The sequence below is a fragment of the Myodes glareolus genome, chromosome 6 (genome assembly GCF_982192425.1).
Source record: "Myodes glareolus chromosome 6, mMyoGla1.1, whole genome shotgun sequence".
Taxonomy (NCBI): domain Eukaryota; kingdom Metazoa; phylum Chordata; class Mammalia; order Rodentia; family Cricetidae; genus Myodes; species Myodes glareolus.
In genome coordinates this window covers 43,817,245-43,942,221 of record NC_142031.1, presented here as the reverse complement: position 1 = coordinate 43,942,221, position 124,977 = coordinate 43,817,245, and the positions used below count along the sequence as shown (strand labels likewise).

General features: G+C 38.9%; 1 protein-coding gene and 1 pseudogene across 3 annotated transcripts; one reads left to right on the top strand and one right to left on the bottom strand.

Annotated features, from left to right (window-relative positions):
- Positions 1-67,737: 67,737 nt before the first annotated feature.
- On the bottom strand, positions 67,738-78,559 carry LOC148121768 (zinc finger and BTB domain-containing protein 1 pseudogene; annotated as a pseudogene).
- Positions 78,560-79,256: 697 nt separating this feature from the next.
- LOC146894222 (uncharacterized) lies at positions 79,257-120,377 on the top strand. Of its 3 annotated transcripts, XM_087907164.1 has the most exons (5): positions 79,257-80,144; positions 112,136-112,196; positions 114,061-114,187; positions 114,381-114,441; positions 115,581-120,377. In XM_087907164.1, exons 3-5 carry the CDS (start codon positions 114,154-114,156, stop codon positions 116,968-116,970), a joined length of 1,485 nt encoding a protein of 494 aa, XP_087763290.1. In that variant the 5' UTR covers positions 79,257-80,144; positions 112,136-112,196; positions 114,061-114,153; the 3' UTR covers positions 116,971-120,377. The 3 variants fall into 3 exon arrangements, with proteins under 3 accessions (XP_087763290.1, XP_085546844.2, XP_087763289.1); XM_085690718.2 differs by lacking the exon at positions 112,136-112,196 and having other exon boundaries at positions 79,257-80,186; XM_087907163.1 differs by lacking the exon at positions 112,136-112,196 and having other exon boundaries at positions 79,277-80,144.
- Positions 120,378-124,977: the final 4,600 nt, after the last annotated feature.

Genomic DNA, 124,977 nt, shown 5'->3' with positions numbered 1-124,977 from the left:
TTATGATCAAGTCGGCTTCATTCCAGAGATGCAGGGCTGGTTCAACATACGCAAATCTATCAATGTAATCCATCATATAAATAAACTGAAAGAAAAAAACCATATGATCATCTCACTAGATGCTGAAAAAGCATTTGACAAAATTCAACACCCATTTATGATAAAGGTGTTGGAGAGACTGGGGATACAAGGATCATACCTAAATATAATAAAAGCAATATACAGCAAGCCGACAGCTAACATCAAACTGAATGGAGAGAAACTCAAAGCCTTTCCACTAAAATCAGGAACGCGACAAGGCTGTCCACTCTCTCCATACCTCTTCAATATAGTGCTTGAAGTTCTAGCAATAGCAATAAGACAACATAAGGAGATCACGGGGATTCGAATTGGAAAGGATGAAGTTAAACTTTCGTTATTTGCTGACGATATGATAGTGTACATAAGCGACCCCAAAAACTCTACCAAAGAACTCCTACAGCTGATAAACACCTTTAGTAACGTGGCAGGATACAAGATCAACTCCAAAAAATCAGTGGCCCTCCTATACACAAAGGATAAAGAAGCAGAGAGGGAAATCAGAGAAGCATCACCTTTCATGATAGCCACAAATAGCATAAAATATCTTGGGGTTACTCTAACCAAGGAAGTGAAAGACCTATTTGACAAAAACTTTAAGTCGTTGAAGAAAGAAATTGAGGAGGATACCAGAAAATGGAAAGACCTCCCCTGCTCTTGGATTGGGAGAATCAACATAGTAAAAATGGCAATTCTACCAAAAGCAATCTATAGATTCAATGCAATCCCCATCAAAATCCCATCAAACTTCTTCACAGACCTTGAGAGAACAATAATCAAGTTTATATGGCAAAACAAAAAACCCAGGATAGCCAAAACAATCTTATACAATAAAAGAACTTCTGGAGGCATTACCATCCCTGACTTCAAACTCTATTATAGAGCTACAGTATTGAAAACAGCTTGGTATTGGCATAAGAACAGAGAAGTCGACCTATGGAATCGAATAGAAGACCCAGATATTAACCCACAAACTTATGAACACCTAATTTTCGACAAGGGAGCTAAAGGTATACAATGGAAGAAGGAAAGCATCTTCAACAAATGGTGCTGGCATAACTGGATGTCAACCTGTAAAAAAATGAAAGTAGATCCATATCTATCACCATGCACAAAACTCAAGTCCAAATGGATTAAAGACATCAACATTAATCTGTCCACTTTGAACCTGATAGAAGAGAAAGTGGGAAGTAGTCTACAAGATTTAGGCACAGGAGGCCTCTTCCTAAGTAGGACCCCAGCAGCACAGACAATAAGAGAAACAATGAATAAATGGGATCTACTGAAACTGGGAAGCTTCTGTAAAGCAAAGGACACTGTCAGTAGGACAAAAAGGCTGCCTTCTGACTGGGAGAAGATCTTCACCAACCCCTCATCAGACAAAGGTCTGATCTCCAAAATATACAAAGAACTCAAGAAACTAGGCACTAAAACTCTAATTAACCCAATTAAAAAATGGGGTACTGAACTTAACAGAGAATTCACAACAGATGAACTTTGAATGGCCAGAAGACACTTAAGGTCATGCTCAACCTCCTTAGCGATCAGGGAAATGCAAATCAAAACCACTTTGAGATACCATCTTACACCTGTCAGAATAGCTAAAGTCAAAAACACCAACGATAGCCTATGCTGGAGAGGATGTGGGGTGAGGGGAACACTCATCCATTGTTGGTGGGAATGCAAACTCGTGCAGCCACTGTGGAAATCAGTGTGGCGGTTTCTCAGGAAACTGGGAGTCAACCTCCCTCAGGACCCAGCAATACCACTCTTGGGAATATACCCTAAAGATTCCCTAACATACTACAAAAGCATTTGTTCAACTATGTTCATAGCTGCACTATTTGTAATAGCCAGAACATGGAAACAACCTAGGTGCCCCTCAATAGAAGAATGGTTAAAAAAGGTGTGGAACATATATACATTAGAGTTTTACTCGGCGGTTAAAAACAATGACATCTTGAATTTTGCATGCAAATGGATGGAAATAGAAAACGCTTTACTGAGTGAGGTAAGCCAGACCCAAAAAGAGGAACACGGTATGTATTCACTCATAAGTGGATTCTAACCATAATTAAAGGTCATTGAGCCTATTATTCGTGATCCTAGAGAAGCTAAATAAGAAGATGAACCTGATGAAGATTATTTAGCTATCCACCAGGAGGTAGGAAATAGACAAGAGTCCCAGGTAACCTCGGGTGCATGGGGGGGTGGGAGGGTCGATGGAGGGGGAGAGGGCTAGAGAGAAGGGAGTAGGGGAGGAACGGGGAAAGCTTGGTGACCGGGGATGGGGGGGAGGGAGGTAGGATGAATATGGGATCAGGGAACAATATATTTCAACTAAGGGAGCCATTTTAGGGTTTACAGGAGACTTGATTATATATGGGATCCCAGGTCCAAGGAGAAATCCCCCAGATTGCTCTCTGGACAGAGGAGAGGGTGCCTGAATCGGCCGTGGCCCATGACCACACTTATGTATATTTTGCTTATCACCATAGATCCTTTGTCTGGAGAAGGACGGCTATGCAGTCGGAGGCCCACATTGGAGCAACGGATTGAGCCCCCCGAGGTCCGGAGCGGGAGCGGAAGGAGGAGGAACATGAAAGACGAAATCAGTACTGCGAGGGATGCTATCACCCACTGATACAAGGGAACGGATCTGATGAGAATTTACTAGGGCCAGTCGGACTGGGACTGAACGAGGACGTGATCTAGCCAGATTCTCGGAATTTGGCCGGATTCTCTGACTGTGGCTGGCCCGGGGTCTTTCTGAAAAGCCATTGACTATGACACTGGGACCTGTTTCCTCTGCATATGCTGGATTTTGGGGATCCAGTCTGTTTGGACGCTCGCCTTCCTGGACTTGGAGGGAGGGGGAGGGAGCTGGAGCTTCCCACAGGGCAGGAAACCCTGACTGCCCTGGGGGACGGAGGGGAAGGAGGGGGGGAGTGGGGGGAGTGGGAGGGTGTTGGGAGGGGGGGCGGAAATGGAAACTTTTATAATTTAATAAAATTTACTAAAAAAAAAAAAGAAAGCTAAGAAAATAGGTATAGGCATTTATAAAAAGAGATTTAGAAAATAGTAAAGTCTTTAAAAAGACAGTAACACTGATAGAAATAAAAAGGCACGTAAAGATGTAAAATACCCAGGAAGTCAGGATCCTGAATAATATTGCATTGATTTTGAACTTTTTGATGGCTGATGGGCAAAAAGCAGCTGGTGGAAAATATGGGATTATAAACAGCACTGCAAAATTGAACTGATTTAGGTACTTCGGATTATCTTTTTGTTACTATGGCTTTTATTGAGCTTTATATTTTCTTGCACACCCCATTCCCATTTTACTCCCTTACCCTTCTACCCTCTCCTTTGACCACCACACTCCTGATTTACTCAGAAGATCTTGTCTTTTTCACCATTCTATAAAGATCCATGTATGACTTTCTTAGGTTCTTCTATTGTCTAGGTTCTCTGGGGTTGTAGCTTCTAGGCTAGATTTTCTTTGCTTTATGAATAAAAGACACTTATTGATGGAGGAGGGTCATCTGTCTATATGTTACTTTCATTGGTTAATAAAGAAACTACCTTGGCCTTTTTGATAGGCCAGCCCTTAGGTGGGTGGAGGAGACAGAACAGAATGCTGGGAAGAAGGCAATGAGTCAGACGCCATGGCTCTCCTCTCCAAGATGGAGGTGGGTTAGAATCTTCCTAGTAAGCCACGACCTCATGGTGATATACAGATTATTAGAAATGGGTTAATTAATATGTGAGAGTTAGCTAATAAGGGGCTGAAGACAATGGGCCAGGCAGTGTTTAAATAAATACAGTTTCCATGTAATTATTTTGGGTAAAGCTAGCCGGGCGAGCGGTGGGAAGCAGCCCACCGCTCTTACTACAGCTTATGACTGAGTACATATTATATTTGTCTTTCTGGGTCTGGGTTACCTCATGCAATATGTTTTTTCCCTAGATCTGTTCATTTGTCTGTAAATTTCAAGATATCATTATTCTTTTACTTTTGTGTAATACTCCATTGTATAAATCTACCACATTTTCTTTATCCATTCTTTAGTTGAGGGGAATCTAGGTTTGTTGTGGGAGGCATTTAGTTGGTTCCCAAATGCTCAGCACCTAAATATATACTCAGAAGTGATATTATTTACAATACAGTTTGGCCAATAGCTCAAGTGTATTTTTAGCTCACTCTCAACTATTCAATTAACCCATTTTTATTATTTTATATCTTAACACAATGCATGTGGCCTACCAGCAAAATTGTAGCTGATTGCTTGCCTCTTTCTCCTCTTGTGGTTCCATGGTGTCTTTCTGATTCCATCACTTTTCTCCCAGCATTTAGTTTAGTTTCCTCACCTAGCTCTATTCTGTTAAGCCATTGGCCAAAACAGCTTTTTTATTAAGCAATAAACACATATACAAAAGGACTTCCAACTCCTTAGGTTGTTTTCAGGTTCTGGGTATGACAAATAATGCTGCTATGAATAGAGTTGAGCACATGTCCTTGTGGCAATATTCAAAGTCATTATGGTATATACCCAACAGCAGTATTGCTGGGTCTTGGGGTAAATTGTTTCTGAATTTTCTGAGAAATTGCCATACGGATATCCAAAGCAGCAGTACAAGTTTACAAGAAGACCAACAGGACCTAAAAGAAAGTCATTGCTGAAGATTTTCAAAGCAAGGCAGAACAGTGCTTTGGTATTCCTGCTTTACAGTAGAGGCTGACAGATATTCTGCAGGACACAGAGGAAAGTGCCTGATAAACTTAGCCAATACAAGGCAAATTTTCGACTTAAGAAAAAAGCCTTCCTGTAGGCTGAAAAAGTATGCTTCGATATTGCAAAATAACTTTGGGTGATTGTCCAGGTAGCTCAGTGTCTCTGACGTTGGGGAGTATTAATTCCATTTCAGTTTCCCGTAGCTATGATAGAAAATAAGTTAAGAATAAAAATTTGGAGTCACTAAGATGGGATGGATAAGGGAGTGTTTTCTCTGAAATTGCTGAATAGGAAAAGACTGAATATTGTAAATGTAATTCTTGGAAACTACTTTGATTGTACATAGCTTTAGTAAGTTAAAGTTAAAATATTTTATTTTGATTTAGAGAAAAAGAGGAGAAAGGCTGTAAATATTATTTTAAGATGTGGTTTTTTATGCTGTGGAACATATGTTTCAATGATGCAAAGATGTGTTGCATTCTTTTATGTTGCATTTGTTTAACACTGCAAAGCTGTAATACTTTGCCTGTCTAAAATACCTGATTGGCCTAATAAAAAACAGAACAGCAAGTAGTTTGGAAGGACTGATAAGAGGGTTTGGAAAGCAGAAAGAACAAATGAGAGGACAAATATGGAAGGAAAAAAGAAACAAGGAGAGAAAAAAAGAGAAAGAGAGAGAGAGGACACGAGGAGCAAGCTACCTAACTACACAGTCAGTCACAGAGTAAGAAGTAAAGAAAGGTATTCATGGTAGAGTAAGATAAAAGCCCTGAAGCAAAATATAGAAACGATAACTTACGAAAAACCTGGCTAGAAACAAGCCAAGATAAGGCTAGGAATTTAAAAAAAGAATAAACCTTCATGTGTGTCATTTATTTGGAAGCTTCATTGCATGACCCACCCAAGCATAAAGAGAGTGGGGAGAATAACAGCAGGCTTCATACTCACAGTTTCATGGAATGAGCCCTCAGTCTTCTCACTGGGTTTCTGATTATGCCAAACATAGGCGCCATCAACAATACTGAACTGTAATCACAGACTAAGAACCATTACATTACATTTGTATCCTTTCTTGTTTGTAGGACCAGCACATGATGGGTGATACTGCAAAGATCAACTTATTTTTTTGTGGTTGTCTTGTTTGTCGAGACAGAGTTTCTCGGTAGCTTTGGAGCCTTTCCTGGAAACAAGTTCTTTTAGAACAGACTGGCTGTGAACTCACAGAAATCCATAAGATTGACTTCTTAATTGTCATAAAAACTAACACACTTGGATTTCAGGTGCTGCACATTTATATAAAGTTGCTTCCTGGAACTAGGAAACACTTTGTTTACTCCTTCCACAAATTGAAGGTTTAGGTGGATGAAGTCTTACCCTTAAGACACCTTGCAAAATTTTCATTCCATAACAAGGGCCTTCTCTACAGTGGTGTAGAGAAAATTTCTGCTATTTTCAGCAATTTAGGGTGATATGAAACTACCTTTTCATTTTCATTTATTTCTGCCCCATTTGTTACTATCTTTTACTGTTGGCCTGAATCAGTAATAGCCATTCAATGGATTCAATATTCCATTTGTGGAATTAGCCTATTGTTTTTAATTCTGCTGTACTAAATTTTCATGACATAGGCAGACTAAGAAAGATTTTGGGCTCAATATATCATGCAAATGATCTCAAGTATAATTTTTTATGGAGTCTATTTTGGATTGACATCCTATGAGCTCAATCTCCACTTTCAGCTACTACTCTTAACATTCCCATCTTCCTGGTCCTACAAGAACAGCCAATTAAGTTCTATATACAACTTTCTATGATTTTTGCTACCTAAAGCCATGATATCTTTGAAATTCTTACAAAAGAAAATATCCCAGGTTCTATATAGAAAAACAAATCTCTTTTGGTGTTTCACCTTTTCGTATAATTTGTGGGTTTGCTGCTGTGATTAAATTTGATAACCAGAAGCAGTTCAGTCAATGAATAGGTCTATTTGACTGATTGTGTCAGATCACAGTCCAACATTTAAGATCTTAAGATAGAAACTCAAGCAAACAGTTAAAGGTAAAACCCATGGGCAATGATTGTTTCCTGGCTCTATCTCTTGCCTAGTCACTATCTCTTGTGGAGATAGCTTCCATTTATAGTTCAGGCCCACTTTTTTAGGGATAATACCACCCCCAATGGAGGAGCCTTCCCACGAATCATCAATCAACACAATCTCTCAGAGATATAACAGTTTCTGGCTATTATGAATAAAGTCACTGTGAACACACTTGAGAATGTGTCCTTCTGGAAGAATCTTTTGGGTAAATACTAACAGTGGTATAAGTGGTTCCGGAAATAGACTAAATCTCAATTTTTTGAAGAATGAATACTGATTGCCATAGTGGCTGTACAGTGTGCACTTGCAAAAGCAATGAATTCCCTTGCTCCATGTCCTTTCCAGCCTTAGTTGTCATTGTTGTTATGTACTTAACCATTCTGACATGATTACAATGAAATCTCACAGTAGTTTTGATATGTATTTTCATGATAGGTAAGGATGGTGAACATTTCTTCTTGTGTTTCTCATCCATTTTAAGTACCTCTACTGAGAATTCTATTTAGCAGTGTACAGAATTATAACTGGATTATATTGTTTGTCATTATTTCATTCCTTGAGTTCTATATTATCCTGAGTGAGAAAACTCAGAAGCACATAGACAAGCATGTTATTTACTTATAAGTGTAAAGAAGCAGCTAAGTAAAGTACAATCACAGTAATCACAGTTAATCCGAGTACAAGGTATAGCTACACAGAGGCTAAGCAACAAGAACAGCTCTAGGGGAAATGAAGGGAGCTCCCTGGGAAGAGAAACTACAATAGATTTTGTGGGTGCACTGGAAGCCGGTGGGGATGGGAACAAGAAGAGTTGGGTAAGTAAAGAAGGTATAGATGGGGAGAAGAGAGAGAGAGAAATGATGGGAATAGGAGAGCTATTAGCAGGGGATGTGGAATTAGTGCAGTGAAAATGTCTTAGAACCTATAACCCTAGTTAGGGCTGGTAATTATCAAGAATACAGAGGCTAAACCAACCATCTTCTGCAACCATATAAAGCTTCCAGTAGTACTGGGACTCCGAGCCAGCCTTAAAACATTCAATACACACATAACTTGACAGCAAAATATGCAGAGGAAATGGTGACTCAGAACTGCTATAAGTGGTCAACCAATAACTGGTCTAACTTGAAGCCCAAACTGTGAGAGTAAGTGTATGCCTGACACAGCCTGGATGGCCAGGAACCAGAATTTGAATGACTTATAGAACTATGGTAGAACCAAATACAAATGAGCAAGAAAAAAGACAAAGAATGATTCAACCTATTTTCTGCTATAATCATAGAATGACACAACCCAATTTTTATCAGTGAGGCTTCTTTCAGCAGCTCATGGGAGAATATGTAGAGATCCTTACCCAAATATTAGATGGAACTATAGAAATGTTATAGAGGAGGGGGTTAAGATTATAGGATGCAAAGGGGTTAAGGAAAAACATGGCCCACAGAATAAACTAAGCAGGGCTCATAAGGGCTCACAGAAACTTAAGTGGCAATTATGGAGCCTTCAAGTCACTGTGTCATGTCTTCTGCACACATGCTATGGTTTTTTTTTTAATTGTAGGGTGTTTGAGGTTGTCCTAGTTGTAGAAGCCATATTATCTGTGAATCTACTGCCTACTCTTGGTACCTTTTCCTCCTATTGTACTGCCTTGTACAGATTTGATATAAGAGCTTTTACCTGGTGTATCTACACCTTGGAATGATGTGTTTAGCTGATATTCCTGGAAGACATTCTCTTTTCTGAAGGAAAATGGTAGCAGTGAATCCTGGGGAAAGTAGATCTGGTGTTGGGGGACAGAAAGCAGTGCAAGAAGGGGATACTGCAATCAGGATGTTTTGTATGAGATAAGAATACAGAAAATAAAGAAAGAAATGAAAATGCATTTAGTCTAAGTTCAATGATTCTCACAATCTATAATAACACAAACAGCGCAAATGTCCAATGTCCCTTCTGACACTCAAGGCAATCTCTTGACTCTCACACCTTGTAAAATCAAGAAACAAATTATTGATTTCCAACATATAATGGTACAATATATATTCCCATTCAGAAAGAGAGGAATATGACTGTATCCAGCTCCCAACTCAGGCAAACATCCCCTGTTCATATGCATGCTACACAAGCCACAAGAACAGGGAGGCAGTCCACCAGCTCATGAAGCTTTCACATTCCCTATGTTCTCACATACACAAAATTGTCTACCAATGCTACAGCGCTATCCTAAAAGCCATGTCTCCACCTCCAAATCAAAAGGATACCTCTTTTCAAGTGAAGGCCACATCAGCAAAAACAGGTAGGTAAAAAAAAAAAAAAACCAAAAAAAAAACCCAAAACCTGATTTTCTGCTAGATAAAAGGAAATGCCAACCATGAAAAATCCATGTAGGATGCTTGTCTGTGTACCTACTCCATTCGTTCAATAACTCCCGTAACACTATCCTCAATCCCATTTACTGGCTCATTTCTGTGTTGTAGCCTCCAAATTCAGTGGAGACCCTTCACGCAAATAAAGGACACACCATTCTCCAGAAGCACATTCAGGCCACCTACCCACTGACCTCCCTCACCATCTCAGTGCCACCTCAATACTCTCTCCAAGTTCCTTATCCTCTTCCATTTTATAACCCCAAACTTGGGCAGATGCTCCCTGCTGAAACAAAGGTCACACCTACTACAAAATTACCAACCACCAATTTTGGTTGAGAATCCCCATTCAACTATAGGCCACACAGGAAAAAACAAAAACAAAAACAAAAAAAACAAGAGAGCAAAAGAAACTAAGAAAAATTACCCATTTAACAAAGATAAACTGAAAAATAAGCACTTAGAACCACAAATCACCTCAAACCCAGATACCTGCATACCAGTATAAGAACACAATCAGTAACAACTAGAGCAATATGTCACTACTAGACTCCAGCCATACTACTAAAGCAGGCTCTTAATATTCCAACACCATTGAATCATATTTAATTTATGACCAGTTTTATGAAGATGACAGATGCCCTTAAAAGTGAATGAATTCTTTGGGTTCACTTTGTTATTTGGCTTCTCTGGGTGTGTGAACTATAGGCTTAATGACCTTGATTTATGGCTAAAGTTCACAAATGAGTGAGTACATACCATATTCCTCTTTTTGGGTGTGAGTTATCTCACTCAGGATAGTTTTCTATTTCCATTCATTTGCAAGCAAAATTCAAGAGATCATTATTTTTTACCGCTGAGTAGTACTCTAATGTGTATATATTCCACACTTTCTTTATCCATTCTTCCATTGAGGGGCATCTAGGTTGTTTCCAGATTCTGGCTATTACAAATAATGCTGCTATGAACTTAGTTGAACAAATGCTTTTGTAGTATGATTGAGCATCTCTTGGGTATATTCCCAAGAGTGGTATGGCTGGATCCTGAGGTAGGTTGATTCCAAATTTCCTGAGAAACTGCCACACTGATTTCCAAAGTGGTTACACAAGTTTGCATTTTCACCAACAATAGATGAGTGTTCCCCTTACTCCACATCCTCTCCAGCATAAGCTATCATTAGTCTTTTTGATCTTAGCCATTCTGACAGGTGTAAGATGCTATTGCAGAACTGTTTTTATTTGCATTTCCCTGATAGCTTAAGAAGTTGAACATGTCCTTAAGTATCTTTTCACCATTTGAAATTCTTCTGCTGAGAAATCTCTGTTTAGTTCAGTATATCATTTTTAATTGAGTTATTTATAATTTATTGCCTAACTTCTTGAGTTTTTTAAAATATATTTTGGAGATCAGTCCTTTGTCTGATGTGGGGTTGGTGAAGATCTTCTCCCATTCAGTAGACTGCTTTTTTGTCTTATGGACTGTTTCCTTTGCATTACAGAAGCTCCTTGGTTTTAGGAGGTCCCATTTATTTATTGTTGCTCTTGTCTGTGCAACTAGGGTTATACTCAGGAAGTGGTCTCCTTTGCCCATGCATTAAAGGCTATTTCCCACTTTCACCTCTATCAGATTTAGTGTGGTCAGATTTACATTGCTTTACAGAAGCTTCTCAGTTTCAATAGATCCCACTTATTCAATGTTGCTTTTATTGTCTGCAAGACCTGATGATTCTATGAATTTCTTCAGTGACTGTTGTTATGTCCCACTTTTCATTTCTGATCTTGTTAATTTGCATGTTCTCTCTCCACTTTTTGATTAGTTTGAAGAAGAGTTTTTTAGTCTTGTTGATTTTTCTCCAGGAACCAGCTGTTTGTTTCATTGATTCTTTTAACTGTTTTCTTTGTTTCTATTTTGTTGATTTCAGTCCTCAGTTTGATTATTCCAGTCTTCTACTGCTCCTGGGTGAGTCTGCTTTTTATTTCGTAGAGATTTCAGATGTGTTGTTAAGCCTCTAATGTGAGCTTTCTCCATATTTTATGTGGTTATTCCATTTTTTTTGAATGTGCAAATGTTTGCTTTATTACCAAGTATGTGATCAATATTTGAGACGATTCTGTGGGGTGTTGAGAGGAAAGTATATTCCTTCTTGTTTGGATAGAATATTGTTTGTTAAGTCCATTTGATTCATTACATCTGTTATTTCTCTGTTAAGTTTCTGTCTGGATGATCTGTCCATTGGCAAGAGAGGAGTTTTGAAGTCTCCTACTATTAGTGAGTGAGGTTTGAGTTCTAGTAATGTTTCTTTTATATATGTGGGTGCTTTTTGTAGAGGAATAAATATTTAGGACTGAGCCTTTGTCTTGAAGAAATGTTCCTGTATGGCTTATAAAGTATCTTTCTCTATCTCTTCTGATTGATATCAGTTTGAAATTAATTTTGTTAGATATTAGAATAGCAACACCCACTTGTTTCTTTGGTCCATTTGATGGGAAAACTTTTTCTCAACCCTTTACTCTAAGTAATATCTGTCTTTGAAGTTGAGGTGTGCTTTTTGTTAACAGAAGAGTGCTGTGTCCTGTTTTTGTATCCATTCTCTTAACCTTTGTCTTTTTATATGTGAATTGAGCCCATTGATATTAAGCAATATTAAGGACCAGTGGTTGCTAACTCAGGTTTTTTTTTTGGTGGTAGTGTTTTTGTATTTCCATTCTTTGAGTTGTGTTGGTGGAGGGTTATCAGATGTCTGTGCTATTGTGGGAGTTGTTAGCTTCCTTGCAGTGATGCTTTCCTTCTAGTACTTTCTGTAAGGCTGTGTTTGTGGATAGATATTGTTTAAATCTATTTTAGTCATGGAATATCTTATTTTCTCCATTGATGGTAAAAGAAAGCTTTGCTGGGTACAGTAGTCTGGGCTTGCATCCATGGTCTCTTAGTATCTGCAGCACATCTATCCAAGACCTTCTGGCTTTCATGGTTTCCATAGAGAAGTCAGGTTTAATTCTAATAGATTTACCTTTATACATTACTGGACGTTTTTCCATTGCAGCTCTTAAAATTCTATCTTTATTCTGTATGCTTTGTGTTTTGATTATTATTTGGCAAGGGGATATGTTTTTTTTTCATCCAGTCTATTTGGTGTTCCGTAAGCTTCTTGTACTTTCATAGGAATACCCTTCTATACGTTGGAAAAATTTTCTTCTATAACTTTGTTGAATATATTTTCTGGGCCTTTGAGCTGTAATTCTTCTCCTTCTTCTACCCCCATTATTCTTAAGTTTGATCTTTACATGGAGTTCCAGATTTCCTGTGTGTTTGTGTTAAAAATTTGTTGTATTTGATGTTTTCTTTGATCACTGAGTCTTTTTTTCTCTATAATATCTTCAGTGTCTGAGATTGTTTTTTCTATCTCTTTCATTCTGTTGCTTATACTTCTCTCTGTAGTTCCTGTTCATTTACCCAGATTTTCCATAACCAGCCTTCCCTTGATTTGTGTTTCTTTATTACCTCCATTTTGGTCTTCACATCTTAAACTGTTTCTTTTGCCTGTTTGTTTGCTTTTCCTTGGGTAGTTTTGAGGGATTTATTAATTTCTTCTAACTTTTTGTTTGTCTTATCTTCCATTTTTAATGGAGTTTTAACTTCCTGTTTAAAGGTCTCCATCATTTTTATAAGGTTTTGCTTAGAGTCAGTTTATTCTATTTCTTCTAGGTTAAGATATTCAAGTCTTCCTGTTGCACGTTCACTGGATTCTTGAGTTACCATGTTGCTTTTCAGGATGTTAGAGGAATTCTTTTTTTTTTATTAAATTATAAAAGTTTCCATTTCAGCCCCTCCCCCCACCCCCCCACCCCCCCACTCCCTCTCCTCCTCCCTCTCCATCCCCCAGAGCAGTCAGGGTTTCCTGCCCTGTGGGACGCCCAAGCTCCTCCCCCCTCCCTCCAGGTCCAGGGAAGGTGAGAGTCCAAACAGACTGGAGCGCCAAAATCCAGTATATGGAGAGGAAGTAAGTCCCAGTATCATTGTCAACGGCCCTTCAAAAAGGCTCAGGGCCAGCCACATTTAGAGAATCTGGCTGGATCACGTCCTCGCTCAGTCCCAGTCCAACAGGTCTTGGTGAACTCCCATTATATCAGTCCCCCTGTATCAGTGGGTGCTCGCATCCCTCGCAGTCCTGATTACTTTTTTTATTTTCTTCATCATTCTGTTCCCCATTTGGACTATGGAGTGCTCAGTTCAGTGTGCCAATATGGGTCTCCATCCGTATCGCCATCCAACGTCGGATGAAGGTTTCCTGTACCCTTGCCTTCTTTGCTCACGATCTCCTTCCCTCTGCCTCTCATTTGGACCTAGGGAGCTAGGTCCAGTGTTCCAACGTGGTTCTCCGCCTCCATCTCCATCCATCGCCAGATGAGGGTTCTATGGTGACATGCAAAATATTCATCAGTATGGTTGTGGGCCAAGGCCGGTTCAGGCACCCTCTCCTCTGTCCAGAGAACCATCTGGGGATCTCTCCTTGGACCGGGGATCCCCTTTATAATCAAGTCTCTTGTAAACCCTAAAATGATTCCCTTAGTTGAGGTATATACTTGCCTGATCCCATATCCATCCTTCCTCCCTCCCCCCATCCCAGTCCCCTGATCTTTCCCCAATCCTCCCCTACTCCCTTCTCTCTAACCCTCTCCCTCTCCGACAACCCTTCCACCCTCCCATGCACCCGAGGTTACCTGGGACTCTTGTCTATTTCCTACCTCCTGGCGGATAGCTAAATAATCTTCATCAGGTTCATCTTCTTATTTAGCTTCTTTAGGATCACGAATAATAGGCTCAAAGACCTTTAATTATGGTTAGAATCCACTTATGAGTGAATACATACCGTGTTCCTCTTTTTGGGTCTGGCTTACCTCACTCAGTAAAGCGTTTTCTATTTCCATCCATTTGCATGCAAAATTCAAGATGTCATTGTTTTTTACCGCTGAGTAAAACTCTAATGTGTATATGTTTCACACCTTTTTTAACCATTCTTCTATTGAGGGGCACCTAGGCTGTTTCCAGGTTCTGGCTATTACAAATAGTGCTGCTATGAACATAGTAGAACAAATGCTTTTGTAGTATGTTAGGGAATCTGTTAGAGGAATTCTTGCATTGGTGCCTACCCATTTCTTCCTTCAAATGAGGCCAGGAGTGTCTTGGCGTCTTGGTCCAATCTTTGCTGTGGCTGACTGAATATTTGGGAGTTTTTCTTGATCTGCCCTCTCTTAGGTCCCCTCAGTACTGTAACAGTCTCTCAGATCCCCTCAGCACTGTTTCAGGCTGTGTTGGGGGTTCCAGGGACCTCTCCTGTCCCCTTAGCATGATAGCAGGTTATCTTGCAGGGATCCAAGGACTTCACAGGTGAAAAGGAAGGCTTGGGGCAGGGTGGGATTGGGGACAAAAGGCCCAGAGGCAAAAAAACTCCCCGCTGACTCTCTGACCCCCTCAGCCATGAAGAAGGCTGTGTTGGGGATTCCAACGACCTCAGGGAATAAAAAACAGGCTTGGGGACAGGGTGATGGTGTGGGAGAATTATCTGTATTCTGTCAATCATATTTTAAATAAACACTGATTGAGCAGGCATAAAATGTAGGTGGGTCAACTATACAGGAAGTAGAGGTGGGTCGATGAATACAGGAGTATTCTAGGAAGCAGGAAGCTCCCTCCACAGTTCTGTGCAGACCACCGGAGAGGTATGATCTAAACTGCCCCACTGAGAAAGCTACTGAGCCATGTGGCTAACATAGATAAAAATAACGGGCTAACAAAAGTTATAAGAGCTAATAAGTAGCCTGAGCTAATAGGCCAATCAGTTTATAATCTTATGGAGTCCTCTGTATGATTTTCTTTGGGGCTTGCCAGCTGTGGGGTACCGGGTGGGACAGATACCCCAACAAGTGGCCCCTCATGTTACAGGGTGTGATGGTGTAAAGAAAGCCAGCAGCAGGAGCACACCCTGCTAGATAGCCAAAAAATCTTAGGGATTTGAGGAGGTGGGGGCTAGATTCTGTTCTCCTGGTAAGATCCCAGAGAGTAGCAGTTTCAGTTGTCTGGCCATGTGGCCACTTACTCACCTCTAAGGTCACCTCAGCATGGCCCACCTGCCAACTTTTACAGTGGATTTTTGGGGTTATTGGCGAGATTACATCTCCCCAATCTTTATTATGTTCTTAAGTTTGAACATATTTAGCATCATATGCTCGGTCTGGAAATATCACCAAACCTGCAGCCATATCACCTGTTACTGTAAAATTGTCAAGGTCTTAGAAAAGTGGAAACACTTATGAGCACTCATCCTACAAAAACTTCAAAACTGATTTTCCATGAGTGTCCTGGGTCATGTTTTTCTAACTTTTCTGAAGACCATCTATTTGTAATAGTGTCTGTCCACAAGGAATGATTGACATGGAAATGTTATCAACTGCACAGATGTTATTAGAATTCTCATCAAGACTTAACTGCAATGGACCATATTTACGTTTCTATTGCTGTGAAGAGACACCCATGACTATAGCAACTATTTTAAAGGAAAACAATTAATTGGATTACTTATTGTCCATATGTTCAGTCCATTATCATTGTGAGATATTACCTCATACTGGAGAACATGGTGCTGGAGAAGGAGCTGAATGTTTTATAACTTAATATGTGGGTGATAGGAGCTGCTCTGAGATACTATGTGTTGAGCATATATGAGACTTCAAAGCCTGCTTCCACAGTGACAGCCCTTCCTCAAACAAAGTCATCCAAAGTCCAACAAAGCCATATCTCCTAATAGTGTCAATTCTTTGGGTTACATTTTCTTTCAAACCATCACATTCCACTCCCTGGTCCCCAAATTGTTCTAGTCATATCATAATGTATTCAGTCAGATATCAAAAGTCCTTATAGTTCATAACTGTATCAAACTTACTAAAGTTTAAAGTCTCTTCTAAGATTTATGCAATCTCTTAACTGTAATTCCCTCTCAAATCGAAATCAGAAAATAGACCACATACTTCTAACATATAATGGAACATAATATACATTACCTTTCCAAGATATAGGGAAGGACACACAGTGAGAAAACACTGGAACAAAACAATCACCTAAGCAACCTCCAAAGTCTGCATCTGCATCTCTGATTTCAAAGTGCTCTTCAGATCTCCAAGTCCTTTCAGATTTGTTGACTGCAACACACTTTTTTTTTCCCTTGGGCTGGATCTACTCCATGTAATGAGCTGTCCGTGGCAGGGATTACATGGCCCTGGCATTCCCAGCACCTTCAGTCTCCAAGACAATGCAGGATTCACATTCACAGGATCACAAATGGCCACTTTATGCATCCATTAAGGGACACCAATGACATTCAGCTTGTCTCAGCAGCTTTCCTTAATCACAGAGAAAGATTCTTTAAATTTTTAACACACTTCAAATATTGGTTGTAATTTCTCCAACAGCGTTTTCTTAAATATCTTTTCCCTAAGTTGAATACTATAATAAATTTGTGGGATTTTAGAGTCTTTAGGCAATTCAGCTGTATCCACCTTCTATATTTTATTTATGGCCAAAGAGTGAGCCCTTTTGTTCTGTATCATGAGAATGGAATTGTTCTGTCTTTGATTGAATAGTTTGGTGTTTAGAAAGATGTTTAGGAATATAATATTGTTGTGTCCAAGCCACACAGGGTATTGATGTTCTCCATGCAAAAGAATATGAGGGTAAAATCTTCTTGGAAAACTGTCACTGATCTCTGTGAAAACTTGTTCCTGGAATTCCTGTGAAGGTACGGAATAGGCATTGGCCTCTAAATTGTGAGGAAAAGAACTCCTCAGCAAATGAGGTTACTAATCTATCTTGGTGACAAAAACGGTTTCTGAGAAGTCAATTCTTAGGAAAATATGGAGAGTTGTTTTTTTCTCACATTCACAAACTCAGCACAGTGTTTCCCAGTAAACTCTTATTTTGTATGGTTTCAGATATACAACCAGATGAAAATAAACCTCAGTTTATGTCATTACTAGTGTCAAAGAAACAGGTGCAACTGCAAGGAGACATAACAATCTACAGAAATCATTCATTCATTTGAACTCAGTTCCAGTTCATATCAAGGGTGCTGATTACCTTCTAAACTTCAATTATTCTTGGAAGAATGGTTTTCTCTTCTATCCGTATATCATCCAGAACAAGTTAGTGGTGGCCTGACACAAGATGGGATTACTCTGTGATTTGTGTACAAGTCTCACTGTTCCTTTACTGAAGACTGGATCAAGATTTCATACTCCAGGACAAACGAGGGTGTCTTGCAATCAACATATTAATTTGAGAACCCAGTTTTCCATGGGAAATAGCTTTGCAGTTGATGGTGATTCTGTTGTAAAATAGATAGCTGTCATGGCTAGAAACTTTATTACCACATTGAGCTAAGTTGGAAATTCAATAAATATGAATAAGTTACTATAAATACAGAATTTATTTATCATACAAATATTTACATACAATGATTTTAAATGAAGTACTTGTATGTTAAATACCAATCTTCCTCAAAGACAGATCTTTGAGATATATGGGTAACAGAAGGAAAAGCCCTGAGAATTCATTGGCATCTACATGAGAAGCAAAAACAGGGAACCAATTTTTTTATTCCTATTTTTGCCTGAAGTGTCAGTCATAAATCAATTTTTGGAGAAAAAATCATTTCAAGCATAAATCAACAGGACACTGTAAGTGGGACGGAAGGTCTGCTAATGAAAATCAGAAGTCAGAAGAGGATAGATACTATTTTCAGAAGGATAACAGAGGCAGTTTACTTTTAGGAACTGACTATCTTGAAGGAGAACAACCTGCCAGATAAGATCCTGCAATCAGTGTAATTAGAAGAAACCAAGTGTGAACACTGCTATGAGATCTCCTGTAAAACAGCTGAAGGAAAATGCTTGCTACATTTCCCATCAACAAATCATAGAAACAAAAATAGAACCAAAATAGAGAATAAACAAATGGTGGCCAAACAATAGCAGCAGTGAAGTACAATGGGATATTATGGATACACTAATTTATCAAAAGCTGCAAATTGCCTAGTAAGTAATCTGTAAATTACCATTTATTTTATGGATTGCTGCAATAAAACATAAGGCCCTATTTCACCTCTAGGAGGAAGTATCTGGGCTCCAGGTAGGCAAAGAGTTTTTGTTCAAGACTACATCACTATGTGGGTGGGCTACTGTGCCTCTGTTGAGAGAAATAAGTGGCCACATCTTCAGCTTCAAAGTTGCTGACTGCGAGACAGTAAGAGGTCCCAGACCGACTGCCACAGAAGCCAGCTGGGACTCCAGAAGCCAGTTTGGATGTGCCATAAACTAGGAGTGTAGGGGAGCCTCCAGATTTCTGCTGATACCAGTGCAAGTGACTGGAGACTATACTTGAACTGGCCCTGCAGGTCATGGTGGCCTCCTCTCGAGATGCAGCCATGGATGCTAGAGACTGGGTGAGCACAATTTCTCCCTTGGACACTGTTATCAGAAGAAAGCAAAGAAAAAAGAGATGTTAGTAGACATAGAAATATAAAAATAACTTCATACAACCTAATATTCAGGATAAAGAAAATGAAAATTTGTATTCAAGATTCAAATTCCCCCAGATTGTGGATTCTGAGCTTAAATGTGCTCCTCCTTTTTATCTGTGGCACTAATTAGCAGAAAGCTGAATGTCAACACATGATACTCCATTGTTCTGTCTAATCTCAGTCTCTGGTTAATTACTGCTCTTCTCATAAGTACTTCTCTGTAAAACAACTGGGAACCATCTGTGGTTTCTGAGGATGAAGTATGCAAATAGGAAGATAGAGACTAGGCTGTTCATGCTTATAAAATTCTGTGTCCTTTTAGTAGCACAAACCTGGTTAATCCAGGAAAATATCTACATATTTGTAAACATTGCACTGATAAGGAAGGAAATTTCCATTTTTCTTTTCCTTCTTTGTGGTGCAGTCCGGTAACCTAGAGTATTACCCACGTTTTTGTTTGAAGACCATCTTAATTTGATCATCTAAAAGAGACATGGTATGCAGAGTAGTTTAAAGCATATTTCTTCTATCATAAAGCTATTTTTAGGATAATGGTTTACAATGTTCTCAGAGAGCTTCTAGAAACCTTATCTGCTTCCTCTTTTCCTAGAAACTGCTCAATGTAAAGCTCACTAACCCATTTCAGTCCAATCAGATGACCATGCCCATAAAACACTTGGAATAGCAGCATCTAAGTATGTGGCCTGGAAACCAGGTGTTATTGGTGACATTTCTGACATAATCAAACTCCTATGACATCGCCAGGAGAATAGAAAAAAAATCTCCTATGAAAATGGATGGAAAACTAGATACAAATTTTGTAGCAACTATTATTTGATCAGGAGTCTACCCCATGTTGGGTTTAAGAGAAGCCTGAACTGGAGTTCATGAAGATCAACTTATCTGCCTAACTATAATTCTCAATATGCACCATGCTCTGTTACTGTTTAGTTTATGTCATATTATTATCTGAGGATATCTGAGCATATTTTTCAAATAAGTTTCATTTTATTTATTAAAAAATGATAGCAGCTGAGTCAGAAAATTCATGTTTAAGCTTGATCAGAAGTTTTATTTAGCCTATATTCAATTTGAATTATGTTCATTTATCTTTAAAGTTATAGAGAGCCCATGATGAATCTTGGGGAATCTTTCTATATCTTCTTTATTTCTGATTTCACAAAAGAATTCTTCCATTGTTTTTTTTAAAAAGAAAAATAACTATATTTTATCATTATACATACGAATCAAAGTTCCCAATCCCCCCCTCTTCCCATTACTTTCACATAACCCCCAATATACCCACATCCCCTCCTCAGAGACGGTAAGGCACATTACTTTGGGGATGGTCCAAGGCCCACCCTTCTATATCTAGGATGAGTAAGGTATCCATCCAAAGAGAATAAGTTCCCCAAAAGCCAGTACAAGCAGTAGGGATAAATCCTGGTGTCACTGCCAGTGGTTCCCCCTGTCTGTCACAGCCAAGCAACTGTCAACCACATTCAGAGTGACTAGTTTGGTCCTATGCTTGTTTCTTCAAAGTCCATGTGATGTTGGTGACCTCCCGTTATCACAGGCAGACTGTTTCAGTGGGTGTAACCCATCACTGTCCTGACCTATTTGCTCATACTCTCATTCTTCTCACTTTTCAGCTGGACTTTGGGAGGTCAGTCCAGTGCACTGATGTGGGTCTCTGCCTCTGTTTCTGACTGTTGCTGGATGAAGGTTCTATGGTGATATTTAAGATATTCTTCAGTCTGACTACAGGGCAAAGCCAGTATGGGCCCCCTCTCCTCTATTGCTTGGGGTCTTAAGTGGGGTCATACTTGTAGATTTCTGGGAATTTCTCTAGTGCCAGGTTTCTTGCTAACCCCATAATGACTCCCTCAAACAAGAAATCTCTTTTCTTGCTCTCAACCTTCTTCGATCTCAAATATTCCATTTCCTCAAGTTCCCTTTACCCCTCCACTTCTCCTCTCCTCTTTTCTTTCCATCTTCCCTTCTCCACCCACACCCATACTCCCAACTTTATCAGGAAATCGTGTCTATTTTGACTTTCTCGGTAGATCTATATATGTTTTTCTTAGTGTTGACCTTGTTAGTTAGCTTCTTTAGGCTCACGAACTATAGGTTCTTTGTCTATAGCTAGTATCCACATATGAGTGGGTAGATACCACATTTGTCATTTTGAGTTTGGGTTATCTCACTCAGGATAATGGTTTTTTTGTTCCATCTATTTGCATGCAAAATTCAAGATATCATTTTTTTTCTTTTTTATTGATTTTTGTTGAGCTCTACACTTTTCTCTGCTCCCCTCCCTGCCTCGCCCCTCCCCTTCCACACTGTCCCAAAGTCCCCATACTCCAAAGATAATGAAGAGACCTTGTCTTTTGCTACTACTCATGTGGATTAGATCTATGTAAGTCTCTCTTAGGGTCCTCATTGTTGTCTATGTTCTCAGGGATTGCAATTTTTGGGCTGGTTTTCTTTGCGTTATGTTTAAAAACCACTTATGACTGAGTGCATGTGATAATTCTCTTTCTGGTTCTGGGTTATCTCACTAAAATTGATGTTTTCTAGCTCCATCCATTTTCCTGCAAAATTCAAGAGGTCATTACTGTTTTCTGCAGTGTAGTAATCTATTGTGTAAATGTACCACATTTTCCTTATCCATTCTTTGGTCAAGGGGCATTTAGGTTGTTACCAGGTTCTGGCTATGACAAACAATGAGCATAGTTGAGCACATGTCATTGTGGCATGATTGAGTATCCTTTGAATATATACCCAAATGTGGTATTACTGGGTCTTGAAGAAGGTTGTTTCCTAATTTTCTGAGAAATGACCACACTGACATCCAAAGGAGTTGTTGCATCTTGCATTCCCACCAGCAATGCAGAAGTGTTCTCTTCCCCCCACAACCTCTCCAGCACACATTGTCATCAGTGTTTTTGATCTTGACCATTCTTTTTTTCTCTTTATTTTATTTCTTTCTCTCTCTTTTTCTTCTTCTTTTTTTAAAATTTACTTATTTATTTATTTATAAAAATTTTCACTTCCTCCCCTCCTCCCAATACCCTCCCATTTCCCCCACTCTCTCTCCTCCTCCCTCTCCAGTCCTAAGAGCAGACAGAGTTTCCTGCCCTGTGGGAAGTTCAAGTTCCTCCCCATTCCCTCCAGGTCTAGGAATGTGAGCATCCAAACAGACTAGGATCCCAAAAAGCTGGTACATGCAGATGAGACAAGACCCAGTGCCATTGTCAATGGCTTCTCAATCAGCCCCCTTGTCAGCCACATCCAGAGAATCCGGTTTGATCACATGCTCATTCAGTCCCAGTCCAGATGGCCTTGGTGAGCTCTCATTAGATCAGTCCCCTTGTATCAGTGGGTGAACACATCCCTTGTGGTCCTGACTTCCTTTTTCATATTCTTCCTCCTGCTGTTTCACAATTGGATCTTGGGGGCTAAGTCCAGTGCTACAATGTGGGTCTCTGACTCTATCTCCGTCCATCGTTGGATGAAGGTTCCCTCTGATCCTGACTTCTTGCTCACGCTCTCCCACCTTCTGCTTCTCATTTGGACTTAGGGAGTTAAATCCAGTGTTCCAATGTGGGTCTCTGTCTGTATCTTCATCCATCGCCAGAGGAAGGTTCTATGGTGATATGCAAAATACTCATCAGTATGGTTATGGGCCAAGGCCCGTTCAGGCACCCTCTCCTCTGCTGCCCAGGAAACAATCTGGGGACTTCTCCTTGGACATGGGAACCCCTCCAGAATCAAGTCTCTTGCAAACCCTAAAATGGCTCCCTTAGTTGAGATATATAACTCCCTGCTCCCATATCTGATGGAGGAGGGTTATCTGTCTATTGTGTTATTTTCATTGGTCAATAAAGAGACTGCCTTGGCCCTTTGATAGGACAGAAAATTAGGTAGGCGGAGTAAACAGAACAGAATGCTGGGAAGAGGGCTGTGAGGCAGAAGCCATGGAGCCAGCCACCAGGTCAGACATGCTGAATCTTTTCCGGTAAGCCACCACCTCGTGGTGCTACAGATTATTAGAAATGGGCTAATATCAAGATATGAGAGTTAGTCAGTAACTAACTCTCTAGAGATAATGGGCCAGGCAGTGCTTAAATGAATACAATTTGTGTGTTGTTATTTCTGGGACTAAGCTAGCCGTGCGGGAGCTGGGTGAGGCGAAAAGCAGGCCTGCCTGCAGCCCCTCACTACATATGGCACCCAGACGTGGATAACTGAATCCACAGAAAGCCTGAGAAAGCTTGGAAAAGAATAGAGTAAAGCATGGCTTCTTGGTAGCAGCAATTTCTCAGGTCTACTTTGCTTGCTAGAGGCAAGCAAGCGCTCTCTTCTGAGAGAGGCTTCCTGACTCAGCTTTAGCTGCAAAACCTTGCAGCTCTTTAAAGAGGTCCTGCCACAAAACACTTAAATGTTGTTGATGACAAGCTGAACGCATTCTTTTCAGTTTTCAGCTGTAGCAGGAGAAAAGCTGTGCTGTTTTAAAATGCCGGCTATCTGGGCTGTCCTGCCAGAGCAAACTCTGACTCTTTCAGGCAGGCAGTCCTACTGAGTGTGGTCTGTGAGCAGAATGCTGCAGCTTGCTTGCTGGCAAGGACCTTGAAACGCCATAGAGTTGTGGCAGTGAACACAGCTCTGGCTGGTACCTCAGCCTTGAGGCTGAAAAGCTAAGGAATGAGCTGGATCTAGCCGTCAAAGCCACAGCTCTCCATATTGCTTAGTAAATTAAAGACTCATATGGTCAGAAAAAGAAAAATATACAGTAAAGAGAGATTCAAAGAGGAAGAAAACCTCTAAATGGTTTACAGTGTGTATATGCAGACTAAAAGTTAAAGTTCTTAAAGTTAAAAGGAAAGAAAGAGAGTAGTTGGGTGTGGTGGTACACACCTTTAATCCCAATGCCTGGGAGGCAGAGGCATATTGACCTCTGTGACTTCAAGGGGTAGAGGTAGATTGACCTCTGTGACCTCAAGGTGTGGTAGTACACGCCTTTAATCCCAATGCCTGGGAGGCAGAGACAGATCTCTGTGAGTTCAAGGTGTGGTAGCATACACCTTTAATCCCAGCACTGGGGAGGCAGAGACAGGAGGATCTCTGTGAGTTCAGACAGCCTGGTCTACAGTGTTATTCCAGGACAAAGATATACAAAGATCCTGTCTCAAAAAGTAAAAGTAAAAATAAAAGAAATAGAGGTTAAAATAAAGCCACATAAAGATGGAAAATGCACAGAGAATCTTCATACTGTATGCTATTATGCTCTCTTTAAATTGTTTGATTGCTGAGGAAGGAGCAACAACTGCTAAAAGACTTTTGTTTATAAATGCTGCTGAACTAACCCAAGATAGGAATTTTGAAAATACCTTGGCTTCAAAACTGAAGTCAAAAGGTATGTTACTTTGGAGAAGAGATTTTGCTTTTGTTTCCACAGAAAACGAGAGACTCTGGATTTATTCAGAGTTAAGAATAATCACCTTTGACCAAGGGAGGCCACCTGAAAAATCTCCGATAGGAACAGATGGCCCAGATGTCTGAGTTCTACATCCAGAACAGATTCAAGACTACTGCCTGAGATGATCGAGACTTACAGGATACTCCAGTCATGACTTGATTATAACTCTAAATTTTCTTTAGGTCCCCTTAAGACTATCAGCGCCCCCAACCAGCAGGAAGTAGCCTGAAATACTACGCCCACATTCCCAACAAATGGATTATGGGTATTTTCCTTTGTTTAAAAAAAAAGAGAGAGGGAAATGGTGCGGGAGAATTATCTGTATTCTGTCAATCATATTTTAATAAAACACTGATTGGCCAGGCAGGCAGTATAGGCGGGAAAGCCAGACAGGAAGTAGGGGTGGAGCAAAGGGACTGGGAGTATTCTGGAAGCAGAAGCTCTCTCAGCCACTCCTGTACAGACCACCGAAGAGACAGCATGTAACCTGCCCAGCTGAAAAAGGTATGGAGCCATTATGGCTAACATAGATCAGAATAATGGGTTAATATAAGTTATAAGAGTTAACAAGAAGCCTGACCCTATGGGCCAATCAGTTTATAACCTTATGGAGTCTTGTGTGTGATTTTCTTTGTTGCTTGCCGGCTGTTGGGGTACTAGGCGGGACAGAAACCCCAACAAGCCAGCCTTCGTGTTACACATATCCATCCTTCCTCCCTTCTCCCATCTATTCCCCCAAGCCATCCCCAATCCTTCCCCTCTCCCTTTTCTCTAACCATCTCCCCTTAATTCCACCCCTCCACCCCCCCCACCCCCGCTGTGTACCCAAGTTTGCCTGGCAATCTTGTCTACTTCCAATATCCAGGAGGATAACTATATGATTTTCTTCAGGATCACCTTCTTATTTAGCTTTTCTAGGATCACGAATTATAGGCTCAAAGGCCTTTAATTATGGCTAGAATCCACTTATGAGTGAGTACATCCCATATTCCTTTTTGGGTCTGGGATACCTCACTCAGTAAAGCGTTTTCTATTTCCATCCATATGCATGCAAATTTCAAGATGTCATTGTTTTTTACTGCTAAGTAAAACTCTAATGTGTATATGTTCCACACCTTCTTTATCCATTCTTCTATTGAAGGGCACCTAGGTTGTTTCTAGGTTTCTAGGTTCACAAATAGTGAAGCTATAAACATAGTTGAACAAATGCTTTTGTAGTATGATAGGGCATCTCTTGGATATATTCCCAAGAGTGGAATTGCTGGATCCTGAGGGAGGTTGACTCCCAGTTTCCTGAGAAACCACCACACTGATTTCCACAGTGGCTGCACAAGTTTGCATTCCCACCAACAATGGATGAATGTTCCCCTCACTCCACATCCTCTCCAGCATAAGCTATCATTGGTGTTTTTGAGTTTAGTATTCTGACAGGTGTAAGATGGTATCTCAAAGTTGTTTTGATTTGCATTTCCCTGATGCTAGGGAGGTTGAGCATGACCTTAAGTGTCTTTAGGCCATTCGATGTTCTTCTGTTGAGAATTCTCTGGTCAGTTGAGTACCCCATTTTTTAATTGGGTTAATTAGAGTTTTAGTGTCTAGTTTCTTGAGTTCTTTTTATATTTTGAAGATCAGACCTTTGTCTGATGAGGGGTTGGTGAAGATCTTCTCCCAGTCAGAAGGTAGCCTTTTTGTCTTACTGACAGTGTTCTTTAGTTTACAGAAGCTTCTCAGTTTCAGGAGGTCCCATTTATTCATTGATTCTCTTACTGTCTGTGCTACTGGGGTTCTACTTAGGAAGTGGTCTCCTGTGCCTATGTCTTGTAGACTACTTCCCACTTTCTCTTTTGTCAGGTTCAAAGTGGTCAGATTAATGTTGATGTCTTTAATCCATTTGGACTTGAGTTTTGTGCATCATGATAGATATGGATCTACTTTCATTCTTCTACAGGTTGACATCCAGTTATGCCAGCACCATTTGTTAAAGATGCTTTCCTTCTTCCATTGTATACCTTTAGCTCCCTTATCAAAAATCAGGTGTTTATAGATTTGTGGGTTTATATCCGGGTCTTGTATTTGATTCCATAGGTCGTCTTCTCTGTTCTTATGCCAATACCAAGCTGTTTTCAACACTGTAGCTCTGTAATAGAGTTTGAAGTCAGGAATGGTAATGCCTCCAGAAGTTCCTTTATTGTATAAGATTGCTTTGGCTATCCTGGGTTTTTGTTTTGCCATATAAACTTGATTATTATTCTCTCAAGGTCTGTGAAGAAATTTGATAGGATTTTGATGGGGATTGCATTGAATCTATAGATTGCTTTTGATAGAATTGTCATTTTTACTATGCTGATCCTCGCAACCCAAGAGCATGGGAGATTTTTCCATTTTCTGGTACCCTCCTAAATTTCTTTCTTCAAAGACTTAAAGTTCTTGTCAAATATGTCTTTCAGAGCCCTGTTGCCCTGCTGAGCCGTTCTTCCCAGAGAGGTGAGTGGGTGCTAGCCTGGGCAGCCTGCCTGCCTCTCCGGGAAGGGAGGACAGCCCTTCCCCCCTCAGCTTCTGCGGCAGGGTCTTCGGTGTTCCAAGGGACCCCTCCCCTCCCCCCACTGCTGCGGGCCCTTTGTCTCCTGAGTCCTGGGAAGACCAGCTAGCCCTGTTGCCCTGCTGAGCAGTTCTTCCCAGAGAGGTGAGTGGGTGCTAGCCTGGGCAGCCTGCCTGCCTCTCCGGGAAGGGAGCACAGCCCTTCCCCCCTCAGCTTCTGCGGCAGGGTCTTCGGTGTTCCAAGGGACCCCTCCCCTCCCCCCACTGCTGCGGGCCCTTTGTCTCCTGGGTCCTGGGAAGACCAGCTAGCCCTGTTGCCCTGCTGAGGAGTTCTTCCCAGAGAGGGCTGAGGTGCTCTATCCAGAGAGTGCTGTGAAGTCCTACCCAGAGAGTGCTGAGGAGTTCTATCCAGAAAGTGCTGAGGAGTTTCATCCAGAGTGGGAGAGATGGGCAGGCGCCAATGCAAGAATTCCTCCAACAACCTGAAAGGCAACATGACATCGCCAGAATCCAGGGAGCTCGAAACTAGAAGAATTGAACACCCTACTCCAGAAGAAATAGAAGAAATCGACTCTAAGCGCTTCTTTATGAAAATAATAGAAGAACTTAAACAGGAGGTGAAAATCTGCCGTAAAGAAATGGAAGATAAGTATAACAAAAAAATTGAGGAAATGAGTAAAGAATTGGAAGAGAAATATACCAAAAAGTTTGAAGAAATGAGTAAATCCGTAAATGAAATTCTGGGAAACCAAGAAAAAACAATCAAACAGGTAATAGAAACAGTTCAAGATTTGAAAACTGAAATGGAGTCAATGAAGAAATCACAAACCGAGGGCCGGCTGGCTATGGAAAATCTGGGTAAACGAACAGAGACTTCAGAAACAAGCTTAACCAATAGAATACAAGAGATAGAAGAAAGAATCTCAGACTCTGAGGACACCATAGAGAAATTAAACACTCTGTCCAAAGAAAACAGCAAATCCAACAAATTCTCATCACAAAACATTCAGGAACTGTGGGACACAATAAAAAAACCAAATCTAAGAATAATAGGAGTAGAAGAAGGAGAAGAATTGCATTTCAAAGGTCCAGAAAATATACTCAACAAAATTATAGAAGAAAACTTTCCCATCCTAAAGAACGATATTCCTATGAAGGTTCAAGAAGCATACAGAACACCGAATAGACTGGATCAGAAAAAAACATCCCCTCGTCATATAATAATCAAAACACAAAGCATTCAGACTAAAGAAAGGATATTGAGAGCTGCAAAGGAAAAAGGTCAAGTAACTTATAAAGGTAAACCTATCAGACTTACACCAGACTTCTCGATGGAAACCATGAAAGCCAGAAGGTCCTGGATAGAGGTACTGCAGAAACTAAGAGACAATGGATGCAAACCCAGACTACTTTACCCAGCCAAGCTATTGTTCACTATCAACGGAGAACACAAAATATTCCAGGATAAAAACAAATTTAAACAATACGTAGCTACTAATCCAGCCTTACAGAGAATATTAGAAGGAAAATCACTACGGAAGGAATCCAACATTCCCAACACTGCCTACATTAACTCAGACATCTAGCGACCCTTCACAAGCACAACTCAAAGAAGGAAAACACATACACGCTACTACCCAAAAAAATGACCGGAGTCATCGATCACTGGTCATTAATATCACTTAACATCAATGGTCTCAACTCACCTATAAAGAAGCACAGACTTAGAGATTGGATACGAAAACAGGATCCAACATTCTGCTGTCTACAAGAAACACACCTCAACCACAAAGACAGACACCTACTCAGAGTAAAGGGTTGGGAAAAGGTTTTCCAAGCAAATGGACCTAAGAAACAAGCGGGTGTGGCCATTCTAATATCTAACAAAATCGACTTCAAACTAAAATCAATCAGAAGAGATGGAGATGGACATTTCATACTCATAACAGGAACAATTCATCAGGAAGAAGTCTCAATCTTGAATATCTATGCCCCTAATATAAAGGCACCCACATATGTAAAAGAAACTCTTCTAGAACTCAAGGCAGTCATCAAACCACACACACTAATAGTAGGAGACTTCAACACTCCTCTCTCACCAATGGACAGGTCAAACAGACAGAAACCTAACAGAGAAATAAGAGATTTACTGGAGGTACTGAATCAAATGGACTTAACAGACATCTATAGAACACTCCACCCAAATAGGAAAGAGTATACCTTCTTCTCTGCAGCTCATGGAACCTTCTCGAAAATTGACCACATACTTGGTAACAAAGCAAACTTCCACAGATACAAAAAAATATTAGTGACCACCTGTGTCTTGTCAGATCACCATGGATTAAAATTAGAATTCAACAACAATGGTACCCCCAGGAAGCCAACAAACTCATGGAAGTTGAACAGTCAACTACTAAATCACCCCTGGGTCAAGGAAGAAATAAAGAAAGAAATTAAAGTCTTCCTTGAATATAATGAAAACAAAGACACAACGTATTCAAACCTATGGGACACTATGAAAGCAGTGCTAAGAGGAAAGTTCATAGCACTAAGTGCCCACCTAAAGAAAACAGAGAAAACACACATTGGAGACTTAACAACACACTTGAAAGCTCTAGAAAAAAAAGAAGCTGATTTACCCAGGAGGAGTAGAAGACTGGAAATAATCAAACTGAGGGCTGAAATCAACAAAATAGAAACAGAGAAAACAATCCAAAGAATCAATGAATCAAAAAGCTGGTTCTTGGAGAAAATTAACAAGATTGACAAACCCCTATCCAAACTAATCAAACGGCAGAGAGAGAACTTGCAAATTAATAGGATCAGAAATGAAAAGGGGGACATAACCACAGACACAGAGGAAATTCAGAGAATCATTAGATCTTACTATGAAAGTTTATATGCCACAAAGTTGGAAAATGTAAAAGAAATGGACATTTTTTTAGATAAGTACCATATACCAAAGTTGAACCAAGACCAGGTGAACAATCTAAATAGACCTGTTAGTCGTGAAGAACTAGAAGCTGTTATCAAAAATCTTCCTACCAAAAAAAGCCCAGGACCAGATGGTTTCAATGCAGAATTCTACCAGAACTTTCAGGAAGAGCTAATACCTATACTCCTTAATGTATTCCACAATATAGAAACAGAAGAGTCACTGCCTAACTCCTTTTATGAAGCTACAGTTACCCTAATACCAAAACCACACAAAGACACAACCAAGAAAGAGAATTACAGGCCAATCTCACTCATGAACATCGACGCGAAAATTCTCAATAAAATACTGGCAAACCGAATCCAAGAGCACATTAGAAAAATTATCCATTATGATCAAGTCGGCTTCATTCCAGAGATGCAGGGCTGGTTCAACATACGCAAATCTATCAATGTAATCCATCATATAAATAAACTGAAAGAAAAAAACCATATGATCATCTCACTAGATGCTGAAAAAGCATTTGACAAAATTCAACACCCATTTATGATAAAGGTGTTGGAGAGACTGGGGATACAAGGATCATACCTAAATATAATAAAAGCAATATACAGCAAGCCGACAGCTAACATCAAACTGAATGGAGAGAAACTCAAAGCCTTTCCACTAAAATCAGGAACGCGACAAGGCTGTCCACTCTCTCCATACCTCTTCAATATAGTGCTTGAAGTTCTAGCAATAGCAGTAAGACAACATAAGGGGATCACGGGGATTCGAATTGGAAAGGATGAAGTTAAACTTTCGCTATTTGCTGACGATATGATAGTGTACATAAGCGACCCCAAAAACTCTACCAAAGAACTCCTACAGCTGATAAACACCTTTAGTAACGTGGCAGGATACAAGATCAACTCCAAAAAATCAGTGGCCCTCCTATACACAAAGGATAAAGAAGCAGAGAGGGAAATCAGAGAAGCATCACCCTTCATGATAGACACAAATAGCATAAAATATCTTGGGGTTACTCTAACCAAGGAAGTGAAAGACCTATTTGACAAAAACTTTAAGTCTTTGAAGAAAGAAATTGAGGAGGATACCAGAAAATGGAAAGACCTCCCCTGCTCTTGGATTGGGAGAATCAACATAGTAAAAATGGCAATTCTACCAAAAGCAATCTATAGATTCAATGCAATCCCCATCAAAATCCCATCAAACTTCTTCACAGACCTTGAGAGAACAATAATCAAGTTTATATGGCAAAACAAAAAACCCAGGATAGCCAAAACAATCTTATACAATAAAAGAACTTCTGGAGGCATTACCATCCCTGACTTCAAACTCTATTATAGAGCTACAGTATTGAAAACAGCTTGGTATTGGCATAAGAACAGAGAAGTCGACTTATGGAGTCGAATAGAAGACCCAGATATTAACCCACAAACTTATGAACACCTAATTTTCGACAAGGGAGCTAAAGGTATACAATGGAAGAAGGAAAGCATCTTTAACAAATGGTGCTGGCATAACTGGATGTCAACCTGTAAAAAAATGAAAGTAGATCCATATCTATCACCATGCACAAAAATCAAGTCCAAATGGATTAAAGACATCAACATTAATTCGTCCACTTTGAACCTGATAGAAGAGAAAGTGGGAAGTAGTCTACAAGATTTAGGCACAGGAGGCCTCTTCCTAAGTAGGACCCCAGCAGCACAGACAATAAGAGAAACAATGAATAAATGGGATCTACTGAAACTGGGAAGCTTCTGTAAAGCAAAGGACACTGTCAGTAGGACAAAAAGGCTGCCTTCTGACTGGGAGAAGATCTTCACCAACCCCTCATCAGACAAAGGTCTGATCTCCAAAATATACAAAGAACTCAAGAAACTAGGCACTAAAACTCTAATTAACCCAATTAAAAAATGGGGTACTGAACTTAACAGAGAATTCACAACAGATGAACTTCGAATGGCCAGAAGACACTTAAGGTCATGCTCAACCTCCCTAGCGATCAGGGAAATGCAAATCAAAACCACTTTGAGATACCATCTTACACCTGTCAGAATAGCTAAAGTCAAAAACACCAACGATAGCCTATGCTGGAGAGGATGTGGGGTGAGGGGAACACTCATCCATTGTTGGTGGGAGTGCAAACTCGTGCAGCCACTGTGGAAATCAGTGTGGCGGTTTCTCAGGAAACTGGGAGTCAACCTCCCTCAGGACCCAGCAATACCACTCTTGGGAATATACCCTAAAGATTCCCTAACATACTACAAAAGCATTTGTTCAACTATGTTCATAGCTGCACTATTTGTAATAGCCAGATCATGGAAACAACCTAGGTGCCCCTCAATAGAAGAATGGTTAAAAAAGGTGTGGAACATATATACATTAGAGTTTTACTCGGCGGTAAAAAACAATGACATCTTGAATTTTGCATGCAAATGGATGGAAATAGAAAACGCTTTACTGAGTGAGGTAAGCCAGACCCAAAAAGAGGAACACGGTATGTATTCACTCATAAGTGGATTCTAACCATAATTAAAGGTCTTTGAGCCTATTATTCGTGATCCTAGTGAAGCTAAATAAGAAGATGAACCTGATGAAGATTATTTAGCTATCCACCAGGAGGTAGGAAATATACATGAGTCCCAGGTAACCTCGGGTGCATGGGGGGGTGGGAGGGTCGATGGAGGGGGAGAGGACTAGAGAGAAGGGAGTAGGGGAGGAACGGGGAAAGCTTGGTGGCCGGGGATGGGGGGGGGAGGGAGGTAGGATGAATATGGGATCAGGGAACAATATATTTCAACTAAGGGAGCCATTTTAGGGTTTACAGGAGACTTGATTATATATGGGATCCCAGGTCCAAGGAGAAATCCCCCAGATTGCTCTCTGGACAGAGGAGAGGGTGCCTGAATCGGCCGTGGCCCATGACCATACTGATGCATATTTTGCTTATCACCATAGATCCTTCCTCTGGCGAAGGACGGCTATGCAGTCGGAGGCCCACATTGGAGGACCGGATTGAGCCCCCCGAGGTCCGGAGGGGGAGCGGAAGGAGGAGGAACATGAAAAACGAAATCAGTACTGCGAGGGATGCTATCACCCACTGATACAAGGGAATGGATCTGATGAGAGTTTACCAGGGCCAGCCGGACTGGGACTGAACAAGGACGTGATCTAGACAGATTCTCGGAATTTGGCCGGATTCTCTGACTGTGGCTGGCCCGGGGTCTTTCTGAAAAGCCATTGACTATGACACTGGGACCTGTTTCCTCTGCATATGCTGGATTTTGGGGATCCAGTCTGTTTGGATGCTAGCCTTCCTGGACCTGGAGGGAGGGGGAGGGAGCTGGAGCTTCCCACAGGGCAGGAAACCCTGACTGCCCTGGGGGACGGAGGGGAAGGAGGGGGGGAGTGGGGGGAGTGGGAGGGTGTTGGGAGGGGGGGCGGAATTGGAAACTTTTATAATTTAATAAAATTTACTATAAAAAAAAAATATGTCTTTCACTTCCTTGGTTAGAGTTACCCCAAGATACTTTATGATATTTGTGGCTATCGTGAAAGGTGATGTTTCTCTGATTTCCCTCTCTGCTTCTTTATCCTTTGTGTATAGGAGCGCATCCGATTTTTTGGAGTTGATCTTGTATCCTGCCACATTATTAAAGGTGTTTATCAGCTGTAGGAGTTCTTTGGTAGAGTTTTTGGGGTTGCTTATGTACACTATCCTATCATCTGCAAATAATGAAAGTTTAATTTCATTCTTTCCAATTCAAATCCCCTTGATCCCCTTATGTTGTCTTATTGCTATTGCTAGAACTTCAAGCACTATATTGAAGAGGTATGGAGAGAGTGAACAGCCTTATCATGTTCCTGATTTTAGTGGAAAGGCTTTGAGTTTCTCTCCATTTAATTTGATGTTAGCTGTCGGCTTGCTGTATATTGCTTTTACTACATTTAGGTATGATCCTTGTATCCCCATCTCTCCAACACCTTTATCATAAATGGGTGTTGAATTTTGTCAAATGATTTTCAGCATCCACTGAAAAGATCATATGGTTTTTTTTCTTTCAGATTATTTATATGATGGATTACATTAATAGATTTGTGTATGTTGAACCAGCCCTGCATCTCTGGGATGAAGCCTACTTGATCATAGTGGATAATTTTTCTAATGTGTTCTTGGATTCAGTTTGCCAGTATTTTATTGAGAATTTTCGCATCAATGTTCATGAGTGAGATTGGCCTGTAATTCTCTTTCTTGGTTGTGTCTTTGTGTGGTTTTGGTATCAGGGTAACTGTAGCTTCATAAAAAGAGTTTGGCAATGATTCTTCTGTTTCTATATTGTGAAATACATTAAGGAGTATAGGTATTAGCTCTTCCTGGAAGTTCTGATAGAATTCTGCTTTGAAATCATCTGGTCCTGGGCTTTTTTTGGTGGGGAGGTTTTTGATAACACCTTCTAATTTTTTGCAACTAACAAATCTATTTAGATTGTTCATCTGGTCTTGATTTAACTTTGGTAAATGGTACTCATCTAAAAACAAATCTATTTCTTGTACATTTTCCAACTTTGTGGCATATAAGCTTTTGTAGTAAGATCGAATGATTCTCTGAATTTTCTGTGTCTGTGGTTATGATCCCCTTTACATTTCTGATCTTATTATTTGAGTGTTCTCTCTCTGCAGTTTGATTAATTTTGCTAGGGATTTGTCAATCTTGTTGATTTTCTCCAAGAACCAACTCTTTGTTTCATTGATTCTTTGGATTGTTTTCTTTGTTTCTATTCTGTTGATTTCAGTCCTCAGTTTGATTATTTCCAGTCTTCTACTCCTCCTGGGTGAGTCTGCTTCTTTTTTTTCCATTGCTTTCATGTGTACTGTTAAGTCTCCAATGTGTGCTTTCTCCGTTTTCTTTAGTTGGACACTTAGTGCTATGAACTTTCCTCTTAGCACTGCTTTCATTGTGTCCCATAGGTTTGAATATGTTATGTCTTTATTTTCATTAAATTCAAGGAAGACTTTAATTTCTTTCTTTATTTCTTCCTTGACCCAGGGGTGATTCAGTAGTTGACTATTCAGCTTCCATGAGTTTGTACGCTTTCTGGGGTTAGAATTGTTGTTAAATTCTAATTTTATTCCAAGGTTACCTGACAAGACACAGGTGGTTGCTAATATTTTTTGTTTCTGTGGAAGTTTGCTTTGTTACTGAGTATGTGGTCAATTTTCGAGAAGGTTCCATGAGCTGCAGAGAAGAAGGTATATTCTTTCCTATTTGGGTGGAATATTCTATAGATGTCTGTTAAGTTCATTTAATTCATTACCTCTCTTAATTCTTTTATTTCTCTGTTTAGTTTCTCTCTGATTGACCTGTTCATTGTTGAGAGAGGTGTGTTGAAGTCTCCTACTATTAGTGTGTGTCTTTGATGACTGCTGTGAGTTCTAGAAGTGTTTCTTTTACATATGTGGATGCTTTCATATTAGGGGCATAGATATTCAGGATTGAGACTTCCTCCTGATGAATTGTTCCTGTTATGATTATAAAATGTCCATATCCATCTCTTCTGATTGATTTTAGTTTGAAGTCAATTTTGTTAGAAATTAGAATGGCCAGGCAGGACGAAAAGCAGGCCTGCCCGCAGCTCCTCATACTACAGACACCCGCTGTTTCCTAGGTCCGTTTGCTTGAAAAAGCTTTTCCCAACCCTTTACTCTGATTAGATGTCAGTCTTTGTGGTTGAGGTGTGTTTCTTGTAAACAATAGAATGTTGGATCCTGTTTTAGTATCTCTTATTGTCTGTGCAGCTGGGGTCCTGCTTAGGAAGAGGCCTCCTGTGCCTATATCTTGTAGACTACTTCCCACTTTCTCTTCTATCAGGTTCAAAGTGGACGCATTAATGTTGATGTCTTTAATCCATTTGGACCTGAGTTTTGTGCATGGTGATAGGTATGGATCTACTTTCATCCTTCTTCAGGTTGACATCCAGTTATGCCAGCACCATTTGTTAAAGATGCTTTCCTTCTTCTATTGTATACCTTTAGCTCCCTTATCAAAAATCAGGTGTTTATAGATTTGTGGGTTTATATCCGGGTCTTGTATTTGATTCCATAGGTCGTCTTCTCTGTTCTTATGCCAATACCAAGCTGCTAAGTTTAGCAAAGTATCACTCCTTAGGGAATGGGCTACAAAGAGCCTGTACATGAACTAGCGGTTAATACAGGTTCCACTGTTAGTGATCCCAATAGCTTTACATGCCACACAACTATCATTCATATTCAGAGGACCTAGTTCAGTCTTATGCTGGCTCCATAGCTGTTAGTCTGGGGCAGTGATATACTTGATCACTATGGATGTTAAGGAATTCCTTAATTGCCTTTAGAGATTCCTTTGTTGAGAATTTTTTGCTTATATGTGTGCCTCATTTTTTAACTGGATTATTTGGCATTTTAATATCTAGTTTCTTGAGTTCTTTGTAAATTTGGAATATCAGCCCTCTATCTGAAGTGGGGTTAGTGAAGATATTTTTTCTCATTCTATAGATTTCCTTTTTTGTATTGTTGACTCTGTCCTTTGCCTTACAGAAGCTTCTTAGTTTCATGAGATCCCATGTATTAATTGTTGATCTAAGTGTCTGTGATATTGGTATTATGTTCAGGAAGGGTTCTCCCGTGCCAATGTGTTCAAGGATTATTCCAAATTTCTCTTTCATGAGGTTCATTGTGGCTGTATTTATGTTCAACACCTTGATATATTTGGATTTCAGCGAAGTCCTTGGGAATAGATATAGGTCTCTTTGCATTCTTCTTCATGTAGACCTCCAGTTATCACAGCACCATTTGTTTAAGATGCTCTTTTTTCCATTGTATAATTTTAGCTTCTTTGTCAAAACCAGGTATTCACAAGTGTATGGATTAATACCAGGGTCTTCAATTTGATTCCATTGATCCCCCTGTCTGATTTTGTGCCAGCACAAGGCAGTGTACAGTACTCTAGCTCTATAGTTGAGTTTGAAGGATTGTTTTGGCTATCCTGCTTTTTTTTCATATAAAGTTGAGTATTGTTCTTTCAAGGTTTGTGAAGAATTGTGCTGGGATTTTGATTGTGATTGAATTATATCTCTAGATTGCTTTAGGGAGGATTGCCATTTTTACTATGTTTATCCTACCTATCCAAAACCATGGGAGTTCTTTCCATTTTCTGGTGTCATCTTCAATTTCTTTCTTAAATAACTTAAAGTTCTTGTCATACAGGTCTTTCCTATTTTTGGTTAATGTTAACCACGATATTTCATGCTGTTTTTGGCTGTTGTGAAGGGACATGTTTCCCTGATAACTTTCTCATCCCATTAATCTGTATATAGGAGGGCTACTGATGTTTTTGAATTGACCTTGTATCCTGCCATATTAATGAAGGTGTATATCAGCTGTAGGAGTTCCCTGGATGAATTTTTGGGGTCATTTAATTTAACTATGATATCATCTGCAAGTAATAAAACTTTGACTTCTTCCTTTCAAAGTTTGTTTCTACTTTTTTGAAAAATATATAACTTTATTTATATCTCTTTACTTATAAATTTATAAACTTTATTTACACTAGTATTTTTTAATATTTTATTTTATTACTTTAAAAAATGCCAATCCAAATTACAACTTCTTCCTTTCCTTTCCTTCCCCTCCCACTCCCTCCACAACCCTCCCCCCAACCCCCCTTTAATCTTAAGAGAGGGCAAAGCTTCCTGCCCAGTGGAAGGTTCAAGGCCCTCCACACTACCTCTAGATTGAGCAAGGTATACATCCAAAGAGAATAGGATCCCCCAAAGCCAGTACATGTAGTAGAGACAAATCCCAGTGTCATTGTCATTGGCCACACAGTGTGCACCAACTGTAAAACACATTTAGAGGGACTAGTTTGATCCCAGGCTTTTTCACTCCCAGTCCAGTTGGAGTCATGGTCTTGACTTTTTTGCTCATACTCTCCCTCTTTCCACTCTTCAGACTCAGTCCAGTGCTCTCATGGGGGTCTCTGCCTCTGTTTCCATCTGTTGATGGATGAAGGTTTTATAGTGATATTTAAGATAATCTTCAGTCTAACTACAGAGCAAGGCCATTTCAGGCACTGTATTCTCTATTGCTTAGAGTCTTAGCTTGGATTGTGGATTCCTGGAAGTTGTTCTAGAGCCAGGTTTCTTGCTAACCCCAAAATGACTCCCTCAATCAAGGTATCTATTTCCTTGTTCTCATATCTGTCCTTCCTCCATCTTAACTTTCCCATTTCCTCAAGTTCTCCACAACCCTCCCTTTCTGCCCTCTTCTTCCCCTTCTCTCTTTCCTTCTTCCCCCACCCCCCACGCTCCCAAATTTTGTCAGCCGATCTTGTCTGCTTTCAATTTCAAGGTAGATCTATATATGTTTTTCTTTGGGTTCACCTTATTACTTAGCTTCTCTAGGATCATGAAGTATAGGCTCAATGTCCTTTGATTATGGCTAGTATTCACTAATGAGTGAGTATATGCCATATTCATATTTTTTTGTTCTGGGTTACCTCACTCATGATAGTGTTTTTTAATTCCATCTATTTGTATGCAAAATTCAAGATGTCATTGTTTTTTATTGCTGAGTAGTACTTTAATGTGTAGATTGTCACACTTTCTTTACTCATTCTTTCATTGAGGGGCATCTAGGTTATTTGAAGGTTCTGGCTATTACAAATGATGCTGCTATGAACATAGTTGAAAAAATGCTTTTGTAGTTTGATTGAGCATCTTTTGGGTATATTCCCAAGAGTGGTATTGCTGGATCCTGAAGTAGATTGACTCCCAATTACCTGAAAAACTACAAAACTTAATTCCAATGTGGTTGTACAAGTTTGCATTCCCACCAGTGATGGATGAGTGTTCCCCTTACTCCACATCCTCTCCAGCATAAGCTATCATTAGTCTTTTTGATCTTAGCCATTCTGACAGGTGTAAGATGCTATCGCAGAATTGTTTTTATTTGCATTTCCCTGATAGCTTAAGAAGTTGAACATGTCCTTAAGTATCTTTTCACCATTTGAAATTCTTCTGCTGAGAAATCTCTGTTTAGTTCAGTACATCATTTTTAATTGAGTTATTTATAATTTATTGCCTAACTTCTTGAGTTTTTTAAAATATATTTTGGAGATCAGTCCTTTGTCTGATGTGGGGTTGGTGAAGATCTTCTCCCATTCAGTAGACTGCTTTTTTGTCTTATGGACTGTTTCCTTTGCGTTACAGAAGCTTCTTGGTTTCAGGAGGTCCCATTTATTTATTGTTGCTCTTGTCTGTGCAACTAGGGTTATACTCAGGAAGTGGTCTCCTTTGCCCATGCATTAAAGGCTATTTCCCACTTTCACCTCTATCAGATTCAGTGTGGTCAGATTTACATTGCTTTACAGAAGCTTCTCAGTTTCAATAGATCCCACTTATTCAATGTTGCTTTTATTGTCTGTGCTACTCAAGTTATATGTAGGAAGTGGTCTCCTGTTCCCATGTGTTACAGTCTACTTCCCACTTTCTCTTTTATCAGGTTCAGTGTGGTCAAATTTATATTGAGGTCTTTAATCCATTTGGACTTGAGTTTTGTACATGGTGATAGATATGGATCTACTTTCATTCTTCTATAGGTTTACATTCAGTTATGCCAGCACAATTTGAAGTCCATGGGGATAGATATAGGTCTCTTTGCATTCTTCTACATGTAGACCTCCAGTTATCACAGCACCATTTGTTTAAGATGCTCTTTTTTCCATTGTATAATTTTAGCTCCTTTGTCAAAAATCAGGTGTTCATAGGTGTGTGGATTACTATCCGGTTCTTCAGTTCCATTCCATTACTCAATGTCTATGTTTTTATACCAATACCAAGTTCTTTTCATTACTGTAGCTCTGTAATAAAGCTTGATGGCAGGGTTGGTAATGCCCCTGGAAGTTCCTTCATTGTATAGGATTGTTTTGGCTGTCCTGGATTTTTTGTTTTTCCATATAAAGTTGATTATTGTTCTCTCAAGATCTATGAAGAATTGTGTTGGAATTTTAATGGGCATTTCATTGAATCAATACATTGCTTTTGGTAGAATTTCAATTCTTACTATGTTGATACTTCCTATCCAAGAACATTTAATATCTTTCCATTTTTTGATATCTTCATTGATTTCTTTCTTCAAAGACTTAAAGTTCTTGTCAAATAGGACTTTCAGTTCCTTGGTTAGTGTTATCCTAAGATATTGTATGCTATTTGTGGCTATTGTGAAAGGTTATGTTTCTCTGATTTCCATTTCAGTTTCTTTATCCTTTGTGTATAGGAGGGTAATGATTTTTTTTTTAGTTGATCTTGTATCCTGCCACATCACTGTAGGTCTTTATCAGCTTTAGGAGTTCTCTGGTAGAGTTTTTGGGGTCACTTATGTATACTATCATAGAATCTGCAAATAACAAAAGTATGACTTCTTCCTTTCCAATTTGAACCCTCTTGATCTCCTTATGTTGTCTTATTACTATTGCTAGAACTTCATGTACTGTGTTGAAGACAGCCTTGTCTTGTTTCTGATTTTAGTGGAATTGCTTTGAGTTTGTCTTCAATTAATTTAATGTTTGCTCTTGGTTTGTTGTATATTGCTTTTATTATATATAGATATGATCCATGTATCCCTAACCTCTCTAATACCTTTATCATGAAGTGGTGTTGAATTTTGTCAAATGCTTTTCAGCATATAATGAAATAATCATGTATTTTTTCTTTCAGTTTATTTACATGATGGATTACATTGATAGATTTTCATATGTTGAACCAACCCTGCATCTCTGGGATGAAGCTTACTTGAGCATAAAGGATGATTTTTTGATGTGTTCTTGGATTCAGTTTGCCAGTATTTTATTGAGAATTTTTTCATCGATGTTCATGAAAGAGATTGGTCTGTAATATTCTTTTTTGGTTGAGTCTTTGTGTGGTTTTGGTATCAGGGTAGCTATAGCCTGATAAAAAGAGTTTGGCAATGGCCTTTCTGTTTTTATTATGTGGAACACATTGCGGAGTATAGGTATTTGCTCTACTTGGAGTTTCTGGTAGAATTCTGGACTAAAACCATTCAGCCCTGACCTTTTTTTGGTTGTGAGGTTTTTGATGACAGCTTCGATTTCCTCATGACTTATAGGTCTATTTAAATTGCTCACCTGGTCTTGATTTAATATTGGAATATGGTATTTATCTAAAAATTTTCTATTTCTTTTATATTTTCCAGTTTTGTGGAGTATAGGCTTTTGTAGTAAGACCTAATGATTCTCTCAATTTCCTCAGTGTCTTTTGTTATGTCCCCCTTTTCATTTCTGATTGTGTTAGTTTGAATATTTTCTCTCTGCTTTTTGATTTGTTTGGATTAACCTGGATAGAGGGGGGAGAACCTTGGACTTCCCACAGGGCATGAAACCCTGACTGCTCTTAGGACTAGAGAGGGAAGAGGAGGTGGGGAGGGGGAGGGAAAAAAGAGGCGGGTAAGAGGTGGAAATTTTTAATAAATAAATAAAATAAATAAATAAATAAATAAATAAATAAGGATTTATCAATGTTGTTGATTTTCTCAAAGAACCAGCTCTTTGTTTCATCAGTTCCTTGGGTTGTTTTCTGTGTTTCTATTTTGTTGATTTCAGCCCTCTGTTTGACTATTTCCAGTCTTCTACTCCTCCTGGGTGAGTCTGCTTCCTTTTATTTCTAGAACTTTCAGGTGTCCTGTTAAGTGGCTCAAGTGAGCTTTCTCCATTTTCTTTATGTGGGCATTTAGTGCTATGAACTAACTGGATGGACATGTGTTCGTAGCTCTCCATTCTGTATAGATGGTCATAATGAAAATAAGGAAACTGTCCAAGATGGACCCTACAAGAAATCTAATTAGACAGTGAGCAACACACACACATGTGCATGCATGCACACACACACACACACACACACACACACACACACACACACACAGACACAACACACACACAGACACAAGACACACATGAGAGAGAGATTAAAAAAATGCCAAAGCAGAAATTTCTTTGAGTTACTCTATACTACAGAATAACTATGTATAAGCACTCACACACATTCCACATGAACTCCACTTCTTACTTTAAAGAAATAAGAAATCATTGACAAGAAAATATCAAAACACAGGTAAAGATGTGTAGAAAGTGTGTGAATTACTGTTAATGTGAATTAGGTATAAAAGAAATCTCCTGTCTATGGTGGAACTAAGTTCTGCTAAACGCCTTTAGAACAGAAATATGGAAAATAGGGAACTTTTTTGCTAATTTAAAAAATTACTATTACCTCAACAAATATTGAAATTTTACATAGTAGTGAAAATATAATATGCATTAAATGTATATTTTATAAATTTATCTAAGCACAGTCATTGAGCACAATGTTTGATTCTGCAGGTTTACAGATAACACTGGATTTATGACTGGAAGTGACTAACTGATGAGGAGAATTCTCAACTTCTGTAAAAAATATCTTGGCTCAAATGTCGGTAAAGAATCCAGTAACCAGAAGCACACAGAAAACATCTCTCATGGTTATTTTTAAGTATAAGCAAAGCTAGCAATACAGCTCATAGGCTTCATAAACTTATTACTTTGGGTAGCCATGATATATTAGTGGGGCAAAGGAAATGTAAAGGCAGAAGACAAAATGTTTAAGTAGACATGAAAGACTAAGTATGACTTTCATTACAATCCATTCATTACAATCCATGATGTATGACTTTCTTCACAATTCAGCTTCGCACTAAGCATATGTTGTAATTACTGAGAAATGAATCACCTCTGACATGAGTAAATAAAACTGTGGCACATGGATGGAGTTTTTAGATGGGGCTACTGTTTCTGGTGTTGTGAAATGGAAGCATGGGGATATACAATGAACTTAAAAATGATCAAAATAATATGCTGCTCAGAGAGTCTAGATGTTGGTCATAGGCTCCTAAATGAGAGTAGATATTCTGTCAGGAAACCTATACTTCCCTGGTAAGAATTCGGATTCTTAGAGTAAAGGACCATTAATGAATCATTGGGTTGAACTTCTACAGTTGTGCCTGATTACCTGGAATCATTGCTTATTTGCATGTGGTCAAAGCACAGCTCTCTTCTCATAGTACTTTTGGAAAGACTGGTAAAACCTTTTGAGGTCTAGTCACAGTGAGGACACAGTATAGATGGAACACTCCTCAGTAATCTCCTGGGGATTCTTATGTTCTGATTTCAAGGTAGGAAGGGATGTTTTTGTTTATTTTCTCAAATCACAGTGGTCAAATCAAGTGCCTAATTAATCTTTGAGGAAAATTCTATCATAACATCAATAATTATGTGGATATTGTTTCTAATTTCCCAATCTCAGGTGCCTGTTGTGACATCCAGTTGACCCAGGCTCCACCCTCTTTGTCTGTACTTTCAGGAAACAAAATCATTATCACTTGTAAGGCCTGCGTGTACATTAACAAGTACTTAAATTGGTACCTCGAGAAACCAGGGAAAGATCCTAAGCTCCTGATCTGTTATGCATTCACTTTGCAGACAGAAATTCCTTCTAGGTTCAGTGGCAGTGGGTCTGGGACAGATCTTTCTCTCCATTAGCAGCCTGGAGCCTAAAGATGTTTTAACTTATTACTGTCAGAATGCTTATATGCCTCCCACTGTTATACAAGAAATAATAAAAACCTCTCCAAGAAGCAGAAGTGTGAAGCTCTGCTGCCTCAGCTTGCCTTCCATGTCCTTTATCATGCTAACAGCATTTCTCAGATACAGTGAGACTTTGAAGCTCAGTTTGAAGTCAAGGAGTCTGCTAGACTGTTCACACATGACACTGCTTCGCATGACTTCTAAACAGCAGAGGCTTCTGTAACTGAAATATGCAAGTGTAGGCATTACTAGGGTTGCTAAAAGAAAAAAATATGTTTGTTTGCTTGTTTGTTTTCAATAAGGTTTCTTTATGTAACCATGACTTTTGGGAACTCATTCTGTAGACCAATCTGATCTTAGTCTCATGGAGAACTGCCTGTCTCTGCCTCCCAAGTGCTGGGATTAAAGGCGTGTGCCACCACCACTAGGCTGGAAATTCATGTTTTAACGCAATAAACTAGAATAAGAATAAGAGATATGAAATGACATGGGTTTTCTTGTGGTCATGGAGAATGAATTATGAAATTAGAATTCGCTAACACTACTCCAGAATACAGGGTTTTCTTCCTCAAAGATCTAGGCTGTCCAAATATCCTTGAGGGAACCTCAGGTAGGAATGCTCTCATATCCAAGTAAGCATGAAAAAAAATCCATGGAAAATTTTGCTTGCTGACTTGAAAACTCAGCTGTCTTTATTATATACTACAGGACTACTTTGCTCAATACAACTGCCCACAGTAAGTAGCATCTGCCCACTTTGAACAAAATTCAAGATAACTCCTCACGCACATTCCTACAGGTCAACCTCATTTAAGTCATCCCTAAGCTGAGACTCTTACATATGAGTGTGGGCTCTGTCAATTTGGTAAATGAATATGACAACTGCAACATGAGTCATAATACCTATGTGAGGAGTTTCTAGAATTTTATTTGTTGGAAAATGCTGCTGCTTAAGTTTGCACTCTACAATGTCTGGTTAGCTCTCTGATCTCAGCACAAAATGGGGGATTCCCCTTCCCCAACAGTACTTCCTGCTCTCTGCCTGACCTTAATTGAAAGCTGTCCATAATCCTGGATGCCTGATTTATCTGAAGTGTGACACGGTTCCTTGTAAATGCCCCCACATGATAATTAGGTATTGAGCTCTAACAGTATGGTAAGGTTATGCTGTTAGACATAAATTAACATAAATTAAGTGATGCTTCAGCCACTGTTCTTATCCCATATAATCTTCTCACCCCGAAGGAAAGTTGAGTTTTCTCACTGAAGTTGCCTACCAGAAGGCTATTCTCTCATTCACAGGTATCTGAACCATATTCAAAGCTTCTGCTCCCTTCTCCTTTTGTATCAGGAGAAAAAGATTACTGAGGATGATGGAGAACCATAGCTGGCATATACAAACAAGATATCCTCCACAACAACAAACAGGATCAAACAGGAAGAGTGGAAATTGTGTCATCAAAAATATCACCAGTGAAAGCTGCAATAATGAAAGAGAATTGGAAAACTATGGACAAACTTCCTGCCGACTCATTCTTCTTTCATTTTTTCTCACCAGGAATTCTGAACAACAGCTGCACCAAGAGTCAAACTTGTAACTTCATTTTTAGGAGGCATACTGAAGAGACTAATCAATAACTGAAAGATGACAACTGAATGTTTATATCAGACAAGCAAAGGTAGGTTCTCTCTGGATAGAAATATGCATAGGCCTGGAGTAGTGCTGCAGCATAGAAAGAAGGAAGAGTTATACAGTTTCTCATGGCTGAAAAATCATATGAAATATTGTCAGTGTCAGAAAGTGACAATAGTAAAACAAAAAATGATGCTTTATAGTTAAAAAAACATGGTAAACACTGTCAATCTCTTTGACACCATATGTGGTAGTAATAAAGAAAATGGCACTTAAAGGGAATGGCACTATTATGATATGTGACCTTGTTGAAGAACGTGTGTCATTATGGCGGCAGATTTTGAGGTCTCTTTTGCTCAAGTTTCTCCCACTGTGATGATCAGACAACTTCCTGTTGCCTGTTAGATATAGCACTATCAGATGTAGGGTCTGTCCATATACCATCATGTTCCCCATCATGATGATAATGAACTGAACCTCTGAGACATAAGCAAGCCACCCCAATTAAATGTTTTCTTTGTAAGCCTTACCATGGTCATGGTGTCTCTTCACAGTAATAGCAATACTAACTAAGAGAGAAATTTGTACCAGGACTGGGTTGTTGTTATGAAAGACTTGATCATGTGTTTGTTTGGAAGAATTAAAATTTTGGGATGTTGGGTAATAAGAGCAGTAGACTATCTTAAGCACTGCTTGATAAGCCATAATACTGGGAGCATGGAAGAAAGAAGTTCTAAGAGTTATTTGAACTGGTTTGGGCTCTCATAAGAGATTTCAAAAGAGGGGAATTTTAGCTTATTATCTAGAAATTGTTATTGTGATATTTTAGTGAAAAGGTGGATTCCTTTTGCCCTTGTCTGAAGATTCTGCTTGAAATTAAAATAAAAGGTTTCAGATTAATTCAATTGACAGAGAAATTCCATATCAGCCTAATATAGACTCTTTCATGTTGTTTTTAGTGGAAACTATAATTAAAATTTATAATGAAAAAAACCATACAGGTTAAATTGCAAAGTGAAAATTCTGAGAAGAAAAAGAGCAACAGGAAATTGAGCCAATTACAATACAATACAATAGAGCCAAACAGATAAACAGATTAGGAAATTAAATAATGGGAATAGCGACCTCAGAGCAAGATCCCACTGACTTGATTTCCAATTTTCAACTAGGAACTGAAGGAAAACTTTGACCTGGGTGTGGTGGAGGGCACTTTTAATCCCAGCACTGGTAGGGCAGGGCAGGGGCTATTTTATCTCTGATTTTGAAGCCAGGCTAGCTTACAATGCAAGTTTCAAGAGAGCACATCTTAGACTCTGAAAGACAGAAAGCTGGTGAAGATGTAATGACAGAGTTGTGGGATACCTGCATGGAAGAGATGTGGAATCAGACCAAGAGAAAAAAATATATTACAGTCAATTCTCAACAGAGTTGGAGATTTGAAAAGCATTTTGACATTAGACATGAAAATACAAACTTTGTCATTTGACTGGTGGTTTTCAGTCTTACTTTGGTTCAATATTTCCTCACTATGCTCTTTCCCCTATGTTTTGGAATAGTAATTTATATATGATGCCATTATAAATTGCAAGTCTCCACTAAGTGATCAGTTTAAGACAATTGTAAGAGTGTTGCAGGGACGTGTCCTCCCACCACTACTCTTTAATATATTTCTGGAATTAATAATAGGAACAGCCCTCAAGGATGAGGAGATAGGCATGAAGATAGGAGGTATGCGAATCAAAAACATGTGTTATGTCACCAATACAATACTAATTGCTGAAAGCCCCAATGAGCTGCAGGCCATGGTAAATAGAGTGGGAAGTAAGTGAAAACCTTGGTATAAAAGTAAATATCGAAAAAACTGATATACAACACATGGGAAGGGCACACAAACATTTTAATATTGACATAAAGAATCAGATCCTCAAGCAAACAGTCTACTTTTCATATGTGGGAGGAAACCTCAATTCAAAGGAGGGAACTATTTCAGACATCAAGAGGTAGGAAGAGTGAGGACTGCATTCCAGGCACTAGGGAAGGTTTGGTCAGCAAAAGACATAATGACAGCAACAAAATTACAAGTACATGAGACACTTGTCTAGACATGCCTCCTTTACAACTCTGAAACCTGGACAAAGAAATGCCCCTAGAAGTGTGGCTGAAGGTGTTTGAAATGTTATGACTCTGGAGGATTCTAGGTATCACCTGTTGAGATAGGCTGCGTAACAATGGTATTAAGACAAATCTTCTACAGAAGGAAGTACACTACATGATATGGCAATTGCTCTTGACATGCTTTGGACATGTTATGAGAATAAATGACTGCAGATTCCTGAGGGATAGCAATGCCTAAAGAAGTGCATGGAATAAGACAAATAGGAAGGCCCACAAAATGCTGGATAGTCAGTATAAAGGAAATCTTGGAATCTTGAGTATGACCGTGACACAAGCCTCAGGACTGCCAAGGATAGGAGCAACTGAAAAACTGCCATAAATGTGCTGCCCATGTATGCTTAAGCATTGCTGGATCATAAATGATGAGGAATGATGATATCACCATAGAACCTTCATCTGGCGATGGATGGAGATAGAGACAGAGACACATATTGGAACACTGGATTTAACTCCCTAGGTCCAAATGAGAAGGAGGGAAAACGTGAGCAAGATAGGCAGGACCAGAGGGAACCTTCATCCGAGGATGGATGGCAATACAGACGGAGACCCACATTGGAGCACCGAACTGAGCCCTCCAAGGTCCAAATGAGGAGCAGAAGGAGGGAGACCATGAAAAAGAAAATCAGGACTACGAGGGGTGCGCTCACTCACTGATACAAGGGGACTGATCGAATGAGATCTCACCAAGGCCAGTTGAACTGGGACTGAACGAGCATGTGATCAAACCGGAGTCTCTGAATGTGGCTGACTGAGAAGCCATTGACAATGGCGCTGGGTCTTGTTTCGTCTGCATGTACTGGCTGTTTGGGATCCTAGTCTGTTTGGATACTCACCTTCCTAGGCCTGGAGGGAGGGGGGAGGAACTTGAACTTCCCACAGGGCAGAAAACCCTGGCTGCTCTTTGGACTGGAGAGGGAGGAGGAGAGGGAGTGGGGGGGGAGGAGAGAGAGTGGGGGGAATGGGAGGGTATGGGGAGGAGGGGAGGAAGTGGAAATTTTTATAAACAAACACATAAATAATAATAATAATAATAATAAACTACAAGAAAAATAATGAATAAAAAATATAAAAATGGAAAAAAATGATAAACTATACTTCAACAAAAAATGGCAAAACATGAAGCTATTAAATGAATCTAAATAATTAATATTGGGTAAAGTTATAATATATCTTGATTGGGCAGTTGTTAATTTTAAATATTCATTAGGGCATGAGAGTCTAGTAATTACCAAGAATGATAGAGTCCTTCCCTAGTGGAAACATACAGAAAATAAACATATGCAATGGTTTCATTGTGTTTGTAAATAGTGATGATTTTTAAGCTAAATTCTGAAGACAAGTTTGGGGTTATGCTATTTTTCCTTTATACTATTTTTAAAATAGACATTTATCCATAAATTATTTCTGTCACTAAGATTTCATTTACAAAGTTTGAGTGTCTGAGATTTATAAAGAATTCTTATATACACAGAGAAGTTATCTGCTTATTTCTCTCTCCACACAGAGAAACACATATTCAAACTAAAAGTACAAAGATTATGAATTTAACAAGATATCTTCATTTCAAGTCCTTAACCAGATTATTTAAGTATTCTCCTTTCAAATAAGCATATCCACTTCTTACTTGTGAAGCACACTGCTCATATTTTTATACATCATGGTTATCATTTCTTCAATCCCTCTATAAAATCTAAGATCCTGTTGACAGTATCTCATTCATTTTGCTTTCAGACATATTCAACTTTATATACCTCCTTCGATGTAACATCAGATATTATTTCTGATCACTAACATGTTTTGTCACCTATGTATATGTCTTATTTACAATCTTTGATCAGAACTATTGTATTGGAAATCCCTACCGTAATGGCTATTATTTCTTGTCAATGTGACCACATTTGGAATGAACCACAATCTAGAAAATGAGGGGACACCTGTGAAAGATACAGTACAGAGTTTTAGGTGAGCAAATAATCACCTAAGGGGAAACTAGAAATGGAAGTAAAAGTGATGGTCTGGGTCATTTTAAAATGTTAATAATATCTTAAGTATGCTTTTTAAAACAAATTCTTATCTTTTAAAGAATTTTGCACTCTAATAAATTAGATAAATAATTAAATCATATTAAATGGATGATGTTAATCACATCATGAGAATTTTATTCACAACTGTGCTGCTTGTACTAAAATGGAAGAAAGAGACTTAGGAGTAGAGGAAATTGTATGGGCATCATAACATTAACTTTCAAGTCACTATAACAGTCTGACTATTTGAGAAAAAAATTGGCATTGGAAGCAAGAACAGGTGCAGCAGAGGTTTCTGATGCATACTTCAGTAGTTTACATCATGATTGTATTACTTTGAGAGGGATACAGGAATGCTTTTACAGAAATAAGAAGCAACATCTTCAGGATACAAGCTGCTAATGGTGTGAGTGGAATTGTTCCCAGGTCCACTGGTGCTGTACCTTAAAGGAAACCCATAGTCCAAACTGGTTTATTCAGACTTCATGAGCTTTCCCTAGTTAGCTAATACTAGGCTAATTAACTATTATTACTCCCACTCATCCCGCAAGTAATCATTACTCTTTCTCCTAAGGATGCAGACAAGAAAGAGGAGATTGGGTCATTTGAATGGTACTCATCATGCCTATGATAGGAAAAATACAACCAATATACACAGTTAATCATTAAAGAAATTACTTCTCTGGTGAGAGCAAGGAAAACAATAATTTGATTGAGGGAGCCCTTATGGGACTAGCAAGAAACCTAACACTAGAGAAATTCCCAGAAATCCACAAGGATGGCCCCAGCTAAGACCCTAAGTAATAAAGGAGAGGGTGCCAGAACAGGCCTTGCTCTGTATTCAGATTGATGAATATCTTAAATATCATCATAGAATCTTCATGCAGCAACTTATGGAAACAGAGGTAGAGGCCCTCAGCGGATCACTGGCCTGCGCTTCCAAAGTCCAGCTGAAGAGTGGGAGTAGTGAGAATATGAGCAAAGAGGTCAAGGCCATGATGTGAGCAACCACTGAAACAGTTTACCTGAGCAAATGAGAGCTCAACTCCAGCTGGATAAGGAAGGAAACAGCATAGTCCAGACTAGTCCCTCTGAATGTAGGCGACAGTTGTCTGGCTGGGAGAGACTGTAGGGCCACTAGTGGTGACACCAGGACTTATAGCTGCTGCTTGTACTGGCTTTTAGAGAACCTATTTTCTTTGGATGAATACCCTGCTTTGCCTAGATATAGTAGAGTGGGTGTTGGACCTTCCCCAAAACAATGTGCCTTACCCTCTCTGAGAAGTGGATGGAGATTGGGTGTTGGGATTGGTGGAGGGAATGGGAGAAGGGGAGAGACAGGAAACTGGGATTGTTGTGTAAAATGAAAAATAGATTGTTTTCTTTTTAGAAAGGAAAAATAAAATACATTAAAAAATAAAAATAGATTCAGCAGGGAGAAGGGCCTTGGCTGCCATCCAAGCCTTCAGTGGCTTGGGCAGGGTCATGAGAAGATATTTAAGGCCCAGAAGCTAGGCAGTAGGTCTTTCCTGGAGAAGTACTGCTTAGACTTTCAGCAAGACAAGCAAGGCATCCTTGGCATGCTGGAAGAATCCACCAATCTGAGGTAAGCACTGTGGCCTGGGAATCCCAGCACACAAGGACTGTCTGGCAAGCCAGACAAAAGGAGACCCTGATAGGAACCCTTACCCAAATTTCAGGGACAGGCAGGAATTGGCCAGGGAAATGGGGTTGCCTGACTACCACTTCCGGGTGTGGTTTCAGAACTGCAGCACTTGCAGAGGGGCGGTGAGGAAGCTAGTGTCTAGGCAGAGACCTGACTAGGCAAAGAGCACCCTTACTTTTCAGATCGCAGAAAACTTCGCCCTCAAATCAGCTTGTCACAGTTGATGATCCTGGTACAAGCTTATGAGAGCACCGATTTCCGGGCTTTCCTGCCTCCAATGAGCTCACCAGAAGGACTATTTTACCCGAAGACACATATGGTTTCAGAACAGAAGAGCACACCACTATGGCACTGGCGGGGGCAGAGTTCGAGGTCAAAACTCTCTGGCATCATCTATGAACTTGCCCAGGGCAGCTTGTTGACACTGGTTTCTACAGGAGATAGGGGTGTATAGACATTGACCCAGACCTCCCCACCAACCTTCTCCAGCGTCTTCTTGCCTGAAGCAGCACAGACCTCTCTGAACCAGACCACCCTGAGCTCCATGAAGTGGCATTGAACATCCCCCCTTAGGCGTTCTTTCACTAAGGGCTGACAGAACTCAAAGCTGACAAGCAGGCACAGGTCACTCTAGACCTGGATGACCAAGGGAAACAGAGAGACCAAACACTTGAGACCTCTCTGGGTGAAGAGGAATATCAGGAATTGCTGGACCTGCTCAAAACTTCATGGTCTCATCTGGGGTGCTCTTGCCCAGAGGGCAAGACCCTTACAGAATACACCTACCAGGGACAATATGATTCCAGGCTTTTGTGCATGACAGCCATTAAGAGGAATAAACACAAAACTGTAAACACAACTGGTTGTAAAACACAACTCCTCTAGCTGCCTAACTGAACAGATCTCCAGAACCACATAGGGGACTTCAAGGGTGGGTATATGGCCTTCCCATGAGCCCCAGGACTAGGAAATTCCCTGTGAAATGGTGTCTCTCAAGACTAGAGGGAAATTTCACTGGTAATACCTTAGCTACAAGCCAGACTGAGTAAAGCCTCAACAGTTGAAAGACCTGTATGAAAAGAACTTTAAGTCTTTGAAGAAATTGAAGATATAAAATGGAGAGTTCTCATATGCTTTTGGATAAGTAGGATAAACAGAATAAAAATTGCAATCTTGTCAAAAGCAATCTACAGATCCAATGCAATCCCCATCAAAATCCCAACACAATTCTTCACAGACCTCAAAAGAACAACACTCGACTTCACATGGAAGAACAGAAAACACAATATAGCCAAAACAATCATGTACAAGAAAGGAACCTCCAAAGGCAACACCATACTTGACTTCAAGCTCTACTCTTGAGCCATAGTAATGAAAACAGCTTAGCATTGCTCCTCAGTTGAAGAATGGATAAAGAAAATGTGGTATATTTAAACAATGCAGTACTACTCAGCAGCAAAAAGCAGTGACATCTTGAAATTTGCGTGCAAATAGATAGAACTAAAAAAAAGTATACTGAGAGTTAACGTAGACCCAGAAAACCTGGTATGTATTCACTTATAAGTGAATATTAGACACAAAGCAAGTGATGAGCAACCTATAGTTCACAGCCCGAGGAAAACAAGGTAACAAGGTGACACCTAAGAGAGACACGCATAGATCCCCTGGGAAGAGAAATTAGACAAAATCGCCTGAGAAAATTGGAAGTGGGGAGAGGGAGAAAAAAAATAAATGAATTCTCTGAAGTTTCTGTTACTACTGGTTATAAGTGGCTAAATGATTTCCCGTAGTAGCCCTTCCTTACATTGAATCTAGAACAGCAAGAACAACAAAAACTGAGATAGAGATAGAGATGAGAGAGAGCTTCCATGTCTGTGCTGTGACATGATAATGACTGACACTTAGAGAGAGTATGACTAGACTATTCAGAGGTTCTGAGCAAGTGCAGTTCCCACATGCTAATTATTGAAGCTGGGCCAGGGTGCAGCTGCAGTACTGTTTGATCTTAGTACCTCTGCTGCGCCAGTTACAGGTGTCTCAAGACAGGCAAGAATATTGCAGATTATTTCTGCCAATGAGAGTTTTTATTACAAAAGTTATTTTGGCACAGTTTTCAACATTGCAATGTATATAAATCCAGATATGATGTTCTTTTTTTTCCATTTTTTTAGTGTTAGGTAGAACTCCATTGTTTTAAAAAGCCACAGTAAATATTAGAAAATGGCTTCACCTCTTCTTAATCGTGTTAAATTTTTTCCTTTCTTTTCTTTCTTTCTTTTTTTTGAGTCATGGTTTCTCTGAGGAGTGCTCATTGTTCTGAAACTCACTCTGCAGACCAGGCTGGCCTCAAATTTGGGGATTCATGTACCTCTATCTCCCAAGTGCTGGGATTAAAGGTATGCACCATCACATGACTAAGAATTTTTTACTTAGAGCAAAGAGCACTTCTAGCAAGGATTATTCCATTTGAAATAATTATTAGAACACATTTATTGGAAACAAATAAATTTTAAATCATTTTTGATAAATTCCCACCACTATTATTTTGTATAATATACTGAAGATTTTCATGTCAATACAAAAATAGCATTACTTCTTTAAAATTTCATTATTAAGGGATGGAGACATGACCCAGAAATTAAGAACACTTGTTGCTCTTATTTAGGACCCAGGGTGGTCCTAATAATAGGAAACAATAGAAAGCTGATAAGAGATATTTCTCAACATTATAGAAATCTTTATTAACACAGTTTTATCACAGGAGATTTAAGGGTCAAACTACTCAGTAGATGTAACTTTGCTTAGAGGCTCAAATTAAGCCAGGCTTCACAGAGATACATGGGAATTACTCTCCATTAAATCAATGCATCAAGAACGAGGAAAAGAAAAACAAAGAAAATTATTCCTCACTAGTGTTATATCTACAAATAAGTATATATGCTTTTGCTTTAACTAGGTTTGCCCTAAATAAAAGACCACATGTGCTTATAAATGTAAAACAGGCTGACCTATATCTTGATATTTGCATACTTTATCCTCAGAAACCACAAATTTCTCACAGTTTGTCTTAAAGAGAGGTACTCATGAGAAGAGCAATACGTAGCCAGAAACAGAGATTAAAAAGCACAATGAACTATTGGGTGCACATTTTCAGCTTCCTGCTGATCAGTGTCACAGGTAAGATAGAGGAAGGGCAATGAGCTCAGAATATAAGATTATTTTCCCTGGGGAAGTTTGAGTCTAAGATAAACCACTTTTATTTTGTCTCTTCTGAATATTGGAAGGTAGAGTTAACTTTGTTTCAATTTCTCTTGATCACAGTGTCTAAAGGAGAAATCGTCCTCATCCAGTCTCCAGTTTACATGACTGCATCTAGGGGGGAAAAGTCATCATCACCTGCAGAGCCAGCTCAAGCATAAACTCCAATTACTTGCACTGGTACCAGCAAAAGCCAGGAGCCTCCCCCAAACTATTGATTTATAGCACATCCTACCTGGCTGCTGGAATCCTAGATAGTTTCAGTGGCAGTGGATCTGGGAACTCTTATTATCTCACAATCAGCTGCATGCAGGATGAAGATGCTGCCACTTACTACTGTCAGCATGGGAGTAGTAACCCACCCCACAGTGCTACAGACTGGAACAAAAACACTTTATGCTACTATGGCCCAGCTGCTTCCTCCTAGAGATAAAATGTGGCCAAGGGTTTGACTGATATGTGACAGCATTTCCCAAAGTGTTGTAAGGTGGTATTAGACATGGATACATTTTTTAGACATGTATACATTTCCTACTTTTAACGCTTCCAATTTATAACATTTTTATATGAATCTGGTAGATTCTTTTATATCATTCCTTTTTTTGTTTGTTTGTTTGGGTAGGGATCAAGGGAGACAAATATAGTTATCTGTGGGATTATTTTTAAATTATAATTTGTAGCATTAATACTTACAAGAATCCCAGAGGCATTGGCTTCTAGGGTTGTGAATCTTGTTCTCCTACCAGGATAAGTGCCTTCTCAGACTTGGGAGTTTCCTGAGGCAGGTTTAGGGTAGGTATATCAGAGTGTATCCATCTGTGTGCCTATGTTGCTTCAGTATTTCTTCATGGCTATGGAGAAATTGAAATTCTCCAGTCTTGGGGTAGAATAACATTACAAGTAAAAAGTGAGAAGCAGGGACATATGAACAGGCTATTTCTGTAGGTCATTGGTGGATATAGAGTTAAAGTAGTTCTGTGAAATATTCGTTCCTGCGACTGAGAACACAGTATAGACTAGGTGACTTTATTACTTATTTTGGACAATATATTTTTCTCATGGATTTTCCTGTAACATGAGGGCTGACTTGTTGGGGTATCTGTTCCTGCCTGGTACCCCACAGCCGGCAAGTCCCAGAGAAAATCAATCACACAGAGATCTCTATAATTTATAAAGCTGATTGGCCCATTAGGTGAGGCTACTTATTAGTTCTTATGGCTTATCTTAACCCATTATTCTGATCTATGTTAGCCATATGGCTTGGTACCTTTTTCACTTGTCAGCTTATATGTTGCTTCTTCAGTGATCTGGGCAGGAATGGTGGAGGGAGCTTCCTCCTCCCTAGCCTTCTCCTATTCTCATTGCCCCACCTCTACTTCCTGTCTGGTTTTCCTGCCTATACTTCCTGCCTGGCCAATCAGCATTTTATTAAAATACATGATTGACAGAATACAAACAATTCTCCAGCAACATTTCCCTCTTATTTTTTTTTAACAATGGAAAATACCCATAGTCCATTTGTTGGGAATGTGGGCATAGTATTTCAGGCTACTTCCTGCTGGTTGGGGGCGCTGATAATCTTATAGGGACCTAAAGAAAATTTAGAGTTATAATCAAGTCCTGACTGGAGTATCCTGTGAGTCTTGATCATCTCAGGCATCAGTCTTGAACCTGTTTTGGATGTACAACTCTGTATCCAGGCCATCTGTTTCTACTGGAGATTTCTCAGGTGGTCTTCCTTGTTTGAACCTGATTTTTCTTAATTCAGAATGAATCCACAGCCTCTAATTTTCTGTGGAAACAAAAGCAAAATCTCTTCTCCAAAGTAACATACCTTTTGACTTCAATTTTGAAGCCATGGTATTTCCAAAATATCCATCTTGGATTAATTCAGCAGCATTTATAAGCAAATATCTTTTAGCAGCTGTTTCTCCTTCCTCAGCATTCAAACAATTCAAAGAGAGCATAATAGCATACAGTATCAAGATTCTCTGTATTTTCCATCTTTACATGGCTTTATTTTGACCTCTATTTCTTTTATTTTTACTTTTAACTTTGGGCTTTTTGAAACAAGTTCTCTGTGTATCTTTGTCCTGGAATAACTCTGTAGACCAGGCTGTCCTTGAACTCACGGAGATCCCTCTGTCTCTGCCTCCCAGGCATTGGGATTAAAGGTGTGTGCTACCACACCTTGAAGTCACAGAGGTCAATCTACCTCTGTCCCTTGAAGTCACAGAGGTCTCTCTACCTCTGTCTCCCAGGCATTGGGATTAAAGGTGTGTACCACCACACCCAACTGCTCTCTTTCTTTATACTTTAAGAATTTTAACTTTTATCCTGCATATATTTTAACACATAGTAAACCATTTAGAGGTTTTTTTCGTCTTTGAATCTCTCTTTACTGTATCTATCTCTCTTTTTCTGACCACATGAGTCTAAAACCGTGGCTTTGAGGGCTGGATCCAGCCCATTCCTTAGCTTTCCAGCTCATGGCTAAGGTACCGGCTGTAGCCATTTTTATTGCCACTACTCTATGGCATTTCAAGGTCCTTACCAGAAAGCAAGCTGCAGCTTTCTGCTCACAGACCACACTCAGTCAGACTGCCTGCCTGAAAGAGTCAGAGATTGCCCTGGCAGGACAGCCCAGAAAGCCAGCATTTTAAAACAGCGCAGTTTTTTCCTGTTATGGCTGAAAACCCGAAAAGCATGCGTTCAGCTTTTCATCGACACCATTTAAGTGTTTCGCGGCAGGACCTCTTGAAGGAGCTACAAAGTTTTGCAGCTAAAGCTGAGTCAGGAAGCCTCTCTTAGATGAGAGCATTTGCTTGCCTCTAGCAAGCAGAGCAGACCCGAGAAATTGCTGCTACCAAGAAGATATGCTTTACTCTATTCTTTCCCAAGCTTTCTCAGGCTTTCTGTGGATTCAGTTATCCATGTGGGTACCATTTGTAACATGAGGGCCGGCTTGTTGGGGTATCTGTTTGCATCCAGTACCCCACAACTGGCAAGTCCCAGAGAAAATCAATCACACAGAGATCTCTATAAGTTATAAAGCTGATTGGTCCTTTAGGTCAGGCGACTTATTAGTTCTTATGACTTATCTTAACCCATTATTCTGATCTATGTTAGCCATATGGCTTGGTACCTTTTTCAGCTGTCAGCTTACAAGTTGCTTCTTCAGTGGTCTGGGCAGGAATGGTGGAGTGAGCTTCCTCCTCCCTAGCCTTCTCCTATTCTCATTGCCCCGCCTCTACTTCCTGTCTGGTTTTCCCGCCTATACTTCCTGCCTGGCCAATCAGCATTTTATTAAAATACATGATTGACAGAATACAAACAATTCTCCCGCACCATTTTCCTATACTAGTTCCTCTCAGGTCCTTCCCACCTAGGTATCTTCTATGAGGAAGAGAAGTGGTGAGAGCTCAGATGCTTCAAATTCTCAACTAGAGGCCAGTTAGTGTAGATTCACAAGCAAAACGACTTCATTGTCTGTGGCATACGTGGGGATTGGGGTAGGCCTCACTCTCATTCATACAGTCACAGGAAGTCCTTTTGTTTACCAGTTGATCTCAAGTGATGACATGGAGTGGTCCACACAGAGGACAGTCACTACTAGCTTTCAATGTCATTTGCATTTTAGGATAATTTAGTGTCTCTATGACATCCCTCTATTTTTCAGTGCTCTTCTTCAAGAATATAGTTAGATAGCATTTGTTTATTCTGTAATTCTGCTCAGTTTGTTGGAGAAAAGTGTGGGTGGCACCTCTCTTCAGCCATTTTATTGGAGGTTCAGGAGACTTACACCTGGTTTATGCTTCTTTCACTCATCTCAGGATCTTCTCTGACTGCTTGCTCTCCAGGACAATCACTTATTGAAAGTAAACTGCCTCTATCATTCCACTAAGAGTAGTATCCATTGTCCTCTGTCTTCTCATTTTTATTAATGGACAATTTCTCTGAAATTGTCCTGCTAAACAGTCATAAAAATACTACAATAAAGGAGATCATCAGAATTCTGGTCATATCTGTTCTGCTGGGTTAATAGAGACAACTGCAGACAGAGTAACATTAGTAGAATTTCTCCCCAAAGCTTCACAGTGACCTTCAAGACAAGCCTCTACTTGAAAATATTATTGTATTATTGGATTGTAACTGCTGGGAAAAGCAGTTATTACATCTCAGTCTCAATATCTCCTGATCTGAATGTTTTATATTATGATTTGTATTGTTGTGGATGGTAACTCATAGTACTTTTGACGGTGACAAGTTGCAATACTTTCAGACTCCTAGTTACATATAGTGAGTGAAATCTGTCCCCAAACCCCTACTACTGAGACTAGCTTGTGCCTCAGATAGTAATCTGAATATGAATGCAGTATAAGAGAATTTTGGGAGCTTTCCACAGTTTGTGCTGACACATGTCTAATCTATTACTAACATTCCAAAGGTGACTCTTTCTCTAAGAGATGCAGAGAGGGAATGTGGGGACTATGTTACATGGTGATGACTAATGGATGGAATTAAAATGTTGAGTATTTAAAATGACTATAATTTTGGCTGTATATTTCTTTGTTGCACTCATGAATCAATTTCAGACTAGTGTAATAGCCAGCCTTAATATAAAGATGTTTCATTCTTCTTTGAATAGTAGCTAATACAGAGACTGGGTGGTTGTTTTGACTGAAACAAGTAGCTCTTGAGTGCCCAGCCATAAGAGAATCACCGTGTCACCCACTCTAAGGCACGGGAAACGTGAAGGAAATGGTTTAAGAATGAATGTAAGAGCTAGAACATGAAGACAAGCTACAGGATATGCTTTGTCATATGATTGATGCACAGATGAAAACAAGAACACAACAGCTGCAATGGTCTGCATGATGTCTGCACAGCACTGCATTCAGTCATAGATTGGATGGAAACCTCATGTTACTTCAGAGCTACTGAGGAAGGCAATGAAACTACTTTCAGGGATGTAGCCATCATTGAAGTACTCATACAATGGTGGAGAGCTTCATATTCATGCCTGCGATTGTGACCCTAGTTAAATAGAGTGGGTAACAAGAAAAAAGCAAACCACAAAATCATGAACAGATGGGAATCTAGTGGCAAGGGAAGGTGGTGATGGAGTTGGAGAAAGAGAATAAATGATAGTGAAGAGTCAAATGAAACCAAAACTTATTATATAGATTTATGAAATTTGTGAAGGTTGCATTAACTAAAAATAGATTTTAAAATAAACTACCAGTAAAAGGAATATAAATGAATATGGAGAATCTGAAAGTGGTGGTGCAGACCTTTAATCCCAACATTCAGGAGGCAGAGGCAGGCGGATCTTAGTGAGTTAGAGGTCATCTTGGTCTATAAGAGCTATTTCCAGGACTCCAAAGTTACAGAGAAATCCTGTATCAATACCCCTCCCCAAAAAAGAAGATGGAGAAAAAAACTAGAATATAAGTATTATGATTATTTTTTAGGTAAATGTCACTTTAAACTGATTTCTAATCTTATGTAAATCATATAAGTTATCACTAAAATATATTCTTATTATTTAGGATGAGAACAACTGTTGGGGAGAAATATCCACCAGGATCACCAGGGAGATGCATGTGCTCAAAGAAGCAAGATTCACCAGGTCAGGTACTACAGGAAGGTGAAAGTCTCACCTGCCAAAATTTGAGATTTGCTGATAGGTCCGGTGCCAGAATATTACAGCCTCTATCAGATGTACCCTGTGAGAAAAACATGTTCTTGTTTTTATAGCAACAATTCTCCTCAGCACCAAATATCCCGCTCTCTTACAAAGTTACTGCTTTAGCACTCCCACTCTTCACATTTAAAACTATTCCTGCTTGAAATGACTATACTGGCTTCTCCATTGTCACAGGAGGTTAAATAATGCTTGGCCATGTAACCCATGTGACCCATATCCTAGGCTGTTATTATGCTGGAGAGTCATTATCATGTCTGTGTTTTGAGCTCAGCAGAAAGAAAATTAAGCAGCAGTTGAAATTCCCTGATTCCATTTCCCATAATATCCTAGTGACCTTCAAATCCTGACTGCAGCTGAGAAATGTCAGCAGGCAGGAAGATGAAAATAAGCACATGAGGCCTCTTACTTTCTCGTTTCTGATTCCCAGTTGTGGGGGGTTATATTATGGCTTGTAACATTGTAAGAGGGTTGCTATAATACTGTTCATGTTAATAAATGGCAGCATCTTCAGACTTGAGGCTGCTGTTCATGAATGTGAATTCTATCCCAGATACATTGCTATTGAAACTTGATGGGCCCCCAGATTGCACACTGGATGAACTATATAGAAGTTGTAGCAATTTTCCATATTTCTACTGGTCCCTGAATAAACAGTTATGAATACTCTCACTTGCCCTTCAATTGGTGGTTCATCTGTCTCCTTAAGAAGCACACAGGAAAGAATTATACTGTGTTATCTGGATGTCATATTTCATATATGGATGAAAAGCTTACAACAAATATAGTAAACTAATCAAGTTTCAAGAAGACTCTGCTAAAGAGCACAGTGAGCTATAAAATTGTTGATATTCCCCTTCCTTTCCTGGGAACAGAGCAGCAACAACAGCCTAGGAGATCCTATTGAGACCTGCTATTAGACAGTGTGTGACTAGTCTATTAAGAAATCTTCTGGGTGGTAGACGGTGCTCTATGTTAACATGGGTGGTCAGTTTCAGGATTAGTTGGGCTCAACTCAGGATTCCAGATATCTGAGAATAACACAAATTGCCTGCATACTTTTGCTCCAAAAATATATCCAGGAGGAAATATTCAGCTTGAATTGAACTTAGACCTAGTTGTGTAATTTAATTCATAATAAATATAGATATTTACTTGTTTCCAAAATATGCATAGTAAATCTAAAAGAGTTTTGATTCACTGTGTTTTAAATTTCTATCAAGTATGTATGACTGATATTACTGAAAATTTTATGTTATATTTATTTCTGTCATTATTAAGTTGATTTAACTCATAAAAGTAAGCTGATCACTTAAAATTTCTGCTTCTAATATCATCAAAATTCTTTTCCAATATCCAGGGGCCAATTCATTGTTTCTCTTTTTATTAAAATTTTATCATTTCTCTATCTTGCAGCGAGGATGTGCCACACACCCACACAATTACATATAAAAGAAGCTTCTTGGAATAAACAACCTCTACAGCTACCCATGAAAGGACCTATAAACATGTATGTACTGTCTAAAACTGTTATATATCTGACAGCCCCTGCCACAGAGGGAAGCACAACAAGGAAATACTACATTAAATATGATACAAATCAACATAAGGTGCAACTTACAGATGGATGCTGTTCTGTGGTCAACAAAGAAGAGACGTTTCCTGAAACTAAACATGTACTGCCTCTCTCACCTGAGACTTAAGACAACACTGAGCTTTTAAAATCACTGAATTTTCCAGTCCTGTGGCTGTGGCCAATCGTTGCTGATTTGCATGTTTCCAGAGCACAGCCCACTGCACTGAGGACTTCTTCATAGTCAGCTCACACCCTGTGCTGGAGTCACCCTAGTACCAGTTGCAGCACAGACATGAGGGCACACATTCAGCACCTGGGGTTGCTGCTGCTCTGGCTTACAGGTAAGAAGAGAGCATTGGAAATGTGTTCACCTGGTTGTGGTCAGTGCTTCCTGGTCTCTTGGAAAGTTCTCCTTTAATTAGATCAATTATGTGATATTTGTTTTTAATTTTCCAGTATCAGGTACCAAATGTGATATTCAGATGATCCAGTCTCCTGCCTCTCTGTCTGCATCTCTGGGAGACAGTGTCACCATCACATGCCGGGCAAGTGAGAACATTTACGGTTATTTAGCATGGTATCAACAGAAACCAGGGAAACCTCCTAACCTCCTGATCTATGGTACAAAGAGCTTGGCAGCTGGGGTCCCATCGAAGTTCAGTGGCAGTGGATCTAGTACACAGTATTCTCTCAAAATCAGCAGCCTGCAGCCTGAAGATATTGCAATATATTATTGTCAATATTATTATGATACCCCTCCCACAGTGACTCAAGCCATGACATAAACCACCAAGAGAAGCAGAATTGAGAGTCCAGGCTTTGGCAGTTGCTCCTTCTTCTGGTGTTTCCACATTGTTGAGAGTGTTTCCTATGTCAGAATTTAAGAGACAAAGTGATAGTTTAGCAGTAACATAATTATTGGCAATAATTGAGATTCATACAACAGAAATGTCAACACACACACAGAGGGAGAGAGAGAGAGAGAGAGAGAGAGAGAGAGAGAGAGAGAGAGAGAGAGAGAGAGAGAGAGAAACTTTCTCCTATACATGCACACATGCACCAAGCTACAGATAGGGACTAGAAAATTATTAGCTATAGCATTAAAATTTTGTGAAAGCCATCTTCTAACACAGCAATAAGGTCATTCAAACATATGATTTAATAGTAGCCTCTAGCATGGACAGAGCCCTGGTTAAGAATTTTGGTTTCTCTTTCAAGACCTTTGTTTGAGTCCCAACAACCACTTTACTGCTAGCAACTATTGATAAATCAAGGTCTAGGGTGTCTGAACCTCTCTCATGTCTCTGAGAACTATGCATTCATATGGTACACATAATAGAAGCCAGGAAAAGAACACATACATACAAAAATGTCTTAAATACTTCAAAATCCTAGGAGAGTAGTACTCAGAAAACTAATACTGGAAACATATTTTTCTCAGAATCTAGAGTCCATTTTTCTTATAAAAGTAAGAATTATTGCCTACAAGTACTTAGATCTGTGTCATATCATATACATGGAAGGGAGGTTTACCCCCATTAACTGTTCATTTCTCTTTTTACTAGGAGGGCAAGTATTTAATTCTGTTTATACTGCAGTGAAAAAAATAATGACTTGTCAATTCATAAAAGAAAGTATATAAATTATATGTCTGTTGTTCCCTCAGGTTAGTCCATGATTAACATGGTGAAATCATGACTGCAGACAGGCAGGATGTTTGGGGACTTTGCTATAGATATATTTAATATATCTATAGCTCATGAGAAGTATATAAGCGTTTATATATGTGTGTTAAAGGAGAAGGCAGAGATAAATAGTGATAACTGGGAATGGAACAAAAATATCACCAGGCTGCATGCATATTGCTCTTCTAACAAACAGTAATGTTATTCTAAATTATGGTTTCATGGCATAGGCAAACACATTCAGAAAGATGTCACGGAATAGGATTAGTTGACCAATCCATGTTAAAACTGAGTTTGGACAATAAACATTGCTCATAAAATAAGATGTTATAGAAAACATTCTATTATTGGATACACAGTATATCATGAAGATGCTTACAATCAGATACATCATGGGAAAAAGACAGGTTCACTGAACAAAGCCTATAAATCAAAACAAAAAGTCATACACATTAGACCCCATAGCAACCAATACTTTCATTTTCTAAACCAAAAAAGAGGATCCTAAAATTATCTGTAAATTTCAAACATGTACTTCTGTTTTATCACAGTATTTGTGTCATGTACATCATTTTAATTTTGCACAAAATCCTTCATGACTTGTTGCATTATAGATCACAATAAGACATTATTCAATTTAAGAAAAAAAAGAGCATTAGTTTTTCTAGAATCAATCTAGTCATTAACTTCTCAAAAGACTCTTGCTGTTAATGTAACTACATTTTCCACATGATCTATAATTCTATGATGCTTCTCTTTTTACTGACCTCAAACTTGCTCAGGATACTTCAAAGACTGCATAGTACATATTATAAATATGCACTCAAGAATTAATATTCTGAAAATTTCATGACAGTTACCACAGGTGATATTTTTGCCAAGAATCGGGGGCAATCCTAGGATTCTGGGGTCTAAAAATAGAATGATTACATGATCTATACTTTCATAACATAGAGATCTGAGTTCACAATAGCACAAGAGAATCCAATTTTTAAATAAATATTCTAATGAGTTTAAGATCTTGGAAATTCATAGGTGTTGCTAAGTCTCAGATTTCAATTATTGAAATGATCACTATGCAGAGCTGGCATCGGTGCTCACAAGGTCTTCTGCATATGTTATTGCCTTCATCTTAGTATTTTGTGGGATTCTTGAGTGCAAGAATGAGTAGGTGTCTGTTTATTTTACATGATCACAGGACTCATTTTAATCTGCTGGATTGCCTTCTTCAACGTTGATATTATGGCTTTTCCTTTATATAATTATACTTTACTTTGTTATAATTGCTTGTTCTTGGAAGACAAAATTTTCTAGTGAGTGACAGTGGATTCAGAAGGAAAAGGAGGTATGGATGAACTGGCATGAGTATAAAAAGGGAAAACTACAATCAGGATACATTATATTAGAAAATAATCTATTTTCAATAAAAGAAAAAAATGAAAGTAGCACATAGTGGCTAATGTTTTCCTATGTGCATCACACCTGATATTTACATAGATACCCAGGTGCATAAAATTCTTATCTTAAGGAATCACCAGAGACACTATCATATATGATCAGTTGGGGTTGAACAGTTGTTGATTCACGCAGATATCAGTCTCCTGGGGTCCTTCAACCCAAACTTTCCAGTTATCTTCAAAGCTAGTTACATATAAGAGATATTTGCCAAAGGTGGGGACACCAGAAAATCAGCTGGAGCTGTCCAGCCTGACTCTTTTTGCCTGAGGGCTATGACTTGAATCACTGTAGGAGGGTGTCATAGCTTTCTTGACAGCAATACATTGCAGCATCTTCAGACACCTGGTTGCTGACTGGAAGAGTGGAAGTTTCAAGGAATCATTGTTATGGAATTCTGATGAGACCGTGGATTGCAAATGAAATTCATCATAAATGAGGGACTAATGAATTTTTCCTGATTTTCTCTTGTGGCAATGTAAGTTTATGTCAATATCTTGACTTGTCTGGCATGTTGTGGTCACACTCTCCTAGAGATACCAATTGAGAAGATAGAGTCTGAATGATCAGTATGTCACATCTAGCTCCTTAGGTTAGAAAATTAAAGCCAAATATCCCCAAATTCATAATATTCTTATATGATTCTCAAATACCAAGCAACAATGATCAATTTGATAGGAGAAATCTCTGAGTTGACCCTTTAGTTGATACTTAAAACCCAAAGCACCAGCAGCCCAGATATTGAATGAAAACCTTTATGCCCATGTTGTGTCTTGATAGTAAATGACATCTGCACAGAATGTGACCAGCTTATTCATGAAGTACTCTTACAGTAAGTTGTGATCTGAACACATGCAAATCAACAGGGACAGGAAGGAGAGGAGCAGAAAAATCATCGAAGTGTGTTGCACATTCACTACAAGGTTAAATATGCTTTCTTCCTAAACTGTAGGCATATTCTTTTTTATTGATATTTCCTGAGCTCTACGCTTTTTCTGCTCCCCTCCCTGCCTTTCCCTCTGTTCAACACTCTCCCAAGGTCCCCAATGTTCCCAATTTACTCAGGAGATCTTGTCTTTTTAATCTTCCCATGTAGATTAGGTCCATGTTTGTCTCTCTTAGGGTTCTCATTGTTGTCTAGTTTCTCTGGGATTGTGATTTGTAGGCTGGTTTTCTTTGCTTTGTGTTTAAAAACCAGTTATGATAGAGTGCATATGATAACTGTCTTTCTGGGTCTGGGTTACCTCACTGAAAATGATGTTTTCTAGCTCCATGCAATTGCCTGCATTTTTCAAAATGTCATTATTTTTTTCTGCTGTGTAGTACTCCATTGTGTAAATATACCACATTTTCCTTATCCATTCTTCAGTCAAGGAGCATTTAGGTTGTTTCCAGGTTCGGCTATGGCAAACAATGCTGCTATGAATATAGTTGTGCACATGTCCTTGTGGTACAGTTGAGCATCCTTTGGATATATACCCAAAAGTGGCATTACAGGGTCTTGAGGAAGATTGTTTCCTAATTTTCTGAGAAATTGCCATACTGACATCCAAAGTAGTCTAGAAAACTATTACTATGCCCAAATAGTGTTTAAAAAGATTTATTTTCATTAAAGGGGGATATGCTACAGAGACGAATAATTTGCAATGGTATAGATCTTGGTTTATTGATAAAAATTTTAGTTCAATTTTGTTTTATGTATATTTTTGCTCTTGATTAATTTATTGTGCTATTTCGGGTGTTGCTGACTTACTTGGCTTAAGGTTTTCCTTCTAATACTTTCTGTATGGCTCGGTTAGTGGATATGTATTGTTTAAATGTTTTTGTCATGGAATATCTTCTTTTCTCCATCAATGGTGAAAGAAAGCTTTCCTGGGTATAGTAGTCTGGGCTTACGTCCACTGTCTCTTAGTATCTGCATCACATCTATCCAAGACCTGGTTTTTATGGTTTCAATAGAGAAGTCAGGTGTAATTCTGATAGGCTTACCTTTATATGTTACTTGACCTTTTTCCTTTGCAGCTCTTAATATTCTTTCTTTATTGTGTACATCTTGTGCTTTGATTATTATAAAATGAGGGAATTTTTTTTGATCCAATCTATTTGGTGTTCTGTAAGCTTCTTGTACCTTCATAGGAACATCCTTCTTTAGGTTGGAAAAGTTTTTTTCTATAATTTTGTTGAATATTTTTTCTGGGCCTTTGATCTGAAGTTTTTCTTCTTCTACCTTTATTATTCTTAGTTTTGGTCTTTCCATGGTGTCCCAGATTTCCTGGACTTTTTGTGTTAATAATTTGTTGGATTTGATATTTTCTTTGATTAATGAGTCTCTTTCCTCTATAGTATCTTCAGTGCCTGAGATTCTTTCTTCATCTCTTGTATTTTGTTGGTTATACTTGTCTCTGTAGTTCCTGTTCATTTACCCAGATTTTCCATATCCAGCCCTCCCTCAGTTTGTTTCTTTATTATGTCATAAGGTTATGCTTACAGTCAATTTCTACTACTTCTTCTGTGTTAGGATATTCAAGTCTTTTTGTTGCATGTTTGCTGGATTCTGGTGCTACCATGTTGCTTTTCAAGATAGGGAGGATTTTTTTTCATCGGCACCTGCCCATCTCTTCCTTCAAATGAGGCCAGCAGGGACTTGGTGCCTTTGTACAATCTTTTCTGTGTCTGTGTACTTTGGAGTTTTTCTTGGTCTGACCTCTCTTAGGTCCCTGCAGCACTGGAGCAGGCTCTCAGATCCCCTCTGCCCTGAAGTAGGGTGTGTTGGGGGATCCAAGGACCTCCCTGATGAAAAGGCTGGCTTGGAGTCAGGGTGGAATGGGGTAAAGAAAGCCAGAAACAGAGAACACACCTCCCATAATGGCCAAAAATAAGGAACTGGAGAGGACCTGGATTCCATCCCCTGGGACTGTCCCAGAGAGTGGCTTTTCAGGCTGACTGGCCCTGTGACCACTTACCTCTTCGGATACCCTCAGCATAAGAGCAGGGGCTCTTGCTGGGCTCTAAGGACCTCACAGACAAAAAGGTAGGCTTGGGGGCAGGGTGGGATGGTAAAAAGAAGTCATTTTCAAAGCCATCAGTTTAAACTCTTGAATTTTTATTTTAATGTTACATTTTTCCTCTCTTTATGAATTTCGTCTTTTAGTGAAGTTTCAAAGTAAGCCAAAGGCTCACATTCCCACAAATTTTCTAGAAATTAACACAATTATTATTTATTTACACTGATTTTTTATTTTTATAGCTTTCAAAGTTTATTTAACATAATTTTAGACTTGCAAAACACCCCACAAATATAATGCAAAAAGAGTTCATAGGATCAGAATTTTCTTTGTCCCAATCCTCATTTCACACATGCATGCATACACACACTTGTGCACTGATTTTTCCAATGGATATTTATTCTCTCCTAACTATCCCTATTCCATATAGTTTGATGATTTACCAGTTCTTTAAATTTTCTATTTTGGTTGAACCTTTTTTGTTTTCAAACACATGCAGATTTTCTCAGTTTCTTATGTAACTACTTACAAGAGGTAAACTGAATTGTAAATATCCATCCTTACTCCTGAGCAGTGTCAGCAATCCACAGTTCAAAACATCAGTATATTATCATGTATAAAACGTAATGAACATGGAATATTCAACTGTGTTTTATTTAGTTGCTTTATATTACATTATGCCATACAACAGTGCATTAATATAAGTTTCTGAACACATTTCGGCTTAGGCTTTAGGAAGATATAAGTGTCAAATGAACTTTTGATATAATATTTCTGATTGACATACTTTTACTTGCTCTCCCCTCAATGTAAGAAATGATATCACTGAATAGGGACAGAACGTATTTACAGGAATTTGCACATTTTCCACACATCTACATCTATATTTAAAACTTTCTTCTCAGTGTTTCCTTATTTCTTAGAAGCAAAACATGAAATAAATGTTTGTTTGTTTACACATAACTGTCTGACTGTACATGCACATTATTTTCTCTGATCATGCAGAGTGAGGAACATTACAGCCTTTGGTCCCTCACTTTTTTCCTCCAATTACCCTAGGATTTGCACTGAGTATCATTCTTGTAGTTTCTACTAGGCTCTGACTTGGTCTGTTACAGATCTCATCAGAAGAGGGCATGATATACATTTATTTGGCCAAGGACAGCACCATTCTGATAATGACATCATGAATTAGAGAAAGAGGACTCCAGGCTCTTGATCACTTAGCTTCACAAATGTCACGAGGTCCTTGACCACTTCTGTGAGACTTGTCAGAGCACATTTCGTTGGATCAGTCTATGAAATCTGTCAACGCTGAGTATTTGCAGTTTTCAGAGAGTGAGCAAAGCTCCTCCCAGATGCTCATTCCTTTTTATAAAATCTTGGCACATGAAGATCAGAAATCCAGGGTTCTCTTGAAAGCATCATAAGGCAGAGTATTGGATGCGTGATAGGCACTAAAATAATCAATTTCCATTTCTTTCATTTTCAGAAAGAAGGGGTTTTCAAGGTGGAAATTCTATAGAAATATCCCTAATTTACGTGAGTTAATGTCAAACACTGGCACACTGTTTTTCCCAGGGCTTTATGCTTTCATGACCATTTTATTAGACTTGGGTGAATGAGAAAAGCCTTAGTCGAACAGCTGTCAGGAAAAGGAGAAAGCCGTTCTGGGTCATTGGGTTTTCCGATGCACATGCCAGTAATCCTCAGCTAAACTTTATCATGGAAAATATTAATTCCACAAAGTGAAGACTAGAGATTACCGTGCAATGTAGATCACACTAAGCCTAGCTATGAGAAAGTTTCTGGAGTTACTCTGCAGAAGGAATGTACAACATTCTAGAGAAGAAAAAACACTGAGAGCTTTGCGACTTTACTAAATTAAATACTACAAATGTTTATAAGACAAGGACATCCTTGCCTACACTCTGCTATTTGCCTATTTACACCTCAGAAACCACAGATGGCTCAGACATGTTTTTAAGAGAATGAACTTAGAATACAAAAAGAAGTTTGTAGTCAGAGACAGACCAGACAACAAGAAGTGGTTGCAGATGTAAACTGTCTACTTGTTGTTAATCAGTGTAGTGAATGAGAAAGAAGGCAGACTTCAATTCGAACATGGCATTCTTTTCCTAGAGCTTTAGTTAAAAAGGAAAAGAAAACTTTTTCCTTTTTTTCTTTCTACTTTTCTTCTTTCCTTCCCTCCTTACTTCTTTCTTTCCTGACTATCCTCTTTTTCTACTTCTTTGTCATTATGATTTTCTTCTTTACATAGTGTATTGTATGAAGATGTGCTAGAATCTTGATCATCTAAATTCTATCTCTTTTCATCTTAACTCTGCCAAGGTATTGAATTGAAAAATTGTTCTCACCAAGTTTTCTGAATTACTGTCTGTTTCTCAAGGAAAGAATGTCCCAATCATCTTTAAGGACAGTTCAAGTGGCATCTCTGATAATATCCACTGGCTCCATTCAAAGCTGGGAGCTACTCATAATCTCCTGATTTGTAGTATATCCAACTTTGCTTCTGGAGTCTTTTTTATCTTCAGTGGCAGTAGTTCTGGGACCTGTTACTCTTTCATAATCAACAACACGGAGGTTGAAGATGCTGCTGATTCATATTAACAACCACAGAACAGTCCCTCATTCACACATTTCTACAAATCAGAACAAAGTGCCTTTCATATTCCCATGATCGTTCTGAACTTACTCTAAGAAAATTAATCTGCTCAAGAGTTGGACTAATATATGAAAAAATATATTCCAATCTTTCTTCAAGAAAAGTAAGTCTGAGTTTCACTCAAAAGCCCTATGCAGGCCCTCCCTTAAAATGACAAGAGAAAATGTATAGATGTCTAAAATGAAATAAGAAGACCTGAGAAACATGTTTGGTGCAGCACATAGAGAAGAGAGCCACTGTGCTATCAAGTACAGTGAAGAGGCAAGTAGTTTCTACTATGTAACCACCATAAAACAATTAAAATGCATTAGACTTTCTAAACCAGTGTAGATTTGGCACAGAATATTTTAAAATAGTCATAATATTAGCCATCTCTGATAGATTTACATTGTATCTCAAGGCAGAATATGTTGAAATATAAAGATAGAAAAGCACATATTAAACAATGTCCATACAAAATCTATGGCATGTTAATAACAGGCATGTGAAATATAACACAAAAATATTTTAAGACACCAAGAATGCTATTTTATAGCATGTGTGCATATGTAAATGGTCAATTTATTTATTTAATGCCTTTGATTTTTAATTTTTTCATTACATTTATCTATTCATTGAGGTGACACATTCCGTGGCCACAGGTTCTAAGACAAGTTGAGAGAGTTAATTCTTTTCTTCCACCATGTAGGTCCTGTGGATGGAATTCAGGTATTCAGACACAAGTTGGCAATTGAGCCAACTTTTGTACTTCTTGCCAGTACACAAATGAAAGGTTTTCAAATGATATTATAAATAAAATGTAACATTCATAAATAACAGAATCCTGATAGAGTTCTAACATATAGTGAACTGAAATTGAAATATTTACAGAAAAAAGGAGTTCCTTAAGAATTGAATGAAAATTCAGTGGACATTTTCAATAAAGTATAAAACAGGTCATTCAACATTTTTAAGTGGGGAGGAGTGATGTCCCTACAGCTAATTGTGATCACTGCTCTCTCAGAGGACGAGAGTTTGATTCCTAGCATCTATGTCGGCTTACTCACAACTGCCTCTAACTGTACTCCAGAAGATCTGTTGCCTTCTTTGCTCTTGTTAGTCACACTGATCACGGATAAAGTCACACAGACATGTGAAAAATACACATGTAAAATTAGAATTGTAATCAAGGATCTTGAGTTATAGTTCAGAGGTTAAAATGCTCTGATCTTGTCGTGACCTGAGTAGTTCAGGCACAGCACCCATATCTAGTGGCTGAAAACTTCTTGCTGCTCCAGGCCTTCTCTTCCTAACACATATGTGCTCATGTGAACACACAATATACATGCATTTGCATCCATATAAATTAAAAATACTAAAACTTAATCTTAAAAATTGAATTTATAAAGATATTAAGGGAATAGAGGGCTTAAACAATATAACAATTAAATTATTTCAAAAAGACATCTGAACATTCATCAAAAAGACAAAAGACATTCAATTCAAAGATACATGAAACAGTTTTCTTAATATATTAGTTCATAAAATAATATACAATAAATTTATAAAAGCCCCAAAAGATCATGTATGATAGAGCATGCTTGTATTTCAAGGTATATGAGAAGTTGATGCAGGCTGACCTCTTTTACAATGAATCTAATACCATACCCAGCAACATAGAAATTGTGCTTTATAAACAAAACACAACAAAAAACTTTAAATCATGCAAGTATTTTTCCTGATTACAATAAAATGAAATTTAGGTTGCAACAAGAGTGTAGATTTAAAATGATAATGAAACTAGGTACCACACAAAATTATTTGAATAGATAATGCAATCAATATTAAATTTATGATTTTTAAATAAATTTCATGTGCATATCATGGTTCTCTCTTGGATCACTAAGAAAACTTGGATAAAGGAATAAACAAGAGCTGGACTTTGAGGCTGCACCGGTCCCGATTTCTATGTCAAACATTTGATGAAAACTTTGTACAATCTACAAATTCTAGAGTACTTGCTCAAGCGACAAGAACCTCCTAACAACTGTATTGTTTTCATGTAGTTGGGAATGATTTCCAGAGTTTTTCAGTCTATCATGATCACATAAAAACATGAAATGTAACTTGTCCCTATTTGTCCCTATTCTCATTTCCAAGTTGATGCCTTTAATAAATGGCAATTTCTTTCTAGGTACCATTAAGCTAATTATGCTAAAATCTCATTATCATTCCCTGGATCATATTCACTTCAAGGTTTTGAGATGATGTACTATGCAGGAACAAGAAATTTTCAAAGGGCATATGGGAGTCTTAAGACTAAATTTAAAATAAAATTAAAAAGTGTGGAATTATATCCTCATTCACCATATATGCATTATATTTTAAATTTAATTTTAAATGTAGATATCTGTGAGAAATCTGCCAAGGATAGATTTTGGACACCACATAATTTGCTGAAGTGTTATGGAAGAATCCTTGTGTTTGATTATGGAAGGGTCCCAAATCTACTTTGATATGGGGAGAAGGCATGTTGTGAAAATGAAGCTCACAAATGCAGTATGTGGAGCTAAGATATTCTGATCCTAAAAATGCCAATGACAATTCAGAAAAGTCTGAGAGAGACATATTTGGCTTATGCTCCTGGTACACTGATCTTTATATCTTCTTGTTTGGGAAAAAAAGAAATTGTGGTCACAGTCAAGGATATATGATTTTTAAATTTATCTGCCACTGCAGAGTTCCTGAAAAAAAACTTTTTTTGGTTGGGTATCACCAAGAAATTCTTTTGTTTTGCAAAGAATATTGCCTTGGTGGTATTTCTTGGAGTATTTTCAATACTAATAATGGTGTATGATAAGCAATTTACATATTATAATAAGTTATTGCTTCCTCAAGGTAATTGGGTAGATGATACTACACACCCCTCAATGATTTTCTCCATGCATGAACTGCTTGAGTCTAATAGAACTTTGTAATGGAAATGATGTACTGATATTACCCAACTGATATACAACATCACAGGGACATCACAGTACATTCTTGACTGGTCTGGAAATCAAAATAATTTTAGTGATTTTTATGCATTGTCTACAGCAGAATCATGGGACCAAAGACTGGCCACTACAATTTGCTATTTGGTTATTTCAGGGCTAAGCTAGCCAGACAGCTGGGATGAACAAGTGAGCCTCCTTACAATTGGCGCCAACGTGATGGACTAAATCCACTTAAAAACCTGAGAGAGCTTAATTTTAAGCACAAAAATACAGTTTAACACAGCTTTTTGCTGTTTGCTGGCTCCTTTAGGAAAATTTTCCTAATTCAGCAACAGCAGAAAAAAAAAAGCTGTGCTGTTTTAAAATGCTGGCTTTCTGGGAAAAGTTGCCAGTGCAACTTCTGACTCTTTCAGACAGAAGGTCCAGTTACAAATCATTTGAGTTGGGTTTATTAGCAGAGTTCTGCGGCTTGCTTGATGGCAATGTGGACTTGCTGTGTGCCTAAAAGTGGGGTGGTGCGCATGATTCAGAGGCAAGAGCAGCTCCGCCATCCTGTACTGGGAAGAGCAAGCAGACACTTACATATTACCTAAGCAATGATGCAGCTTAAGTTTTTAAAAAGCGCTTAACTTTTTAAAAAAGTGCTCTTGGACAGTAAAAAATTACAGATACACAGTAGGACAGATTCAGACATAAAAGACCTATAAATGGGTAACAATGTTGCATAAATGTACATAGGCTTGGGAGAGAGAGAAAAAGAGTATAAAGAGTCATAAAATAAAGTTAATGATTTTAAAATAAAAGAATAAAGTCTTTAATGAAACAGTACAGTATAGTCATAGATTAAAAGGAGTTAAAAATATAAGCCATGTAAAAATAAAAAATTCATAGAGTGCCTGGATTATTTACATTATTGTGTTTTCTTTAATTATTTTTGACTGTGAAGGAGCTAAGTGCAGAGAGACATTTCACTATATGGGCTGCTAAGCTAAACCAGCATGTATATTATAAAGGTATCTTGACTTCAGAATTTGGGTCTAAGAACAAGTTGCTTGGGAAAAGAGGTTCTTCTTTTGTTTTCACAAAAGTTAAAAATCTGTGGATTGCATCCAGGCAAACATGGCTTCATGAACCAAGGCCTCCTAAAAGGTTGCCTTAACACCATCAAAAAATTACTTCACTCAACTGCTGAGATGAACCTAGCAGACAGGATACACCATGAAAGTCCTGATTAACAGGGCCCCAAACAGCAGGAAGCAGTATGGACAAATTTACACTCATTTTCTCAAATATTATTTATAAATGTTCTTTTACATTACATTTAAAGGAAGATACGATATAGATATGAATAATTTCCTTTGGTATAGATCTTGGTTTATTGATACAAATTTAAGGTCAAATTTGTTATATGTATATTTCTGCTTTTGATTAAGGTATTTTGATTGTGTAGTTAATTTAAAAATGTAATGTATAATTAATAAATATAGGTTAATAGATAATCATCTATAATCGTCAAGCTTGTAGTCTTTTTAGTTAGATTTTCTAGATGTATAGAGATATATTTCAGTTAGATAGGTATTCTTCAAATCTTTCAGAGACTTTCAAAATATGGCATTTAAATGTTTTAAAAATTTATGACTTTTCATGACAGTGAGACAAATCTGCTCCTGGCAGCACCAATCTACTTCAACAGGAAGATGGGCATCAAAGAGGCTCCTTATGGAGTTGATTAGCCATTTAAACAAGAAATTGCTCTTGCCTGGACTGCCTCATGGTATGCTATAAAAACTGGACATGCAAAACACACAGAAAAATGACTGCAAAACTTGCTTAAAGGTGAGACAATTCTTTGGGATTCCAGCTTCATTAAAGACTCTGTGAGACATTCTGCAGGGTACAGAAGAATGGGACTAAACTGCCTTTAAAATCTCCTGCTTCATGAAAAAGCCTGCTGAATACTATGGGCCTGAAAGCCAAAGATGAATGCCCCAACGGCATAGAAGAACTTTGGGTGACTGTCCAGGCAGTGAGATGTCTCTGCCAGTTCTAGAATTTTTAAAGTTGCTTGCAATAACCTTCCTGTTTACTTAGGTAATATTATATCCTTCTGGATTCTTTGATGGAGTTAAAAAATTCATAGTTATAGTTTTCCTTAGTTATGATAATATATTAGTTATGATAATATATATCTATTAATTCTTTCTTTTAAAGTTAAAGCCTTCCTTTGTTTAAACAGAAAAGGGGAAATGGTTTAGGAGGCCCTTCTGTCTAAGTGTTACTTTCATTGGTTAATAAAGAACTTCTTCAAGCCTATGTCAGGGAAGAACAGAACTAGGCAGGGAAAGTTATATTGTATGCTGGGAATAAGAGGGGGTGGAGTCAGAGAGCCGCCATGGAGCTGCCAGAGACAGATGCTGGGAATTTTACCTGGTAAGTCACTGCCACATGGCAATACACAAATTAACAGAAATGTGTTAAATTAAGATATAAAAATTAGCCAATAAGAAACTAGAGCTAATGGGCCAAGAAGTGAATTAATACAGTTTCTATGTGGTTATTTTGGGGCAAATATAGCTGGACGGCCAGGATAAACAAGTGGGCCCTCTCCTTGCAACTAAAGTTCTAAACAAAAATGTTAAAGTAAAAGGGCCATGAAATTTTTTTCTAACACTTCTTGTAAAATTAGTATCTAAATAGCTCATATCCTTCTCACTTTGGTGTTCTGGCTATCAACTAAACATTCCAACAGTAGGAATCCTCTCAGGTTTTTTTTTTTTTTCCCAAATGAATGGCATTATAATGTGATCTCATATCCTTCATCAAATTAAACTTTTCTCCACATATTCCACACATATACAGATGAACATCCATATGTTGTCCCAGTTGTTCATTATCTGGGAATTTCTGAAAGCAAAACTGACATATAGTCTCACCAGCAGTTAAATGGGAAATCAAATGCAGTACATGGTCATATTTTCAGAAGGTTCCTTGATCACAAATGAAATAGACATACCTGGCCATTCCCTTGTGCATGTCATTGTGCAGATGCAACTGCCACTCTCTTAAAAACTGCTTTCCACATGTCTGACAAACAAACTGCTTTTTTTTAGTAGGAAGAGTTTAATATTCCCTCAAATGACAACACCGATTAAATCCGTTTCCACACATATTTTAGAAATATTTCATCTGGGATCTCTTTTATTTTCTTTCTTGATGGCACTCTTAAATATATCCTGGCCTAGGCAACTAGACATTTGCTCGACCACTAAGTTTTCAGTTTCAAAACACTGGCCACAACTGAGCCACCGAAAAGGACAAGCAGAATGTTTAAATAACTGCTTTTCCTGGATACTACTTATTTGGTATCTTCTTGCCAGCATTTCCTAGCCCATTAGTCGTCAGATCCTGAGGTTCTCCACATCTCTGAGTGTTCCTGAAGCTGTCTGCCCTTGTCAAGTATTTGTCCACATTCGCCACATACACAGATGTTTTCAATGTGTTTGGCTAAATAATGAGATGACAGGTCCTCCTCAGTTATTGAGAGTCCATACAACTCACAAGAGGCATTGTCAGCATCCTCTTTTCCTGGACTGCTATTAGTGGGGAGAGGGTCTCACACCTTCTAAGTCACTTCTTTCATCCACAGTTATGGACATCCAAGGCTTTAGGGTTTGCCTACCACTGTTTTTTAAGCCCGACATCTTCCTCAACATAGCATTGACAAAATGGCTCTTCAGGTTCATCTTCTAACTCATCATTGTCTGTGGATTCATTGCAGTCTTTGTCAGCATCTTTAATGTTGTTCATCTCATCTGTAGGAATATTTTCAGGCTCCACCTTGATAATAATTCTTTTTGTCTAGGTGCTCAACTTTTGTCTTCACCAGCTGCCATTCCAGACTCCACTGTGCCTTTTCTGCTTCCAGTGGTCAAAGCTGAATCATCAGGTGCCTGGCTGGCGTCTTCTCTGTATTTGTTTTTGCAAAAAATGTTTTGGAAGAATCCTTTTTACCAAGTTCCACTTTGATGTTACTATCTTTGCCATCTCTAATATCTACTATTCGGTGGTAAGCTCTCGCAGTACTTTGGTATGAATGTCTATTAGTGCAGGTCAACACATGCTCAGCTAGTAACTTTTCACAGCTGAAGCCAAATCCACAAATATCGCATTATGATAAAACTGTGCCCACTTTTTTTTGGAGTAGATTATTTAGACATAGAACTTTATTTACACACATCAAATATTGGCTCAGCAAATTACCTTCATGTACAGCTCAGGAAAATTATTTAACTGTAGAGATTCTTAGTCGGGCTCTCTATTATGTGGTATATGCACCATCGAACTGGGCTCTGCACACCACTTGCTGGCCTCAGTGCCATTCCTAGCCATGATGTCTTCATACATCCTCACTCCAAAGATCATCTTGCTGTTCTGTTTGCTTGAAGCAGAAGACGAACACTTTGATCTAGAACAATCTGTGTCCCGTACGTCTTCCAAGCAGTCAGGAACATGGTTCAGCTGAAGGTAGTTCATTGCCACTTTGAACTGCTCAAAACTGGAATGAGCAGTCATAATCTTTCCTAAGCGCAGGAACTACAAAATGAGACCAAAACACTGAGCGCTTATTTTCGTGTTGCTGCGATTCAGCTGTGCAGTACTGTGCTGATGGTTCATGTAGACATTCTAAAGTAGGAGCTACAGGCAACCACGACCGCTTTGTGTGCCTGGAAATAAATGTCATTGATAGCAATGCAGCAGTCGCAGAGAAAACCCCATTCTCTCTGTTGTTGAGCTGCTGAAGGTAAAGCTGCTGTGGCTGGGCTTCGCCATCTTCTAGTAATCAGACCTGCTCCTGACAGCATCCAGAGTTGGAAAACTGTCTTGTCAAGCCCTGCGATCACGTGGACGGGAGGCTCAGGTGGATAGGCAGCCAGGAGCAGCCCCTGAGTTTAGAACCATGCCTGCATGCTCCAGCCACAAGGACTACTAATTGCCATCCAAATGGTTCACTACCTCTCCCAGAACTTCTACTTGTAAAAGCCCAACACTGAAGGCGAAAAGCACTTTCTCTTCGAGACTCGGGAGGTGAAAGAACAAAAAATCTCGTCCACAGAAAAATCCCTAAACTCCAGAGATGTACCACTTTTGAACCGTGCTGAGGAGAGGAGGTGGGAAAGAGCGAAGCAGAAATAGGCGCGGCCCAGCAGCCTCCTCCCACTAGCACGCCCAAGTTCTTGGCCTCCGGTTCCCGGAAGCTCGCCTCCCACCGACCGCCCAGCAGCAGCAGGAAGTTACCTAAGCGTGCTCCTGGCCTGTTAACCAACCTCGGCCTTCCGCCTCTACCTCCTCTCCCCCTCCCCAAAATAAAGGGACAGATAAGTAATTTGGGAAATCGTCTGGAGAGGGGATTCGTCCTGGATACTGGGAGGCTACAGGTTGCGCAGTCCACGCCAGGCCTTCGGCTCTGCCCGGGTTAAAGTTGCGCAAATCTCCCCGACGACTGGCATTTATCTACTCACCCGGGCAGTGGGGCGAGCGGCGGGCAGGCGGAGGCTAGGGGCTGGGCTGTGGGGAGACACTCCGGCTGTGCCTGGGACAGCGCTGCAACAAAGGACTTCCGGTGCAGCACAACCGCTCCTGCCGCAAGGCATTGAGCCGGCCCGCATACACACACTGCCACTCTGAGTCTGCCCATCAGTTCACGGCTGCATCCGCCAGCCTTCCCCTCCCTCTCGCCTGCCCAACCACTCCGCGGCTGGTGGCTAGGGGCACCCGCGGTCGCCTGTTGATTGCAACAAGTTTCTGAGGAGGCCGAGGAGGCTGGCCCTGCCTGCAATGGCGCGGGCGTCCGGGCGGCGGCTGGAGCAGCACTCTCGACCCTCTACCTGGCTCGCCTTGGCCCTCCTCACTTGGACGCCATTGGAATCCTTCTGACTCCCGTGGGCTGGATGCTGCTAGCTCCGTTTCCAGACATCGGACCCCTGCCCCTCAGGGCCCCGCCCCCACGCTCCACCCTGGACATTCTGTGGGCGCTGACACCCTTGTCCCCTCGGCTTGTAGCTCTCGTGCTCACGGTCGCCCTTTCCCCGCTCCCTTCCACCCCTCCTCGCCGGAGCTTTTGGCCCGTGGCCTGAGTCACTTCCCCTGTCACGCCCTGCCAGGCCCACGTCCTGGCTCCCGCCTTGCAAGGCCACCTGCCCTGTGCCCTCACCAAGACATCTTGTTTGAGATCTGGTTCCTGCTTTTCTTTCTTGATTTTCTTAAGTACACGTGACAACCAGGAAAAAAGCACCTTTAGTTCATCTAACTTCAGCATGAAACCACAGAACAAATATCCCCCTTTTGTGTCCTTAAATCTCTCCTGGATATCCTTCTACAAGTGTGACAAGGAATTACTCTATCCACAAAGTACAGTAGGCTGTGCAAAATCGGTTAGACACCTAGAGTCCAGGAGTTAAGGAAGAAGGAGAAGTGCCTACAGGAAGATAGTAGCATCTGCTATTGGATCCAATGGCAAGTGCTATTGAAATGCATATCTCTGCTGATCTAGAAAAGGTCTTTGCCTAGTTTCTAAAGCAGGGTCAGGTAACATTGTGCTGTGTCTTTAAGAACAGGCTAACCCTATGGGAGGTGCACTTGTCACTCAGGTATCACTAGCCAATCAGGCCCTCCAGGTAACTTGCCAGTCAGAAGTGGTGGCGGGGCCCTTCCTGGTTCCGGCTTGTCAGTGAAGTGAAAGTGGAGCCAGTCGCTGTGCTGTTCAACTAAAACTCCTCCAGGGAACTGCATGGAGCTCTTGGGAAAGCAAGGAAACCGAGACGTGGTGAGTGAGGGGCTGCTGTCCCTGGACTGGGAGGAGCAGGAGGTGAGATGCGGGAAACAGTGTGGTGGTCCTCTCCAGTTCTGCCTGGGAAACTGCAGCCAGATTCCCCATCCTTTCCAGTTCAATGCTGTGCCTGCAACTCCCTGAATAGGGCAGGCGTCTGAATAACTTTGCACTGTGGGCTGAATCTGCTTAGAGCATTGGGAGCAGGGAGCTGTGTGGAGAAACCTCTTTCTAGGCAACATCAGAATGCTTTTGGTGCGTCCATAGAAAGCAGGTTGCTAAACTCCTGGAGGTCTAGTTTCTCTAGTATCTTCTAGAAGTTTAGCACTATGCATTTTACCTTTATGTGTGAGATCCACTTACTGTTTATTTTGTGGAGGTTGTAAGAGCATCCATATATTGGGTAGCCCTCCACTTCCATGCCGTGATGTAGAAGATCGAATTGGTAATATAAAGAATTTACCAATGCTTAGAAAATATTAAGTCTGAAAAAGTAGAATTTAGCACAGGTAGGACTGGCTCTAAAATACACAAAATTATACGTGTATGCTTGTTGGGCCTCATGAGGCCTGGGCTCGAGGCCCAGTGTAATTTCCTGAGCCTAACTTGAGTTGGCCTGAGGCCTAGTGTAACTTCCTGAGCCTAGCTAGAGTATGAAGACCTGTCTCTGCCCAGCTACCGTTAACGTGGCATAGTATTGGCCCTCGTTTCTTACTCCTCCTTGACCAATCACAGGCTTTTCCACTCCTATCACAACCCATATAAGTCCCTGCTTTATCCAAGTAAAGGAGTTTCTGCTTTGACAGACTCCCAACTCAGTGGGTGTGTTTCGCCTCGTTGCCCAGGTGGGGAGGATGGCTGAGTTTTGACAATCATCCCTTTCAGCCTCACAGAGAGTCTGGCAGGTCCCACTCTGCTCCAGCTCTTTCTGCAGGAGAACCCTGCAGATTGGTGACCAGGGTAAGGAAGCTCTATCCTGTCAGGAGCTCTTTCTGCCAGAGAACAGGGCATGTGCTGACCAGGCCTGTTAGAGATTAGGATACTAAATGTTGAATAAACAGGATTTTTCAGACATTTGGCTCCAAACCTTTACATAGAAGCCTTCCCTGGTTTACAACCAGGCAGTAGGTCCATCTGAATACCAAAAAATAGGCCTATAACGAGCTGCTCAAGGGGGGCATAACAGGGTCACAACCAACCTTAAGGCCATTCAAGTTTCATTTTCTTTTTGAGAAAAGCATAGTGCCTGAAGGGCAATGTGACAGCAGGTGACAGCTTTATGAAAAATAGAACACCGTTGTGTTAAGGACTGGCCTGATCAGCTAAGGCTCTCCAGTAGGGAGGAGGGACATTTTTAGAAGAGAGAATAACAGCCTGGTGCCTAGGCTTTGGAGGCTTTCCTCCGGTCTGATGTTTTGACATTTGAACTTATCCTTTGGTAATCACCTTGAGTCAGGGCCTTTGTGGAAGGGTTGCTATAGATCCTGAGAACCCCTCAGAGCTATGGTTGTCAACCCCAAGGCCTTTTGGTTTTAGTAATGATCACTTAAGACCTCATGTTCCCCTTGTGTAGCATTGTTTGATTAGCCTCCACTTGAATTTGTACTAAGTGTGAGAGTTTCTGCTGACTGCATTGAAGTCTTTCATTTCCTTCCATTTCCCCCAGGAAGTTGGATACAAGATTCTATTCTTAAGAAACTTACTTGGCATGGAACTTAGCATGTGCAAGAAATCCTCACCTTAGCTTTTTTTTTCTTTCCTTTTTTAAAATTTTTTGTTTTGTTTTGTTTTGTTTTGTTTTTTTTCTGTAGTTTTTGAAGACAGTATTTCTATGTGGCTTTGGAGCCTGTGCTGGAACTAGCTCTTATATACCAGACTGGCCTCAGATTTACAGAAATCTGCCTGCCTATGCCTCCCAAGTGCTGGGATTAAAGGCACGCACCACCACAGCCTGGATTTTCTTTCTTTCTTCCTTTCTTTCTTTTTTTCTTTCTATCTATCTTTCTTTCTTTCTTTTTTTTTTTTTTTGGTTTTGTTTTTTTGAGACAGGGTTTTTCTGTGGCTTTGGATCCTGTCCTGGAACTAGCTGTTATAGGCCAGGCTGGCATCAAACTCACAGAGATCTGCCTGGTATTAAAGGCATGCACCACCACTGCCCAGCTTGCTTGCTTGCTTGCTTGCTTGCTTCCTTCCTTCCTTCCTTTATTTCTTTCTTTCTTCCTTTCTTTCTAAGACAGGGTTTCTCTGTAACATGGGAACATGTCCTGGAACTAGCTCTTGTGGACCATACTGGCTTCAAACTCACAGAGATCTGCCTGCTTTTGCTTACAGATTGCTGGGATTAAAGGCCTGTGCCACCACTGCTCAGTTGCTTTTATCTTCTCTACCTTCTACTTGTCCTTTCTTCCTCATCCCCTGTGACCTTCACCACAGGATCCTGCCACTGTTTCATGCCACGGGTGTACTTAAGAAAGTGTTCTGGGAATATCTTTGCTGTCTAACCCTCCCGTCTGCATGAGTGGCTAGACTTACAAATTGCCTATCTCTTTTGAACTTTTCAAAGTCTAACATGGAGCATAAACCCGAAAGACACACGTAAGGATGACAGCACATGTGGAATGTAATCTGTCTAAGTTGACACCTCTTTGAATATTAGGCAGAGATGGATGTGTACCATCATTAGAGAGATTTTTCTTTGTTAATCCCCTTTGTGTGAAGTGATTTCTCAAAGGGAAGGCATATTAATTCTACAATTGTTGTATTCCATCCTGTTGGAAAACTGTGTTTGAGACAAGCTCTCTTAGGTTGACTTGGGTGGCCTTGGTTACAGTCTGTTGTACTCCAGAGAATGGCTGTGTTGTCCTCTGTATTATACCTTCAATATTCTTAAAACGCATGACTGTACCATCTCAGTTTTAAAATAGTATGTTTGAGTCATTTAGTCAACTATCCAGTGCAGTCACAGGAAAAGAATCCACATATGGAAAATTGCTTCTGTCTTCTGACCAAAATAGGGGAAAGAATTTATTCTGTACATTGCAGGGGAAACAGGGTAGGCAACCAGCTCCTGAAGTCACCATTATGATAAAGGACTTGACTGTGGTCAAGGGAGTGATTTTATAGTTTCCCAGCATGTTTTAATTCATGTCATGTGAATGAACACAGATCAGTGTGGGTGTACAGTTTGGGAAGGTTATCCTCAGCCAGTGAATATTGAAAGTGTAATTAAGCAGAGATCCTATGCAGATATTTTCAGTCCTGCTTGATACAGTTATGTGAGCTCAGAGGTTTGAGAAACAGTCTGTTGATTTTAACTCTGTGTGTCAGGTTACAGATCTCAGCAGACAACTTGTATGTATGGGGAAAATCAGTCTGTCTCTTATTAATGACATTCCTTCTACTAGGGAAAGGCCTTCTGTTTTTCAAAGTCAGTATACCTAAGTTTTTTAATCTTAAAAATATTATATTTTTAGCATTTTAAAAATCACTTATTGTTATCAATTTAAATATTTTCTTTAAGTGGATTCCTGCCTTTATCTCTGTTTCTCTTCTCCAATGTTTCTAGGTTATTAATAGCTTCAATCCTTTTGTCTCAATTGATGTTGATTATTGATTTCTGTGTAAAGCAATATCTTATATAGTTTAGGTTTGCCTCATGTTTTGTAATTGAGAATTGCTTTGAACACCTAACCTTGCCTCTTCTGCCCAGTTCTGGGAAGACAGTTCTGCAAACTCCTCCCAGACTGGGCCTTCACTTGGCAATGAGAAGCAAAAGTTTAAAGCTTCACAATTTGAGTGTAGGTAATGGAACTCAGGTCATCCCCAAAAAGGAATATGTGCTGCTTCCAAAACTACCATGACCCTTCATACTTTTCTATTTCATAACCTCCTTTTCTTTAAAAAGAGTTAACTGTGACCTGTGTTTGTCAGCAGGATTTTCCAGGTATGAGGCAGTGGGTTGGCTAAACTAAACATTGCATATGTAATCATATGTGCACACAAAGAACCATGTGGTTAAGATGAGGATCAGGATGTGCTGACAAGAGTAGAAGATAAGGTCCTCTCTATTGCACTGGAAGGACAGAGGTAAAAGGACTGTGTTGCCTGAGTCATTCGATCTTGGGTCACCCAGTAGGGGAGCTGCTATCATTCTGAGGCACATCTGGGAGTCTTTAACCAGTGAGGAACTTTAGAGAGTCTGCGCAATCAGGATTACTGGTGATGTGTAATTTTCAGGTTCTTTCTGGGGTTCCCCTCTGCTTTTGCTATGGTGAGTTGTAAGGAAGACAACAAGCTGTGCCTTGGTGAGTTTGGCGTGTTCAGAGCAGGTCTGCTGTGCTGTCATTTCTGCTGGGAATTGGATGGACCATGAGCCAGACTGATTATGTGGTGACTTGGACATTGGCCCTTGTCCTCTGAGCCTCCCTATGTATGGATTTCCTGGAAAGTGGGAAATTCTGTAACCCAGGAATGGGAGGATATGATGCTTCTAGTAACTCTGTCTCTTGTGCACACGTGAGCATGCTTTTTGTGTGCAGGGAGAAGACAGATTGGAAATCTGAAGGTCTGGTTTCTAGAAGTTCTGAATATCGCATTCCACTCTTAGGTTTCTCATAAATGATAGAAGTGGTTTAGAAACTGTTAGAAAGATGGTGATGGGATCATCTTTCAGCAATACATGACTAGATTACTGTTAACTTTCTCTTTCTACAAGCCACAGTGGTGTGATTCAGTGAAGTTTAGTTCCAGAGGACAAAAGGAGTTTCTGATCTGCAGAGGTTTTTCAGGTGTATACGGTGTTGGGCTGGTAGATAGGTCAGAACTCAAATCTTGTGCCATAATCCTTGTGGCAAGAAATAGATTTTAAATTATTCTGCTATGTTGTTTTGGAATTGGGCTTTATTGGGGGGGGACTGCATTTTCTTTAAACCACAAGGAGGTATATGGGGCTGCAGAATTTTAGCAAGAGATCACCTTCATTTGCAGAGAGAGCTCTAGAGCATGCTGTTTTTATTTTTGGAAGAAATGTTAGTAGATGGACAGAGAAAAAATATTAAAGGTCACTTTGAGCTAATTTTGTGAAAGTTGTGAAGTCTGTATTTGTTTAATTTCCATACTGATAGGATTAAAGATAGATTGGTAACATTGGTCAAAATCACACTTTTCCTTCCTAAGTTTTCTTTGGTCTTCAGATTAAAAGTTGACAATATTTTCATGCCTTTGTTCTTGACTTTTTCTCTACATTCCCTTTATTCTTTCATAAATCTTGTATATATTTTTAATTGTTGTATCTATGTGGTAAATGTAGAAGTCAAATTATATTAATCTGTGTACTGCTTTCTCATAATTCCATTGAGCATTCCGAGTGTTTCCACTGTGAATGTAGCTTTGCACTGTGAATGTAGCTTTGTAATCAACTTCCCTGTTATAAACTGTTGTGTATTGACATTTTATTGAATTAATTTTATGGTGCAAATTTAAAATACACAACACCTTAATTTTACTGTTTCATGTTCCCAAGGATCATTTATTCACATCTTTATTTATTTAGGCTGTCTTGTTCTTGTTGTTGTTATTCCCTGAAAGACTTTTGGTTTATTGGACAGAAGGTATTATGAGTCTTGGTATGTGACTTAGCACATATTCCTTTTTGGGGATGACCTGAGTTCCATTACCTACACTCAAATTGTGAAGCTTGGAACTTTTATTATTCAAGATCCAGGGGATCTGAAATCCCTTTTTGTATGTCACTCATATACATACATACATACTTACATGTCTAAACATGTGAAAAATAACATTAAACGTGTTTTTGAAAGTGTTTGTGACTTATAAAGCAAATAGAATAAAACAAGTTGCCTTTGGTCTACACTGCTTCTTTAAAAATCTTGCATTTTGTTTTAAACAGTTTTCCTTTTCTCAGTTTGATGCAGACTTACAGGGCTGTCATTCATCATAGGAAACAAAATAGTGTCAAATGATGATCCTAACAGACATGCTTTTCTTTATCATAAGAGCCCAAGATCCTTTAGTAGTTAAAACTATTTTCTACAAAGTTAAAACTTGAGAAGGCTTCAAGTGAATCTCTCCAGTTTTGGTGGAACAGCCCTGCTTGCCCAACCCATTTTCTTAAATTGATAAAAGAGAGAATTGGAGTGTATAGGATGAGTGCTGTTAAGTGATTCCTTGGAGTTTGATTTTGATTAGAATCTTTTAGTTCTTGTTTAAGGGACCTCAAAATATGTTTGTATGTTAGTATTAATTAAACAAAATATATTAGTGTTTTGTTTTATTAGTGATACCATCTCTGTTGTTGATTTTATTAATTGTTGTCTAATTATATTGTTCATTTTCTGGAATATGATGGTCTTTCACCAATTTTGTATTCAGGAAATTTCTTATGAGTTCCTTGAATTTTTATTGGTTTGGGAAGTTTCTGTGTAGAGATAGTTTTCTCTTTATGGTCTTAGATACTTGCCTCTTCCCATTACCTGTCATATCTGTGCTTTATAGCTGCTGCTATCTTCATGTTTGTGTTTTTGCTGCTAAAGTGATTGATATGAGTAGTAGATTGGCTTTGGATCTTTAAAACCTTCTAGTATATTATTATCATTTTTTTCTAATTAACCTCAGCTTTCAACATGACAATGCCTAGATTCATCTGAACGTACACCAACTGAGAGGGTGCCTCGATCAGAATATGTGGTTGACTGAATAATGGGAGTGTTGAGAGTAATGATAGACACCGATGGTCAAGGTTATAGGATGGTAATGAGCTATAGGCTCGACAGGAAACCATGGAGTTGTGCTGGTCTGTCTTGAGAGTAGTGTGTCAAAGGTTTTTCTGGTGAGTGTCCATGCCTCCTGGGCAGAATATGCCTTCCAGTTCCTGAAACACTGATGCATTCCCTCAGGTAGTGAAACATTCAGGCTAATTTGTTTTTCTGTATATGATTGCTTAGTAGTGAAGGAATTGTAGAAGTTTAATAGGACAACTGATGTTAAACATTAATTTTCTGTACCCTGTATGGCTTGCAAGCTTCATTTTATCTTGACAACTAAACTATATTTATCTTAAAAATTGTCATTATCTTCTGTTTCTGATTAAGAATAAAAAAATCTAATTACTCTCCATAAAATAGTCATAGCATCCTCTTACTGTAGTGACTCCAGTCCAAGCCTGATATTACTCCAGGCTCTATCAGTTGATTGGTAAGTGAGCACAGATGCTTAGAAGACTTCATGAAAAATTTAGTGAGAGGTCATTTGTGTAATAGATTGGCCCAAATTCCTTCTTATTCTCTCCATATCCCAAGAAAGTGTGTAAGACAGTATTAAAAAGTAACTCTGTTTTTTTTCGACAAAATATTTCTTCTATTGGATGGTTATTGCTGATAGATGATACATTTGCATCAACAGGGAAAAGGAAACAAGGAGAAAGAAATGAAAAATGTAGTTGAACGTTTCTCTCCCACTCACCAATCTCTGAGTAACCACTCAGAAGCTTATATTAATTATAAATATTTGGCCAATGTCTCAGACTTTTGTGGACTACTTCTTTCCTGTGGTTCCCAGCTTATTACCTTACGTCTTGCTTCTCTGGTAGCTCTTAGGGCCTTCATTAATCTGCCATCTTTCTCTCTGGATATCAGTTTGTTTTTTCCACCTAGCTATATTCTGCTCTGCCATACACCAAAGAGCTTTATTCATTAATCATAAAAAGCATATAATCACACTATATAGAAGAACACCCCACATCAAATAAGTCTGCATTTTGTTGAGAAAAAATAACACTAGGTAGTTTCAAATGGCAATATAATGCTAAAAAAGATGCAGGGATTGTTAAGGATTTTAGCTCCATTAAAAGGAAGAATCCTGCTCACATTTGAAGCCTATGAAGGTGCCCTATCCCTCTAAGTCCTTATTTCATGAAAGAATACAAAAGTAACTACTTGTCCCAGGAGCAACATCATACATAAACTGCACAAAATCTGGTCTAGCTCGGTAGCATCCATTATATTTTGGCTGGATAACATATGTTGTACTGATTATGGAAACAGAAAAGATGTGAAATGTAAAGGTTATGGATTCTTCTTCTGTGGTCAGTACATCACTTTTGTACCTGTCTGTGTTTGGCAAAGTCAGGATCCCGGTGAAGAGATTGTGAGAGTTCATTGCATGAAGCAATAGAGATGAAGCTGGGTTGCATTTGAGACCATGGGATATTGAGATACCCAAGCAATTAGACATCTGTCATGGAGAGCTGAATATGGGGAGTAGAACTTGCAAGCGAGTAAAATATATGAGAACTTACAGGATGTTGTGTGATATGTTGGTCATATTTTGGCTATAAAGCTTGCTTGGAGTCAGAGAGTAGAAATAGCTATTAACTGACAAAAATTACATAGAAGTTTACAGTACTTTGGAAAGATAAGCGACATAAAGTAGCAAGGTGGGGTTGTTAGAGGATAGTGACCTTTTGTGGATGGAGGAATGGAAGAGGTTTGAGTCACCAGTGACTGCTCTGCTGCTTCTCTAATCTTTCAGATTCTTTCCCCTGATATCTGATTCCCTATATTTTCTTGATAAAGATACATTAGCTAACACTTCGTCTGGCACCCTGAAAGACATGATTAATAAGCAGAAAGCAGTAATATTAAGATCCCCAGAGATTGATTCCACTGTAGATTATTTACTTGAAATATTTCAAATGCTAATGAAATGGAAAGGACAGCCGTGGGAAAAGATAAAAGTTATACCCTTTCAATTTTATTTAGACCAAAGGGGAAATCTTGTGAAATATTGTTTGAAGATGTGTTACATTCAGTGATGCTGTGGAGTATTCGTATAATGATACAAGAATGTGTTGCATTCTTTTAAGTTGCATTTATTTAACTCTGTGAAGCTGTGTAACTTGGCCTGCGAAAAACATCAGATTGGTGTAATAAAGATCTGGATGGCCAATAGCTAAGCAGGAGAAGGATATGTGACGCTTCCGGGAAGAGGGAATAACTAAAAGGTGAAAGAGAGAAGAAGTAAGGAGGAAAGAAGAAGATCGGAGGAATTCAGGGACACAGCTGCACAGCCATCCAGGAAGGAAGAAGTAAAGAAAAGTATTTATATTAGAGAAAGATGAAAGACCAGAGGTGAAATGTAGATGAGATAATTTAAGAAAAGCTGTATGGAATGAAACCAAGTTCAGCCTGGGTGTTCATAGGTAAGAATAATTCCCTATTTGATTTATTTGGGAGCTGGGTGGTGAAACTCCAAAAGAGCAAAGAAGAAAACAAAACCAACTTCAGAATGGAGCATCCTTTGGCCATGTGCTCCAGAATAGTTTAGTAGAATTCTGGGGGTAACTCTATTCTCAGTTTTCTGAGGAACTGCCATTTTGATTTCCATAGTAGCTGTAAATGTTTGTAAGTTATTTCCCATAAAAGAGCCAGAGTGTTGTAGTTGAAGTATTGATCAGCTCATACCAGTCTAAAATTTAAGAACTTTTCAGTGACTTAAAATTTTTAGGCCTGCTCATATCCAAATACCCAAGTTGGAAGGCTCATAATCCCCTGCTACTCCAGATCCAGGGAATTTGACATCCTCTTCTCTTATATGTCGCTTGTATATACATAGATGACATCCTCTCTCAGACAGATAAAATATACCAAATGTGTATATAGAATTGTTTACGTGTATACCATAAATCATGTACTGTTCTTTTAAAAGTCTGCTCTCTTTCATTAGGTTTGAAAAAGTTTTCATTTCCTCACTCTGCCACAGACTTGCAGGCAATCATCTGTCACAGGAAATCAAATGATGCCTAAGTGACCTTAACAAATGTCATTTTCTTTATTATAAGTGAATGGCATTCTTTTGATGATCAAAACTATTTTGGTAAATCATCAGAAATCTTTCAGTGACTCTCCAGTTTTAGTGGAACAGCTTTCCTTGTCCATTCCATTTTCTGTTATTAGCAAAAGTCACAACTGGAGTTCACAGAATAGTCATGATTAGTGATTTCTTATGGTTTAATTTTTATTAGTATCTTGTTGTTCTTGTCTAAGTGACCATATGTTTGTAGGCCTGTCTTTTTTTTATCGTTTTGCCAGTGATGTTATCTATGTTGCTGAGTTTTTAATTATCATTTAATTTTATTGATACTTATTAAGCTCTACATTTTTCTCTGCTATCCTCCCTGCCTCTCCCCACTCCCCTTCAATCCTCTCCCAAGGTCCCCATGCTCCCAAATTACTCAGGAGATACTGTCTTTTTCTACTTTCTACTTCCCATGTAGATTATATATATGTAAGTCTCTCTTAGTGCCCACATTGTTGTCTACGTTCTCTGGGATTGTGTTTTGTAGGCTGGATTTCTTTGCTTTAGTTTTTAAAAACCAAATATAAGTGAGTACATATGATAATTATCTTTTTATGTCTGGGTTACCTCACTCAAAATAATGTTTTCTACCTCCATCCATTTTCCTGCAAAATTCAAGCTGTCGTTATTTTTTTCTGCTGTGTAGTACTCCATCGTGTAAATGTACCACATTTTTCTTATCCATTCTTCGATCGAGGGGCATTTAGGTTCTTTCCAGATTTTAGCTATGACAATCAAAGCTTCTATGAACATAGTTGAGCACATGTCCCTGTGGCATGATTGAGCATCCTTTCGATATATACCCAAAAGTGGTATTACTGGGTCTTGAGGAAGGTTGTTTCCTAATTTTCTGAGAAATTGTCACACTGACATCCAAAGGAGACTTTAGATGACTGTTTCTATTTCTTCAGCAGTTATAGGTTTGTTTAATTTGCTTATATGCCTTTGGTTCAATTTTGGTAAGTGATATTTATCCAGAAAGTTGTCCCTTTCCTTTAAGTTTTCCAATTTTGTGGAATGCAGGTTTTCGAAACATGACCTGATGATCCTCTGTATTTTCTCCATGTCTGTTGTTATGTCCCCCTTTTCATTTCTGATTTTGTTAATTTGGATACTCTCTCTCTGCCTTTTGGTTAGTTTGGATAAAGGTTTGTCTATTTTGTTGATTATTTCAAAGAACCAACTCTTTATCTCTTGATTGTATTGTTTTCTTTGTTTCTACTTTGTTGATTTCAGCTCTCAATTTGATTATTTTCTCCTGTCTAGTTCTCTTAGGTGAGTTTGCTTCTTTTTGTTCTAAAGTTTTCAAATGTTCTGATAATTCACTAGTGTGGGATTTTTCCAGCTTCTTTATGTAGGCATTTAGTGCTATGAGCTTTCCTCTTAACACTGCTTTCATTGTGTCCCATAAATTTGGGTATATTGTGTGGTCATTTTCATTGAATTTTAGGAAGTCTTTAATTTCCCCCTTTATTTCTTCCTTGAACCATTGATGATTCAGGTGAGCATTGTTTAATTTCCATGTATTTGTGGATTTTCTGGATGTAGTATTGCTGTTGACTTCTAGTTTTAAAGCATGATGATCTGATAAGGTACATTGGGTTATTCCATTTTTTTTTGTATTTGTTGAGGTTTGTTTTGTTACCAAGTATATGTTCAATTTTTAGAAGGTTCCATGAGGTGCTGAGAAGAAGGTATATTCTTTTCTGTTTGGATGGAATATTCTATAGATGTCTGTTAAGTCCACTTGAGTCATTGTGTCTGTTAGTTCTCTTATTTCTCTGTTCATTTTTTGTCTGATTGACCTGTCCAGTGGTGAGAGGGGAGTGTTGAAGTCTCCGACTATTAGTGTGTGGGGTTTAATATATGATTTAAGCTTTAGAAGTGTTTCTTTGATATATGAGGGTGCCCTTGTATTTGGGGCATATATTCAGTATTGAAATTTCCTCTTGATGGATTTTTCTTGTGACTAATATGAAATGTCATTTTTTGTCTCTTTTGACAGATTTTAGCTTGAAGTCTATTTAGTTAGATATGAATATAACTACACCTGCTTGTTTCATAGGTCCATTTGATATTTTTTCCCAACCTTTTACTCTGAGATGATGTCTGTCTTTGAGCTTGAGATGCGTTTCTTGTATGCAGAAGAGGGACGGATTCTGTTTTTGTATCTAATCTGAATGCCTGTGCCTTTTTATAGGTGAGTTGAGTCCATGTACATTAAGGGATATTAATGACCAGTGCTCGCTATCTCCTGTTAATTTAGTTTTTACCGTTGGTGATGTTAATTTGTGCATTTTTTCTTCTTCGGGATTTGCTGAAATGAAAATTTAATGAAATCATCAATTGTCTGTGTTTTTGTTGGTGTAGCCATCTTCCTTGGGTTGGAGTTTTCATTCTAGTATTTTGTGTAGGACTGGGTTTGTGGCTAGGTATTCGTGAAATTTAGATTTGTCATGGAATATCTTGTTTTGTCCTTCTATGGTGATTTTCAGTTTTGCTGGGTATAGTAGCCTGGGCCGGCACCTTTGTTCTCTTAATGTCTGCATAATGCTTGACCATTACCTTCTGTCTTTCATTGTCTCCACTGACAAGTCAGGTGTAATTGTAATAGGTCTACCTTTATATGTTACTTGGCCTTTTTCCTTTGCAGCTCTTAATATTCTTTCTTTACTCTGTATGTTTATTGTTTTGATTATTATGTGGTGAGAGGACTTTTTTTGGATCCAGTCTATTTGGTGTTTTGTAAGCTTCTTGTATCTTCATAGGCATAACTTTCTTTAGGTAGGGAATGTTTTTTTTCTATTATTTTGTTAAATAAATTTTCTGTGCCTTTGAGTGGAACTTCTCTTTCTTCTATACCTATTATTCTCTTGAGGTTATTTTTTAGATCATTTTCTTCTGGTTCATTCATATTTGGTTGTTCAGGTCTTGCTTTTGTAGGATCTTTAGGTTTTACTGGTATTGTATTGATCTTTGTGGTGTAGCATATGATCTTACCTTTTCTACTAATCTTGTCCTCTAATAGGTGTGTTTGGGGCTGTCTTGAGATTATATTGAATAATCTTCTGTCTGAGATTATATTGAATAATCCTCTAAATGCCAGTGAATCCAGAGCTCAGATGGTTGTTCCTCGTGCTACAGTTAGTGTCACAGTTCTAGTTATCCTGTTGGTTATTCCTGTTCCCAGAGGTAGCTCAGTGCTTCTGTGCTTTCGTCTACTCCCTTGGGTTTTGCTGTCTCAGGCCTACTTTGGCCTAGACTGCTGGCTTTGAACTGTTTCTGTAAATCTTGGTCTGGATTTCCTCCTGAGGAAGTCCTGGCTTTGAGTTGGACTTGTTGAGGTAGAGATAGCTGACTCTGGATCTGGTCGCTGGCTTAGTCCTGATCTGCCTGTGTCCCAGGACTGGGTTTGCTCCTGGCTTCTGCTCCTGGTGAAGTTTGTTCTCTCTGTGTCTTAGGTAACTGGTTCAGTCCCACTCCAGTTCCCATGTAGATTGCAGACTCTGAGTCAAGTCGTTGGCTCAATCCTGGTCTGCCAGTGTCCAAGGACTGGGTTGACTCCAAGGGCTGGATTTGCTCCTGGCTTCTGCTCCCAGGAGTCCATGATTTAATTTTAATTAGTATCTAGTTATTCTTGTTTAAGTGACCATATGTTTGTAGGTCTGTCTTTGTGTATTGTTTTGCGAGTGGTGTTATCTATGTGGCTGATTATCATTATCATTTAATGTAGGTATAAGTCACAAACAATCCAACACCAGTTTGGAATTATGATTAATAGAATGGTTATTTATTCAAAGGGGAAAAAAACTTACAGATTACCATCCCAGACAACAGCCCCTCTGCGCCATCAGGAAAGGAGTCTAGGAGCCGGAAGCAGAGCCGGAAGCCAGAGAGAGAGTGGAGGACAGCCGCTGCTTTTTTAAAGAGAGACCATGCCCCAATGGGCTGGTAACTCAGCGGCTATTGGCTGAAGGAGCAGAAGGAACTCCCGCAGCTTCTCCCCCTTTTGTTTAAGTAAGAGAGTTCTAAGCCTACTACGAAATTATATACAATAAGTGCAAATCTACGAAATTATATACAATAAATACAAATAAACTATTCTAACTAGCTTAAGTCTTGTATAACAAATAACTTGGCCAAGTCATGAGAGGAAAGTAACTACATTTATATAATCTTCAATCCCATCGAAGATCTGAGAAGGGAAATAATGTTACCTGAGTAAATAGGAAGTGCAATCAAACAACTTCCAGAACATGTAACAAATCACAGAGACAACTGGCTTCCTGGGCAAACACCCAAAGTCACGTTTGCAGCATTGAAGCAACCAACTTTGGCTAAGGCCTGACAGAACTGGCATACCATTTTCAAGGGCAAGAAACTTTTCAAAACTATCTTACCCTGTCTTGGCAGGATATGACAGTCCTGTTTTATCCATTTACGGATATTCTGTAACTCTATCAGTAGCTGAGTTATGGGCATTTCTTTACCCAAAGGCCAGTTCTGGCAAGAAGAAAGGCTCCAGGTGGAGTGTCTTTGGTGCTCAACATTCTCTCTGGAATAGATCGGTGTTGCCAGGAGCGATTGTGTCTCACTACCATAGAACTCTTAATTAGATTAAAGGCCATTTTCTTCAGCTCTTTGAAGAGGTTGAAGATTATCTATCTATACTGAATATAATCTCTATGTATCTAAAGAACCTGATTAGTCTAATTATAAATGACAAACTTAGATGACTATTGATCTATATAATTCTCAATACCTATCTAACTTAAAGACTGAGATAATAAACAACTGTGCAATAAATGAGGACAGTGTGACCTCCAAATATAAACAATGTGCAAGTATACATTGCAATATGATAAATATATATCAATACATAAACAATATATAAGTATCTTAATCAGAGGTAGAAGTGTACAATGCAATATGGTAAATATACATATATCAATACATATATCAATACATAAAAATGTTTTAAACAGAGGTAGAAGCATGCATGCATAAAATAGTCAACATAATTTAACTTTGAATCAATATATAAGAATTGATATCAATATGTTTGTCTAAAAACAATAACTCACAAGTACAAATCTATTATCCCATAATCCAATTATCCCTCTTTTTTTTTTTTTTTTTAGATTCCTGCGCTTATAAAATTCCTTCCCCAACCCTCAACCGTATACTAATTATAACCAACCCCTAAATGATGTCCCTAAACCCAAGGACAAACTTTACTGGGAGAGGGGACATCGTTCTCTAAAATTACTTCCAGCTGTCATGGGGGAGACGTTCTTTCTGGGGGATCCTGTGAAAGTAAAATGATGGTTACATTTCAAGATCAATGTCTTTTAAAATTGCTAATAGTCTCTGAGTAGTTTGTGGAGGTCTGGCCAGAATGTTGTACAAGATGTGCACCATTTCAGCTAACCACGTAGGAACCGTCTTGTGTAGCTGGTACCCAAAACAGGTCTTGTAGTAGCACTATCAGTATCATGAGGTCATATCAACCTGGTGGAGTTGTTGTTATGGGGCCCCATCTTCTTCCTGGAAACTTCAAATGTCACTGCACGAAAATCTCATTGTTCATTGTGGAAAGCTTAAACAGTAATCATATAGACATATACAGACATACATATATTCAATGAAAGGCATGATAGATATATTGAATGAAAGCTATGATAGATATGAAGAAAAGTAAAGATGTTTTCTAAACTCATATTTCTTTCTGTCCCATATCATGGCTCTTGACATGAGACAGAAACTCCTGAAACTCTGGGTTTTTCTTTCAGACAGAGACTGTCCTGAGCCTGTGGAGCTTGGGAGGCGTGGGGTTTAATTGAACTGCTGGCTCCACACACAGGGCACAGGCCGCAGCTGAGGGAGGCCTCGTGATTAGCCGAGCTGGCGGCAAGCAGTTGAATGGGGGGGATGGGGAGGTTCTACAACCAAACGTGGGGCGCCAAATGTAGGCATAAGTCACAAATAATCCCACACCAGTTTGGAATTATGATTAATAGGATGGTTATTTATTCAAAGGGGTAAAAACTTACAGATTACCGTCCCAGACAACAGCCTCTCTGCGCGAACAGGAAAGGAGTCTATGAGCCGGAAGTGGAGTCAGAAGCCAGAGAGAGAGAGTGGAAGACAGCCGCTGCTTTTTTAAAGAGAGAGAGACCATGCCCCAATGGGCTGGTATCTCAGCGGCTATTGGCTGAAGGAGCAGAAGGAGCTCCCGCAGCAATTTAAGTTTATTGTTGTTTCTCTATAAAATGACATATCTTCACCATTTTTTTTAGTAAATTTTATTAAATTATAAAAGTTTCCATTTCCGCCCCCCCTCCCAACACCCTCCCACTCCCCCCACTCCCCCCCTCCTTCCCCTCCGTCCCCCAGGGCAGTCAGGGTTTCCTGCCCTGTGGGAAGCTCCAGCTCCCTCCCCCTCCCTCCAGGTCCAGGAAGGCGAGCGTCCAAACAGACTGGATCCCCAAAATCCAGCATATGCAGAGGAAACAGGTCCCAGTGTCATAGTCAATGGCTTTTCAGAAAGACCCCGGGCCAGCCACAGTCAGAGAATCCGGCCAAATTCCGAGAATCTGGCTAGATCACGTCCTCGTTCAGTCCCAGTCCGACTGGCCCTGGTAAATTCTCATCAGATCCGTTCCCTTGTATCAGTGGGTGATAGCATCCCTCGCAGCACCGATTTCGTCCCTCATGTTCCTCCTCCTTCCGCTCCCCCTCCGGACCTCGGGGGGCTCAATCCGTTGCTCCAATGTGGGCCTCCGACTGCATAGCCGTCCTTCGCCAGACGAAGGATCTATGGTGATAAGCAAAATATACATCAGTATGGTCATGGGCCACGGCCGATTCAGGCACCCTCTCCTCTGTCCAGAGAGCAATCTGGGGGATTTCTCCTTGGACCTGGGATCCCATATATAATCAAGTCTCCTGTAAACCCTAAAATGGCTCCCTTAGTTGAAATATATTGTTCCCTGATCCCATATTCATCCTACCTCCCTCCCCCCGCCATTATCTTCACCATTTTTATTCAAAAAGTTTACTATTATGATGTTTTTTTCTTTGCAAACCAACAAACATTTTATTTTTTTATCTTTTTTTAATTTATTTATTTGTTTATAAAAATTTCCACTTCCTCCCCTCCTCCCCATACCCTCCCATTTCCCCCACTCCCTCTCCTCCTCCCCCCCAACTCCCTTCCCTCCTTTCTCTCCAGTCCTAAGAGCAGTCAGGGTTTCCTGCCCTGTGGGAAGTTCAAGTTCCTCCCCTCTCCCTCCAGGTCTAGGAAGGTGAGCATCCAAACAGACTAGGATCCCAGAAAGCTAGTACATGCAGACAAAACAAGACCCAGTGCCATTGACAATGGCTTCTGAGTCAGCCCCCATGTCAGTCACATTTAGAGACTCCGGTTTGATCACATGCTCGTACAGTCCCAGTCCAGCTGGAACTGAGCATTTGTTGGCTTTGAATGTTTCTGTGGAAAGGCAGTTGTAGTTTTCTCTTCTTGATCTTAGAGGCTTGCTTCTCCTCATTTTTTTCATATACCTGTGTTTTCTTGTTGTTGCTCTCTTTGTGTGTGTGTGTATTTGTTGATTAAATGATTGATATGGTTAATATATTGGTTTTGTGGTATTAAAATCTTCTCATATATTATTGCCTGTGTCTTCATTAGTTTCAGCTGTCAGTATGACATAGCCCAGAGTCATCTGAGGGAACGTCAATTGAGGCTTTACCCAGATCAGAACTGCTAATTACTATTTTGTGAAAAATGTGTTGATTGATGATTGATGTGGGAAGCCTCTTCCACTGATGTTCCAATACTCTAAGCAATTGGGCCTGAGATGGACAAGAGAGCTAGCTGAGTGAGAAACATTAATTAAACAAGAGAGAAAGCCAGAAAACAATGTTTCTCTGTGGTTTTTGCCTTAAATTTCTAGTTTGAGTTTTTATCCTAAGCTCTCAGTTGTGGAATGTGATCTGGTGATATCAGTCAAATAAATCTGTTCATTACCTGAGGTGCTTTTGAATAGAGAATTCAATCACAACAAGAAACAAGCAAGTTAGTGGTGCGGGAGAATTGTCTGTATTCTGTCAATCATGTTTTAAATAAACGCTGATTGGCCAGGCAGGAGGTGTAGGTGGAAAAACCAGAAAGGAAGTGGAAATGATGTAAGGAGAGCAGGAGAATTCTGGGGAGGAGGAAGTTGATTCCTCCCACTCCTGCACAGACCACTGAAGCCGCAGGATATGAGCTGCCCCACTGAAAAAGGTACTGAGCCATATGGCTTACATAGATCAGAAAAAATGGGTTAATCAAGATGTGAGAGTTAGCTAATAAGTAGCCTGACCTAAAGGGCCAGTCAGCTTTATAACTTACACAGAGTCCTTAGTGTGATTTTTCTCTGGGACTAAGCAGCTGGGGGTCGGGCAGGACAGAAACCCCAACAAGCCTTCCCTTCATGTTACAGAATGGCGCCCAACGTGGATAACTGAATCCACAGAAAGTCTGGGAACGCTTGGGAAAGATTGGAGTCGGTAGAGCATGAGACTCTTAATCTCAGGGTCGTGGGTTCGTGCCCCACGTTGGGCACCATTCTGTAACATGAGGGGGCCTGTTTGTTTGTGGTTCATGTTACAAGTTAGGTCAAAATGTAGTTCACCATAAGTGATTTTGTTACTGGATAGAATGTGGGACTATTGTCTTTTGAAGGAATATGGAAGATACTAGGACTTTAGATAGCAAAAGCCATAGAAAGCTTCTTATAGAATTTAATTGGCTTTTCTTGTAGGGCTAGAAATATGGGAATGTTGAAAGTATTTCCAACAGTGGAGCTTGAAGCCATAGTATTTCAGTGGGAAATACTGAAATCTATGGAAAATTCTACTGGAGTCATTTGTATAAAATTTTATCCCCTATTCATCCTATTTTCTACATGCTCTGAGACACCGAGTAAGGCAAAATTAAAAAGTAATTGACTGATTTCTCATACAAAGTATTTATTCTGTTAGGTGTTTATTACTGATGACTCATTCAGATCAACAGTGGAAAAGAAATAAGTGGTGCAGAAAGAAGTGAAAACTCAGTTTCATGGAGAAAAAGAGACTAGGTAGTTTCAAATTGCAGTTTCAAATGTGGTAAAGCAGAGGCAGGAAATTTCACAAAGTTTAGCACCATTAAAGAGAAGGCTCTTCTCATCACTTGAAGCCTAGAAAGGTACTCTAGTGTAAGACTCCATCCATTTTAGCCTTCAGTTTCTGAAAGGAATAGACAACTTGATTCCTAATCTGAAGAAACTGCTTTATACAGATCTTTCTGTAACTCTGGTGGTTGTGTCCATCACAACTTAGATGCCAAATTTGGGGGGATATCCCATGTTGTACTGGTTCTGGAAACAAGAATGATGGAAAAATTATAGATCATAGGTTCTTTCTCTCTAGTCTCAGTTCAGCACTTGCAGCCATCTATGTTTGATAGAGTCAGGATCCAGTGAGGATACTGTGACAGTACTTTGCAAGAAATTGTGCCGATAAAAACAGTGTTGTGTTTTGAGATGATTTGACATTGAGATACCCAAGGTATGAGACATCACCCACGGAGAGCTGCATACAGGGAGTAGAAGTACCAAAGGAGAGACATGTATGAAAATTTTCATGGATAAAGCTATCTAAGCCCTTTGAGAATGAAGCCTGTCTGAGACAGAGCTCTAGGATTTGTTTGCTCTACTGAGTTCAGTCTAGCCTTGGTCCAATCTTCCCTCACTGTGTCCACATTTCTTTCTTTTTTAAATTTATTCTTCTAATAAAATACATCCCAATGCAGTTTTTCTTCCTTCCACTCCTCTCAATCTTCTCCACTGCTCTCCTCTCACCAGATCCACTTGTCCTGTATTTCCCTTCAGAACTGGGCAGGTATCCCAAAGATAGCAATAAAACCCTGGATAACAAGTAACAATAGGACTTTATAGAAACCCTCATCAAGGCTGGATGAGGCACCCTAGCAGGAAGAAAAGGTTTGAAAGAATACAAAATAGAGTCAGAGTTACCCCTACATTCCCACTTTTAAGAGTTACACAATGACACCAAGCTATACAAAGATAACATATGTGTGGAGAACCTGCTGCAGACTCGTGTAGTCTCTGTGATTGCTGTTTCAGTCACTGTGAGCCCTATGAGCCCTACTTAGTTGATTCATTGAGCTGTGTTATCCTGTATTTATTTAGTTAGGAAAGTTTTTGACTATGAAGTTTTTGAAAATATTTCATTGGTCTTTGTGCTGAGATTCTTCTTTAATTTCTATTTTGCTTACATTTTGACATTTCATGGTGTTCCAGTTTTCCTGGATATTATAATTCAGGAAATTAGATTTTATATTTTCTTATATCTTTATTATATTATATCTAATATAATATTAGATTTTATATTTTCCCTTATCAATAGATCCATTTCTTCTATTATATCTTCAAAGCCTGAAATCCTCTGTTCCATGTCTTATATTATTTTGGTGATGCTTGCCACTGTACTGTCATTTCCAGAATTCCTTCAGTTTCCATTTTTTAAAATTATTTCTGTTTCTATTTTTAGGTCTTGAACAGATTCAATTATTTCAATGAACTGTTTCTTTGTTTTTGGGTCTTTTTTTTCTTTCTTTAAGGAATTCAATAATTTTCGAAAAATATTTCATTATCTTTCCTTGCTTTCTTTAAGGAATTCATTCACTTGTTTTTTTAAGGATATATGTCATCTTCATAAAGCTCGTCATAACTTAAATGTGATTCAATGGTGTTGAAATGTTAAGAGCTTGCTTTAGTAATATAACTGGAATCTGGTAGTGACATTACTCTGGTTGTTGCTGATTGTGCCCTTATGCTGGTGTGCAGGTGTATGGGTTTGAGGTGATTGTGGTTATAGGTGCTGATTTCTCAGTTTGTCTTTTTTAAAATTGGTGTTTGATCCTTAGTTTCTTTTGCTCTCTTGTTCTTTGCTTTGTGTGACCTATAGTTGAGCATGGATTTTCAACCAAAGCTGGTGGTTGGAAATTTTGTTGTAGTTGTGACCTTTGTTCTAGCAGGGAGCATCTGCTCAAGTTTGGGATTATAAAAAGGGAATAGGGGAAGGAGCTTGGGGATAATATTGAGGAGGCACTGGAAGAGTGGGGAGGTCAGTGGGTAGGTGGCCTTCATGGATTTCTGGAGGATGCTGTGTTCTTTATTTGAGTAAAGGGTCTCCACCCAATTTGGAGGCCTCAACACAGAGATGAGCCACATGGAGATGAGCCAGGAAGTCGGATTGGGGATAATGCTGCCTCGCTATTGAAAGAATAGTGGAGGTCCACCAGCAAGCAGCCTACATGGATTTTTTTTTTTTTTTTTATGGCTGGCATTTTCTCTCATCTAGCAGGGAGTAAGTTTTTTCCCCTATCTGTTTTTACTGATATGACCTTCACTTGAAAAGTGAATATCTTTTTGTTTTGGGGTGAAGACATGGCTTTTGGAATAGCAGTTGTAGGGTTGGTGGAGGATTTTGTGTCTGTGGGAACTCAAGAAATGTGAAAGATTCATGGGCTGGTGGACTGTGCCCTTGTTCTTCTAGCTTGTGTAATATGCACAATATTTCCCTACATGAACAGGGGATGTCTGCCTGAGTTGGGAACTGGAACACAGCCATATTCTTCTCTTTCTGAATGAGATTATATACTGTACAAATATATGTTGGAAATCACTAATTTGTTTCTTGATTTTACAAGTTATGAGTCAAAAGATTGTCTTGAGTGTCAGAAGGGACATTGGGCATTTGTGCTGTTTGGGTTGTTATAGATTATGAGATTCATTGAGCTTAGAGTAAATGCATTTTTATTTTTTCATTATATTTTGTGTTTATTCTTATCTCATAGAGTACATCCTGACTTCAGTGCCCCCCCCATTTTTTTTGAGACAAGGTTTCTCTGTAGCTTTGGATCCTGTCCTGGAACTAGTTCTTGTAGACCAGACTAACCTCAAACTCACAGAGATCCACCTGCCTCTGCCTCACAAGTGCTGGAATTAAAGGCATGTGCCAACACTGCCCAAACAGTGTCCTCTTCTTGCACTGCTTGCTGTCCCTCAACACCAGATCTACATTCCCCCAGATACACTCCTACCATTTTCTTTAGAAAAGAGCAGGTCGTCAGGGATATCTACCAAACACATCATACCAAGGTACAATAGGGCCATGCACAAGCTCTTATATCAAGACTGTACAAGATACTGCAATAGGAGGAAAAAGGTAACAAGAACAGGCAATAAAGTCACAGAAAATATGACTCAACCACAAACACCTTAAGCTATAAAGCCATAACATGTGTGCAGAGAACCTGACACAGTGACTTGAAGGCTCTATGTTTGTCACTTAAGTTTCTCTGAGCCCTTATGAGCCATGCTCAGTTGGTTCTGTGGACCATGTTGTTCCTCAATCCCTTTGCATCCTACAATCCTAACCCCCTCCTTCTATAGCATTTCTATAGTTTAAAGCTAATATTTGTGTAGCGATCATGCTTGTTCTCCCATGAGCTGTGGAAAGAAGCCTCACTGATAAAAGTTGGGTTGTCATTCTATGATTATAGCAGAAAATAGATTGAACCATTCTTTGTCTTTTTTTTTTTTTTGCTCATTTGTATTTAGTTCTACCATAGTTCTCTGAGTCATTCAAATTCTGGTTCCTGGCCATCCAGGCAGTGTCAGGCATACACCTACTCTCATAGTCTGGGCTTCAAGTTAGACCAGTTATTGGTTGACCACTTACAGCAATTCTGAGCCACCATTTTCCCTACATATTTTTCAGTCAGGATATATGTGTGTGTGTCAAATGTTTTATGACTGGCTTGGTAATTCATTCCCACTGGGAGCTTTATATGATTACAGAAGATGGTTGGTTTAGCCTCTGTAATCTTGATCACTACCAGCCCTACCTAGGGTTATAGGTTCTAAGACATTTTCACTGCACTAATTCCACATCCTCTGCTAAAAGCTCTCCTATTCCCATCATCTCTTGCTGCAGCCAACGCAGCCTGGATAGCTGAGACTGGCAGTGGGTGCCGGGATTGAGACATGGAGGCTTCTTTTCAGGTGGAAGAACAGCAACATTTATTTTGCCCAGCAACCTTTTATACCTCTACTCCTTCTGTGGAGACCAACCCGCCAGAAAGAACACAAACATCATTGTCAATTACAGATCACAAGGAAGGTTCGCTGTCAGTCAGGGGGAGTGAGGGCAGCTGGATCATAACATTCTCTCTCTGTCTTCTCCCTCCCTGTACCTTCTTCACTCACCTGACTCTTCCTGTTCCCATCCCCCACTTACTTGAAGTGCACCCACAAAATCTATTTTAGTTTTTCTTAGCCTTTTTGTATCTATAGGCTTTACTCAGATTAACTCAAATTACTATGATTGTACTTAACTGCTAATTTACACTTATGAGTATGTAACATGCTTGTCTATGTGTTTCTGGGTTTCCTCACTCATGACAATAAAGAACTCAAAGAATGAGACAATGACAAACCATATAATCCAATTATAATTGTGTACACTGCTAAACAGAATTCTGAGTAGATGTATCTAAAATGTATGAGAAACACTAGAAGAAATGTTCACCATCATTAGCTATCAGGAAAATACATATCAAATCTACTGTGAGATTTCATCTTAATCATGTCAGAATGGTTATACTTAACATATATAACATATAACAATGATGACAACTAAAGCTGGCAAGGACATGGAACAAGGGAATTTATTGCATTTGCAAGTGCACACTTGTACAGCCATTGTGGCAATCAATATTCAATCTTCAGAAAATTGAGAGTCAGTCTATCTATAGAACGACTTATACCACTGTTGGATATGTACCTAAAAGATTCTTCCAGAAGGACACTTTCTCAACTATTCACAGTGTCTTTATTCATAATAGCCTGAAATTGTTATATGTCTGAAAGATGTGATAATTCGTGGAAAGGTTCCTCCATTGAGGGTGTCATTATCCCTAACAAAGTGGGCCTGAACTAGAAATGGAAGCCATCTCCACATGAGATGGTGACTAGGCAAGAGATAGAGCCAGGAAACAATCATTGCCCATGGGTATTGCCTTTAATTGTTAGCTTGAGTTTCTATCTTAAGCTCCCAAAATGTTGGAGTGTGATCTGACACAATTAGTCAAATAGACCTTTTCATTGACTGAGCTCCTTCTGGTTATCAGATTTAATCACAGCACCAAAACCACAAGTTATACCAAAAGTGAAACACTTTTGTTTATCTATGAGATTTGTTTATCTATGCAGAACTTGGAATATTTTCTTTTTTAAGAATGTCAAAGATATCATGACTTTAGGTAGAAAACCCATAGAAAGTTGTACTTAGAACTTAATTGGCTGTTCTTTAGGACCAGGAAGATGGGAATGTTAAGAGTAATAGCAGAAAGTGGAGACTGAGATCATAAGGTGTCAGTCCAAAATAGACTCCATAAAAAATTATACTTGAGATCATTTGCATAATATATTGAGCCTATGTCCTGGTAATTTAATACAGCAGAATTAAAAATAATAGACCAATTTTTTTATTAATTAATTTATTTGTTTATAAAAATTTCCACTTCCTCCCCTCCTCCCCATACCCTCCCATTCTCCCCACTCCCTCTCCTCCTCCCCCCCACTCCTTTCCCTCCTTCCTCTCCAGTCCTAAGAGCAGTCAGGGTTTCCTGCCCTGTGGGAAGTTCAAGTTCCTCCCCTCTCCCTCCAGGTCTAGGAAGTTGAGCATCCAAACAGACTAGGATTCCAGAAAGCTAGTACATGCAGACAAAACAAGACCCAGTGCCATTGAAAATGGCTTCTGAGTCAGCCCCCATGTCAGTCACATTTAGAGACTCCGGTTTGATCACATGCTCGTTCAGTCCCAGTCCAGCTGACCTTGGTGAGCTCTCATTCGATCAGTCCCCTGTATCCGAGGGTGAACGTATCCCACACAGTTCTGATTTCCCTTTTCATGATCTCTCTCCTTCTGCTCCTCATCTGGACCCTGGGGGCTCAGTCCAGTGCTCCAATATGGGTCTCCGTCTCTATCTCCATCCATCGTCAGATGAAGGTTCCCTCTAGTCCTGCCTTTCTTGCTCACGTTCTCCCTCCTTCTGCTTCTCATTTGGACCTAGGGAGTTAAGTCCAGTGTTCCAATGTGTGTTTCTATCTCTATCTCCATCCATCGCCCGATGAAGGATCTATGATGATATACAAAATATTCATCAGTATGGTTATGGACCAGGTCCAATTCAGGTACGCTCTTCTCTGCTGCCCAGGGAACAATCTGGGGACCTCTCCTTGGGCCTGGGAATCCCTCCAGAATCAAGACTCTTGCAAACCCTAAAATGCTCCCTTAGTTGAGATATATACTTCCCTAGTCCCATATCCATCCTTCCTCCCCCCTCCTATTCCCCCAAGCCATCCCCAATCCTCTCCCTCTCCCTTCTCTCTAACCATCTCCCCTTACTCCCACCCCCCCACCCTCCCCCCTGCACCCAAGTTTGCCTGGCAATCTTGTCTACTTCCAATATCCAAGAGGATAACTATAAGAATTTCTTCATGTTCACCTTCTTATTTAGCTTCTCTAGGATCACGAATTATAGGCTCAAAGACCTTTAACTATGGCTAGAATCCACTTATGAGTGAGTGAACATACCATTTTCCTCTTTTTGGGTCTGAGTTACCTCACTCAGTAAAGCGTTTTCTATTTCCATCCATTTGCATGCAAAATTCAAGATGTCATTGTTTTTTACCGCTGAGTAAAACTCTAATGTGTATATGTTCCACACCTTTTTTAAGCATTCTTCTATTGAGGGGCACCTAGGTTGTTTCCAGGTTCTGGCTATTACAAATAGTGCTGCTATGAACATAGCTGAACAAATGTTTTTGTAGTATGATAGGGCATCTCTTGGGTATATTCCCAAGAGTGGAATTGCTGGGTCCTGAGGGAGGTTGACTTCCAGTTTCCTGAGAAACCGCCACACTGATTTCCACAGTGGCTGCACAAGTTTGCATTCCCACCAACAAAGGATGAGTGTTCCCCTCATTCCACATCCTCTCCAGCATAGGTTATCATTGGTGTTTTTGAGTTTGGCTATTCTGACAGGTGTAAGATGATATCTCAAAGTTGTTTTGATTTGCATTTCCCTGATCGCTAAGGAGGTTGAGCATGACCTTAAGTGCCTTTTGGCCATTCGAAGTTCATCTGTTGTGAATTCTCTGTTCAGTTCAGTGCCCCATTTTTTCTTAAGTGGATATTGAATCTTTAAATGACTATTACTTATGACTCATTGAGGTCAACAGTAAAAAGAAAATAACAAATGGGGCAGAAATAAATGAAAACAAAAGGTAGTTTCATATCACACTACCTTGCTGAAATAAGCAGGAATTTTCAAGGAGTTTATCACCACTGTAGAGAAGGCTCTTGCTTTGGAATGGAAACCTTAAGATGCCCTAAGGACAAGACTCCATCGACCTAAACCTTCAGTTCACAGAAGGAGTAAGCAAAGTGTTTCCCATTTGCAGGAAGCAGCTTTATACTAACCTGCTGCACCTTTGATCCAAGTGTGTTTGTTTTTATGCTGATTAAAATGTCAGTCTTAAGGATTTCTGTGAGTTCACAGCCAGTCTGTTCTATAAGAGCTTGTTTCTAGGAAAGGGTCCAAAGCTACTGAGAAACCCTGTCTCAAAAATCAAAACAACAAAAAAAGAAGTCAGACTTTCAGTGTCTCCCATCATGTGCTGCTCCCACAAACAAGAAAGAATAAAAATTTAATGTAGTGAGTTCTTAGTCTGTGATTACACTTCAGCATTGTTACAGGCATCTATGTTTGGAATAATCAGAAACCCAGTGAGGAGACTGAGAGTTCATTTCATGAAATTGTGAGAATGAAGCCTGGTGTTGTTTGTTCTCTCTCTCTCTCTCTCTCTCTCTCTCTCTCTCTCTCTCTCTCTCTCTCTGCTTATAGAGGCATGCAATGACGCTTCCAAATAAATGACACACATGGAGGTTTAATTCTTTTTTTAAATTCCTGGCCTTATCTTGCCTTGTTTCTAACCAATTTTTCTTAAATTACATTTTGCTTCAGGGCTTTTATCTTTCTCTACTGTGAATACCTTTCTTTACTTCTTACTCTGTGACTTGTTGTATACTTAGGCAGCTGGTTCCTGATGTCCCCCCCCTCTCTCTCTTCCTTTTTTCTTCCCATATTTCTCCAGTCATTTGTTCTATTTGCCTTCCAGACACTCTTATCCTTTCTGCCAAGCTATTTGCTGTTTTGTTTTTTATTATGCCTCTCAGGTGTTTTAGACAGGCACAGTATCACAACTTTCCAGAGTTAAACAAATGCAACATAAAAGAATACAACACATATTTGCATCATTGAAGCATATGTTCCACAGCATAAAAAAATAAAACACATCTTTAAATATTGTTCATCATTTAAATATTAAATATTGTTAAATATTCCACAACCTTTTCCTCTTTTTGTCTAAATCAAAGTGAAATAATTTAAATAACTTAGTTAAACTATGTACAGTAAAAGCACTTATCAAGTAAGAATTGCACTTACAATATACAGTCCATTTCTATTTAGCAGTTTCAGAGAAAAGACTCCATTATCCATCCCATCTTAGTGATCTCTGTGGCCTTGGAGCCTGTCTTGGAACTAGCTCTTGTATACCAGACTGGTGTTGAACTCACAGAGGTCCACCTGCCTCTGCCTCCCAAGTGCTGGGATTAAAGGTGTGAACCACCACTGCCTGGCTACTTAACTTACTTTCTATCATAGCTACAGGAAACTGAAACTCTAATTATTTAGCATTTAACTCCGTTCAAGACCTGAAATGGAATTAATATTCCTGAACAACAGAGACCCTGAGCTACCTGGACAATCACCCAAAGTTCTTTTGCAATATTGAACTACCATTTTCAACATAAAGGAAGGCTTTTCTCCAAAGTGGAAAATTTGAAGGACTATCCTGCCTTGCTTTGGCAAAGTTCATCAGTCACTTTCCTCTGTGTCCTGCAGAATGTCTGTCAGACTCTACTGTAAAGCAAAAATTCCAAAGCACTGTTCTGCCTTGTTTTGAAAATGTTCAGCAATCACTTTCCTGTAGGTCCTGCATGTAAAATCTGCACAACACACTATTGAGCAGCCAAAGGTAGTCGCAGGGTTTTTTCACCCAGTGGTTATTCTTGTCAGAATGAAAGCAACTCCAATGGAGTTTCTTCATGTTTTAAGCAAGTAAGTGCAATATTCTGTACATCTTTGAAGTGATTGAAAACCATTGTCTATCTAGATATATCACTGTAGGACCTTGAAAAAAAAATACCTAACATGAACAAATTTGATTGGTATAAGTGGTCAACTACTACCCTGAGTTTTCTGATTATCTTAAATAGTTTATAATAATAGTTTACAAAAATGAGAACTTTACCTTATACTTTTAAATGAGTTGCATAGCTAGAATACCTTAAATAAGAATATATATATATATATATATATATATATATATATATATTATAACAAAAACAATTTAAATGATTATCCAAATACTATTTTCCCCTAAATGATAACAAGTGCCTATGGTCCACCGAATAACCAAAAGCCTACCATATCCCATCTGTTGGAAATGTGGGTGTCATGTTCTTTATATTGCTTTCTGCTAAATATGGGTGAAGACATCCTTAGGGTTCCATGAAAATATTTGAGATAATGTCGAAGTCCTGGGAAGAACAGCTATAATCTTTGCTGATAGTGATCACTTGTTAAGATTTTGGAGGTCTTCCCTTATCAAACCTGATCAATGTCATTTCTTAAGAAATCCACAGCATTTAGTCTGCTCTGGAAACAAAACCTATTCTCAAAAATATTTTTTATTTCCATTTATGAGATACATTTTAAGTATATCTTAAAGTTAAGGTTACTTGACAATAAAAGAATAAATTAATTAACAAATTGGGGTACAGACCTAAACAGAAAGCTCTCAGCAGATGAATTGCAAAGGGCTGAGAGACACATAAGAAATGCTGAGCATGCTTAGCTATCAGAGAAATGCAAATCAAAACAGCTTTGAGATTCGATCTTACAGCTGTCTGAATGGCCAAGAACAAAAACACTGATGACAGCTTATTCTGTAGAGTATATGGGGTAAGGGCTACACTCCTCCATTGGTGGTCTACTAAGCTTGTACAGCTGCTTTGGAAATCAGTATGGTGATTTCTCAGAAAACTAGGAAACAATTTACCCCAAGTTTCAGCAATATTGCTGTTGGGTATATACCATAATGATATTCAATCATACCACAAAAACATGTGCTCAACTATGTTCACAGCAGCATTATTTGTAATAGCCATAACCTGAAAGCAACCTATGGTGTGGGAAGTCCTTTTATATATGTGTTGCTTTTATTACTTAATGAATAAAGAAGCTATTTTGGCCAGTGGCTTAACAAAATATTAGCTAGGTAGGAAAACTAAGCTAAATGCTATGAGAAAGAAAGTTGAGTCAGAAAGACACCATGGAGCGACCAGAGAAGAAAGATGCAAGCCACCAGCCACAACTTTGCTGGTAGGCCAGGAGCCTCATGGTAAAATATAAAATAATAAAAATGGGTTAATTTAAGAGATGAGTGAGCTAAAAATTCTTAAGCTATTGGTCAGTGTTGCAAATAATATCACTTCTTGGTGTTTATTTTGGTGCTGAGCATCTGGCAACCAACTAAATGCCTCCAAGAACAAACCTAGATGCCCCTCAACTAAAGAATGGATAGAGAAAATGTCTTAGATTTATACAATGGAGTACTACACAAAGGTAAAAAATAGTGACATCTTGAAATTTGTAGGCAATTGATGTATCTAGAAAAAAAACATATTGTGTGAGGTAGCTCAGACCTAAAAAGACAAATATAGTATGTACTCAGTCATAAGTGTCTTTTAGTCATAAAGTAAAGAGAATCCAGCCTAGAAGCTACAATACTAGAGCAACTAGACAACAGAAGACCCTAAGAAAGACATACATGGTTCTATATAGAATGGTGAAAAAGACTTGATTTCTGAGTAAATCAGCAGTGTGGGGGGTCAAAGGAGAAGGTAGAAGAAGGGGGGGGGAGGGAGTGTAGTGGGGAAAAATGTAAAGCTCATTAAAAAACCATAGGAACAAAAAGATAGCACAAAGTACCTGAATTGGTTCAGTTTTGCAGTGCTGTTTATAATCCCATGTCTTCCACCAGCTGCCCCATGCCCATCAGTCATCAAAAAGTTCAAAATCAATGCGATATTATTCAGAATCCTGACTCCCTGGATACTTCACATCTTTACATGCTTTTTAAAGTTTCTATTAGTGTTACTGTCTTTTTAAAGATTTTACTGTTTTCTAAATCTATTTCTTTCTATAAATTCCTATAGCTATTTTCTTTCTTAAGCCTATGCAAATTGTAAATTACTTTGGAAACTTTTTTACAGGTTTTTTTCTCTACCTGAACCTGTTTAACTGAATATCATTTAGCTATTTTGGGGGGGAAACAAAAGCCTTTAAACTGCTATGCATCATTCACTTCCCCTGTTAACTTTGACTGCAGGCTCCTGCTTCTCTGCTCATGAAAACCAAGCACTAATCTTGCAGCCAGGTGGAAATTGTGTTTCAGAAATTATATTCTACCTTCATATCACTGGGGATCTGATTTTTGTTCTGCTGTAACCTTTATTATTTATTTATTTATTTATTTATTTATTTATTTATTTATTTATTTTTTGGTTAGAAATTTTATGTACCAACTGCTCAAAGACTTCTGTAATGCAGAAACTCTTAAAGGAGCCATGAATTTTGAGCCCCACATTGGACACCTAAAAGTATTCAGTTGATTTTGGTCTTTCGGGGAACAAGACACCCAGCTTCCAAATAAATCACAGAGCTTTATTATTATTTACAAATCTCTAGCCTTACTTCTCTTGTTTCTAGCCATTTTTCTTAATAAGTTATTCCATCTACCTTTTATGTCTAGCTTTTTAATCTTTTTCTCTTCTCTATACCTTTCTTTACTTCTTATTCTGTAGCTCTTTGTATAGCTGGATGGCTGGCCCCTGGTGTCCTATCTTTTTCTTGTTTTTCTCCCAGGTTTCTCCTCACTTTTAGTCTCTAAGCCTTCCAGACCCTCATATCTTTTCCTGATAACCTATTGGCTGTTAATCTCTTTGTTAGCAAAATCAGGTGCTTAAGACAGCAAAGCATCATAGCTTCACAGAGTTAAAAAATGCAACAGATCTTTACATCATATTGTTGTAAAAGGAGTGGCGGGCCACTTCTCACCACCCGGCTAGCTTTACCTGAGATAATTACATGGAAACTGTATTCTTTTAAACACTGTCTGGCTCATTAGTTCTAACCTCTTATTGGCTAACTCTTACATATTCTTTTAACCCATTTCTATTAATCTGTACCACCACCACTTGACTGTGGCTTACCGGCATGAGTTTAACCAGTGTCCGTCTCGAAGAGAAGAGCCATGACATCTTCCTGACTCTGCTTTCTTTGTCCCAGCATTTTGTTCTGTCTACTCCACCCATCTAAGGGCTGGCCTATCAAAAGGCCAAGGCAACTTCTTTATTTAACCAATGAAAGTAACACATAGACAAAAGGCCCACCTACTCCAATTGAAAGAAATTATCTACAGCAAAAGTAAATATAACACATATGAAAATTGTAAATTTTGCAATAGCCTGCCTGGGTTGTGTTTTGAGACCAAATGATGTTGAGATACCTAAGCAATGAGACATCTTTCATGAAGAGCAAGCAATCTACAGGGATTGAAGGTAATCAAAGAGAGAGATGTATGAGAAGTTACAGGGAAAGGGCTATCTCAGTCCTTTGAAATTGAAGTTGCATTCATCTGAGATAGAGCTTCAGGATTTGATGTTTGTCCTGTGGTGCTTCAGTCTTGCCTTAGTCCAATCTTCCTCAGTATGTTTCCATTTTTCTCTTTTGGAATGTGGATAGTATTCTGTGCTATTGTATGTTAGAAAGATGTAACACGTTTTTTTTTTTTTTTTGATTTTAGAAGATGTCACTCTCAAGCGATTATCTTCAGTGTCACAAAAGACTTTGGACATTTAAACATTGTAAGGGATTTTGCTAACTATAAAGATCATTGAAGTGACTAAAGCACATTCTTCATGGATGACCATGAGCCTTTAATGACTTGGGTCAAAATGTTGATGATTAAATTAAAAACCTCCCCAAATAGGAAGATGCATTTGAGCTTATATCATTCCTTAGTGACTTTCTGCTGATTGCTTTTGAAATCATTAGTAGGAGGAGACTTTCCGAATGAATTCCTCATTGGGAATGTGATGTGAGTCTCTATTGCCTCACCCTTTTTCCTGTTCTTTGTGTACTGTGTTATGTTTGATACTAATCAGTAAGCTTCCTTCTTGTGCTGTGTTGCCTTTACCACCATAATGGTAATGTTACATAAAATTCAGTATAAATTAATGATAGTCTGTGATAAGGCAGTTTAGTAACCGCTGTTTGAATCTTCTTGTTTGTAAGTGTTTGGAGACAATATTTGTCCATGTAGCCCTAGCTGTCCTGAAAATAGTTCTGTACACCAGTCTGGCCTCAATCTCAGAGATCCTCTGACTCTGTATCCCAAGTTCTGTGACTAAAGGTGGGCTAACATTCCTTTCTTTTGCTTTTATATTATTGATTGATGGTTTTGTCTCTGTCAAACATATGCTATTATATTGTGATTCCCCCTTATCTTGAATATAAAAATTTGGAAGAAGGTATCATTTTGTTTCCTGAAATGGCATGTATTTATGACATTAATAATACCTTAGCCTTCTGATTTCATTTGACTGCAGGTGCATCACCTTCCTGCCTGTAATTTTTGTTTTGTAATATTTTTATTGTTTATGAGCATTTTCTTGTATGCATATATATACACCACCTGGTCTTCACAGTGATCAAAACATGATCACAGAAATCCTGAGCTTGGACTAATGAATAGTTGTGATCCCCTGGTAAATACTGACAATTGGCCGGGTGGTGGTGGTGCATGTCTTTAATCCCAGCACTCGGGAGGCAAAGGCAGGAGGATCTCTGTGAGTTCAAGGCCAGCCTGGTCTACAAGAGCTAGTTCCAGGACAGGCACCTAAAAGGTACAGAGAAACCCTGTCTTGAAAATAAAAAGTACCAGCAATTGAGCCTACCTATATGCAAGCCAGCTTCTTCGCCTTATTTTGAGCTTTCTCTCCTGTCCTATGTTGATTACTTGTGATAACATTTAAATTGCTAATGTTTTCATGTCTCAATGTGTAACTTTTTACATATACAGTGCCTTTTAGTAAAGTTTTATTAATGTTAGAGTTTAAATTGACACACTTCAGTTTTTTGGAAGATGAATACAAAACTGCAGTGAATGCTTTATAGGAACGTCACCTAACACCTCTGTTTTTTTCTATAATTTTTTCGTTTGTTTGTTTGTTGGTGTTTTTTTTTTTGATGATTTATACATAGATAACAGGTTCTTAGTATGTAATTCTGACTGTCCTAGACATGATTGAATAGACTTGTCTGGCATTCAATTTCGTGGTCTCTGCTTTCTGAGTCCTGGAATTAGAGGCATGATCCAATGTACGCAGTTTACCCATTTTGTTCTTTGTTTTTGTAGGCCCTAATTAATTGTCCATACAATTTTTTCCTATATGACCTCTGTACTGCTGATCTATTTGCTTGTCTCTCTATGTTTGTTTATAGGCATTCCTCTTACAGGTGATATCCCATTCAAGGACTAAAAATGATAGTGGTGAACCACTTATTTAGTTTCCTTCAAATGATACTTGGCAACTAAATCATAATGTCTATGATATGGAATAATTGTGGGGAAGACCCAGAGTTATGTAAATATACTGTCGAAGAATTAAACATTTACAATATTGCCATTATCATGCTTTCATTATACATATGCTCTGAAAATTTTAGAATGCAGTGACCTATGATGATGTGCATATTGATTTCACTTTGGAAGAATGGACTTTGCTGCATCCTTCCCAGAAGAATCTCTATGAAGATGTTATGCTGGAGACCTACAGGAACCTCACTATTATAGGTAAGACTGAATTTTCTTTTATGTTTCAAATAAGGGGACAACAGTTCATTCTTTTTTGTGTTATCCAATTTGATCAAGAAAGAAGAGGAATGGGGTAAATAAATAAGGCATGGTTCTAAGGTTCAGAGAAGATAGCAATTAAAATTTTGCATCACTTTCAATATTACATATATTTTCTGGTACTATATTTTAGGATACAGTTGGGAAGACCATAATATTGAAAAGCATTCTCCATGGTCTAGAAGATATGAAAGGTAATTTTCATGTGCAAGCTAATATAAATTTTCCTTTGTAGAAACAGTGTGTAATGGAAGTTTTAAAAACAATATAATAAATAATGACACTTTATGTGAGTGCATCAATGATAATTATATTATCACAAAACCATGTACGTCAGTTTCAGCTGGATGAATTGCATTTGAAAGCCACACTTTTAAGAAAGAAACTAAGGAGACAGTGTCTTAACAGATATCACTATTTGAGTCATAGCATCATGAGATCTGTGCTGTAAAATTGTCAATCAATTTCTTCCTTACCCCTCATATTACAAAAATTATAAACATTGAAGTGGTGATAAGTATGTCTCCAAGACTTTCTAACATGCAAATTGTCCATGTTGAAGCTTGTGTGACTTATATACTTGATGTGATTGTGCTAAGTTTATTAAGGGTACAATTAGAGTCAAGAATGAAGGGGCAGTTATGGAGAAACCTTAATCCCTGTACCACAAGTCTATGAGGAGAGAGGATCAATCTCTGTGAAATTAATTGTAATCCTTTTATTTGATATTTTTCCTCTACTAGGTATATTATATTTCACTCTAGATACAAGCCTTAATGATCATAGAGATATGGAAAGACATAACATACTTCTCTCTCAGAATAATTAGAAGATATGTAGCAGTCCCCATGCTGAGAATGCTTGTTAATTATCATTCAAGTATTAATTTGATATTATCTTTCAACATCAATACAATCAAAAAATGCACATTGCAGAAAATTCCCATGAGTACTAGAAATAAGTAATACTTCTGTTTGTCCTAGTTTACTTAGCAAATACAGTCTCTCTAACAGTATAGGAAAATTGATAAATACAATAGGATATTAGATATCTGAGCTTTTCCAGTTCTCTCCAAATATGTGAAAAATTTTATATACAAAAATAATTCTCTAAATGTGGCTCATATAATAAAGGATCTTACCATCAATGGTATCTTCAAAGCTGTAAAATATCCCTAGTAAATGAAAACAGCATGAATATAAACACAGTGATAAACCTTAATATCTAATACCTCTTTAAATTTGAAACAAATTTAAAAATTATTTGATATAGTTACAAAGATTCAGCAGGTTTTGAATGTGATAACACTTTTTCATGTGCCATTTCCTTGTAGGCATGAAAGAAGTCAAACTGGAGGGAAATCTTATGAATATTCTCAAAATATTAAAGCCGTTGCATGCGACAGTCATCTTCAAAGGCAGAAAAGAACACATACTGGAGAGAAGTCCTATGAATGTACTCAGTGCGGTAAAACCTTTGCACGTCACAGTCATCTTCAAATGCATAAAAGAACTCATACTGGAGAAAAACCTTATGAATGTACTCAGTGTGGTAAAGCGTTTGCATGTATGAGTACTCTTCATAGACATATAAGAACCCATACTGGAGAGAAACCCTATGAATGTAATCAGTGTGGTAAAGCCTTTTCCCGTAATAGTAATCTTGAAATACATAAAAGAATACATACTGGAGAGAAACCCTACGAATGTACTCAGTGTGGTAAGGTCTTTGTATGTTACAATAGTCTCCGAATACATAAAAGAATGCATACTGGAGAGAAACCCTATGAATGTGATCAGTGTGGTAAAACCTTTGCAAGGCACAGTCATCTTCACATGCATAAAAGAACACATACTGGAGAAAAACCTTATGAATGTACTCAGTGTGGTAAAGCCTTTGCATATATCAGTACTTTTCATACCCATATAAGAACCCATACTGGAGAGAAACCCTATGAATGCAATCAGTGTGGTAAAGCATTTGCCAGTCACCGAAATCTTGAAATACATAAAAGAATTCATACTGGAGAGAAACCCTATGAATGTAATCAATGTGGTAAAGCCTTTGTATGTTATAATAGTCTTCAAATTCATGAAAGAACACATACTGGAGAGAAACCTTATGAATGTGATCAGTGTGGTAAAGCCTTTGCATGTCACAGTCATCTTCAACTTCATAAAAGAACACATACTGGAGAAAAACCATATGAATGTACTCAGTGTGGCAAAACCTTTTCGGGTATCAGTACTCTCCATAGACATATAAGAACCCATACTGGAGAGAAGCCCTATGAATGTAATCAGTGTGGTAAAGCCTTCGCCCGTCACAGTAATCTTGAAATACATAAAAGAACCCATACTGGAGAGAAACCCTATGAATGTAATCAATGTGGTAAAGCCTTTGTATATTACAGTAGTCTCCGAATACACAAAAGAATGCATACTGGAGAGAAACCCTATGAATGTAATCAATGTGATAAAGCCTTTACATGTCACAGTCATCTTCAAATGCATAAAAGAACACATACTGGAGAGAAACCTTATGAATGTAATCAGTGTGGTAAATGCTTTGCAAGTCAGAGTCATCTTCACATTCATAAAATAACACATACTGGAGAGAAACCCTATAAATGTACTCAGTGTGATAAAGCCTTTACGTATCGCAGTGTTCTTAAAAGGCATAAAAAAACACATACTGGAGAGATACCCTATGAATGTAATTAGTTGGTAAAACCTTTATAAGTCAGGATTGTCTTCTCATTCATAAAAGAACACCAACTGTAGAAAAATCCTATGAATGTACTCAGTGTAGTAAATCCTTTGTATATAACAATAATCTCTGAATACATGAAGAACCTATACTGGAGAGAGACCCTGTATGTGTAATCAGTGTGGTAGAGCCTTTGCATGTAATAATCATCTTGAAATGCATAAATGAACACTTACAGAAGAGAAACCCTATAAATGTCATCAGTATGGTAAAGTTTTTGCATGTCATGTTGATATTCAAAGGCACAAAACACATCCTTGAGAAAAATCCCTTGAATGTAATTATTGTGGTAAAGTCTTTTGTACGTCACAGTCATTTTCAAAACCAAAAGAACGCATAATGGAGAGAAACCCTATGAATGAAATCAATTTAGTAAAGATTTTGCATCTCAGTTGTCTTCAAAGGCATAAAAGGACACATACTGGAGAGAAACCCTATAAATGCGATCAATGTAATAAAGCCTTTGGGTATTGCAACGTTCTTCAAAGGCATAAGATAACACATACTTGAGAAAATCACTATGAATGTATTCAGTGTTGTAATGCCTTTTCATGTCACTGTCATTTTCAAATGCATAGAAGAAGACATACTAGAGAGAAATCCTATGAATGTAATTAGATGGTAAAGCTTTGAATGTAATGGTGCACCTTCTGATGCACAAAAGACCACATACTTGACAGAAACCCTATGAATGTACTCAGTGTGGTAAAGTCTTTACATGCTACAACAATCTCCTTATACACACTGGAGAGAAAATCAGTGACGTAAAGGTTTGCATGTAGTAGTTATCAAATGCATAAAAATACTCTTACTGGAGACAAACCCTGTGTATGTAATCAATAATGTAAAGCTTTGCATGTCACAGTCATCTTGAAATGCATAAAAGAACACATACCTTAGAGAAACCCATGAATGTAATCAGTCTGGTAAATCATTTGCATATCTCAATGGTCTTCGAAGGCATAAAAGAACACATACTGGAGAGAAATTCTATGAATATATTTAGTGTGTTACACCCTTTTATGTCACAATAAATTTTGAATACATTAAAGAACCTGTTTTGGCTGAAACCCAATGAATGTACTCATTGTGGTCAACCCTTTGCCTGTCAAAAAGTCTATAAAAGAATAAATGAACAAATACTGGAGAGCACGTAATCTGAGGATTAGCATGTATTCACACACTGAGAACTCCTTAATTATTCATACTCTGTCTTGATGTAATTCATTATCAAGTCACAGTACAAACTGGAGAACATATACTCTGTGGATTACCATGTGTTCATTTCACTTATAGAGAATTTAATAGTTTACTCATACCCTGTTTTGATGTAATTCTATATCAAATTGCCACAGACACATGAAGGCTCCCTCTCAACTGCTTCTGAAGGCCCAAAATTAGAGCCTGTTTTTATCCTAACAGATATTCAGGATATCTAAATATACTTTTTTTTTTTTTTTTTTTGTAATATGAGGTTACCTGCCAAGTGGTTGCCTTTGGGATACTTGGTCTAGAGTGGCTTTGGTACCTAAACAGCATAATGCTGATGACTTGATGCCTCTAAGTGTTAAAGCAATTGAATTTTTAAGTTGTCCTTTGTATCGTGTTAAAGAAATCTTTTTTTTTAAATGTTCTCCTTGCTTTTATATTTTGATATAGTAGTATATGGAAAATTAAACATGGACAATTTCAATATTCATTGGAATTCTCTCCCAGTATTTTTTATGGCTTCTTTTTCATTAATATTTATCTCTATATTTTTTGCTAATTTATCTAAATCCCCATGCCTGTACCTTGGTAAGAGGTGTTTTTGTTTAGGTCAATTCCCGATATATGATGCCCAATGTGGGATGGTCACTGACATATAGTACCACAATGTGGGGCTAACCAGTGAACCCTGAAATGAACATAAGTGTGGCCAGCTGTACAAGATAGTATGTGAGGGAACCCACAAGAATACTCTGTACCAGATCCACTGCCACTCATCCATGAAGGGACTTTATCTCCCAAGTGGTACATGGGAGCTTTCTCTTGCTTCAGCTGATACCAAGCTAATAAACACTCAGTTTCCTCACTAGTTCATCAAGTTTTCATCATCTTTTCTCCCAGAAATACAAAGAGAAAAGATGGAGTCTGTTTTGTCTTCACATCCCATGTGACAGACACCTGGTATTAAAAATAGAAAACAAATACTTACAAATCACTAACATTCCTAACCTACTCATTATTTTACAAGCTCAACAACACTGACCATAGATAAGCAAATACCCACAGATGTCATTCCTTATCTGGGAGCCAGCACAATACCAACCTCATGGTTGGGAACACATTTAGCCATGCTGTGTCCTGATGACAAATGACTCCTTTAAGGGTATGATCAATCAGTGGAGAAGACCTCAAGACAGGACATGCAAATCTGTGGTAACTGAGCACAGTTACTGAACTGACACATTTCTCTAAGGACTCAGAAAGGGTCAGGTTCCCAAGGTGTCTTTTTCCTGAATGAGGATGTGTATATTTTTCTACAAAGAATATATAAGTTTCTTAGGACCAAAAGGAAAGAGCATTGGTATGTTTTAATACTTTTGTAATAGCTCAAGATTTAATTTATGTGTTCCTTGACATTACCTATGAATATGTGTGTTGCACAATCTTAGAAGTATAAACAGGTTATGGACACATTTTCTTTACCCAATTCAGTCCTACTCATCACCGATACCTTTTTTTGAACTCTGTGTGTAAATATGCCTGTTGAGGCCATTAATGGACTCATATATGTATACTTTATTGCTCACTACTTGGCACTGGAGAATAAATTATGGGGTTCATCTCTAGAAAAAAACTACTTTTTTCACTCTGGGCAGTAAAAATTACTGATAGCTCCTCACCTAGTGGTAGGGTTCTACAAGACCTCCACCATCCCAATTGCTATTTTTTTGTCATCATTCAGGTGTTCATAAGAAGCCATATTGTTGAATTTTTATGATCGTAGTTCTTTCGTATTTATAAGATACACTCTCAGAGAAGACATACTGGTTTCATTGTTCTTACAGTATTTCCACACACTCTTCTGAATTGTTCTCTGAGCCTGAGGTATGAGACTGCCGTTATATGTGTAATGGGTTTAACTTTCTTTCTATCAATTATTTTAATTGTTACACCAATATATAGTAGATCCATTTTGAGATAATTTTTATATCAAATGAGAGATCAAGATTTATTGCCTTACTGTTTGTTGGATATCTAGTTTTGATAACAATATTTGTAAATGAGTCTGTATTTTCTCTGACATATTTTTGACAACTTTGTATAAAAGGATTGAGCTGTAACCTTTTCAATAAATATCTATGTCCTCTGTTGAGGGAGGCTGCTTGTTTGTTTCCTGGCCACCCAGACTTGTTTCCTAACCGTCTCACATTTAGGCAAGTTTAGTAGCCATTTTTCTATGGGTCATGTCCAGTTTATACAGCAGGTTTTCAAGTATTCCAGGCAAGAGCAGTTTCTTGCCCAAACGGCTAGAAAACTTTTTAAAGACCTCTTTGATGCTCATCATCCTCTTGAGTTAGATTGGTGCTTCCAGAAGCAGATGTGTCTCATTGACATCAAAAGGCTAAGATCTTAAGCATTCTAAATGTGATATTTTGAAGGCCTCTGAAAGCCTTAATGAAAACCTATATAACTGAAATATATCTTTGTATATCTAGAAAACATAACATGACTACAAGCTTGACTATTACAGATGACTATTAACCTATATTTCTTAATTATGTGTTATATTTTAAATGAGCTGCACAAACATAATACCTTAATGAAGAGCAGAAATATACATATAACAAAATAGACCTAAAATGTTTATCACTAGACCAAAACCCATATCAATGCAAGATGTTGATCTCTGTATAATATTCCCCTTTAAATGTAAACAAACATTTATAAGCAATATTTCAGAGTTTGTGCATAGATCTCTCCAAGCTGTTTGTTGCTTTTTGTTGGGAGAAGTAATTTTGGGGGTGTACAAATTGACCTTTTGGGAGTTCTTGGCCCATCAAATGATATTTGCTGGTAAGGAGTCCACAGCTTTCTAATTTCTGTGGAAACAAGTGCAGAACGTCTTTTACAAAGCAACAGATACTTAGAACAAAATTTTGAAGATGCCTTTAAAATACATATGGTTAGTTTAGCAGCCTGTACAATGAAATGTCTCTCTGTACTTAGTTCAATCACAGTCAAAAATTCAAAGAATTTTTCTTACTGTATATATTTTTGTACAAGTTGACTGTCAATTTAAAGATTTTGTTTTACTTTAAAATCTATTTAGTTTTTATAGCTCTCTATACCCCTTTTCTTCCCTCTTCTGAATCTACAAGCATTTATTCAACACTGACCCTTTTAGAGGCATTTTAAAAATCCGAATCTGTCTTTATGGCATATCTGTAATCCTTTTCTGACCAGGACCACTTCTTAAATTGCAATGCAGCTTGGCTAGGACTAATGCTGCTTTTCCTTTTGGCTCTGCTCAGTTCAACATGGTGGAGTTTCATTCACTGCCCCTGTTACTTCCAGAAGCTCACCACCTCAAATTTGGTAACCATTTGGACCATGCTGCCGCCAAGTAACATGCAGCATGCTGCCCACAAACCTCATTGAAGTGCTTGTCCTCCTGAAATAGCCAGATATCATGCTGACAGCGTGGATCAGGAACCCCTATTGAGAAACCATGGATACTGCTAGCAAACAGCCCATCCAAAAATATAAAAATTGCTCCCTACCAAGAAGATGTGCTTAACTCTGTTCTTACAGAATTCTTTCCAAGCTTTCTCAGGTTTATGTGGATGTTTTCAGCCCCGTGTTGGCATGCCAATTTGTTTGGGGAGGCTTTTTGTTTATTTATTTTTCCATTCAAAAATTTTCACTTTCCTCCCCCCATTTCCCTCCCACTCCCCCACTCAGCCTCCTTCCTTTCCCTCCAGTTTTAAGAGAGGGCAGGGTATCCTGCCCTGTGGGAAGTTCAAGGCCCTCCTCCCTCCACCAGGCCTAGGAAGGTGTGCATCCAGAGTAGGGTCACAAAAAACCAGTACATGGAGTGGAAACAAGTCAGGGTGCCATTATTAATGGCTTCTCAGTCAGCCCCCATTGTCAGCAACATTCAGAGAGACCGGATTGATCACATGCTTGGCCTGTCCCAGTCCAGCTGGATTTTGGTGAGCTCCCATTAGATCAGTCCCACCATCTTAGTGGGTGGACCAACCCATTGTGGTCCTGACTTCCTTGCTCAACTTCTCCCTTCTTTTGCTCTTCAACTGGACTTGGGAGCTCACTCCAGTGCTCTGATGTGGGTCTCTATCTCTATCTCCATCCATTGCCGGACTAAGGTTTTATGATGATATTCGAGATATTCATTAGTGTGATTATGGGACAAAGCCAGTTCAGGACCCTCTTCTCTGTTGCCCAAGGACCTAGCTGGGTACATCCACATGGACACCTGGGATCCCCTTTAGAGGCAAGTCTCTTGCCAACCCTAAAATGGCTGCCTTAAAGTAGATATCTTCTTCCATGCTCCTATATCTACTCCTGCTCCAACTCCACCCTCCCACTCCCCCAAGCTCTCTCCTCTCCAGTCTTTTCCTTCTATCTTCTCTCTCTCCCTTTCCCTTCTCCCCACCCCACCCCCATGCTCCCAACATTTGTCCGGTGACCTTGTCTGCTTTTTTTTTCCCTTAGACTTGTTTATTCAAGCATCCGAACACACTCTTTCCACTTCCTCCCCTTCTCCCAATACCCTCCGGCTCCCCCCACTCTCCCCACTCCCTTTCCTCCTCCCTCACCATTCCCAATAACAGTCAGGGTTTCCTGCCCTGTAGGAAATCCAAGTTCCTTCCCGTCCCTCCAGGTCCAAGAAGGTGAGCATCCAAACAGGTCAGGATCCCAAAAAGCCAGTCCATGCAGACGAAACAAGACCCAGTGCCATTGTCAATGGCTTCTCAGTCATCATTTGGAACTTGGGGGCTCAGTCAGCCCCCATGTCAACCATATTCAGAGAGTCCGGTTTGATCACATGCTCGTTCAGTCCCAGTCCAGCTGGCCTTGGTGAGCTCTCATTCGATCAGTCCCCTTGAATCAGTGGGTGAATGCACCCTTCACGGTCCTGACTACCAGTGCTCCAATGTGGGTCTCCATCTCTATCTCCATCCATCGTCAGATGAAGGCCCCCTCTTATTTTGCTTTCCTTACTCACGATCTCCCTCCCTCTGCTTGACTCCGGTTATTATTTATTTATTTATTTATTTTGGGTAGTGGAATATATGTTTTTCCCTTCTTTGAGTTGTGCTTGTGAAGGGTCGCTAGATGTCTGAGTTATTGTAGGCAGTGTTGGGAATGTTGGATTCCTTGGGTTGTGATTTGCCTTCTAATACTTTCTGTAAGGCTGGATTTGTAGCTACGTATTGCTTAAATTTGTTTTTATCCTGGAATATTTTGTTTTCTCCGTTGATAGTGAACGATAGCTTGGCTGAGCAAAGTAGTCTGGGCTTGCATCCATGGTCTCTTAGTTTCTGCAGTACCTCTATCCAGGACCTTCTGGCTTTCATGGTTTCCATAGAGAAGTCTGGTGTAAGTCTGATAGGTTACCTTTATAAGTTACTTGATCTTTTTCCTTTGCTGCTCTTAATATTCTCTCTTTAATCTGAATGTTTTGTGTTTTGATTATTATATGATGAGGGGATTTTTTTTGATCCAGCCTATTCAGTGTTCTGTATGCTTCTTGAACCTTCATAGGGATATCGTTCTTTAGGTTGGGGAAGTTTTCTTCTATAATTTTGTTGAATATATTTTCTGGACCTTTGATCTGCAATTCTTCTCCTTCTTCTACCCCTATTTGTAACATGTGGGCCAGCTTGTTGAGGTTTCTGTCCCGCCCAGTACCCCAACAAGCCAGCAAGTCCCAAGGAAAAATCACACACAAGACTCCATAAGATTATAAACTGATTGGCTCATTAGGTCAGGCTTCTTGTTAACTCTTATAACTTATATTAACCCATTATTCTCATCTACGTTAGCCATAATGGTTCCGTACCTTTTTCAGCTGGGCAGGTTACATGCTGTCTCTACGGTGGTCTGCGCAGGAGTGTCGGAGGAACCTCTCTGCTTCCCAGAATTCTCCTGTTCTCATTGCATCACCTCTACTTCCTGTCTGGTATTCCCGCCTATACTGCCTGCCTGGCCAATCAGCGTTTTATTAAAATATGATTGACAGAATACAGACAATTCTCCCACATCATTTCCCTCTTTTTTTTTAAACAAAGAAAAATACCCATAGTCCATTTGTTGGGAATGTGGGCGTAGTATTTCAGGCTACTTCCTGCTGGTTGGGGGCGCTGATGATCTTATGGGGACCTAAAGAAAATTTAGAGTTATAATCAAGTCCTGACTGGAGTATCCTGTGAGTCTTGATCATCTCAGGCAGCAGTCTTGAATATGTTCTGGATGTAGAATTTAGACATCCAGGCCATCTGTTCCTGTTGGAGATTTTTCAGGTGGCCTCCCTTGGTCAAAGGTGATTTTTCTTAACTCTGAATAAATCCAGAGCCTCTCGTTTTCTGTGGAAACAAAAGCAGAATCTCTTCTCCAAAGTAGCATACCTTTTGACTTCAATTTTGAAGCTAAGGTATTTTCAAAATATCTATATTGGATTAATTCAGCAGCATTTATAAACAAAAGTCTTTTAGCAGCTGTTGCTCCTTCCTCAACAATCAAACAATTCAAAGAGAGCATAATAACATACAGTATCAAGATTCTCTGTGTATTTTCCATCTTTATGCGACTTTATTTTAACCTCTATTTCTTTTATTTTTACTTTTACTTTTTGAGACAGGTTCTCTGTATATCTTTGTCCTGGAATAACACTGTAGACCAGGCTGTCCTTGAACTCACAGAGATCCTTCTGTCTCTGTCTCCCCAGTACT

Bases quoted from the DNA above. Each gene is read 5' to 3' on its own strand.
- LOC146894222 (XM_085690718.2), top strand. From the start codon at position 80,109: ATGGAGCTCTTGGGAAAGCAAGGAAACCGAGACGTGGTGAGTGAGGGG. The intron at 80,187-114,060 runs GTGAGATGCGGG...TGAAAATTTTAG, and splicing joins TGGACTGGGAGGAGCAGGAG to AATGCAGTGACCTATGATGA. The intron at 114,442-115,580 runs GTAATTTTCATG...ATTTCCTTGTAG, and splicing joins TGGTCTAGAAGATATGAAAG to GCATGAAAGAAGTCAAACTG.